The following is a 110,194-nucleotide window of genomic DNA, read 5'->3' on the forward strand; positions in this document are numbered from 1 at the left end:
TGATTCAAGCAGGTGTCTACATGGAGGAAACTTGTGGTATTCCCATATAATTTCCATGGCAGCCGGTTCTACGTTACCGGAATGAGTCGGATTTTTCCCGACCAAGGGCTGCCGTCCCAGTAAACTAGCCCTGTCTAGTGCACCGTAACTGCTGGATCGCGCTTATCCTCCCCGCTGGGCCACAATTACAATGGGCATATTGGCATCAGCGCTTGGGAGATTGACTTCATCTTTGCGAAACCTACACTAAATACAAGGCAAAGTCCAAAATAAACAAGACTGGCGTCATAAAAATGTTTTTGGTGGCGCCATCTTTTTATGCAGTTAGCGCTTTGGAAGTTACATCCTTAGCTGACTACCAGTGAAAGATTGGTGACATTCAGTTCAGTGGAAGCGCAGTTATTGCGTCGAAGGTGTCAGTATGTTTGTGTCATCGGTACAAAAATGTGTTTCGAACAGAGAGCTAATATCAAGTTTTATTTTAACCCTTAACTGGTATCGTAAATTTGACTAACGAAACTAGTATCGTGGGTGCCGCGCGGCCCCCTATTAAAATTAGATTCTAGGATACAAATGTCTACATTTTTTTCAAGAATTATTTTGACAGGACAAATAACAAGCTTGTTTTATGAAATTAATAAGTTTTTATTCATATACTTCTTTTAACTTATTTACTACAAGAGATCACAAAATTTGGACAATTTTTTGGTATTTTTTTCTTACCACTATAAAAATAAAAAAAAAACTATTATTTCGAAAGTCTTTAGCTAACATATGTATGTTTTCTTATTTCTTATAAAATCAACTTTGAAAAAATAAACTAAAACATAAGTATTTCAACGTATAGTGGGGGAATAGTGGGGTCCGCACGGCTCCCGCAACGTACGTAGCTCCGCTCTGGTAAAAGCTTCAGCGCCGAACGTCCGACACCCGCCGCGTGTCGCGACGTAATGAGATTACTCGAAATGGCAGCCGCGTACTATGCGTAGTTTTTAAGAAATTCAAAAAAATAAAACGCGTGGGGTCTGCGCGGCCCCCACGATACCAGTTAAGGGTTAAAATCGGTAAAACGGCGCTTTAGTGCTACTAGACAGACTGCCAGACTGGACCTTCAACCATTTCACCGACCGAAACATTTGAATTGATGAAAAAATTTGATGCCGATGATTGTCTATCTCGTGCCAGAGTTCATGAGTACCAGAGCTCATGAGTGGTTTACACATTATCAAAGATGAATCGAAATCATCGCTGAAATTCATGGAATCGGAAACCCTCGATTTATCGCATTTTAACTGATCATTTGGGCTTACGAAAAGTCTGTGCACGTTTCATTCTGCACAAATAAACTGAGGAGCAAAAAGATGGTCATTTGTTTTTACTATCCCAAGAGAATAGTCCACAAGGAGTTCATGCCAATGGGCCAAATCGTCCGTGCAATTTTCTATCTTGGCATTTTGAAGCGTTTGTTGCATCGCATTCGTCGAATTCACCCTGAATACCGTGACTGATTTTTCGAGTAGAAATCGCAATTTAACCATCAATCACTCACCGTATTCGCCTGATATGGCTCCCTGTGACTTCTACTTATTCGGAAAATTACATTTGGCCATGAGAGGGAAACGTTTTGCGTCCATAGAGGCTTGTATAGAAAGACATGACGGACAATGACCTGAAACACTCTTTCGAAAAGCTTTTAGATCGCGCAAAACAGTGTAGCGAGGCCAGAGGGGATTATTTTGAATAAATAAACTCGAAGGCATCAGCCCTAAGCCCCTGTTGTTTCTACTAGGTTGGCAACTAGGTAAATGCGGATTTCACTTATAGATAGATTCAGTTGAATGTTTAGGTTTGCAGACGTGGTACAAATGTTAAATATATTTTGTTATTTGATAGTTGGCAATTCAGCTGTCAATGAGTAAACAAATTTTTTTGATCGGTTGCGTAGTTTTCGTTTGGCGTCGTTGAAAAATGGAAAAGCAAAAGGAACATTTTCGTCATAATTTGGTTTTTTATTTGCGCAAAGGGAAAACCGCATCGCAAGCTCATAAAAAGTTATGTGCTGTTTATGATGACGAAGCCTTGAAGAACGGCAGTGTTAAAATTGGCTTGCCAAATTTCGTTCTGGTGATTTTTCACTCAAAGATGAAAAATACTCTGGTCGTCCAGTTGAGATTGATGACGCCCTAATCAAAGCAATAATCGATTCGGATCGCCACAGTACAACACATGTCATTGTAGAGAAGCTTCATGCATCCCATGCACGCATTGAAAATCACTTAAAACTACTTGGCTATGTTTAAAAACACGATACATGGGTTCCTCGTGAACTTAAAGAAACGCATTTAACGCAACGCATTAATAGCTGCGATTTGCAAAGCAAACATAATGAAAATGAACCATTTTTAAAAAGACTGATAACTGGCGATGAAAAATGGGTTGTTTACAACAATGTCAAGCGGAAAAGATCGTGGAGCAGGCCAGATGAACCAACTCAAACAACATCAAAAGCTGATATTCATCAAAAGAAGGTTTCGTTATCAGTTTAGTGGGATTAAAAAGGAATTGTCTACTTTGAACTCTTACCACCCAACCGAACGATCAATTCTGATGTCTACATTGAACAACTAACGAAATTAAACAATGCAGTTGAAGAAAAGCGGCCCGAATTGACAAATCGAAAAAGTATTTTATTTCATCGTGACAAGGCCACACACACTGTTGGCCACTCGGCAAAAATTAGTGGAGCTTGGTTGGGATGTTTTTCCTTAGCCATGACATAGTCCTGATTATTTTTTGCGCCAGCTGATTACTTTTTATTTCGATCTTTACAAAACTCCTTGAATGGTAAAAATGTCAATAATGATGATGATGTCAAATCGTACCTGATTCAGTTTTTTCCTAATAAAAACCAGAAGTTTTATGAACGTGGGATTATGATGCTGCCTGAAAGATGGCAAAAGGTCATTGATCAAAAAAGACAATACATTACAGCATAAAGTTATTTATTTCCATGAAAAAATTGTGTTTGATTTTCTAAAAAACAATCCGCAATTACTTACTTGCCAATCCAATATTTTAGCTCAGTCTTGTTTATTTTGGACTTCACCTTGTATAACTCTGGGATGCATTCCGAATTTTTGTACATTAATCTGATAAAGTATCCCGAATAGTCGCTGGTTTTACGAACTACATAGCCCATATGGGCAAATGGTATATTGAGAACAGCGCGAAGTGTATTTTTTTATTTTTTGTAACAACTTTATTTGTTTACTTAATATTATTTTCGTGCATTCCTTTTATTTAGTTTAGTACTACGTAATTACTTTCACATTTTCATATTTTTATGCGTTTCTATTCATTCTATCATACGATTTAACTATGTGAACCATTAACTTATATCACATTACAATAAATTAATATTAGATTAAAAATTTTAAGTATTCATAAGCATTTGAAATTTTGTATTTAGAATACGTCGCTCAGTGGCGCAATGATTTGCTATAAATTCAATGGACAAAATATATTGCGTAACACTTAATTATTTTTACTTTTTGCATACACTTTTTTCTATAGTTATTGTCAAAGCCTTGCTGGTTTTGTTATTGCTTGATTTTTTTTATTTATTTTTAATTTTTTTTTGTCATACTTCTTAAAAAATAGAATGAAATTAAAGAAGAAAAAATTGAAGAGGTGCTTATTTATTTTCCCATTCTCAAGCCATTTATTACGTTTGATGTGAAAATATTTATTTTCCAACTCGCACACATACACATACACATTCGAGAAGATTTTAGCAATGAACCGAAAAACTAATAAATATAACTACATAGTAGAACATACATAGCGAAAAAAGTCGATTAAAAGAGGAGTTAACTAGTAGAAAAATGCTATTTGAGAAGCGCTCGAGTAACTGGTTTGACATTTAAAATTTTGAATATTAAGTTTAAATGCAAGTATTTCAGCCATTTTTGAACTCTAATAGCTGCAAAGATTCCAAGAAGCATTTATTAAAGGTGATGGCACTAGACCAGCAACAACGTTTGTACATTGGAATGTCATGACCGTAGAAAATAGAAAAGGAAAAAAAGAGAAGTAAAGGGGGCGATCTGCGTTGATTAACCAGCATTAATTCCAATCAATGCGCATTCATTAATCGTGCTGGTACTAGGCCAACAACAGTGTTTTGAATTTGCAACAAAAAATGAATTTGCTTTGTTTCATTCTCGGCTGACAGCTACATGGACACGGCGAAAGAAAAAACGCAAACCAGCTGATTTACCGATACGACCTTTAATAGATTCGCCTTGATTTCACGCGAGAAGCATACGACGCTAATGCGAATGGAAAGGCTTTCCGTTATGTCGCTTTGTGCTGGCATCCGAATATATACCGCAAAAGAAAAGAAACAAATCAGCCGGTCTACTGCTTTCACCTCTAATAGATTCGGCTTTAAAAATTGTAAGTACCCAAAATTTCAATGCTTGCTCTCACAACTTAGCTTTAAAAGAACTACTTTTGCTATTTTAAACATATTTTTTGTATATTTTTCATTCTCTGAACTCTACGAACATAAATTTTAGAGCTTTTAGAACTTTAACTATCGTTCAAAAAATGCCAAAAGTTGCACACATCGCAGAGTCGCCGCTACTCGGCTCTTAGTGAATTTGAATGCATTAGCTTTTGAGCCAACAATGATAGAATACAAGGTTGCGTCTTCCGAATTCGCTGTGTCGTCAGGCTGCATGAATATACAAACAAAAGGCGGAGGAATTATTTAAAGGATGAAGAGTAAGTGAAAGCAAAAGAAACTACCAAACACAGTAGGTTCTACCTTATCGGAATGACTCGGGTTTTTCCCAACCAAGGGCTGCCGCTCTAGTAAGCTAGCCCTGTCTACTCAACCAAACACAAGAATTTACACATTGTCACGGCGTCTTCCGCATAAAAACGCAAAAAAACTGCATTTGGAGGGTTTATATTCATTTCAGCTTTCACAATTTAGCACGCGGCACTTCGCTTTCATTAGTTTGTTTAGTTAGAATCTCACAAATTACAATATTCACAAGTCATTCTCTGAATTTTAGATAACTGGGAAGACTTTGGGAAGACACCACATTCAGCGCTCAATTCGCCTTGTTTTGGACGTTTGATTGTCATGGCAAAGTATTGGTAAAGTAGAGAACAAACAACGAATTCGCCTTGCTTTATTATGTGCTGACATCCACGTGGACATGGCCAAGGCGCATTCCCTAAAGGTAGTGGTGGCACTAGACAATGATCTGCACGTTTGATTGTCAAAGCAAAGTATTGAGAAACTAGAAAACAGCTGACAGCCACATGGACACGGCGAAAGAGAAAAAACAACTCAGCTGATTTACCAAGACCACCTTTAATAGATTTGCCTTGATTGTAGCGATTTGCCTACAAATAACTTTTTTCTTTCAATTATCTTCTCTATTTTCTGCCTTGTTTACATTAACTTAACCTAACTTTTAATTTTTGTTGAGGAAGGCTTACTACTTTGACAACTTATCTCTTAGTTCTCTCGGACATTTCATCTACAATGACGTCACGACAAAGCTACGCTTATTTTTTTACTTCAATTTGTGCAATTTTGTATTCTATCATTCTTGAGCCTCAACTACACTACGCCATATGCAAAAGGAAGTGGTGGTGGAACTCGCCCTCCACTGCTTCAAAACATGTTTCCAGAAACATAAACCAGTTACTATTCAGAAAATGCTTGCAGCTCTCATTGTCAAGTTAATAACAACACTCACACATACTTAAAAGAGTTCAGATAATAATTAAATAGAAATTAAGATAGAGAGAGGAGAGAGAGACATAAAAATTATGTATATAAGTAGAAAATCTAACTTAATAAATGAGCTCGTTAATTGTTGTTGTGTAGCTAAATCTAAAATTATTTTACTTAAATCGAACTAAAAAGTCAGTCGTTTTTTCAGAAAATCAGAAAAACTTCTAAGGCGACAACGCTTTCCAGGTACGGCATACGCTGCAGTCGCTATCAGTGAGCCTGCGAACTGCACGTTGCACTCTCTAGCTGCACCTGAGTTGTTCTTGTGGCGGCTGCTGTTGTTGTTGGTGGTGGTGTTGCTAGAGCCGCTGTAGATGTCGCTGCGGATGTTGCTGGTGCTCCTGTGGGAATGGTCACTGCGGTGCCATTGGGTGTTGTTACAGCTACAGCGGCTATTGTGGGCGGCATCAGCGCTGCTGCGCCCAATGAACTCAACGTAGTGCTGGAAGCCGCCTTTTGATTGGGGAAAAGAACTGAATAGGCGGGCGGTGGGTCTAGCTCCTCGTAGTTTGGGGGCGCAGCGCTGCTGGATTGTAGATCACTACCAGTGCCAGCGGCACCGTTCTGCAATGCTGCTTCGCGTTCATTATTAGTTGCGTGCTGGGAGGCAGAGGCTGAAAGTGAACGGATGGTTTGAATGTGAAAGCTTAAGCGACAACAGCAAACTGGAAGGAAGGAAGGCGAAGGAGCAAGAAATTAGTTGATTCGAAATTATGTTGGATAGCGTGAAGGAAGTGACAACGATAGAGTGGTAATTGATGAATCGGGTATTTGATGGTGGGATCGAGACGATTAGACGGGTTTTTTAAAAGATTTTTCATGCAGATGAGTAAATAGAATTGGCAAAATATTAGATGTGAGTGGGCGTGCATTGCATAAGATGTTGGTCAGTTAAAGTTTAAATGATTTAATCACGAATTTCGTTTGTGGAACATGTTTGCATATCAGAAGACATTGATTTAAATATGTGGAACATGTGTAAGGGAGAAGTACAAGATTGCATGTGTTATGGATTGCATGTAAGAATTATATTTGGGTATTTTGTGCAAAGTTTGTGATGTTTATAAGTGGTGTGTGTCGAATAACATTAATTTTTGTGGAATGTGTTGGAAATATTTGCACCACGTGCATGAAATATGTTTGTTGCAATATGAATTATTTGTGGATTTCATGTGGACATTGTGGAACGTATTTCGTAAATGCATGATTTTGTATTATGCGACAGTAGTTGAGGGTATTAAAGTGTGGATGTTATTGAATCACAACACAATAGTGGAACGTATTTCATAAATGCATGATTTTGTATTAAGCGACAGTAGTTGAGGGTATTAAAGTGTGGAAGGTATCGAATAACAATACAATTGTGGAACGTATTGCATTTTATGCGCATAAAGGATTTGTGATATTCATGGTTTCCCGTTTTGTAAGTGTTTTGTAGAATTCCAGTTTTGAAAATTAATTTATCAAAAAATTTAAAAATGTATGGAGCGCAATTTTCAATAATGGAACGCAATTAAATTAAGAAAATTTCATAAAAAGTGTTAATAGTTTAAGTTATTTCATATCAATGTTGTATGCACAATTTTATTCAAAGAATTGCACGTCAAAATGTTAGAATTGATCAGCAATTGGATTGTGGGTGTTGGAATATGGATTGGGAAAATATGCCATAAGGAAATGTTTCAGTTTCAGATATTAGTGTATCGTGTGTGGGCATTGTGGAATGCAGCGTGTTGTTTACAATTGTTATTTAATGTGATGAACGAATTGAGAAAAAAAAAACCAAAATAAATACAATTACTTAATTAAATAAGCTTTGGAAATTTAAAGCTCCATAAGCAAAAGCACCAAATCCCACAAAACTTACCCCAAAGTCCACAAATCAATAGCGCACCACCGCACAGTAGCATGCCGAGCATAAGATAACCCCACGGACCATACTTCGAAAGATCCGAATTGAGGCCAGAACGTGTTGAATTGCGGCGGTGATGACCCGTGCCCGTGCTTTCGGTGGCATTTTCGGCTTGCACTGTGGTCCCAGCAGCAGTACTATTACCATTTTTGTTGACATCATGCGCCGATTGACCGATTTGCTTTGACTCCACTTTACGCAGTGTGGTGCTATTCACCACACCAGCGCTGCCGCTACCCTCCTGTGTAGATGGTGGCTGATCTGTGATCGACGTGGCAGAAGTTGTCGTCGCATCCCCATATGACGGCACATCGAAGGCAAATAAATTTCGAAAAACTTCTAAAGCAAAATGTTCGAAAATGTCCGTCTCCATGGCGGGCGGGATCGGTTCGCCGTAGCGTCGTCGCTTCCAACACATTTCATAATCCTCATCGCTATCGTACTCATTGCTAATCGGACAATGACGAATACCATCGCAGACGAGCTCTTTGGAAATGCAAAGTATAGGTTCATCGCTGCAGACGAAGGGAAGGGAAAAATCGCACAAGGAAAAAAGTTGCTTATTGTTTTTTATCTATTATATTCATCCACGAAACCCCACTTACCCGATTCTCAGGCATTGATGCTTGTTTTCACTGCGACACTGCTCGCCTTTGCCTAAAGCTGTGACCATCAATTTGGAGTGCAAGGTGTGGTGGCCGTGCTCCCAAACAATCCGCACGCGCCCATGAAACAGACGCACAGGATCCTCCATATCCGGCGCTGTGTCCTCCAATAGGCAGGGATCTAGACGCCATTGTGGTGTGTGGAAGTCCAACGAGCTGAACTGTGGAATTTGTAAATAAACAAACAAACGAAGCGCGTGTCAATTATATTATTGGTATTCCAGGCTCTGCTTGATTACAAGATATTTACATAGGAATGCGTGTAAGTAGCACATGAGATATGTAGGTGTGTGTTTACCTTTATCGAATTGTTGCCGGATTAGAAGTGACAATCAATATAATAGGAATTTTACAACAAAAACTCGCAATACAACAATAGAAATATTTCACAGAGCGACGTCTCAGAATAACATGGCTTCATTTAATTATGCTTAACGTGCTTCAAATGTAATATATAAGAATACATACATACATACATACATACATACATACATGCCCACCGCCATTTATTCATTAACTAATTCTTTTTATTTCCACAACGACAAACTTGTTTATTCTATACGCGACGAAGACGCAAATCGACATAATCGCAACGTGATCGTAATTAAATATTGAATGGACCAAAACTGTGGGATGTTTTCCTGGGGCACGTGCATATAAAGGGCCTAGATGTTGTTTTAAAATAAACAAAGTGAAAATTTAGATTCTTTCAGATTTCACTATTTGTATTCAAAATACGGCTCTTAAGGGGTTGCATAAGTCCAGAATTAAAATAAAGTATAGTTTCTTATGAATATACTGTCCAATTTTCATGCTAATATTACGAGGCGTGTTCAAAAAGTATCCTGAATTTGGTGTTTTTTCAAGAATTATTACTTTATTCATTAATATCTACTTTGTACCCTTCAAAGTAATCCCCATGAGATATTATGCACTTGTGACAAAGTTTTCTCCAATCTTCGAAGCACTTCAATAAATTATTTTTTTTAATTTGTTCAGCTCTTCTTCGATGCCGTCTTTATCTCGTCAATCGGAGCGTAGTGTCGTCCCTTCATGGTCCTCTTCAGTTTCGGGAATAAGAAAAAGTCACAGGGGACCAGATCTGGGGAATACGGTGGCTGTGGCATCTTTAGTGTGTTGTTTTTGGCCAAAAAGTCGCGCTCAAGCAACGCTGTGTGAGCAAGGGCGTTATCGTGATGCCAGATCCCATTTTTGTTCTTCCACAAATCCGGGCGTTTCTGGCGGATTGCTTCGCGCAAATTGCGCATAACTTGCAGGTAATATTCCTTATTGCCCGTTTTACCCTGTGGCAACAACTCATGATGCACAACGTTTCTGCAATCGAAGAAAGCGGTAAGCAAAACTTTTACATTCGGCCGAACTTGGCGCGCTGTTTTCGGTATTGGTTTGTGGGGCAGCTTCCATTGAGCTGATTGAGCTTTGGTTACCATGTCATAACCATAAATCCACGATTCGTCACCAGTTATGACCCTCTGGAGCAAATTCGGGTCGTCGCGGACAGAACCCAACATCTCATTAGCAATGTTCATGCGATGCTGCTTTTGGTCGAAATTGAGCAGTTTTGGTACGAATTTTGTGGCGACCCGACTCATGCCCAAATCATTGAAAAAAATCGAATGGCACAAGTAATCGATATGTTTAGGCCCTCAGCAACTTCTCTAACGGTGATTCGACGATTGGTCAATACCGTTTTCTTAACTTCGTCAATTTTTTCGTCTGTTGTTGAAGTGCTCGGGCGTCTGGCACGCTTTTCGTCGTTCATATCTTCTCGGCCTTCTGAGAACTTTTTGTACCACCGATAAACGTTGCTTTGGTGCAAAGTAGCTTCTCCGTATGACAAAGTCAACATTTGGAATGCATCCGCGCACTTAATTTCGTTTTTCACACAAAATTTGATACAGGTTCCTTGAACCATCTTTTTGAATAGGTAAAAATCGAAGTCGAGCCGAAACGCGTACCGCGCGCTCCTGTACCTCAAACTTTAACCTCGTTTTTATCGAAACTAATTTTTGTGGCCCGGTCTGCATGATAACTCATACAGTTTTTAATATTTTTTGATCCGGTTTCTTTTAATATTCGAAAGTGTTTTCCGTATAGATTTGATTTTTGATATATTTCTTAAAAAAATTTATAAACGTAATTAAAATGTGACATTTATGACGTAAAACGCATACTTTTCTTTAAAATGCCGTAAATTGTAAAATGGCTCTTAGCTATTATTGAAAATTAGTGAACATTTACATCATTTAAATGTCCGCCATTAGTCGATTGATGAATGCTTAATGGCTGAGCACGTCGAGATATCGATGTTGAAGGTTGTTCCGCGACACTTTGCGATACAGCAGCAATAATCTCAACAAAATATTCAGTTTTTGCTCTTTCTGCCTTTTTTACCCTCTACAGAAGCTTTTCTTGAAATTTCTTTACCAAGCCTTGACTCGTCGACTCATTTGGACGATTATTTTCACCAAAAAATTATGATTTTCGAGATACAGTAGCTCCAAGCGAAACTCCTACATCCACCTAGATATTTGGTTTTACATTAAATAAGGGGGGCAAATATTGCAAAAAAAAACTAATTGGCTTTATTTAATTAGTATACTGGGTAGTGCATTAGAGGGCAAAAGCAAAATTTGAAATGATCCCTTATTTATTATAACAAAACCAAATTATTTAAGAAGTGTAGAATTTCAACGCAAAAGCCAAACTCGTACATTGTTAATTTATCAGGCAACATTGGTTGCAATCACACCTAAGTGCTCGTTATTTTTAAAGTGGAGTTCGGGGAAGTCCCAAACATTAAACTTCCTTGCCATATGTTGAATATTGTCATGATTCAGTTACTAAAGGTTTGCTCACTAGTGACATTCGATTTTTGACACTCCCTTACAAAAGGTTGTACTTAAGAAGGTGCATAAAGTGGAAAAAATTAAATCCTTTTTGGTAAAAATGGTAGCAAAAAAGTATTTTCTTACTTAAATGGAAAGAAACTGCGAATGGTTTAAAAAATAAATATTAAATAAATTTTTGAAAGTAAAGAATGGTACAAATAGAAGTTATTAGCGGAAATTGCCAAGTCTAATATTATTATTTTTATTATTATTATTATTTATTGTTCGACTTTCTTGAAATAAACATTACATTTCATTTTTAATCATTAACATTAGAACGTACGACAGTGACACTAGGTCGTTTGTCGGAAGAAAAAAGAAAAAACAAAATCTTACATTTTACATATGTTACTATGGTACTATGTATTGAATTCGCTTAAAATTAATTTCCTATATTCTATAGCACCAGTGATGAACTTAAATAAGTTATTATATCCAGAAGGGCCAACACCATTTAAAATGTCTATGATTTCATCTCGGTTTAAACTATATTTTCCAAAAAATCTTTGACGAATTCTTTTAAGTATCGGGCATTTTCCTAAGAAATGTGTGATGTCTTCTAATTCATTTAAGTTACATAAAGTGCAATTTAAATCCCTTTGGCTTCCCAAGTATATTAAATCACATCTGGCTTTCATAATCCACATAATTTTATAGATTCCAGTATTATCGTTTAAATAGTTTCTGGCGTTGTTATGGTCTAATTCCTTATGTAATCGGGTGCTTTGGTGTGCCCTTTCCCATAAAGTTCGAATATTCGAATCATGAAGATTTTCTATTATTGAAATTATATTTCTATTCCACTCTCTTTTATTTGAAGTGCCCCAGTTACATGTTATATTTAACTTTTGTGCTAGATTACTAATTTCTTCAACCCAAAATATCTGTTTTTCTAAAATCTTTTTTGATAGTATATGAGGCAATCTATTATCATCATATTCAAATAACGTTTTGAATATATATTTTAAGTGAAGCTGCAGTGTATACAAATGAAAACTTGGAACATTTGTCTCCAAGAGAATGCAATAAGATGTCGTATTACTCGGGAGATGATGTACCCTTTTTAAAAAATAAAGTTGAATTTTGTCTACTTCTTCAAACAATGAGTTTCCCCATACCTGAGCAGCATAACTCTGGATTGCTCTAGTCACCGCTAAAAACAGTTTCCATTTTGCCGACAACTTAATTTTATTTTTACTAAGAAATGTGCACCAAGTTGCATTTATGCTGTTTTTCGCTAGAACATTTCTATTTTCTATATGTTGCTTGAAACTGAGTTTTGATGTTAGCTTTACACCCAAGTAATTATATTCTTTCGTTATTGGTATAACTTCGCCGTGAAAGAACCACTTTTCTTTTTCTGCTATTCTACCGCCTCTCCGAAAAATCATTATAGCTGACTTAGATAAGTTTACTTGCATATTCCACTTAACGCAATATATTTCTAAGTTGCTTATCATTTTTTGAAGAGCACTAACCTCATCTGCCAATATGACGATATCGTCAGCATATAATAGCAAACGGATATTTAACTCATCTATAAAGAGTCCCCCCTCCAAGCAGTCGTGCAGGTCATTCAAGTAGAGAGCAAAGAGCAAAGGTGAACGCAGGCACCCTTGCTTTACTCCTGACGATATTTTGAATTTTTCACTCATTTCATCTCCTACTTTTACTATCGAACATGTATTTCTGTAATAACTTTTCTGAAACCTGCTTGAAATTCTGTTATAATATTTTTATTTTCTACCCAGCTTGTGAGTCGCTCATTTAAAATGCCCATCATTATCTTTGCAACACAATTCATAAATGAGATACCTCTATAATTGGAGGGAGATTTCCTATCGCCTTTTTTAAAGAGCGGATATATCAGACTTGTTTCGAAACATTCAGATACTTGGCCCATATTATATAGCCTATTAAAAACGTTTACCAACTCAACAAGAAACCGGTCATCGGCATTTTTAAAAAACTCATATGGAATCTTGTCTGAGCCTGGAGCTTTTCCACATTTCGTTTTTTGTAACATCAATCTGATTTCATCTATTGAGATTGGTCTGTCTAGAAAATCATCCCTTACTAAATTTGCCACATATTGCATACATGGTGCACAGCGAGTTGGATTTAATAATGTTTGAAAATAGTGCATGAATATTGCTGGCGATACCTCTAGACAAGATTCTGTAACTGAACACCGAAGGACGTTGACCATCTTCCACCAATCCTTACTGTTATTAACCTCATTTATTCTGAGTTCAAGATTGTCATAGTAATTCTTCTTGCTCTCTTCACACAGTTTCTTGTATTTTCTATTTGCCTGAATATATTTCTTTTTATCACTTCCACTCAAAGTTTTGTTATAAATTCTCAGTTGTTTTAATGACATCTTTCTAGCTGACTGACATTTCCAGGTAAACCATTCCGATTTTTTTCTTAATCTTTCTTTATTTCGCCTCTGTGAAATTGATATTCTAATTATTTCAGTTAAATCTTCAAGATCTAGCTCTTTTTTTACATATTTCTTTTTCTGTAGGTTGCTAATATAATAAGTTTCTTGTTATACAATTCTGCTCGTAATTCATCCCAAACAATTTTTGGTAACAAGTTCGCCTTGCATATTGAAGCTGATTTTCTTGCAGGCAATTGAATTTTTAAAATAATAGGCATGTGATCAGACCATGTTTTATTGTCCACTATAAAATCAGACGCATGTTTCAATATGTCCCGAGATATTGCACATATATCATTTACAGATTCACCTATATTACTAACATAAGTAAATTTTCCCTCACGTCCAAGTCTAATATTAAAACAAGAAATTATTTTACTTAATCCAAGATTGTATATTGTGAATTAATTTTTAAATTTAAAACCGATCGCGAAGTTGCGAAGTTTCGCCAGTATGAAATTTATTTGTTAAAAATAAATAAATAATTGGCACGTACTTGGCACACTGTTAGGTGTTTGGCCGAGATCCTCCTCCTATTTGTAGCGCGCGTCTTGATGTTGTTCCACAAATAGAAGGATCTACAGTTTTAAGCCGATTCTGGCAGATGGTTTTATTACGAGGAGCTTTTTCATGCTGGTACTGTGCTTTGCTAAGCCGCCTCTGGACACTTCATCCATCCATGGAGACAAGTTCCGTCAATCCCAACTTTTTTATAATGAGGTCTGAAATGTTATAGATAGCGTTGGGACTATCCAATTATTCTTCCTGCCGTAACTCTTTGAGAAATGCTAGCTGTTTGCAAAGCATCATTTCCGTCCACATCATGAAATTTGTAAATTCTCCACTCATCGATTACGTCAAATACTCTATCAAGCCCTGACTTAAGCGGTATGTATTCCATGTCATACTACCGTAGTCCTGAACATACCGTTGAAAACTCTTTAGCGAGTTGTTGCTCGTAAGCAGACCATATTGAAAATGAAATGTTTTTTCTAAAAATTTTACTTTTCCCCCACTTTTACTCAAAATTTCTAGAGCTACCACTCCAGACCGTATTGAAAATGAAATGTTTTTTCTAAAAATTTTACTTTTCCCCCACTTTTACTCAAAATTTCTAGAGCTACCAACCCAGTGTCCTGCTAAGGGAGCCGATTTGTCAAGAGAGAACGAGAAAGCTGCTTACTGAGCAAACCTTTTATCATTGAATCATGGAATATTGTGTCATTTGTTGATAAAGGATCATAAAAAAGTGAAATGGGCAGACAAAAAGGACAGACCAGTGTTGAATTGATACTTGAATTACTATGGTATTTTTTATGGAAAAAATATAGTTTTATCTCTTTCCGTCACGCTCTTTACTGCGACATAAAAAATTTATTTTTTGTTGTTAATTGGTGAATACGGAATACAAGTAACACACGAATGCAAAAAAAAAAAAATATTTACCGTTAGGTTTTTGAGAAACAAGGTGGTCACCACCAGTAACCACCATGACTGAAGGGTACAAAAATTTATTAAAACTAATGCACTCAATTACTTCACTTTTTTATTTATTTTTAGAAAAAAGACAATACAAAATTGGTAATAATTTTACAAATAATTATTTCTTGTAAAAATCTGAAAAACATGTCTTTCCTTTTCGGAGGCAAAGTGGGACGTGGCATGTTCTGCATTGCCATACTGTGCGGACAGGGACGCTTTTGGTACTGCAAAAGGTGCATCTTCTAGTTGTGCCTCTAAGCGGTTGGTGTCGATTACTCTCATGGCGGATTTCAGCAGGCACGCTAGGCTTATACCGTTTTATAGCAACTGGTACAGGAGATCTTGGGATTCATCCATTGCTGATCGCGGAACTTCCTGGAGCTCGCTTGTTTACGTAGCAAGGTGCTAACAGCCCCTGATAAATTGAGCGGCGAAAGTCCTTCAATGTCAACTCATCCAAATGAGGTCTGTTAATCAGAAGCTCTTTGTAAGCTATATAGCTATTGATAAGCCCACACTCTCAACAAACTCGCCAGGTATATCCATAGAGAAGGTCCTTTTCCATTTAGGAGGCTGCAAGGTCGTAGAGCTAACAATATTATTCTGACTTACAAAGTTTGATAATGGTATGTCATCCTCGTCGTCGAATAGCTCTTCATGGATATTCTATACATCTGTCCCACACATATCCAATATCGATTTTGACACTGGCCACTCAGGCGTGTCTAGATTTTCATCCTCATCGGAACTGGCTTCACTTTCAGGTCCTGAAGGTAAATCTTCATACAAACATTCTTCAATTTCCCTTTGCGTCAATGATCGTTGCATTATTGAAATAATTGCCTAAAATATTGTAAATACCAAAGAAAGTCCCACTCATAGTGACCGTATAAAAAAGCAAATTCTAGGAATACTTACGTCACGGTGGTTATTGTTGCTAACCACCACTGATTTTAAAAAATATTCGTAAAATAATCGAAATTTAAGCGAGAAAGCAACCACTGTTTATCAAACACACCACATGAACTCAATTTGCACAAAAATCAAACCATAAATTGCGTTATTGAATTTATTATGAATTTTTACTTCTAGCTTTCACAAAAACACGCGGCCACGGATTTTTACTTTAAATTTTCTCAACATGTGGTGGGTGTATTTCTAGCTATTAGCGCTCTCTTCACTTAAAAGGAAGCAATAATCAATATTCGTGCAAAATTAAAAACATACATGTCGCCAACCGTCGTAAAAAAAATAAAAAATAGGTGGTTAGCAACGCTAACCACCGAGACGGAAAGAGTTATAAAAAAAAATATTTTAATTAATTTAAGAAAAACTACAGCAAAAATTATCAAATGTGGTGATCATATCATTATTTCACTTGCGTTATTTATTAATATTTCCAACGCGTACTTTCAATTACTTGGTTTGAAATTTTTTTATATGTACTCATTTTATCTTTTGCGCATCAATTTCGTTAATCATGTTATCAGCCGTCTAGGCGATGTCATTTAGCCACCTCGGAGCTGAGCCGTTAGACTCTTTTACGGATTAGCGTGATGGGGCGATGTTATGCAAGTAATGCATTAACAGCTCAAGCCTTTAACTCAAATATCGAGCCACATAATTTTTATTTTTTTCTTTATTCCTTTGTTGTCTGCCGTTCACTTTTATAGACTAAACATTCGTGAGATAGAGCCAGAAACCGTCGCCAAGGTGTAGGAAGACTATGTTAAGAGAATACGCCAGTGCGAGGCTAGACAAGGCAATCAAGTGAATGAAAAAGGGTGCCATAAATGAAGAGATTAATTCATTTTTAGAATAAACTAGATTACAGCTCAGAGTGAGCTTTAGTTAGCTTCGTCCACAATCCTCTTGCAATATGCACGGTTCATAGGAATAGACTTCCAGCTTCTAACTCGTAGCCGTTTCAGGTCTACATAGTCGAGGCAGGTTGACCAAGTAAGCTAGGTCAACCTTGGACGTCCTCAGGCGCGGGTTGTTAGAGAGTTTGTTGTTAAAGAGAATTTTTGAGGGCGGCTGTCCACCATGCGCACTATCTGTCTTAAACATCGAAGACTTTGGGATTTAATTTTTTTTTTTTTTTTGGTTGAAATTCTAAGTTAAATAAAGTCACTTTTTTTAACAAATGCCGAATATTAGCTTTCATGTTAGATTTAAATACAAATACTAATTTAAACACAAATCAAATACAATAAATCAATTAAAAAATCGTTGAAAAGTTGTCAAGTGAGCTAAAAAATATTTTCTTCACACATTGCAAACAGACAAAAACTCCGTAGATCAACAAAAATTATAGAGTTGGCGCCAAAAAAGCTGTATCATAAAAATATTCGTGTGCCCACGCCTTCCAAAGACTAACGCGCCAAACAAGCTACTTGCCGGCGTACCAATAAAATTTGTTGATATTTTTCTCTAACTGCTAGCAAAAGGCTATTTCGCCATATCAAAAGTGCTTCGCATACTTAATTGCATATCAAAAATGTCAATAGAGGTCGGAATACGCAAATTGGCGGAAAAAAATTGCAGTCAAGCTGAAAGATGGCGAAATTTTTTAATATTTTAAGACAGCCGTAATTTATAGCCACGCGAGTGATATAAAAATAGAGAGCACGTTACTATGCATGTGTGCACGTATGTATGTATGTATGTGTGTTGGAAGCTCATGTGCACGTATACGTTGTATGTATGTATGTAAGTAGTCTACGTGCCACACCCCAGCCGCCCACGAGGCGTATGTGGGGCTAGCGAAGCAAAATATCATTTAACGCATGCCAAATCGCACAGCAGGCGCGTCACTCACAGAACTGTGTGTGCACTGGATATGTATGCACGAGTGTATGTGTATGTATGTAAGCATGTAAGTATAAATGTATATATGTCTATTTGTATGATCTGTCCCCACTCGTTCGTAGTGACGTCGCTCACTAGACAAATTCAAATTCAATGCTTTTCTGCAGTTCAGCGTTGGTGCTTTTCTTTTTGTTTGCTTTTGTTTTAGTTGCCACATTTAATTGTTGTTATTTATGGTTTTATTTATTTCGTGGTATAATATTTAACTGTGGCTATGGATGTAGACTGATATATTTGTATAATTTTTTTAGAAACTTTGCTTATTTTTAGAATTAAAATTCTTTGTTTTTCTCTGCAGCGAAAATCTCTAGTAAGGAACTGGTCTGGCTACTAGTGAATTAAGCACCATGGCTAGTTTGCATTCCTTCTATTTTCCATATAAGTGGACGATGAACTAGAAAGTGTCATTTGTCCCCCGATGCATTTATTTTGCCATAATTTCAAACGAATATTAAATCCCAAAATGGGTTCAAGTACGCACTGCATTCCCTTTTTTAGAATTCTAAATCAGTACAAAATTGGAGGATAAAATGGAGTATGTTTTGAAACCCTTTTTTAGTACTACATTCGTCAGTTGAGACTTAGAATGCTTTGCAATCTTTTTTTATAACTCGGATTTAGTACTAAATTTTACAGATAAGATCTAATACGATAAAATGTAATAAGATAAGATATTATAAATAAGATCGTTTTCGATTGTCTGGAATTCGTACTAAATTCGCCATATAAGATCTTGTATACTTTACCCCACTTTTTTGTTAGTTCCGAACTGCTACTAATTTTAAAGGGTGGGTTCTAGTACGCACTGCATCCCTTTTTCTGTAGTTCGGAGTAAGTAAAAAATTCAATAGATGATATTTGGTATGCTCTGTGACCTTTTTTTGGTTAGTTCGAAATTAGTAGATGATAGATAGATGAGACTAAATCACTTTGCATACCTTTTTGTATAATTCGGAATAAGTAATAAAAATTAGATGAGACCTAATTCACTTCACATCCCTTTTTCCTTAATTCGGAATAAGTGCTAAGGCCGCTAGATGGAAACTAGATCCCTTTTTCTATAATTCGCCATAAGTACTAAAGTCGATAGATGAGACCTAATTCACTTCACATCCCTTTTTCTATAATTCGGAATAAGTGCTAAGGCCGCTAGATGGAAACTAGATTCCTTTTTCTATAATTCGGCATAAGTACTAAAGTCGATAGATGAGACCTAATTCACTTCACATCCCTTTTTCTATAATTCGGAATAAGTGCTAAGGCCGCTAGATGGAAACTAGATCCCTTTTTCTATAATTCGGCATAAGTACTAAAGTCGATAGATGTGACCCAAATCACTTACTATCCCTTTTTCTGCAATTCGGAATAAGTACTTAAGTCGATAAGTGAGCCGTACATCACTTTGCATCCATTTTTCTATGACTCGAAATAAGTCCTAAGGTCAACAGATGATACCTAAATCACTTTGCACACCCTTTTTTATAATTCGGAATAAGTACTAAAGTCAACAGATGGGACCTAAGTCAAAATCAAACTCTTTTGTATAATTTGGAATAAGTGCTAAAGCCGATAGATGGAAACTAGATCACTCTTTCTATAATTCGGAATAAGTACTAAAGTCAATAAATGAATCCTAGCTCACTTTGCATCTCTTTTTCTATTATTTGGAATAAGTACTAAAGTCGACAGATGAGATTTACATCACTTCTCGTCCCTCTTTCTCCAATTCGGAATAAGTACTAAAATCGATAAGTGAGCCCTACATCACTTTGCATCCATTTTTCTATGACTCGAAATAAGTACTAAAGTCAACAGATGAGACCTAAATCACTTTGCATCCATTTTTCTATGACTCGAAATAAGTACTAAAGTCAACAGAGACCTGAATCACTTTGCACACCCTTTTTTATAATTCGGAATAAGTACTAAAGTCAACAGATGGGACCTAAGTCAAAATCAAACCCTTTTGTATAATTTGGAATAAGTACTAAGTCGACAGATGAGACCTATATCACTTCACATCTCTTTTTATATATGACCTAAGTCACTTTGCGTACCTTTTTGTATAATTCGGAATAAGTACTAAAGTCGACCGATAAGCCCTAGCTCACTTTGCATCCATTTTTTTAATTCGGAATAAGTACTAAAGCCAACAGATGGGGCCTAAATCAAAATGAAACCTTTTTGTATAATTCGGAATAAGTACGAGAGTCGACAGATGAGACCTAGGTCACTTCACATCCCTTTTTCTATCATTTGGAATAAGTGCTAAAGCCGATAGATGGAAAGTAGATCACTTTTTCCATCTTTGGGAATAAGTACTAAAGTCGATAGATGCAACCTAAATCACTTTGCATACCTTTTTGTACAATTCGGAATAAGTACTAAAGTTTATAGATGAGACCAAGTTCATTTTGGCTCCCTTTTACAATTCGGAAGAAATACTAAAGTCGACAGATGTGTCCTAAATCACTTCTCATTCCTTTTTTTACAATTCGGAATTAGTACTAAAGTCGATGGATGACACCTATATCACTTTGCATCCCTTTTTCTATGACTCGGAATCGGTACTAAAATCGACAAATGAAATTTAGTATATACCCATCCCTTTTCCGATCGCTCGAAATGCCTCACAATTGACGAAGTCGCACTGGTTCTTAACTAAAAATCTCATTCACTAGCTCAAGTTCTCACTGTATGGCTCGGCAGAATTTAATTTTCTCGCTTTTTTATTTGGTACTCGTAAATATATATTTTTTTCCAATTGTTGTCAGACATAAATATTGTATTTTTCTATGAATTCTCACTTCAAGGTTGCGCGCAAGCTGTCCATCTCATTTGCATATGAAATGATATGAAATGAAATGAGTGCACGCAGCCAGACAGCTGTTGCAAATGTGGCTGCGAGTTTGCCACAACTGGACACATAGTTGTATAAATGGATATTTGTGATGCACGTGTGCCCATCAGCTATCTATTCGATGCAAAAAAAAAACGTATTCTATTCTTTCATACATATAAATATGCATATGTATACATACATGTATGTGTCTACGAGGAGATACAAAAAAGGTGGATTGAAGAGGAAGGAAAGTGTGAGATTGAATATGAATGTATTTTAACTTCTCGATATATTCTCTTTTACGCCTACTATGCCTTGCAAAAACTCAGCCAAAAGATCTGCTTTGAGACTGTAGATGTCAGAAAATTTCACACAGAGGCTTTCAGGTCACAGCAACAATTTGGATTCAAAGAGAAGATCAGACCACGTAATTTTAAAAGTTAAATTTAGCAAAAATCCTAGCGTCATTGTAAAGCGGAACGGATGGCAGAAAGGTCTAGAATCCACATAACAATCATATAATTTATTTACAGATGAGTCCAAAACCGCAGAAGGCGTAGGAGCGGATGTCTTTTGTGCGCAGTTTGGTCTCCAAAAGTCTTTCAGACTCTCTAATTACTGTAGTATATTTCAAGCTGAAATCTATGCCGCAAAAAAGCAGCTGAATTGGCTCTTAATACTCGGATAAACATTTTCATTCATAGTCATGCGGCTATTAAAGCAATGTGTTCAACAATACAGATCCAAAATGGATGAACTCTGCAGAAGTGGGCAAGTCACTATTTACTGGATATCAGCTCAAAACGGAATAGAAGAAATTGAAAGAGCCAATGAGCTCGCTAAGGCAGGTATTTGCTTGCCGAGATTGAGCACGTCAGACTTGCACCCCCCACTCTTCATCCTGAAAACAGAACTGAATGACAAACTAACTCTGGAAACGCAGTCGACATGGGAACACTCAAAATCGTACAAAACTGCAAAAAATTGAACAAAGGACTCGGCATATGAAAACTACAAACTTTATTTTATTACTTCCTAGAAAATACTGCAAAATATTGGTTGGAGTATTGACGGAGCACTGCCTCACCCCACATTACGCAGCCAAAATGGGATGTGTACAGAGCGATGCGTGCAATAAAAGCAATGAAGCGATTGCTAGGGATACTTCGGAACACTAACTTTGCCATTGCCCTGCACTTTGTAGGGCTCGACAAATGTGCCTGGGTTAATATATGTATTTTTCATACGTGAAAGATATTTGCTGACAAAAGGCTGGACGACTTACTAAAACTCGGCAAGAGTTGCTTTAAGAATTACATAAAATTATATCTTCGACTCCAAATACATAGCAGTGGTAACACAGTGAACACCTAGAGATCCAAGTGGGATCTTCTTACAGATCAGCCAGCACTACCTTACTTAACCTACGCTTTTCAGAACTTTCAGGAAGTAAAAGCAAGCCAACTAGTTTTCACTTCATTATAATCAGAAAATGATTTTCCTTGAACTTTTCTTGCTCTCTCTTTTACAAACAAATGATAAGCTTAAGAAGTTAAAGAAGGATCAAAGTGGGTTAGCTTTGCGCTTCGAAGCCACATTTGCGTAAAGTGGCCTGCCAAAATCGGTCTCGAAGTCCAGCTGCTCCAACCAAAATGCACTGAGAAACGACTATGAAGCGTATCATCAATATTTCTTTGCCTTGTTGAACGAATTCATCCTTTCAATTGAATCAGCTGCAGATTTTTGAGCGAAATTCTAAACAGGCTGTTACTGATCTTGCTTTCGTCTTTATTATTCGGTGTATTTTATATGGAATACGTGACAACTAGTCATCCATGGCATCATCTCACCACAATGGGTCTTCCGCATTTGTGTAACGTAATAAATATGGGAAACTGAAAAATTATCACAAAATTGTTAAGTACTACAATAGAAGAAGAAATTTGTGTTTACATAAAACCTGCTCCATGACGTAAATTATTATGAAGTATTTTATGTAATTCTTCATCTTCATAATTATAAATAACTGAGCTGGGAGCTAAATCTGTACAACTACAAATGTGTGTACTTATTATGAAACTCTCAAATAGTCATTAAAAATATGTCTACCAGTAAGGGCGCGGACACGTGATTTCTATTGTTTGCCCGATCTTCGTCTGAATTTCGCCAACTCCGTCAGCTAAGCCACAAAATTAACACAAATTAACATAATCAGCTTCCTCTCGCAATGCAAAGCAAAAGCAAATCGCGTTCAAGCGCCAAAACACATCGCATTGTTGTATGGTAGTGACGCTGAAGCATTAAAACATATCAAATTTTGTTATTGTTTTCTTCATTTGGTTGTGTTGATTTGCTGTTGACTTCGCTATATGTGGCCTCCCACTCGTCAATTTACATTTGTATTTGCTTATATGTACGTGAAGTTTGTCCCAAATACATCCCAAGAAACAGTTAGTTTTGAGTTTTGAGCGTAGCTTGAGTTTTGAAAGAAGAGTTAAGGTATTAATTCCATCTCTACTTGAGAAAACGAAATGGGTCAGGTGCGGTTGGGAGTTAATTTGGTTATTCGTAATTTAACTGCCCCTCAACTGTTCATCCAATTGCTATACAATTTTGGTGAGTTATTGGTAAAATCCCCCAAATACTTAACGACGTTTTTCATGCCCACTGGGAGGTGCTGGATTCAAGATATTTATAGAATGTTTTTTTGTACTACATTCATCAAAAAGTTCCCGGAACAGCTGCCAGGTAGCGCTCAATCAATTGATTGAATCAGTCAATTGATTTGAGTTCTGGTGTTTTTTTGTTTGGTTTTTGAAGTGAAACTTCTTTAGCGGCGGTCTGATATTTGAGCGAGAATGGAGAGTGAATTGGAAAAAATGTAACGTCTAGAGATTTCGTTACGCGAGAGAGAAAAAAAGATACAACATAGAGAGAAGGAGAAAGAGAGCTATACATTTTCTATACCTAAGACATAGGCTTCGTTGTAAGACAGAGTATACAGATATATAACATAGAGAGAAAGAGAAGGAGAGCTATACATCATAATGTTACGCGACAGGGAAAAAAAGTTGCTGGTCATGTTGCAGCGCATAATATCAGTAAAACAGCGGTACCAATCGGACGACGCACATCAACAATCCCGCTTAACAACAACAAAACGATTAACGCTAAACGATCACATTTACCATTAGTTTGTGCTTGTGCGACGACCATTCACGAGTCTCAGGGAAGCACGTATTCTGAAGTTGTTTACGAATATGATAAAAAACATTCGCAATCATTAGTTTACGTTGCTTTATCACGAGTCACTTGTATTGAAGGCTTGTGGATTATAACGAACGGAAATGATTTTAGGTTCTACCATGGTCGACGAGCATCAGTCAGTATGTCTCGTTTACAATGTGAATTCCGGAGACTATCGTTAAATAGACTGGAAACTGTGGATAAACAAATAATCGATTTCATGACTCAGAGAAGAGGGCTAGACTCTGGAGGGGAGACTCTGTCATCCGCAAATCGAGTATAGTACTTTTGTCCGAAACTTGGTTAAACGATAACGAGGATGTTAGTATACCAAATTTCAATTGCGTTATCAAATATAAGCGACTAAATGTTAGAGCTGGCGATGTGGCAATCTACCACAATCAAGATGATAGCGTAAATATCGTCACACCAAACATGGAAATGACTGTAAGGCAGTCTCAGTCATATTCATCAACAGTCACACCAGTTGGCGATGTTTGCATTGCAGAATGTCAAACGCTGAATGGAAAAACTATTGTCATAGCCGCCATCTATATCTCACCTAACCAAAATCTTGATGACATAATATATTTCATTCACCGCTCACTACTGCTTTACAGCCACGCAGGTGCAAATGCACTTGGAAGAGGCGAAGACAAAATTCCATTGGTTCTCGGGGGAGATTTCAACGTAAATTTCGGATCCAATGATTCTTTGCCGTTGATTCAATTTCTTCGAGAAACATTCGGTTTGCAGATAAACAATAACCCTAAAGAATCAACAACAAAATCCGGAACTACACTAGATGCTATTTTGACACGTTATCTAGAAAATATTGAATCACGTACATATATTTCATATTTCAGCTATCACAAACCAATTATATCAGTATTACCAATTGAACCACCAACAGATGATAGCATAATGCATATATAGTTAATAAAATCGAATTTTGGTTACACAAATTTTATACTGTTATATTTCTTTTGAAATTATCCCTGTCTCCTTCTCTTCTTCTCTCGCTCTCTCTCTCTCTCTCTCTCTCTCTTATTCTCACTCATTCACACACAGAAGTTTCACTTCTACCACGTGTACGATGCTGCACATGATTTTGTTTTGTTTTGTTTTTTGTCAGGTGAGGCAGCCTCTGCGATTAACATTGCTTCCAAAATTTCATCGCCATTGCTTGATATTTGTAAAAGTTAAGTCGTCTTGAGTAAAAGTAAATCTACCTCTGCACCTGTTTTCGATTTTTTATAGTTTCAAAACTGGATTTGAATTTTCAATAATGAGTTACCATTAAATTTTGCATTAAAAATAGAGTCAATGGTGCGCAAACCTTAGACATGTTGTGAAACTGTCTCAGGAATTACACTCCAAAGAAAACAGCCGACAGCCATTTACGAGTGGCATGAACGCTTCAGAAGCGAATGTGAGTTTATCGAGAATGACGATTCTAGGGGCAGGCCGTTGACATCGAAATCTGATGAATACATCAATAAAGTGAAAGAAAAGTTGATCAATAACTACAAATTAACCATCTGAGAGCTGGCAGTCGAATTGAACATTGTTTATGGATCCGTTCAGGACAATTAATGTAGTTAATGATTTAGAAAAATACCCCCAAAACGACCCCCAAAAGACCCCCAAAAAGATTGACTGATGGTATCCAAGAAGAACTATGGTGCATAAACGTCAGAAGGGGCGGTACAGGGAACGGAGACGTATGGAGAGATATTGTAAGGGAAATACTTCCTCACCCCGAGCTGTAATTGCCATGATTATGATGATGAACGTTTTATATTTGCGCCACGTTGCTGTAAAGTAGATCCCAAAGGACTTATATTTCAAGTAAAAAAGGACCGCGTTGGTATCGCCGAAGACATAATATCCAAAGCTGAATCCGACCCAACACAAAAGAAACGCATTATTACTAGAGACTAGACGTAAGTTTTTGGGTCCGACACGCAATCCAGACATCAGGCGAGTGAGTGGAGAACTTCGAATAAACCAAGACCGATAAAACTAGGTCGTTTGCGGTCATAAAAGCGTTTAACCTTTTGGGGACGAGTGTCGGCATATAGCCGCTCAAGCCGTTTTACCGTTCCAGACGCGTATGGCATATAGCCGCCCAAATTAGTTCGTAGCTGCAAGGCTCCTGATGTCTGTCATTCTGAGCGATGAGTCTTATTTTCCTTATAATGTAAACTTACGATAAGAGACGACGTTAGAGTCAGAACGAATTTCACTGCCAGAGGAACTAGCAGGCTTTTTGTAAATTTTATATTTTATCCTACGCACGATAGCTAGGCGATCTAGAGATGATACGTTAGATAGTGACAGCTCTGACGAATATTACTTTGAATCTGATAAGACGGAAGATGACGACATTACTTCGTCAAGTGAAATCCGTGCAATAAGAAATCCACTCAAGCATTTCAATATTAGCAGTGATAGCAGTTTGTTTATAATTATTTTTTGATTTTATGAAACATTTTTCTTGTGTTAAATAAAATCTTAGTTCTTATACCGTTCAACGTATTTATTTTCTGTACTGCGTACTCCTCTCGTCCTCAGGGAGGCTCGCCTGTCGAGCGGCTGCGTTCCCAAAGGGTTAAATCGATACTCATGGTTTTTATGGATTACAACGTTACTGTACAGCACGAATTTTTTCCAGAAGGTCAGATCTGACAGTTAAGAGGAACTATATTGGGCGTGATGAGACGTTTACGTAAGAAGTTCACCAAAAAAGAAAGAATTTGTGCAAAAACAGCTTGTGAATTTTGCACTATGGTAAGGCATCGTCACACAGTGTCAGCATTATCCAAGAATTTTTGACCAAGAACGAAACGAATACCATCCAGTAGCCATTGAATTCACCTGATATGAGTTCACCTACGATTTTTTCTGTTTAATCAAGTCAAAAAACCTGTGCGGGGAACACTTTTTAACAGCCAAAAGGAAGTAGTGTAAAAATAGAAGGCAGCTCTGGTGACTACATCGAAAATATATACAACTCCAAAAATGTTTCGAGCGCTGAATAAAACGCTACCATAAATGCATTCCAGTTGCTGGGAAGTACTTTGAGGGCGATAATATCACCTTTGAGGGATAAACTTGTATTTGATATTTTTGAATTTTCTGAATATATTCCGGGAAATTTTTGATCAAGGTGCTATTCCGATTTAGTTCCTATTCACGATGCGTTTCATGAGCCTGATAGAATAGTGTGCGAATAAAAAATATACCCACTAACTGGCGCTGTAGCCAAGTAATTCTGTACAATTTTATTTTAACGACTTCGCTGAAAGTTCCCACTTAAGTTCAAGAGAAATTCTAAGTATTCTTCTTAAAAAAATTTTTGGGGTAGGATTTGCGGTGTTGTTTTTGAAATTTTGCATATTTGGGCCTATATTAAACAAAGTAAAATGTTCGTGGGTGTAGCGCAAAAAGCAATAGAAAATCAGAACGAGGGGCAGTTCCATATTTTTATTCTGTTCATGGGCTTCAATGCAACGTCAATTAGATTTGAACTACATATCTAAGCTGAAATCGCATTTTCATGTATTTTATGCGCTCACATTAGATAAAATTCAAAATTTTTTACCCCACAGAACATCGAAGAAGAAAGTTGTGTATGCAGAGGTGCAAGAAGAAGCATTGAATTTAAGTTGCTTTGTGAAATTAAAAAAAAATTCATTTAGACAAAAAAAGTGCGTTTCATAGCTATTGTTGTTATTATTATTACTTCCTTTGATTCCAGGCAGAAACAAAGGACCACAATAAATCCCTTCCACTCAGATCTGCTCCGCGTCAATCTTTTATCTTCATTCCAGGTTAAATTCATGGCGCGCGTTTTCAAACCAAACAATCGTCGTCCAATATTCGATGACTTTCCTCTTCTATGCTTGCCTTGGTGATCCCAATCAAGTATTGTTGGCTTATGGACAAGTTTTGACAATTCATTTATTTCTCCACTAATTTTAAACCATTTTACAACACCGTTCGTAAAAGGGATTGTCAAAAATCAACGAGATTTTTAGGGCACTCGAAGGGTATACATAATTTTACAAAAATTCGATAGGATATAATTTTTTCTTTTTTTTTTTTGAAGTCTGAAACTTTGATTAAAGTATTTAGACATTTTTTTATATTTATTTTAATTTTTTTTATTTTTTTTTTTAATTTAGTTTTTTTTTTACTATAAAGTGTCAATTGCCCCCGATGCATTTATTTTTCCATAGATTCAAACTAGTAATAAATTTGACTGATGAGATTTTGTTTGCCTTGTAACCCCTGAAATGACTGAAAATTTTTTTTTAAGTTTGAAACTTGGATGAAAATATTTTTATGTTTTTTTTATTTAATTTTTGTTTTTCAGTGCAATCGTAACACCGGTTCTATAGTGTTTCAAACATCTACTAAATTCGATAGATCCTCTGTGACCCTTTTTGCAGCTAGTTTTTTTTTTTGTTTTTTTGAAACTTTAATGAAAATTTTTTTTGATGAAAATAGTTTTATGTTTTTTTTATTTTATTTATTTATTTTTTCTTTTAGTATAAAGTTTCGATTGTCCCCCGAAGCATTTGTTTTGCCATAGTTTGAAAGTAGTACTAAATTCGGTAGATGAGATTCTGTTTGCCCTGCAACTCTTTTTTTCAGTTAGGTTTTTGTTTAGAAGTCTGAAACTTTGATGAAAATATTTTGAATTTTTTAATATTTTTTTTACTATAAAGTGTCGATTGTTTTTTCATAGTTTCAAACAAGTACTAAATTCGATAGATGTCCTGTAACCCCTTTTTCAGGAACTCTTTGTTTTGGAGTTTGAAACTTTATTGAAAATATTTTAATTTTTTTAATATATTTTATTTTTTTTGTTTTTTTTTTCATTATTACTTTTTTTTTTTAACTATAAAGTGTCAATTGTCCCCCGATGCATTTATTTTTCCATAGTTTAAAACTAGAACATAATTTGACAGATGAGATTTTGTTTGCCTTGTAATCCTTTTTTCAGTTGGTTTTTTTTTGGTTTGAAGTTTGAAACTTTGACGAAAACATTTTCATTTTCATTTTTTTTTTTACTTTTATTTTTTTTTTATTTTTTGACTATAAAGTGTCGATTGTGCCCGATATACCTATTTTTCTATAGTTTAAAAAAAGGTAGATGAGATCTTGTTTGCCCTGTAACCCTTTTTTCAGTTCGTTTTTTTTTTTTTTTTTTTTTGAAGTTTCAAACTTTGATTTGGATTTTTTTATGATTTTTGCAATTCTCAAACTTGGATTAATATAGGCTCTATTACAGAATGAACAACATTTTTATAAACAAATTGGCAACGCAAGCCAAATAAATAAACTGTCAAAATTTGTCAATACCAACCTGTGGTGCTTTTATAATTTTGTCTTTAACTTTCTAAATCTACAGATACTGTACAATGTAATAAGTGGATAGCTAAAACATTGAAACTCTTATTTTAACTACCATGAACAAATTTGTGATAGTGCAAAATGCCCAACCCTGATGTACGTGTATTTCTTTTATCGCCCGCGTGCGTGGAGAAACAATTATTTGGCGCTTGTTGGGATGTTGCATCGCACGAACACTACCACATTTCATACCAGACTCAGCTGTGCATGTTGGAGATCCGATTGGATCAAATAAAAGTTTAACCTCCGAAGCGCCTGCTTTTGACAGGCGGGCCAGGCCAGGCCAGCTTGGTTAACCAACTGGTTGCCTATGCGGATGAGTAAGTAAATAAACAATACATTTTTTAAATAGCAAATAAACATGCATACATACATACAGATATACATGCATATATACATACACACATACATACATACATATATACATGCATAGACACTACAAGCCCACACCTAAAGTTCGAAATAGCTGGGGCCCTTGTATGCAAATTCATGCAAATAAGGCGCACAATTGTAAAAACAAAAAGCATTGAAATAAAGAAATTTTATGATGCGTTAACGCTTCCTGCTACATTCACTCTCACGGTTTAGGCAGCAGGCTGTTGGTGTTATAGTAAAATTTTATTTATGATTACTAAAGTACCAGTTGCCTTTCGCTTTGGCAGAGAGCGCAATTGAGATTCAATACACTTAAAAGTTTTACTTTAAACTGTTTTGAGAAATAATTGTGAATTAATTTACCAATTAGTAAAAGCCCTTTAAAGGTTTTTCTGAGTACTGAGGTTTCCACAGAACTTAGCGTGCACTCGATTTTCTTAGAAGCTATCATAAAAAATTGCTATCACAACTACCAGACGAATGGCTGCGAATGCACCTGAATTTCAAAGAAGCCTATCATTCAGTGCAATCGTAACATCGGTTCGTAGTTACAGACATTTTTTTCTTATATTAAAAAATGTGATAATGCTGGGAAAATGAATACTAAAAAGTAAATACATCGCTTTACCTGACGCGAGAAAACTTAGTTTGTATAAAAAATGCCGATAGACAGAGAAGCAGAGTAAATTGAAAACTTTGCAACCGTTTTTCTCGGGAGTCGAAAAGAGTGTCCGCTGAAGAGTAATGTCCGTTAGGAGAGATTTCACTAGACTACTGATTTATTCGAAAAGCAAACATTTCCATTTTTATATGGTATACGACTTCATTTAGTCATGGCTGCCTCGACTGTCTTCATGGTAGGGTATTTTGTTAGGTCCAGTTTTCCAAAACCTTGATGACGGTTGCTGGCTCTATCTCACGAATGGCTTGCTCGAAGTAAGCGTTGAGGGACTGAGCTGTTAATGGATTGTTCGCATAACATCTGCCTTTCACGGTACTCCACAGATCCAAGGTGGCCAATTGGCAACACTGAGACGTCTGATAACATAATTATCACATTTAGTGCATAAAAGATTGATTGTGATATGGACTGTATGGCATAGTGCGCTATCCTGTTGAAACTAAAGGTTGCCCAAGTCCAAGATTTCAATTACTTTGAACTGAACTGAAAAGATGCAACAGCTTCGTTAGCTGGGTCATGTTGGCCAAGTGGATACAAACGCTTCGGCTCTGAATGTATTCGATGCGGTACAAATTGGTGGCAGCAGAGAAAAAGGAAGACCTCTTTTGGGTTGGAAAGATCAGGTGGAGAAGGACTTGACTTCACTTGGTGTGTCCAATTGACGCCGGTTAGCACGAGTTTGTTAATCTGAGCCAAATCGCGCCAATTAAGAAGAAGAAAATATAATCGGCACGTACATCCTTTGCTGGATAATAGGACGAGCTATTCATCCAATATGCGGTGCGAATATTGATGCTATCCCACAAATGGTACTTAGAATTTTATGCCGCTTGCGAATGGCAGGTGGTTTTTTATGAGCAGGTTTTTGAAGACAGAAATACACCCTGAGGCTTACGAACCCTGTCGATGAGTGGCCGTAATTAGAAAAAACCCGTTTCTACCATTTGCTGATAGTGCTGAAATCTGGACACTGAAAGCTAATGATATAAACCAACTATTGCGATTGCCATAATGAGAAAAATCTACCATCCTATCCGGCTTGAAAACGGCACGTATCGCATCCGTTATAACAACGAAATTGAAAACCTTATTGGTGGTGAAAATATAATGCGTTTTATTAAAGCGCCGCGGATTAGATGGATTGGCCACATCATAAGAATACCCAACGAAAGAATCCAAAAAAGGGTATTTACTTTGCATCCAATCGGAGGAAGAAAGAGAGGCCGACCAAGAAAGAGATGGCTTGATGACGTAGAAGCAGACTTAAAAGCGATGAACGTTCGTAATTGGAGAAATGAGGCAAGAGAGAGACTGAATTGGATGAGGATTGTTGATGAAGCTATGGCCCACCACAGAATGTGAATCTAAGAGAGAGAGAGAGTTTCTACTATTTGATAATTTATGACAAGTATGGGTTTCAAAGCTGGGGCAATCGCATTCACGCACAAACCCAGGCAGACTTAAAAATTTGCCAAAATGGCTACTTAATTGTCCAGTGTGACTTATTTGAGGCCAAGAGTGCGGTACTGAAATATTCCACCAATGATTTCTTGAGTTCCAAGAACAACTGGATATGTTTAATATAATAAATTTATCTCATTGATTAACTTAGGAATCATTGAGTTTGGTAAGAAAGTGCAAAAAAAAAGGTTTTGCTAAGTGAAAGAACACCGCGTCATGTCCCACATATATGTACTTATAGGTATATCTATACAACAATTTTTTGCACAAAAAGTGGTTCATATATTTTTTCTTCATATCGAAAATTATTGTTCAGCGACTCTTTTATTAAAAAGCTAATAAAATTTTATCCAAATAAATAAATTTACAGCCTTTAAAATCATGAATCGCTAATAATCGTTAACTACCAGCTGCTAACTGCCAATTTATGGAAATTATTCAAGGTGAGAATGAGATCATTTCAAGAGCAATTCTTGTTATATTTTTTTTTAATTTCTGTAAGAGTGCAAAACAGTAAGCAAAATTAAATGCTAAATAAGTAAAATTAAAAAAAAAACACAAAGAACGCGTCAACTTCGCAGAAACATGTGTTCTTAGCCATAATAACAGAAAAAAAACAAGCAGTACAACAACAAGAAGTAACGACAAGCAGATAAATAAATATTAGCATCAAAAACAAAGCCACCAACAGGCATGCCTGTGTACATATCGATGGGTTTCGAGTAAAGTGACACAATTCAAAAATACAAAATACTGAGTTGGGTCAGTTTTCTAGATAAGTGACGCGCCAATTCGATCACCTGACAAAACGACACTAACGCCATCTCTCAGAATTGCTTCAAGATTCGTTTATGATGCGTTTCCAGATAAAAATATATAAACTCTGTAGTTGATTTTTGCTTTTAACGGCAAAACTCGGAATTTGAGTTAATTTTGAGTTGTGTCGCTTTTCTCGAAAACCATCGATATGTTTGTGATATGCACACTCGGACATCTGTACATTATCAGAATATGCAAAATTCGCTTCTCTTTGGTACGCAGTAGCTCAGCTCTGACTTGTCGCAATCGAGCATTTCGAAGCGCGAAAGTAGTGAAGGCAATGCGGCCGGCAGTTTTTCTTTAATTATGGCTGATGCCTGACTGTATTGCACAAAAAATAATGATAAGTTTAACAAATCCAAATACGAAATACGAGTACAGTCATGTAAGACCTCTCTCCCTCTGGACTCAACCTGTCGAAACAGCAAGTTGCCTGGGCCTACCGTTAGATGAGCTAGACGAAGACGACCGGTAATTTACACTACACTGGCAGGACAAAGTTACTGCTACAACAACAACAACGAATAAGGAAGTTTAAGCCTCCGTATTTGATTAAATCAAAAGTTAATGAAAATTTACACTTTCCAAAAAAAAATTTTAAATAATTTTTAACCTAGACCTGTGTTTTTTTTTTTTATTCATATTTTTTGATGCTTTAAATACCTGGATACATACAGTAAGTAGCAAAATCGACCGAATAATGTTTTTTTCAGGAATTATTCGGGATCTAAATTTCATAATTTTTTTTTTTAGCAAAGTTCAAGATTTCATATTATAATTTTTTAAAGGTAAATAAAAAAGTGTATCTTGCAATAAAAAATATACTATGGAAATTTTCCTTATAAAAGTGTTGTTTTCTCATAAAAAATTAATAAAGCATGATAATGAAAAAAAAAAATAAATAAATAAAAAAATTAATGATCTTTGCAATACAAACTAGCATATTGGGTGTTTGTAAGAGCTTGAGAGCACAAAACGGTAATATTGGAAAATGTTGGAATGCATTTTTTTTATTATTATAAATTGGTACAGAATTTCATGACATTTATTTTTTGAATGGCATATCCGACATATTTCCACCGTGGCTACGAGTTACATGGTTCATGCGATTCAAACGAAAACAATAGCGCTCGCCTTTCCAAGTAACGGTAGCTCCTTCCTCATTTCGAAAAAATTGAGCACCGATGAACCCCCCTGTGCTCTATGAACTTTACAAAGTGGTTCTTTTTTTTCAAAGTAAATTTCCAAATTTTTTCTGGCGTTAAACGATTCCTGATGGCTTGTCAAACCTCACTAAACCAAAGTGTCAACACTGTTTCCGATTCTCAGCTGTCAAACCCTAGTTACCGATATCGATAGTTCTCGTGCAGCTGAAAAAATGCATCCTTTGCAATGAAATAGACAGCAATAAAAAACCCATTTTTTCATTGAAAAGCCATAAAAAAAGCAATACCTGGTTTTAGATAAAAGTAAATATCAAAAAATCTATCTGAACCTCAAAAACAATAATAAATTTTATGAAAAAAATATCGGGAATTGTTCATTTAAAAAGCGCGCGTTACACGTACAAGTATGTCTAAACTCTTTTTGCTGGAATGTTGTTACAACTGCCCTCTATAGTGTCGCAGAGTTTGAGCGTGAAGTGTCAATTAGCTTGTTCTTGGCATTTGATTATATTATATTAGTCAACCGCAGGTGTTCTCTGCGATTTTCACTATGGATAAAAATACCAAACAAAGAATTTTTCTTAAATTTTGAGTTTTGAACGGGATTTCGTGTGCCAAATCATTGAAAATGTTGCAGAAAACCGATGGCGAGTGCACTTTATCACGGGTCTACGAGGGGTATAAGACTTTTGCAGAGGGCCGAGAAGTCGTGGCAAATTTGCCCCGATCTGGTCGCCCATAAACGGAGGAAAACGTCGATACAGTAAAGGAAATGGTGCTGGAAAACCGTCATTTCAGTTTGAGGGAGGTAGCTGGTGACCTTAGCGTATCTCTTGAATCAATTCGCCACATTTTGCGCCATCCATACACTATTGGGCATTAGACGCATGGCTGCTCGACTCGTTCCAAGAGAGTTGAATATCATTCAAAAAGTTCATCGGAAGAAGGTGGCTGAAGACATGCTTGAGCAAGTGAATTCGGACCAAACGTTTATCCACCGCATCATAACAGGTGATGAGACGTGGGTCAACAGTCAACACGGCTGAATGGCGCCATCCACATGAGCCGAAACTACGGTAAATAAGGAATATTATTTGGAAGTTATGCTACGTTTGAGAGAAAATGTGTGTAGGAAGCGGCCCAATTTGTGGAAATAAAACTCATGGACTTTGCATCATGATAATGCACCGGCTCACAAGGCTCGTATTGTGAGCACTTTTTTGATCAAAAACTCGACAAATATCATCGGACAACCACCGTATTCACCGGATTCAGCCCCTGTGACTTTTTCCTTTTCCCAAACTTAAATTGCCACTCCGCGGTCGCCGCTTTGAGTCGATAGAGGCCATTGAGGACAATTCGCTAAATGAGCTGAAGATGATCTCTTCAAATGCATTTAAAAGGTGCTTTGATGACTGGAGTAATCGTTGGCATCTGTGTGTTGCTTCGTATGGAGCCTATTTTGAAGGCGACAAAATAAATGTTTATTATTAAACAATTATTTTGCGTTTTATTGAACCATTCCCGGTACTTTTTTGACAGAATATACACCATTATAAGTACTTTCTAGAAAAATTCCAAACAACAAAACTTATTGCGATAGTATTTTTTTGATCCCAAAGAGCAGGGCCAGACAAATTTTCACGAAGTAAAACAGTTTCGAACTCAAATTGATCAGCTTTAGTATCGGCTTTCCGCATTCACTCTGATCTTGATTTTTTTTTTTTTTGTAATTTTAAAAAGTCGAGCCAGGAAGCACAGAGAGATTTGGAAACTCATAATGCGCTCATTCGCAACAAAAATTGTTTTTTTGTGTGGCCATATTGATTTAGCAATTTGAGTATTTTTAGAAAAAGTGGATAATTTAGTTAAAAATTCATATCGTACAAAATATCAGGTTTGGTTGAATACCCTATGAGTGAACCTATGCACCATGAGTACCTTCCATCGAGCCAGACAGGCAATAAAGAATATCATTTATCCAGTTTAAAGCGTTTGAGAGATGCTGTACGTCGCAAAAGGCCGGAAATGTGGGCAAACAATTCTTGGATTTTGCATGACGATTACACGCCATCGCACCGAGCCCAAATTGTGCTAAATTATTTGACCAAACACCAAGTAAATACCCTCGTGCAAGCATCGTATTCACCTGATATGCCCCGTTCGACTTCTTTTTTTTTGTTTCCCAAGTTGAAGTTACCACTTCGTGGAAGGAGATTTCAGTCGATAGAGGAGGTTAAACAGAATGCGACGAAGGAGCTGAAGGTCATCCCTTCGTCGGCCTACCAGCAGGGGAAGTCTGGGTTAAATGTTGGCACATGTGTGTTGCTTCAGACGGGTTATATTTTGACGGAGATAAAATAAATTTGCCTGAAATTTAACTCTGTTTTGTTTTATTTAAGCATTCCCGGTGATTTCTGATCATCACCAGTAGTTCTCTTACGAAAGGGTCATTTAACATATTTTTTTTCATAGTCTACATAAAATCGGATTGGGAGGTCGCTAGAGGGTTACAAAAATATAGAAAATTATTTTCCGGAAAATGCTACTAGGGGAGTTTTGAGACAAAATTTTTATATAAAGAACAAAAAAGTCCACAGAAAATTAAAACAAAAACAAATGTGTTCCCTTGAAATATCCAGCAACTTCTAAGTATTTTACCGTGACTTATACTTGCACTTATATGGGTTCCGGGACACTCCGGTGTTCAAGGAAACGAAATTGCCGACGAATTGGCCAACCGTGGATCAGCGGTGCCCCCACAGGGGCCAGAGCCAATAATCGGAATCAGTTCTACAGAAATCATGAATTGGATCAGCGATTATGTAGGCAATCTACATAAAGGGCGCTGGTTTGGTCTAGAACGCTGCAGAACTGAAAAGTGTTTTGTGACAAGTCCGAACAGAAAACTGTCAAACTTTCTACTGAAACTTAGAAGGAAAGACGTTCGGTTGATGGTCGGTATTATTACAGGACACAACCCATGGGCCAGCATATGACCACCATTGGAATCATTGCGGGCTCAGTATGCCTGTCATGCTTAGAGGATGCGGATAGAACAGAGCACTTTCTCTGTGAGTGTACTGCCTTTGCTGGAACAAGACTACGAGTTTTGGGTTCCGATGTCGTGAGAGTGAGTAAAATTTGTTCTCTAAAACTGGAGGATATTTACAGATTTGCCAAAGAATCTGGAAAATTCTCACAGGACTAACTATCTCTATCTCTGTCTCTATTCTTTCCTTTTCTCCTTCTCTCCTTGACTATCTACCCCCTTTCCAGAGCTTCAAATACAATGGGCTTGTTAGCCTGAGTGTTTTAGGAGCCACCAAATCCCCTGGTACTCCTTGGCTCAGCATTTTCAAATTTCATTTCACCGTGAGTTGAAAACAGTGCTCCCATAAAAAGGCTCTTGCACTGTGTAATTTATTATCGCACAAATATTATTTTTCAAACAACAAAAAAAAAAATACGTACATAGATATACAAGGAAATAAAAAAAATAAAAACAAGTGCGTGCATATTCGTGACTGGTAGGGTATCGTTAATACAATTTTCGTAATTTTTATGTATTTTTTTTCTATGTTACCTGCGCTCATAAACCATTTAATGCCTTCCACCGCAGACAAAAGCCGAAAATTCTGCAATTCAATTAAAAGTAGCTTATCGCTAGCCCACTAAGCCGGTTGCTAACTGAGTAAAAAACCAAAAACTCAACACGTATATTTGTTCTTCAACGGACCGGTCATTTGCAGAAAAGTGAATGACTTCCTTCCTCAACATTGATGGCATTAGATCAGGTGAATATAAATCACGAAAAAAACAAAGCAACAGAAAAGGCCAATAAGAAATTAGTTGAAAAAACAAAACAACCTGCGTGTATGTCTGCAAAGGTTTATAAAAGCCACAAGGCAGTCCAAAAAATAATACCATAATTATAATGGCATAAAATACGCTTACGGCCATAAGTCCAAATGATTCATCACAAATGGCTACGTTTGGTTAGCCACGCATGCGTTACCCAAAATACAATACTTCTTTACACTGTCAGGCTAAATGACTGACTGACGACTGCACACAAAGCCAGCTGAGTTGTTGTGCCTCTGACTACTACGAGTATAAATGACTGACTGGCTGACTGGCTGTGCACGAGACCGTGCGAAATTTGTGTGCGCATGTGCGAAAGCCAAGTACAATAGAAACGAATGTTTAAGTGCACAGCGATAGGCAGGTCTTGCCGGGTTGCTCGACTGTTATTTAACTACGGATTTTAACTACTATATTTAACTATACTTCTGTATGTATGTTTTTTGTGGGTAGGGCATTTGCAGTGTCTGGGGATCGAGAAGCAAATGGGATTATTTGCGCTGAAACTGAAATCGGCTTAAAAGCGCGGGTAAGCGCAAAGCAAATATGGACCCACCACTTGCTTTTGACAGGTCTCCAACTAGGTATCATATTACCTGTATATATACATATATTTACATATCTATGGGTATATATTATATATTAGTCTCTCTACATAAACATATACTTGCTGATATACAGTCAGTGAAAAAAGTTTTGGCACACTGACTTTTTTCGTCAATATGCTATGAAAATCTTGTTTCTACTACAATAAAAGCCGTATTCCATAAATCGAAGCCTCAAAGTTTGCATAAAAGACGAACAACTTTTGATTTGTACTTCGAACTTTTCACTCAGATTCCATTTTATTCAAGTATAACCAAGTGCAAGTTTGAAATTGTTGAATATTTCCGGATTACTGGTGGTCACTCTGTACGACCAACTCACTTAGACCTTACAAGTCCGTTGTGATACTACTGTGCAACACTGGAACCACATTTATTTTTCTTCATAAAACCATTTTGTGGCTCCTATGAACTGCAGGATTCAGTTCCGAACGGTTCAGTAAGAGCATTGGAAAAGTATCTACCTAAAAAACCTGATTTTAGCGCAGACTTTTTTAGACCTTTGCTAGTGTCAAGGAACAAAACTAACACTCTACAAGGCTCTCGCCATGCCTGTCCTAACGTATGACGCAGAAGCTTGGGCGGTGGCAATAGCCGATGAGGTGTCGCTTGGTGCGTTTGCGAGAAAGATTCTGCGGAAGATTTTTGGACCTGTGCACGCTGGCGACAGCGAGTATCGCAGGCGATGGAACAAATAGCAGTATGAGCTTTACGACAACATGGACAAAGTGCAGCGAATATGTCATGTTGGAAAGGTCAGGTGGAGAAGGACCTTCCCTTGGTGTGTCCAACAGGCGCCATTCATTCGACTCCTATTAAAACTCTCTTGAAAGGCCAAGCAGCCTCTTCGTCATTCTGTTGTTTATATGCGGTGACAATAGCCTATCTTCCCACATGTGCTTTTATCTCTTTATGTGCCTTCATCTCTTCATATACCTTCATCTCATCTTAATTATTAGTTTGCCCGTGGCGATAGGTATCGCAAAGGAACTTCTATCACTAAGCACCCTTCAACTGATTACCTTTCCTAGCACTTTTACTGGCCAGCTAAACGGCTTTACAATTTCCCTCAATCCCTCTTTGCGCCGGAGCCCAAACAAGGCTGACTTGGAAGACGGGGCTAATATCATTCAGAGCTCCCCGGCATTCCTGCGCGACCTTTGATCTTAGTCTAGCCGCATTCTTAGGTTTAATGGCTGCCTGGCCATCCAAGAATATATTTATTCTAGTTTTTATTACGCCATGCGTAGATACGTAGCAACTTCTTTTATAGCTAGAACTTTTGCCTGATAGACGCTGAAGTAGTCTGGTAATCGAACGGATATTTAAAGCCCTAATTCCTTCGAAAACTCTCCATAGCCAATGTAAATTGAAAGACAAGACGTTCAGTTTGTAACTTTATTCATTCGTAAGTGGACTCAACAGTTGTGGTTAAAAATTCGATATTTCTTCTAACGCTTGGTAAGCTACGATTCTTTCGAAGCTTCTCGAAAAGGCAAAAGGTTGCAAAAGCAATGTTCGAAAATGAGAGGAATGAGCGGATTCGAAATTAGATACATAAAGATTTTCACTCAATACTTACAAGAATGTGATTTTACTTAGTCGAGTTGCATTTTATTGCTAATAATGGTGTTCACGGACTTTGTAATGAGGGGTATTCATGGATCTCACCAAAAGCTAATTTTATTGTGTAGCTTGGAAGCATCTGTATAGAAATTTAGTGAACCTTCTCTCTGAATAGAAATTTAGTTAACCACTCTTTAGGTGAGTCTAGGAATAAAGTAGTCCATTTCTTGTTTGGGACTATGCAGAATATACAAAATAGAGGTGTGGCCGTTTTAACTTATATTTTTATTTTAATAATATTTCTGCTGACGGTCTCTGTGAGTAAGAATATGGATATATAGGAGTGTCACCAAAAAAACAAAAAAGTATTAAAAATCTACTGGAGTTCTCAGTAATTTCAAACTTCCATCTTGTAACGCTTGAGCCGAGCTTCTTCTCCTACATGTAGTATGAGTCTTAATGTTTTTTCCACAAATGGAGAGACCTACAGTTTTATGGCGCCTCCGAATGGCAGTTAGTTTTTTATTAGGAGATTTATCATGGCAGAAATACACAGGGAAATTTGCCATTGCCTGCCGAGGGGCGACCGCAATTAGATGAAACTTTTTCTATCATTTGGTGTTTCATGCTTTGGGTATTGAAGTTGCGTACTACCGAATGGCTTCCACCCATTCCGCTTCAGCGGTCATCCGTCAACTACAGCTGCTATGAAATTACACACCAGAAAAACATTTTAAAATTCAGAGTAAAAAATTCGAAATTCCAATGAAAATTTCATGTATTTTTTTGGAATTTTTTTGCAAAGTTTGAACCTTTGATTTATACATATCGCACATTAAATACCAAAGGGTCACAACTCAAAATACTAAGATTTTCAGGAGAGACGAAAAACGTTTTATGTAAAAATTATTGTAATATAATATATAAAGAAAATATTGTTCCATCATGAAAATATACAACATTGAAGAAGGTTCTACTATATTTTTTTCAATTTTATATTATGTCAACACAAAATGACAATTTTTGAATTATGACTCTTTAACTGAAATTTTTTCGATTAACTAGTGATATTATCTTAAGTTGTGCCTTTTTAACTGATAAAATGTTTTAATTTTATAAGTTTCCTAACCTAATTGAACTCACTTTTCACAACTAAAGAGGCACAATTCAAAATAATATACCACGAAATTTATCACTTTTTACAGTTATAGAGGCAGAACTCAAAATAAAACTTTGTATGTGTAATAAAAGTAATCAGCTGTTCTTGAGCCCATTAACGCAACTAAAAATAATTCTCTTTAGTTGATCGTGCAAAAGCAACACATTTGACATAAAAATAGACATAACTGTATTTTTCCAGTTAAAGATGATAGTTATGTGAACGAAATATTTGCAGCAGTTAGAAATGTGTACTCTGAATTAATTTATGCAAAAAACTCAGTTTTTGAAAATTTTGAATTGTGACCTTTTTGTATTTAGAATGCGATATGAGCACTTGTTTGCAATAAAAAAAAGCTATATAACTGCATACAAGAAAAAACATTTTTTTTTTTAATTTTGTTGAAAATTTTGTGATTTTTTAATGCTGCATAAAATTTGAAAGTTTAAAATCAGTCAGTTTCGTTGTAGTATGATTTATAGTTTTAAGAGGATTTTGATTATATAGTTGATTATAATTTATAGTTTTTATCAAAAAAAAAGTTTGCCTAAGAAACACTTCGAATATTAGAAAGAAACTCGCTGTGCCAAAATTATTTCGACTCACTGTATGTACTTATAAGTAAGCACATAATGGAAATATGAACTTGTTTGTTTAAAAACTTTATATCAGTTTTTGGTACAGCTCTTTATATTCTCACACATTTTTTTGTATCATCTATATGTATGTTTGTATATATATGTGCGTGTATGTATGTATAATTTTTAGCTTCACCTTTAACACATTTTCCATTGTTAAATTGTGTGCAAAACTAGTTCTTAAATATTTTTCTGATTTTGCCTCAGTATTATAAATCGAAAAAGGTGTAGGTATGAAAGTGAAAAAAGTCAACTGAAAAATTAAATTAGCGGCTCGCTAATTACAACGCAAATTAGTCGAGTTTAAAATACATCACAAAAATAGGCGGGCGTGACGAAAGCGGCGTCATATCCGTATTTAGCATTATGTCAATGCCATAATTATATTTTCGACAATATGCAACATGCACACAAACATGGATTTTTGATATGTTTGCCAGAATAAAATCTTGTGGAGAAGCCTGAGAGAGAAGCAAATGAAAAGAAGTTACGTGGGAAGCGCGATAAGTTGGAAGTAGCGGATAGCATTCGATTAGCAAAAAGTTGTTTCAATTAGTACGCGAATACCATGAAATCTCGCAGCTGTGTAAAAAGTAGACTCATAAACTAAGTCAGCGATTGTAAATGGAGCTACAATTTCTTCATAAGCTTCAAAAATAATAAAATAAATGCCTAGCAATTCCTAGTAAAATGTTAATAATTAAAATAAATGGTACTCTGTTTTTATTTTGCGATTTATAACTCATAATTCCTCGAATTCCGAAATAACTCGCAATATTTTAGTAGGCGCTTATACTACGAGTTAAGGAGGTTTCACGGTACATAGAACATAAAACGTAGGAATCTGCGCAGGGGGCAGTGAATTGGCTGAAAACTACAGCTGTTATGGTTAATTGCCGCTCCTGCGCCTACATTTTCACCATTTATTTATTTTTTATTAAATTTTTTTTTCTCATGAAAATGTAATTTATAAATATTACAAATCTAATAAAATTTTCATCGACATTCGCTTTTCAGAAATATTTTTAGTCAGAACCTCTAGGAAGTTTTTAGGCAAGCAGTTTTGCAGCTCATTAAATTTGGTTGTTATATTCTGAAAATTTAAGTGGCTCAAAATTCGCTTGCAGTTTGAAAGCTCTTTTATTTTTTTGTTTTTTTGCCGCTGTTATGCATTTTTTCCTATTAATTTGAGACTTAGCCTTCGTCCACAGAAAGTAGCAAAGGAAATTTGACAAAAAAAACAAATTTAATTAAAAACCAATACTCACAATCGACAATGGGCAGGATCTTGTTGGTTTAGCTGCTTTGATTGCAGACGCGTTGAGCCTGTCAATTAGTGACGTCATCCCACTGAGCGCCGGCACGCCACTCCTCTTGGTCGCACCAGCATCTACACCGATTCTATCAGTTTCCGTTGTCGCTGCCGTCGTCACTGTTGCCGCTGCGCCCACTGTGCCTGTCACTGGCTTGGCCGCACCCTCAGCACTTGTGACCGCCGGCATAACGCCATGACGATTGCGTCGTATCTTTGGTAAAATGAGGCGTACAATGAAGCCATAGTTGGTGGGTGCGCTGAGGATGCGCGTACACAATTTCCGTTTCTCGGCTAAAACGCCGGGTGCGAATTCGAGTATTAGACTAGATTCTTTGCCATCGCTTTCGATGTAATGCTCCTGTTGAATGCTGCAGATTTGCTCGAAATTGGGATTAGTTAGGAAATTTATATCTGAAAGTGAACAATAAAAATGAAAATGAAAAGGAAATGATTTATGCAAAATTTCATTAGACGAAATGTATTTAAAATGGTTTTATTAGTACTCTGGAAAAATATTAAATTTTTGTAATATATAATAAATTTATATAATATATTATTGGCACTTCAGTTGCATAAGATTATCCAAAGAGAACCCAGATACATTGTACGTTATAATTCTTTCATTCGTCTAGCGCAAATGCCTGAAATTCTTAACGGGCTCATGAAAGAATTTGTTGAAATATAGTGCATGAACAAAGCTCCCCTGACCTTTCGATATTGCTCACCCCGATAAATAAAACTGTTTCATTCACAACTTATACGACAGATTTATGAAGTTATGGTTAAGACATAACATCACATATATCAGTCATCATCTCTGACTTCTAAGCACCCAACTTTTACCTTAAATTACACTTACATTTCAAGCTCCAGCGCCCAATCCAAGCTATTCGAGTATAGCTCGAACACAGCTACAAAATTGCATTAATATTAACTCCCATCAAATCTTGGCTGATCTATTATGCAATGCAATGTGTGGTTTGCCGTTTTTTCTATGCCTTTTACACTTAGCTTTGAAGTAAGCTACGAAATTTCAAAAGACAAATCTTAAAATTTTAAAATTGAATTGCATTGTAAGGAGCATAGCGACTAGGACTAGTAATTTCTGTATTTAAAAAAGGAGTCAAAACTCTTTGCGAAAACTACCGGGGAATCACACTTTTAAGCACCACTCAAACAAATCCTTCTCAAGTATTTTAGTTGCCAGACTTTCTAATCAATTTTAGGCGAATGCCAGGCTGGTTTGCGGCCCAACCAATCAACGACGGACCAAATTATTATACAGGGTCCGGCGGCACTCGAAGTGTAACCAACCTCAGACCGCTCGCGCAGCTGATCCATAGACATCAGCTGTCTGCTAGTTGGCTAAATGACAGTCCAGAGTATTGTTTACAAGTGCACGGAAGCATTCTGACGCGAGTAAACGCGAAAAAAGAAAATCAGTAATGGGTTTCCAACGTAATAGTGTGATTGCATTATATTTAGCTGGAAAATCACAACCAGCGATTGTTCGTGAGCTCGAGCCCCTTATAGTAAATAAAGTTTTCATTATTCGCACCATTACTCGTTATAATGTATATTAACTGGTAGCATCGCGAAACGTTATGGAGGTGGTCATCAAAAGACTGCAACCCCACGTGAAATGGTTCAGAAAGTGAAGAAGCGACTTGGGCGAAATCCCCGACGAAGTGCCAATCAAATGGTGAAAGAACTGACCGTAGCATTCGCCGCATACTGAAAACTGATCCCAAAGTCAAGCCTTGCTTACCGAAACCAGGACGCAGTAAATCCATTGTTTCACAGGCTCTATGGAAAGTAGCGCCATCTTATTAAAACCAAATTTTCTGGAGATCATGCCCTTCAATTTCCTTTACTCGGCATCAAAAAGTCTTACATTATGGCGCGATACCGTTCGGCGTTCGCCATTCACTGTTACAGTGGCGCCAACCGCGTCTTTGAAGAAATATGAAATGTCATTGAACCCAAAAAAAAAAATTATCTATTTCGTTTGACAGTAGTCATGTGTAATCTGCCCAAAATCAATATTGGAAAAAGTAGCTCCAATCTCACCACCCTTTACTAGAGTTTTTGTCTATTGTGAGCTTGTTCAAAGTACCTTAGCTGCAAGGCAAACTAATATTAAGGTAGTTCAGAAGTAATGGGTTTGACTGTACGGTAAATTTAGCTATTCACACTTTCTACAATTAGCATATCACACAAAATTTTCTCAAATGATGTAATTATTTAAATGGCTGATGCATATGTATGTATGTATATGTATACATAAATTTCATTCCCTTAAATATTTTTAATGATTTATTTTGCCCTTATTTTTTTTATTATTTTTTTAAATTTGTTTTTTTATCGATAATATTTTTTCTGGGTCATGCAACTTCGAGTGGCCGTGTAAATAATGCATTTTTAATTTTCTTATATTTATTTATATTTTTAAATACAATCGGCTCCGTTCGTTGACAGCAATCACAAATTAAGCGATGGCGTATCAATTATGGCTTGTCAGTGAACGTGTAAATTTTGTTCGAATGCATGCATTTACACATTCACACACATCCACATGCATGAATATGTATTGTAACCATTTGGTCATACATTTAAGCAAACATTTGTAGATCTGCATCGATGGGAAACGTGCCCCACATTTTGAAATATTTTTTCATATTTGCTTAGGCTTTTAGTAAGAAATTGTAAATAAATCATATACAGGGTTTGTATGCAATTCAGGTATACATTTTTTTGCTCTTGTTCAGTTCTCTCGAAAGCTTGGGGCCTCGACAAGACTCTTCCATCGTACATGGTTCTGTGCTGTTGTTTTTGCGCCATTCCATGATATGTCGGCATCTGCGAGCTCGCGCAAAATCGACCTTCTCTAAGTAAACTTTAGTTGACCGCGACCTTTGTTCCCTTACGAGTTGCAGTATAAAGTCTTTCTAGTGGTGCTATCTGTTCATCGCCAGATGATGCGGACAGCGCTATACACCGAAAACGCCCAGAATATGCACCGCCACATCGAACCGCTGGTGTATGCAGTTTACTCACCAGACTTGGCGCCTTCCGATTATCATTTGTTTGCATCGATGGGCCACGCACTTTCCGAGCAGCGCTGCAATTCTCACGAAGAAGCCAAAAAATGGCTCGATGATTGGTTTGCGGCCAAAGGCGGCCAATTTTTTTGGCGCGGCATCCACAAATTGCCTGAGAGATGGGGAAAATGTGTCGCTAGCGATGGCTATTATTTTGAAGATTAAAGTTGTAACCATTTCATAGGTACATACCGCATACTTTATATATATTTATAAATATAAATATATATATGTGAAGCCAGGGTATAGTTAGCCTGCTTAGATTAATTGTTTACCTGGAAATGGTTGTGTATTTATCACCACTCTAAAGTGCAGATCTTATGATGAAATTGCAGATATTAAGCTAAAAAACCGTTCAATCACTAAAATTATTTATATTAATCTTTAATTGCTCGCTCAGCCATTATTCCTCTGCTTTTATGGCGAATCTGCGATTAAGCGGCAGTTAGACCAGTTATGCAATAGCTTAACATTGAACCCAATAAAAATTAAATAACAAAGTTACAACTTTGAACTTAGACGAATTTTACACACATACATACATACATATACTAAATACTTGCGTGCCCTGTAGGAAAAGTAATGGAAATCTTTTTCATTAGTTTGGGGCTTAAGTGGCCAATTTTGGACGATTTTCAAGCGAGCAAAAAAATGGTTAGTTGAAGAAAAAGAACATTTTTTTTTGGTGCTGATACAGAAGTGGTGAAAAATATTAGAAAATTTTAAAAATTTAATATTAGAAGACTAGACTCTAGAAGAGTTAGATGCAATTCCCATATAAAGATGGAGAACATGGCAAGTTGAGTGATTTTTATTAAACCTCTTAAGCGCTTATGCCGTACAGAGCCTCGATTCAGAAAAGTCAGTGAAACGCGAAAACTACTTCTTTAGCCCTGGTGATATTGACTTGCAATTCCTTGGCGCGCCGAATGGGCTGGAAGTGCATGAAATTGCAAATGGTAGAAAATGTGTTTTCTAATTGCGGTCACCCCTCGGTAAATGATGGCAAGGTCCTCATAAAAGTCATCTGCCGTTCGTAGTCGGCTCAAAAGAGTAGGTAGAATAACATTAAGACGCACACCACAAATAGGTGGAGGAGCTCGGCCACGGTCACACACCCAAAAACGGTGTAAGCGCGATTTATATATTATTTTTTATATGCCTCGTCCTATTTATGGTTTCAGTTCACACGAACGAATTTGAAAAACAATAGACTTCCCTGCGGCGATGGAGCCACAGTTTTAAGCCGACGGCAGAAAGGTTTTTTTGAAGAGTTTTTTATGGCAAAAATGCACTCGAAGGTTTGTATTTACCTGCCGAGGCGTGACCTCTAATAGAAACAAAAACCTAATATATTATCCTCTATCATTTGGTGTTTCATGCCCGGAGGTTCAAAGCTATGCACTTCCAAATGTTAGTCACGCACCAACCCATTCAACTACGGTGGCCGCCTTGTCAATATGTATACAAGTCAAATTAAATAAATTAATTAATAGCGCCTATGCTCTGGCCACACTCACATGAGTCGATTTTCAATTGGCGCGTCTCCATCCACGACGCAGTAGCTGTGACTGGCTGTAACTGAATCAACTTGACTAGCCATATCTCACATCTGTTTTTTCCCCCTTACAATCGGTTATCACATACGAGCAATTATGTATCTGAATCGGTACATTAGGGCGGGCGGTTCTCTCAGATTCGAATACTACATGAAATTCTAAGAAAAAACGTCCATAAGCATAGCTTCAAAGTCAATTTTAAGGCACCACATTTTTAAAGAAACTAATCCGTATTTAAAATGTAATTAATAAGAACATTGAGAAAACCACCAGATAGCATCACGAGAATGGCTCTGGACTAGCACACACACAAAAGAGAGGAGAGGTCCCGGTCGACCAAAAAACACTTGGGAAGGTCGATGTTGCGCGAACTATCATATCAGCAGCACAGAACCGTGTACGATGGAAGAGTCTTGTCGAGGCCCTATACTTGCGAGAGGAGTGAAAAGAATGTGAAGATTAACATTGACCAAAGTATCATGAATATTATTTTTCTTTTAATACACACTTGCACTTGGCGATTTTTTTTTTTTGAGGAATTGGTTTTGTTACTTATTTTTGATTTAAAGTGACCTATGAAAGCAGTACAAAGCAAATTATAGTGCAACCTCTCGTGGGCGGGCACACACGATCAGTCAGCTTTTATCCGTTCAAGAAGGGTTTTCACTCAAAAGCAGGTAACTTCTTCTGAAACATAAAAGTGGGTATAGAGAAAAATATCCACTCAAGGAAGTTCGACTCAAATACATTTTCTTCTTTCTTATATTAAGTCATAGAAATAGTAATTGTATCCGAGCCGCATGGATCTACATTGATCTTTTTTTCATCACTAAATACTACTTTTTTCCTTTCACCGGGACCGTTATTTGTAACAGAACTCGAAGCCATGTAGACCCTTGCAAAAACGAGGCGACGTTGTTTGCGAAATTTATTGGAAAGTGTTTTTTGTTTTCAAGTAAAACTTCTTAGGCGTCGATGGACGAGCGAGAATGAGGAGTAAAATTTCAAGGTCATGCAACGTTTTGCGCTTTTTCGTTTCGCGAGAGAGAAAAAAGATATAACGTAGAGGAAAAGGAGAGAGAGAGCTATACCTTATACATATCTTAGATACTCTTCAGGCTATTTTTCCTGAGTTTTTCCTTGTGGTTGCTAATGTCTAGTGAGAAATAACACTGCCTACTTTTTGGCACGTATTTGTTGCTGCAAACTTTTAGGAAATACATTTTTGGTGCCTACTTTTTGCCGCTTATTTCCGTTTCCTGGCTAGTGCTTCTGCGTACTATTCATTCCGGCGTCGGAGTTATCGGTATTGTCCTGCGGTAATTCGTGTCGTTGCTGCGGTAGTAGAATCGCTGCGTTTGTGCGGGTGATAAACGCTCGGAGTAGTGCGCGTTGTTGCCACGGTTTGTGTCCGGCGTTTACCTACACCGGTCGACCCTTCTCCGTTTTTTGTAAATTTTGTCTATTTGTATTCTCTGCAAATTTTGTGAATTTATTTAGATTTATATTCTTTCTCTCTCTCTCTCATTCTCTCTCGGGTCTCTCCCTTTTTCTTTGTCTGCCTTGAAAGTTTCACTTTTGTTATGTGTACTACAACACGCACTTTTTTTTGCTAATTTTTCATGCTGAAATGTGGTACGTTTAGTAAAGCCCCTCAAACGGTGGCTTTGCTGGCTGCAAAATTTGTCATTTGCTTAATTTGTGATGTTGGAGGTGCGGCATTTGATGAAGTCCTACGAATTTTGCGAGTTCCCCCGGTGTCAAAACCATCGCAGTTCTGCCTTTGGACTCTAATGGACTTCGTTTTTTCTCAGAATTTCATGTAGAATCTGAATCTGAAGCAGGATGTCGAGAAAAAACATTTCATATAAATTAACCCACCCTAATGTGCATACATACATCTGTATATCTGCGAATACTTTTTTGTAATTTTTGCACTATTATTGCATTATTGTTGTTATTGGTTTTGTTGATGTACTCTTAATTGTTCGCCGCCGAGGCAGTTCGATGTTAAAAGGTTAAAGTATAAGTAAATTAATCAAACTGGCACTCAAGCGGTTAATTGTGCGAACAATTATGCAAAGATCACTATTTGGTCGCACACTTTCGAAACTGTATTGTATTTATTGTGTCTTGTATGCGCTCAAATGTCCGCGAACTCACGACAATGCATTAAAATGTGTTTTTCGTTTTTTTTGTTTTGTTTTTTTTTTTTTTTTGTTTTTTGTGAAATGCACAATGCCTTCAAATTGGATCGATGTTAACAATTATTCGTTGCAGACAGCTATTTATTTATCTCACATCTGTATGCATTTACTTAAGCATACCTATTTGCATACTTATGCACACATTCGTATATAGGTACAAACATACATACATACACACACTTTCACACAAATAATAAATTGTATGGCATTCCTATTTGTTCGGACACTTTTGCTGTGTTGCCCGTTAAGCAGTTACTTGGGTCACTTGAGGTTATTGGCAGCAGTCATCGCACATAAATAAATTATTGCTCGTAATTATGCAGATTGAGCTTAGGAAACATAGAAATATAAAAGTTGGCTAACTTAGTATATTTTTTTAATTTCCATACAAAAATGATGAAAAATAAAATGATGAAAATATTTAGCATCTTTCTAATTTTGCTCTCATTTTCAGAATATTTATAATAAAAATACAGATTGGTTCAAAAGTAGGTAGGTAGATATATGTAGTTGTTGTCAATTAACACACCTAGGCCTTCTGTAGGCCCATTCTTATACCACCTGGGCTGTCCCCACTCCTCACTCTACATTGTCCTCAATGAACCAACCTGTGGGCTTATTATATCTAACAAGGCTTGTTATTTTTAAATTGGCCACTTCTTCCAAGTTATTCAAGGACCTTTTTTCTAAAATATTGAACCTTCTTCTATCCAGAGCCAAGTATCCGCATAGAGAGTGTTCTATAGTCTCCTCTTCTTCAATGTCGTTACAGCTTCTGCAATAGTCGTTATAGGGGCTACCAGTCTACTGGCATGCCTGCCAATCAGACAATGCCCTGTTAGGACCCCGAGAAGATTTCTCATATTTTTCCTGTTTAGTTTCAACAGTCGGTTTGTGCGGCACAGGTTCCATTCTGGCCACGCCATTCTACTTGTTGCACAGGTCAGGGACGTAATCCATAGCCCGTTGGCAGCTCTGATAGTTTGTTTGTCTATAAGCATCTTACAAGTTGCTAAAGGTATACGTATGTTCGCTTTGTCAGGCTGGATCGGTAATGTGGTACCCAATCGTCATTTGGCGTCGTCAGAGCCTTGATTGCGGTTTGACTATCAGAAAAAGTGTTACTATCTCCCTCGCTCTCGCATTCCCCGAGCATTTTGCGTGTCTGCAGGATCGCAAAGACTTCTGCTAGAAAAACAGTAGCAGTATTCGGCAATTTTAAGGAAAAAGATATGTAAATTTGGCTTATTTAGAGAAAACCCCTGCTCCGGTTCCCGATCTCATCTTGGAACCGTCAGTGAAGACCAGTGAGGTACCAGCATCGGTGCAGACTTTCCCCTCGTTTCGTCCCTGGAAAGATTGGCCTGGCACGACCCTCAAACTCCAGTTTGCGAATAGAGAGATCTGTCAGAAGTTCAAAGAAATGCGGTGTTAACCGCCTAAAAATTCGAGCATGTCCGATAAGAGTTTGCCTCCAGAAGCAAACCTCCTTTAACCTGATTACACTTTGAGTAGCGATGGAAATAACGGAAAAGTCGATGGGAGGTAAGTGCAAAACGGCATTCGGGCAGTGCTGGGGCAATACGAACAAACGAATAAGGGAAAATTAGTGTAATGACTAAATTATGAACCGGCGAAGTTTTCATAAAAATTTGATATTTTGTTTTATGTTAGTGGTATGAATATTTTTTAGTGTTTGTTCTAAATCGTTGCTGCTTACTTCTTGGCGAATACATTCCAGTTCAAGACATTTTTTTAATATATGGGTTATGGTAAGATCATTGATATTGCAATAGGGACAAGTGGATGGTTGAGATTTGTCGAAGAGATACTTATGTGTTAAGCGCATGTGGCCAAGGCGAAGACGTGTATATATAACAATCTGGTAGCTCAACGAAAAACTTAGGTGCGGACCGACCAGAGCTTATTGTTTTGTATCTATTGATGGACAAAATTGATGTTAACTGTCATGTCCAATCGACTGTCGCAGTTCCTCCTGTCACTAAGCAGAGGGGACTGTAGGAAGTTGGTTGGACTGATGACGGTCCACTTTTTATAAGCGTAATTTTTCTAGTATAGATTTCAAGATTTTAAGTTATGGTTATACTCGTAAGCTGCTCTTTTAATGTCTGTTTTGGTTAGTACCTGTATGATCCATTCCAGTGGTGATCTAGTTGCCACATTTGCTGCATTATCCGCAAGCGCGTTAACCAGTAACCCAGACAGCTTGATGATGTGAGGGTTTGCTATTAACGTGCGCCTTATTCCAGAAAATATTGGGTTCGACTCATTCATATTTAAGACTGATTCAATCATGGATAGGGAGTCAGAGCAGATTAAGTACTTGGTGCGCTTATTTTTCGTTAAACGGCTAGCCATCCTCCATGGCTGCTGCCTCAGTGGTAAAAACAAAGTCCTGCATTATAATGGATTCGTTGTCGATAACACTGTAACCAATTACTTCATTCTCTTTCAATGCATCAGTATATATAAAAATCTCCAGCTGATAAAAGACGCTGGATGCGGTATTTTCCTTTTTGTGCTTCCTAACTTTTAGGGGAATGTGAGCTGAAAGAAGCCCTTAAGCTTAAATTAATATCCAGTTGCATTTTAGTGAAAATGCAGTATATTCTGCAGAGCTATATTGTTTGTGATTGACGTTATCGTTTAATTTTATATTTTGTGAGAGTTTTCAAAGGCGAACCGTCTGAGTACCAAAATTTTGAAAGTAAGCGTCCTGATAGGTAGGAGATGCACTCCTTTCGATAAGGTATTCCGGCTTCCGTAAGTATGTTGGCAATTTGGGTTGTACGAAAGGCTCCTAAAGAGAGACGAGCTGCTGAGTGGTATATGGATGCAATTTTTGATAAGTTGATATTATGGGTCATACCAAATTTTAAATCACTTTCCAAAAGAATGTTTTCTATTTTTTTCTAAAGCCTCAGATAGTGCACGAAATAAGCTGTGACCTTTTTTGTTAATAAATCAATGACATTATTACTTAACCTATATTATGAATATTAAGTATTTGTTAAAAAAACAAAAAAAAAAAACAATAAAAAGAACTCATCATATCATAGTCGGTTTTCTTGCTGTTCGGTTTTTTAGTTTTATTTGGAAACTTGAGCAGCGACCCATTGTAAGTAGATACCCGAAATGCCATTACAACTCTATTTCCGCAACATTTCAAGTAGTATAAACACACATACATACATACATGTATATGTAATATCTAACTACTTTATTTCAACAAATAAATCGCTCACAATTATCCCATCTAATCTAATTAGCCAGCTGATAGCACAGCATTACGACAGTTTACGAGCATCATTAAATTCATATTCATACAAAATATTTACACGCATGCACGCATATGCACCCAGGCATCTCAGAAGTGGCAACAATCTGCACTGCCACCTGCCGCCACCACCACACAACACATTGGCAGCTGGCACCATAACACGCTGTGGTAAGTTTTAATATGCAATGCCCTGCTCGCTGCCATTCGACCTGAAGTTGGCAGTCAGCTCCTCAACCAGGTCAGAAGTAATTAAATTTCCCCATGGAGTATGCCACTAACGGCAAGTGGAGTGCCGCAACTGTTAGACAAACGTACACACACACACACACACACACCAACTTAGAGTCTGGTTACTCAATTTGCTCATTCAGCTGTTCATTCATTCGTTCTTGCGACATAATTGCTACATCCGCAAAAATCTCATCATCATCACAATGAATTTAATTCCTCTTTTATTGGATTTTTTTACTTAATTTTTTACTCCATTTTTTTCTTGTTCTGTTCCTCGCAGCTTACGTTTCAGTAATCTCATTATTTATCTACCGACTTCTTTTTGCTTTGTTTCAATTTCGACATCAACTTGATGTGGATATTCATAAATTTATGAACATCTGCACCGTTATCTGTGAAAGTCCATGTAATATGTATGTGTGTGTATGAGTGTGTGTGTGTGTGTGCAACGCAATTGTATCTTTTGCTGGGAATTATTCATTCGAGAACTGTGTGCTTTATTCCAGTTTTTGCCGAATTGTTTTTGTTAATTTAAAGTAGTTTTTGTTTTCTTACTTTCGGTTGCTGAATATTTTATCTGTGACTCTTTGCGGTTGCTTTACCGTTGCAGACGAAAATGTAAATTAATTTCAACCTTTTTCAGTACTTTGAATTTCGCCATTCATTTCTTGTTTTCTTCATTCAAAATTCTCACTTTGCGTTTTTTTTTCTTTTTTTTTTTTTGCTGTTTTATTTTCATTTGCATTTCACTAATTTCCGTTAATCTTAAATGGGTTGGTAGTGAGTCAGTTGTTACTAAGCTTTACTGACTTCACATTTTTCGGAGCAAGTGAAGTATTCGCGGTAAGTAGGCTTTTGACAATACGAAAATCCCCAGAGCATTTATCTAGAGCGCAAATATTTGATTAGGAAAATAAATAAATAAAATAAATAAATGCGCGTACACTTCTGTTAGATATTTGGCCGAGCTTCTGCGAGCAATGATACGAAGCTACTTCGAAGACCGCGTACTGGATTACGACACAGCAGTGGGCAGAAAGAGTTATAATGTTTCAGGCGGGGTTCCTCAAGGCTCAGTCCTTGGACAACTGCTCTGGAACATCATGTACAGGTACGATGGTGTTTTGCACTTCAATATAACCCATGGTTCCAACATTATTGGATTTGCGGACGATATCACAGTAATTATTACGGCGAAGAAACTGAGCGACATCTGAGAAAAAGCAAATCGGGCAATAGCGTCCGTTAATTGATGACTGGTGCAAAACGGCCTTCAACTCGCCGAGCAAACGAAACGGAGTCCGTTCTCATATGGAGCCGGAAAAAAGTAGAAGTGGCAACTATACAAGTTGGCAATCACAGCATCACGACAGTACCAGAAGTTAAATATCTGGGAATAATGATAGACAGGAGGTTATCTTTTAAAACTCACCTGGAGTATGCGACCAAAAAAGCATCAGTAACTGTAACAGCCTTATCGCGAATAATGCAAAACCCCCGCGGGCTAAAACAACGGCGACGCCAACTTCTAGCAGGCGTGGTGGAGAACCAAATATTATATGGTGCTCCTGTTTGGCACATGGCTACGCAACATCCTTCCTACTTCCGCGGCAACTTTTGCAGAAAGTGCTTGAAGCAATCCCAACCCTCAACGCATGGACACCTAACGGACAATGTCCGGTAAGGAGCTTTGTTAGTCTTAGACTAGCGACTTTGTTAGCCTTAGAGTAGCAAGAAGTTGTTAGCAATGAGTAGATGCTTCTAGAACTGCGGAGCTCATTTCAGTTGCATGACTTTATTTGGCTAGCTACTGGACTTTGACTGTGGCACAAGCTTACAAGTAAGCTATCATCTCCAAAAATTTCTTTACAGGGTATGAAAAAGGCACTTAAGGTCCATAACTATTTACTGTGTTTGAAACTGAGGTCTTTCCTGTAAAGAAAGCAGCTGAGCTTCTATGCACAAAAGAAATAATTAACTGCGCAATAAACTTCTACGCGGATAGCCAAGCGGCTATAAAAGCGATCAAATCAAGCTGTCTATCATCCAGAAATGTCCATGAATGCAAGGAGGCAAGGAGGTTTTAAGTCTATTGGGTTACGGAGCATAAAGGCATAGAGAGAAATGAGGTAGTGGACGAAAGAGCAAAAGAAGACGCGAGAGTTGTAGGGGAGCAAATAAGTCAGTTACCTAAGCCCCTACGCACAATTCAAAAAGAACCAGAGGAGCACCTGTTGAGTAAGATGAAAAGCAGAAGGCTTAGTTTAACCATTCGCAAAGGTGCTGGGATCATGTGTAAGCACGCATATGAAGACAAGTATACTAAATCGGAGATATCGGTCGATAGAAGGAACTGTAGAACTTTAGTTGGTATACTAATAGGGCACTGCCTAGTTGCAGCGCAAGCTTAAAAGCTAAATTTAACCCTTACGACGTTTGCAGGAAATGTATTGAGCCGGGTACGGGAGAAACCTGGAGCATCTTCTATGTTACTCTCCGGCTCTCTCGAAAACTAGACTATGCTACCTGGGCGCTCTCAGCTTTGAAATACTATAATCTATCCCTGAACTGGAGCTTGCGCTAAAGCTCCTAAAATTCGCGACCAGTACGCGCATCTTGAGTGATGCATATTTTCGCTAAATAGAACTCTAATCTGATATCGCTATGGACCAAAGTGATCTCTGCGCGGCTTCGGCCAGCCAGTATAACCTAACCTAAGCCAAACACACTTGGCTGTCTGACAAACAATTTGGCTCCAGACAGGCTAGATCTACTGTGGACCCTATTAGAACGGTGACAAATATAGCGCGCGACGCCATTAATGGAGGACACACACGCATGAAGTTCTGTGCAATTATCAGGCTAGACGTCAAAAATGCGTTCAATTTGGCAAGGTGGTCAAACATTTTGCTGTCTCTAAGAAATCTCCAAGTGCCTGGATATCTAATATAATACGCATAATACGAAGCTACTTTAGGGATACAATCTTACAGTATGATACCGAAGACGATCTAGAGACATATAAAGTCACTGGTGGCGTCCCTCAGGGATCAGTCCTCGAACCCTCACTGTGGAATGCCATGTACGACGGAATACTTAGCTGAAAATTACCGGATAAAGCAACACTGGTAGGCTATGCCGATGACAACGCTCTCGTGGCCACGGACAAGAAGCTAGACCAGCTGCAGAAGAAATGTAATGATGTAGCAGCTAGGGTCTAACTATGGCTCCCTGCAGCTGGGCTGAAGTTCGCCATACAAAAAACAGAAGCGGTCCTCGTAACTGCGAGAAGAAGAACAGAGTTCATGAAATTGCGGATAGGTGGCCATGAAATACAGTCCATGAAATACAGTCGCAAGAGGCAATAAAGTCAATCTAGGCGTAATGATTGATGCACGGCTCTGCTTTAAGTAACATTTAGCAACTGTGGGTTCCAAAGCAGCGGCAGTCAACGGTGCTCTCACAAGAATTCTCTTCCAAACGTAGGCGAACCGCAATGCGCCAGAAGGCAGCTCCTGGCAAGTGTCAGTCATCTTATATGCTTTTCCTATATGGGCAGGAGCTAAGCCATCGAATGTTAGACCAGTAGCTCAAGTGCACCGACTAAATGCACTAAGAGTCGCGTGCGCATACAGGACCGTATCAAACGACGCGGTTTGCGTCGCGGCTGAAAACTCCCCAATAGGCATAAGACGGTATAATATAACCGCAAAATCTTATTTTCTGCAGATGCAAAAGAAACCTCGATAGCGTATAACATCCATACGCCCATGTGAGAGTAACCTGAGAGCATGCTACAAAAACAAAAAAAAAAAAAAAAAAAAAGAAAATAAAATAAAATAAAATAAAACACTTGGCAAGACAAATTAAGTTTGAGCACGCGGATCACACCGCCATCAAAAAAATGAGATTCCTGAGAACCTTGCAAAGAAAGCGCATCAACTCCCTGGTCTCTAAGTCTGGAGCGCTTCTATGGATACGCAATTGATCTTACGATCGCAGTGCTCTATACCTTTCAATGAAAATTATACACCAGAAACTAGGTAGATAAGTAAGATGGCAAGAGTACCCCAGGTACACTTCAAGTAGCACTTACGTGCCGTTTTGATACCATAATGTGGACCACTACCTGTGAAAAGATTTAGGGAAGAGAAAAACCGCCTACAGCCATCCAGTACTGTTGATGTAGTGGAGGAGAGAAAATGGATCTAGGCTGGAGAATTTCTTCAAGTCATCCTCAAAGGGCACGCTAAGGAATCTCAAGCGCCTAGCCGCCAGAGCCGGTCATTTGCAGAGAAATCACTCAACAGTCTCCTTCTTGGCAGAATCCCCACAGCTTCTGCAATAGGGGTTGTACGGAATTCCAAGCTTCTCCGCATGAGTACCGACCACCCAGTGACCAGTGAACACCGCAATGAGTTTGGAAATTGAATGGCGGGGGATTCCCATCACCTTAAGCGTTCTGTTTCTGTCTTATTGAGACCATAGTGTCGTAGCAGGAGCTGCTTCTGTGAAAAATTTCCTAAAATTTCAAAATATGTGCCTTTAAAAACAGAAGAAACTAAAAAGTTTAGAGCAATCAGCTGCAGTATATTCTGCCCCCCCGGGAGATTTAGTGGAACTGGTATGAATGTAGACAAATCTCGTATCCGCCATAGAATGAGCTTTATGCCTAAATATGAAGCAGAAATATTCAGTACCAGTAAAATATGTTTGTATATAAACGTACATATGTGTATGTGTATGGGTGTATGGGTGCAATTCAATTCTCGCCAATTTCAATTTCCTTTAGATCTCAGCAAAAAAGTAACTCTAACTACTTCTTTTTTTACTAAGCCATTAGTAAATTAAATAAACTTCTCGCATGTTCTTCGGTGGCATAGAAACGCATATAAAATAGCTTGAGCGCGAAAGTTAAAAATAAATTCAATACTCCATATGCAAATACGTTGTGAATTTGCGCGTGAATGCTGCGCAAGCGCCATACGTGACCAGAAGTAGCTCGCTTCTCGGCAGGAAAGACAAAGTTTTATTTGAATTTCTAATGGGCTCCCGAGATGACGTCTACTTTGTTATAAGACATATTTGAGCCGGATAACAGGTTTCAACAAAAAAACGATTAATATATAATATAATACTATGTAAGTGTCTATGTAGATATTAGCGAAACACGTTTCACGAGCTTAGGTAATTCTTTACTGTTTAAGTTATTATATTTTTTTGTATTTTTTTTCTAATTTTTTATACTTTTAAGCAGCACAATCGGCTTACAAATGCTTCCAGAATATGTTTGAAAAGTGGCTGACAGCAAAATCATATATCTGTTTATCTGAATTTGTATGAACGTACACTCATGGGCACCCTGTAGGAATAAGCTGAACAGGTGAAGCATAGGATTAGTGCCACTTGCTAGTTACTTCACTACTAGTGACGCAAGTAATGACATCTTCATTATTCGGGCGCATTCATTGCGATTTTGGTATGATGGTTCTAACTCCCGATTCAGTCGGTGGGATACAGAGAAGAAGGACTGTTAAGGCTTTTAATTGATTAAAATAGTAAGTTTATTAATCGAAGTACGAACTTTTAAGTTCGTGCTCTTAACTGAACATATTTCTATCTATAACTTCTTCAATGGTGCCCCATTCGATTAGGTTTAATGTATATTAATTTCAGGTTTGCACTTCGACCTGGTGGCCTTTTGTGCCCTCTACTCATCACAGTAGGTACTTCTTATAGCCAACAAAGGTATTCTAGCCAACAAATAAGCCCAATAACAGAAAAATTGATAAACATATCCAAATAAAGGGGTTTCCGATAACAGGTGTTATTTTGATTACCCCGCTATTTCGGTAGATGTCACTTTTGAAGCTGTCATTTTTTGATATTTGACAAGTAAAAACTACGCCATTAATAAAAATTTAACACTTAAACAACACATTAAAATTATTAAAATTCACTATAAAAATGGTGAAAATTTGGCAGAGACCGTTCGAAGATTTCTGGGTCATCGTGAAGCATCTTGTCGGACCGCAATACAGAAATTGGTGAAAAAATTCGAGATGTTGGGACAAGTTAGTGATGTGAAGAATAAAACCCATGCACGTCGCTCAAGAACAGCCGAAAATATTGCTGTTGTAGCCGAAAGTGTTGAAAAACCCCCAGGTTTGTCCATTCCTCGTCGTCCATTCCACAAACGTCATTACACCGTCCGTATTTTGCATAAAGATTTGGGTCTTAAGGCTCATAAAGTTGAGTTAACATAAGAACTCAAGCCGGCCGATCATCAACAATGTCGTATCTTTGCTGATTGGGTCGTTGAAATGCATGAAAATGATCCGGAATTCCATCGAAAATTCATCTTGAGTGATGAGGCCCATTTCCACCTCGGGGGCTTCGTCAACAAGCAAAATTGTCCGAACTGGGGCTCAGAAAATCCAAGAGTTATTGAGTTATTGAAAAGCCTCTCTATCCTCAACGTGTGACTGTTTGGTGCGGTGCGGTTGGTCCGGCGAAGTCATTGGACCTTACTTTTTCGAAAATGAAGCTGGAGCAACAGTTACGGAGGATGGTTCCATGTGTAGAAGTCCACGCAAGTGGGGAAAGTTACTGATCGCCATTCACTTGGGAATGGCCAGGACGATTCTTCTCCATATGGTTCAAGCAGCTCACAACGGCCGGGATTAGCCCACGTATCCTCTGGGTAGCTTCCGAACACCCGTTCGGGAGTGAGCTAAAGTGAGAAGGCGAAACATTCCAGGATAGCTGGTTGTGCGTTGGGTTTGGGACCCGCCACTTAAAAATCCCCCCCAATGAAAACTTTAAAAAAGCCTCGGATGAGACCTCCCTATACTGATGACGACCCCTGCAAACGAACTAAGGACTATGATTTGAGGGCATGCACCTGGAATGTCCGGTCCCTTAATGGGGAAGGTGCCTCTGCCCGGCTGGTTGATGTCCTCGTGAGAGTAAAGGCTGACATCACTGCCATCCAAGAGATGCGATGGACGGGGCAAGGAAAGAAAACCATAGGGCCTTGCGACGTCTACTACAGCTGCCATGTAAAGGAGCGCAAATTCGGTGTCGGATTTGTTGTGGGAGAGAGACTTCGTCGCCAAGTACTGTCGTTCACTCCGGTGGACGAGCGTCTCGCAACAATCCGCATCAAAGCACGTTTTTTTAACATATCGCTAATTTGCGCCCACGCCCCGACGGAAAAGAAGGACGATGCGACCAAAGATTCTTTCTACGAGCGCCTGGAACGTTCCTATGAGCGCTGCCCCCGCCACGACATAAAGATCGTGCTTGGCGACTTCAACGCCAGGGTGGGCAAGGAGGGAATTTTTGGTCCCACAGTCGGAAAATTCAGCCTGCACAACGAAACATCCGGTAACGGACGAGGCTGATCGACTTCGCCGGGGCCCGAAACATGGTAGTCTGCAGCACCAGATTCCAGCATAAAAAGATACACCAAGCCACCTGGCTGTCTCCTGATCGAAAAACACGAAACCAGATCGATCATGTTGTGATATATGGAAGACACGCTTCTAGTGTATTAGATGTACGTACGATCCGCGGACCCAACATTGACTCGAATCACTACCTTGTTGCAGCCAAACTGCGCACCCGCCTCTGTGCAGCAAAAAACGTGCATCTACCTACGCAAAGAATGTTCGACATCGAAAAGCTGCAATCACAACAGACAGCCAGAAGATTCGCCACTCGACTCTCACTCCTGCTCTCGGAGAGCACTGCCCAACAAACCGGCATCCACGAACAATGGAGCAACATTTCTCGTTCCCTACGTACCGCCGCCGAAGAAGAAATCGGATTCCGGCGAGCCCGAAAAAACAATTGGTACGACGAGGAATGTCATGCTGCCGCAGAAAGAAAGGATGCCGCCTATAGAGCCACGCTGCGATCGGGCGCAACGCGAGCCATGTGGGATCGCTACAGAGAGCTGAAAAAGGAAGAGAGACGTATTATCCGACAGAAGAAACGAGAGGCCGAAATACGTGAGTGCGAAGAGCTTGAGATGCTGGCCAACAGGAACAACGCCCGAAAATTCTACCAGAAAGTTCGGCGGCTTACAGAAGGTTTCAAGACCGGGGCGTTTTCCTGTAAGAACAAAGACGGCGAACTGGTGACTGACGTACAGAGCAATCTTAAATTATGGAGGGAACACTTCTCGAACCTATTGAACAGTGACAGCTGCGCATGTCACCGAGAAAGTGAAGATCCCGATACCCCAATCGTTGACGACAGAATTGTCGTTCCGCTACCCGATCATGACGAGGTGAGAATAGCGATAATGCGGCTAAAAAACAACAAAGCCGCGGGCGCCGACGGACTACCGGGTGAGCTATTCAAACATGGCGGCGAGGAGCTGGTAAGGTGCATGCATCAGCTCCTATGCAAAATATGGTCGGATGAAAGCATGCCTGCCGATTGGAATTTAAGTGTGCTCTGCCCAATCCATAAGAAGGGCGATCCTGCAATTTGTGCCAATTACCGCGGGATAAGTCTTCTAAATATCGCCTATAAGGTTCTAGCGAGCGTATTGTGTGAAAGGCTGAAGCCCACCGTCAACCAACTGATTGGACCTTATCAGTGTGGCTTCAGACCTGGAAAGTCTACCATCGACCAAATATTCTCAATACGCCAAATCTTGGAAAAGACCCATGAAAGGAGAATCGACACACACCACCTTTTCGTCGATTTCAAAGCTGCATTCGACAGTACGGAAAGGAGTTACCTGTATGCCGCGATGTCTGAATTTGGTATCCCCGCAAAACTAATACGGCTATGTAAGATGACGTTGCTCAACACCAGTAGCGCCGTCAGAATTGGGAAGGACCTCTCCGAGCCGTTTGATACCAAACGAGGTTTCAGACAGGGTGACTCGCTGTCGTGTGACTTCTTTAACCTGATGTTGGAGAGCATCGTACGAGCCGCAGAACTTAATCGCTCAGGCACAATTTTTTATAAGAGCGTACAATTGTTGGCGTATGCCGATGATATTGACATTATCGGCCTTAACAACCGCGCTGTTAGTTCTCCCTTCTCCAAACTGGATAAAGAGGCAAAGCGAATGGGTTTGGTGGTGAACGAGGACAAAACGAAGTACCTCCTGTCTTCAAACAAACAGTCGGCGCACTCGCGTATCGGCACCCACGTCACTGTAGACAGTTATAATTTCGAGGTTGTAAAAGACTTCGTCTATTTAGGAACCAGCATTAACACCGATAACAATGTCAGCCTTGAAATCCAACGTAGAATCTCTCTTGCCAACAAGTGCTACTTTGGACTAAGTAGGCAACTGAGTAGTAAAGTCCTCTCTCGACGAACAAAACTAACACTCTACAAGACTCTCATCATGCCCGTCCTAACGTATGGCGCAGAAGCTTGGACGATGACAACATCCGATGACCTTTGGACCTTTGCACGTTGGCAACGGCGAATATCGCAGACGATGGAACGATGAGCTGTATGAGCTTTACAACGACATAGACATAGCGCAGCGAATAAAGATCCAGCGGCTACGTTGGCTGGGTCATGTCGTCCGAATGGATACAAACGCTCCGGCTTTGAAAGTATTCGATGCGGTACCAGCTGGTGGTAGCAGAGGAAGAGGGCGGCCTCCACTGCGTTGGAAAGATCAGGTGGAGAAGGACTTGGCTTCACTTGGTGTGTCCAACTGGCGCCGGTTAGCACGAGAAAGAAACGACTGGCGCGCTTTGTTAAACTCGGCCAAAATCGCGTAAGCGGTTATAGCGCCAATTAAGAAGAAGAAGAACAGTTACGGTGAATGAATTGTGCTATCCAGAGATGATTAACTAATTTTTATGGCCGGAATTGGATAGTATTGATCTGGACAGCGTTCATTTTCAACAAGACTGCGCTACGTGCCACATAAGCAACGAAACCATTGATATTTTACGGGAATAACACCTCTTATTGGAAAGCCCTTACTTGGATCAAAATAACACGTATTTCCAGACCAAAAAAAACAGAATTATACTTTATCTTAAAAATTAAAAGAAAAACTATACAAATGTTAAAAAGAACCGAAAATATTTCACTTTAGAAAACCCTGCACTAACATTTTCAATATCGAATAAATCAGAAAATTATATAACTTTTTTTAAGTTTTTTTATTTAGTTACGCCATCTAGATCCAGTTCCCTCACTAAACTCAAAATAAATCTGGGTTGGACTGAGCGTATCTGCCTTTCTTATGGCTACAAATAGCCGTGATGTCTTAACCTTCTCCGCGCTATAAGACTGTGTTCAAGCAGAAGGTACATTAGAGTCTCCTGTGATTGCTCGCAGAAAGGACAAGAATCAGTCGACCATATCCCGTTCTTGTGCAGATGACTGCGCAACCTGCAGTGGACTTTGAAAATGCCCGAGAGCATTCTCAGTTTGTCCTTGAGGACGCTTATGCGTCTTCTAAACCTCTTTTGGTTGTACCCTCCTAGTAAAGATTTCGCCTGGCGTAGCCCCATAGTTTGGTGGCAGCTACTTTCACTTAGCATTAGCTCTACACTTCTAAGCTTCTTTTTGATCATGTGCTGTCCCATAGCAAGGAAGGGCTCGTGTCCAATTAATAGCGAGACCGCAGCCACTCTTGACAATACGTCTACTGCTTTCTTCTCAGTTATACCCCTGTGTAGTGGGATCCAAATTAGCCAGATGCGATTGATTGATGTGCTTAGAACGCACAGATTAAGATTCAGGGTACACTTAAGGATCAGTGAGGACTTAATCTCACAGGATGACAGAGCCTTAAGTGCTTCGCTTATTCCGTAAATTTCTGCCTAAATTAATCACCGCACAAAGACAGATAGCATACAGCTCCGCTAGGAAGATGTTGTTGTTATTGTTAGAGCATAGACATTCCCAACAAATGTTTGGGGAATGCCGCTGGAGTGACAGTCCTTGGCCAGATATAAATCCGTGTAATTCCGGCATCGTAAAACCGCATAGTGCGAGACTAGGTCAGATGTTTGCTACTCCCAGATGTAAGACGCCTTCGATTCGCTACTTCACTGCTCGCTATCTCTAAACAGAGCCTCACTTGACAAAAAATTTGCATGTGCAAGCAACAACAAAGTTATCGAGTAACTCACTCTTTTCAATGCTGCCAACTCTCTTTCGAGACAGTTTCATTAGGCCATGCTCATAGAGGGAGACTTTTGTTGCTTCAACTTTTCGACTCTCTTTTGATGTTGCCGTCGTGTTCGCACACCCTGGAATTGATAGTTGTTAGTCTACAGTGAAGAATGAGAACACAATGGGTGTTTAGAAAGAGTACGAGCGTCACAAGTAACGAGTTGAAACAACAAATGTCTCCGTGTATGAATGCGGTCTCACTAACACTCATTAAGTGCTTCCTAACAAATATAAATTTTGACAACTCTTTTCAAGCACCACCAACAAAAGTTTATTTATTCGATTATTCGCCACTTTCTAACGCTTGGTGAATCGAAGAGGCCTCTAATTTGTTAAATTTCAGACGCAACTGGTTCAGAACTGTAGAAAAAGGGATGCAAAGCATACTAGTCTTGAACTATCGCATTAAGTACTAGTAACGAACTGTCTAAAAAGGAGTGCAGAGAGCGAGAATGAACACTTCATAAGGTAACAACGGATCAAATTAGCCAGTTTTCTATAAGAAAAGGGAAAAAATGTGAAATAAGTTTGATCTCAAATTCACTAGAAACGATTCAATTCGATACTAGCGCACTTTGCTACAGGGTATTTATATATGCATGTACGTTAATATGTACGTAAAAGTGTGTTCTATATTAGAATAAAATTACACACAGATACATTTGGCATTTAAGTGATTCAGCAATTAGTCGAGTGGAGGGCAAGGATTTCCCAAAAGTCACATTTAATTGCCAGCTTTGGCGCAATTCGATTGATACTCTTCCATTGTGTTGAGGGGTTTACAGCAACAAAAAGAAAGAAAAGAAAACTAAATTCAATTTTCATTGTACGTAGATACATACATATACATACTTACATACATGCATATGTACATATATATGTAATTGAAAACTGGTTGAAATTAAATAGCTCTCAGCACTTTGGGTGCTTAGCAACAGCTTCAGAAGAATATTATTGCCTAATTTTTATTTCATTGAATTGTACAATTTGGACAAAGCAATGTCAGATCATTTTAATTATAGGTAAGTGAGTGTGTGAACAGGAAAGCATGGTAATGGCTTAAAAGTGATTGCAAAATGGGGGAGTGCAAATAAAATTAAAGGGTTTTGCACAAAATAGGTATAGACTTTATCAAAATTATCAAAAATTATTGATAAAAATAGATATACAGAAGTGCTCCCAATACTAGCATAGCAATATTTTACTATTTATTGATTTTTTACTATTATTTTTACAATTAAAATAAAAGAAAAAATTTTAATTTACCTATTTTTTAATTTTTTTTTAACTTTAAAACTTTGTTTTTTAATACAATATGATTATTTTTTATTGTAAATTAAAAAAAAAATTATGTTTTTTTATTTTTTTTTAATATTTTTTTTAATTTTAAAACTTTTTTTTTAATATGATTATTTTTTATTGTAAATGTATAGCATTCAAGTTTATTATAATTTATTTATAACCCTTTGAATTTGATTGTAATTTATTTTTATTACTTATTTTTACGAAAATATAGATTAAACTTGAGATAAATAATTTTTTTATTTATTTTTTTCTTACTTTACTTAAAAAATTTGTTTTTTGTGTCCAAAATAATAGCACAGTGATATTTTACTATTTATTAAAATTTTATTTTTTAACTTTTTTCTTAATTTTCTTTTAATTTCTAAATATAAATTTTTTAATGTAGAGCCTATTTCATTTGATTATTATTTAATGCTAAACAAAACTAACTTTTTTAAATTTTTTTTTATTTATTAAACAATTTTAAATATTAACTTTAAAATATAAATATAATTTTTTAAAAGTTTATCTCGAGTGCAGGGTGGGCGGAGGTGTATACTCCGAACATCTGGGGATTTCTTTCAGTTTTCGGCTCTCCGACTACTGTAATGTATTTCACGCTGAACTGATGGCAATAATAAAAGCCGCGACACTGATAAAGTGCGATGCGATATCCGGAAATGATATCTACATTTTCATTGATAGCCAAGCGGCGATAAAATCCCTCACAAAACAGTAGACAACCTCCAAGGTAGCCATGAAATGCTGCACATCTCTTAACGAGATGGCTGAGTCATTTCACCTAAAGGTAACATGGGTTCCTGGCCATCGCGACAAAAGCCGATGAACTAGCGAGACTTGTCACTAAATTGACTGATGAGCACATAGATAATGACATAGGGATACCATTACAAACATATAAGCTACTCATCCTTGAAGAAATTGTAAAGAAAGCAAACGAAAGATGGCGCAATGAAGCCACCTGCAAAATAGCCCGTCAACTGTGGCCGACTCTTAATGCTAAACACACAGAATCTCTGTGGAGAATAATCACAGTCTTACCACATTGATCTCAGTCATAACGGGGCACTATCTAATAAGTAGACACGCCCAAAGGATGGGTGTGCAAACGCATGACTTCTGCAGAAGTTGTCTAGATGAGGACGAAGAAGAGATAATCTCGTACCTGCTGTGCCACTGTCCTGCTCTATACAGACGCAGGTTTACTATTCTGGGTGAGCAATTTTTTGATGAGTTGGAAGATCTCAGTTCTACAGAAATCAGAGATATTTTAAAATTTTTGAAAAGCACACACTGGTTTTAGGAGCGATAGGGACAAGCTCCCCACGCGACATCACAATGGGCTATGAGCCTCAGTGTGTCCCACAGGATGACCGCTTCAACCTAACCTAACCTATCCCATTCAATGTGATGATAATTTATTGTTATTACTTTTTTCACAAAAATATAGGTAAAAATTATTTTTTTATTTAGATTTAATTAATTAAAAAAAAAACAAAAATAAATATTTTTTTTTCTTTATTGTTATTTCTTAATTTTTTTTTTATTAAAATTTTATTTTTTAACTTTTTTTTATTTTTTTCATTTTTAAATATACATTTGTTTAAGTAGAGCCCATTCCATTTGATTACAATTTAATGTTATTACTTTTGTTACAAAACTATAAGTATAAATTAAAAAAAAATCATTTTTTATTTACCTTTTTTTGCCTTATTATAAAACAAAAAATATTTAATTTTTTAATTAGTTTATTTTTTATTAAAATTTTATTTTTTAACTTTTTTTTATTATTTTAAAATATAAATACATTTTTTAAATGTGTATCCCATTCATTGTGATTATAATTTATTGTTATTATAATACTTTTTTTTACAAAAATATAGGTAAGAGTTAAAAAAAAGAATACTCACTAAAGTATCAAACAGAAGACGGGACAATAGTTTATAAATACCGGATTATTGATCATTAAGCGCTTATGAATGCGGTGGGGATCGTGGATACTATCGATGGCGTAACTCTCTATACGGAGGAGCGGAACCTGAAAGCAGATACCTTTTGTTTCAATAGACATAAACGGGACTTCACCATAAAGAAATGCTAACACTGTTCTAGGCTGGAAATCGGCCGAAGAGGAGAAATGTTATAGTGTTAGTGGGATGGAATCTTTGATAAGGTTTCTGACATTTTGATTTTAGCCCCCTCAAAAATAATAATGTACCATTTTTGTCTATTAGGAACCAGTTCATGAACTGGAATATTTAATACTGAAACATAAGTTTATAAATCCGTTGAACGATATGATGTGGACTATGCTTCTCCGAATTCAAACGGTTGCGCTTTGGCAAACAAAATCGAACTCTCAAAAGTACGGAAGATGGACAGCGAGACTTATATCCGATTTAAAAAAGTGGGTGGAAAGAAAGCACGCTGAAGTTAACTATTACTTCACAAAGTTTTTGTTCGGACACAGGTCCTTTAGCGAGTATTTGTGGTGAACATAGCAAATCGCATTTAAGAAGATAAACTGAATACGATGACGGAAATACTGAACACGATAACGCGGAGCACATCTTCTTCAAATGCGAGGGGTGGAACACTGAGAGAACAACTTTGCAACGAACTATTATTGTGTGTACGAGTACACTTCAAGAAATAATCGAGGAAATGATGATAGGCGAAGAAAAATTCAGTGCCGTCACAAATTTCGTTGGTGATGATATCCGAAAGAAGAGGCGTGAAATGGAAACTTATGCTGAAGAGCATTAAATATTCTCAGAACAGGCGATCCTGGATGCAGAGTGAGTAAGCGAATTGGTCCTTCTCAGGACGCCGTCTTGGAAGCATTGCGGAAGTAGTCCCGTGGTTGAGGAAAAAATCCAAGAGAAGAGGACAGATGTTTTTAGTAGTGTCACCATACGCATAGTAAAAACGGTTATTACATGGTGCGAAGGCATCCTGAACTGCCACACCGCAAAAAAGGAAACAAAATTATATGATGTTGACGCATAGGCTGGAAATTGACATGTCTTTGGATATCGCCAAATGAGCTACTTGAGCTGCAAGTCAAACTGGTAGTAAGGACTAGTAGAAGTGATTTAAATATTGATGCAAAACAGTGTAGTAACTTTGCTATAGATGAAGTCTAAGTAGCGCATGAATTAAAATAGGTTTGACTGCAGGCAGATTACAGTATTGCATGTCGGTGTATGTGTATGCATCTGTACGTTTGTATGACAATTTGTCGTTAACTATGCGATACCACTTACTCATCATTTACTTTTTTACTTGCGCCTACATGCACAGTGTTACATCATATGTGTGTATATGTATGTATGTGTGTATGTGAGTAAATGCATTAGCTTTGCGTGTAGTTTTTAACTTGAACTAATTACGAGCGCTGCTATATTATGAAACAGCCACCATTTGTCACTAAGTTAAGTGATATTGATGAACGTACATTGATACATACGTAAATACATAACTGTGGACTTTAGACACAAACAAACCTAAGTCAACTCAGCAATTTCTGCCTGTAAGGCACTAGAAGTTATTAATGAGCACTAAAGCAATATTTAAACTATTAGAAGTTTAGTAAAACATTTTAGAAAAATTATTAAAGCTCAAGATTTATTGACCTAAAAGCAAAACCAGCTAATATTAGATAAATTATTTTGTGAAAAGTCGGCATGCAAAGGTCGCTGCTGTCAAAGCTCTTCAATTTGCTTGCATAAATCATTAGTATAGATTTTCTACTCGCACAAATCTATTGCACGTTTCATTGGATTTGGCCCTGAGAATTATAACTAAAGCAAACAGAATCGTACTATGCCATGAAAATTCACAATTATGTAAAAATTTTGCTGCAAGTTACTTTGAGTATTTGGAAAATGAGAGAAGGAAAAACAAAACAGGAATTAAAAGGCTATAAAGCTTAATTTTTAGCCCTTACAGCTCCTACATAAGAATACAAGTACCTATAACCCAGATGGCTAACTTTTCCTAACATTTTATTTATCGCATTCACAGCGGACTTCGAATGCGGGACCTACTAGCGACCTACTAGCTGCGGCGGCCGCTTTAGTGGTTTTCGAATTGACTGAATCGAAGTGGATATGTAATTTAGAAAAAGTTATAATAGTTGGAGCGAAACCATGCTTTAGGGCTTCATTTGAAAAAATATGTATAGAAAGGCACGAAGGCTGGCTGGGTCACTGAATTTACAACTCAGAACTTGTGCGTTTTAATGTTTTCTTAGAGGAAAAAGAAATCTGCTATTTTCTCGGTAGTTGGCTGTGGTGATCGGTGTCTCGTAAAGTATCGATCAAACTGTTTAAAGTTTATGCTCGGTGTCCAGGCGACACTTCACAATAGAAAAACTCGTTTGCTGTTTTTGGTTTATTCCATTCAGTTATGAATTACAGGGTGTTAAATGGCAACTAAATGAAAGTCAACAAAAAGAAAATTTCTTGCAGTTTTTCTTTGATAAAGGCGAAAATGCAAGGCCGCTGAAATTGTGAATGGTGTTCCGTGCACAGCTAATTAATTGCATAAAATTTTGTTTTCATGGATTCCGTTCAGGCATTTTTGATGTCAAAGAAAATGTCGATGAAATCACAGAAATAGCCGAAGTTGACCGGGGTGTTAGTAGCCGTAGTAACGCCCAGAAGCTAAAGATCGACCATAAAAAAAATGTCAACCATTTGCGCAAATATTTTATGGATTTCTTTTCCCCCAAACAAATATTTATTACAAATTAATGTATAACAAATAAAAATTAATAATAAAAAAATATTATAAAAATTAATAATAAAAAATTATTATAAAATCCGCTGGCCACTGGATGTAGGGAAGCAGTTAAATTCTTTACCGATGGATTTTTTTAAAACCTATTTTCGAAGCAGAAAGAATGTGTGGGGTAATTTAGTTCACAGAAGTTTTCAGATTGTGAGTTAAAAATAAAAAGTTAAGAGCGACTCATTTTTTTTATTTTGCTGTACGGAATTCACTATATTCGTATTGCTAACAGACCTAGGCAGCAAAAATATTTGATTGAATATTTTCTTGGTTTCGACTCTTCGCATCACTGAGTGGAATTCCTCTGCTCGTTTCTTTGATAGCTGAATTATCACCTAATCACTTAATATAGAGAAATTTTATCCATGAATAGCAAATTTTTATATAAGAAAGTTAAAATATTCTTTTTAATATCAAATAAAATTCCTTACATTTCAGATGACTCCACTGCAATGTCCCCTGTCAAAACAGCAACAATTATCTATTTATTAAGCCAATGAATATAAAATATTCGTATAGGCTGAGTAGACATATTTTAGGGGGGATGGTAAGGGTTTCAGCGGAAAAAACACTATTTTTGGGAATTTTTTTCTTAAACATGGATTGAGTAAATTTATTAAAACCTTTTGTACATTATTAAGCATACTTTTAACTATATTCTGTAATTTTTTCATGCGGAAATACTTAAAAATAAGCCGGTGACAGACCATGCCCGAAAACGTCTTGAAAAAAAAAACATTTTGCAGTGATCACTGTATCTCGGTCGGAAATTATCTGAAACCAAACTCAATTCTAATTTAGTCAAAGTATCATTAAATCTTTCCCCCAACGGAGTCCGCTTATATTTTTCTTCGTTTAAAAATTTTTGGCGGCGGTCTAAAGTGAAAACTTCTATTTTCTGCCATTTTGTGGGCGGGAAACCCCCTTCATGTCGAAAAAAAAATATAAACTAAACATTGGGGGGAGGCACTTTATATTAAGAAAAAGTGTGCTAAGTTTGGAATTTGATCGACTTAAGTAGTTTTTAAATGGCAGTGATCACCGACTTTCAAAAAGTAGTTTTGAGAAAAACCTACTTGTCAGCCGCTCACTTCCCGAACGCTCGCACCTGTCAAAGCTAAGACGCGAGACTAATTGGATAATAACTCCAAAAGTTTTGCTCAGATCGGCTTACAATTTTGGGAACATATTCTTGAAATGTTAAACAATAAGATAAGACAAAAAAAAAATCGATTTAAAAATCGATTTTAAAAGTGCAAACCCTTACCCCCCCTTAAGGTGAATATGCATGAAAAAAAGAAAGTACAACTAAACTGTTTATAAATATTAAAAACTTTCAATAGGTGATCTTTTTAAAATGAAAAATCTATCTCATCAAGTTTAGAGATTTTATTAAACTCAATTAAGGCTCTAGTAATAGGAGCATTGGGAGCATAAAAAGATTTTGAGAGACCAAGTGATAAGATTATTCTCCTGTTCTGGAATGATTTCAACTGAATCAGACAGCATCGCGCTTCCTAGGTCTTAGAATCCGAATTTCCAATGTTGAAGAGGTTAACTGGTATAACATTGAGCCAATAATAACTAGTTCTTTAACTGGTAAAACACTGGTCTAATACTAACTAGCTCTTTAAATAGCATAAAACTGATCCAATTTTAACTAGTTCTTTAACTGGTATAACACTGGACCAATGTTTACTAGTTATTTAACTGGTGTAACACTGGTCTAATATTAACTAGTTCTATAAATGGTATACCACTGACCCAACATTAACTAGTTCTTAGTTTGGTGTAACACTGGACTAATACTAACTAGTTCTTTAAATGGTATAAAACTGATCCAATATTAACTAGTTCTTAACTGGTATAGCACTGGGCCAATGTTAACTAGTTCTTTAACTGGTATAACACTGGTCTAATGTTAACTAGTTCTGGTGTAACATTGAACCGATATTAACTAATAATTAACTAATTAACCGCTGAACTAATACTAACTAGTTCGTTCAACTAGTTTTTTAACATATATAGCACTGGTCCAATATTAACCAGTTCACTAACTCGGATCATTATTTTTTTAGTCCAGTATGAAGCACTTCATTAACTGGTATAACGTTGATCCAAAAATAACTAGTTCCTTAAATGGTATGACACTGGTCTAATGTTAACTAGTTCTTTAATTAGTTCTGGTATAACATTGAACCGATAATAACTAATATATAATATTAACTGGTGAGCTAATTTTAACTAGTTCGCTTTACTGGTTTTTCAACATATGTAACACTGGTCCGATATTAACTAGTTCATTAACTCGTATAACTAGTTTTTTAACATATATGACACTAGTCGAATATTAACCAGTTCATTAGCTCGTATAACTAGTTTTTTTAACATATATGATACTAGTCCAATATTAAATACTTCAATAACTGGTATAACAATAATCCAATAATAACTAGTTCTTTAACTGGTATAGCATTGGTATAATAATAACTAATTCTTTTAACGTTATAACACTGATCCAAAAATAGCTAATTCTTTAACTGGTATAACATTGGTCTTATATTAACTAGTTCAATAACTGGTGTAATATTGACCTAATATTAACTAGTTCTTTAACTATTTCTGGTATAATGTTGAACCGATATTAATTAATACATTAACCGCTGAGCTAATAAAGCGTTTTTCAATAGGTGCGCTTCAACTTTTTTCCGATAGGGAGGGCAAACGACGCAATATTTTTTATTTTTCGCTTATCATTTGCAAACTTCACTAGTATACATTTCATCATGGAACGCTACACACTTGAGCAACGATTGCAAATCGTGCAAATTTTTTATGAAAATAATCGTGCAAATTTTTTATGAAAATTTATAAATTTTCCAAAAAATTATCTTCAGTGATGAAGCTCACTTTTGGCTCAATGGCTTTGTCAACAAGCAAAATATGCGTTACTGGGCAGAAAGCAATCCACACGTGATTCATGAGGCACCGTTGCATCCCGAAAAAATCACTGTTTGGTGCGGTTTACACGCCGGCGGCGTAATTGGCCCATATTTTTTCGTTGACGAGAACGATCGCCACGTTACTGTGAATGGAAATCGATACCGCGACATGATAAACGATTATTTTTGGCGGCAATTGAATGCTATGGACTTAGACGACATGTGGTTTCAACAGCACGGGGCCACAAGCCACACAGCACACGCTACAATTGATTTGTTGAAGAGTAAGTTCGATGAGCGCATTATTTCCAGAAATGGACCGGTCGAATGGCCACCGCGCTCGTGTGATTTGACGCCTCTAGACTATTTTCTTTGGGATTATGTGAAGTCATTGGTCTATAGTAACAAGCCGGCGACGATTTGTGAGCTCAGAGCCAATATTGAACGCGAAATTGCTGGAATTTCGGCCGATTTATGCAAAAGAGTGGTCGAAAATTGGGTTCAACGATTGGACTCCGTAAAACGTGCACGCGGTGGTCATGCAAAAGAAATCGAATTTCACACTTAAATGTATATGTTCAAACTCGATAATAAAAAAAAAATTAGTTAAAAATGTCAAACCGTTTGTGTTTTATTAAAAAAAAAAGTTGAAGCGCTCTTATTGAAAAACGCTTTATTAACTAGTTCGTCCAACTAGTTTTTTAACATATGTAGGTATATAACTCTGGTCTAATATTTACCAGTTTACTAACTCGTATCATTATTATTTTAGTAGATATAACACTAGTCCAATATTAACCACTTCATTCACTGGTTTAACGTTGATCCAAAAATAACTAGTTCTTTGAATGGTATAACACTGGTCTAATGTTAACTAGTTCTTTAACTGGTATAACACTGATCCAATATTAACTAGTTCTTTAACTGGTAAAACACTGGTCTAATGTTACCTAGCTCTTTAACTGGTGTAAAACTGGTGCATAGACTTACTAATACTGGTATGATGCTGATACATGGGCTAACAATTTACATTGCAAAGGGCATCGCCATGCTAAAAATACCAACGGGTTACCGTAAAAAAGGAGAAAATCGAACTATGGCATATATCGGAAATGGGATGTCTACTTTTAATGTATTTTATTAAAAAAAAAAGCATAGCATACCTCAAAAAAATCACTCTTATAAAGAGTTTATTTTTTAAGCGTAGGTGCGCCTAAAACCAAATAATTTCATTGTGAAATCGCGTAACCTTACAAACAGTCAAGTGCGCACATTCACATATACATCTGCTTACATACCTTTTTTTACCACATCATCGCGCATACGTTAGGCCATTTCAATTCATGTAATTGCACTACATTTATGTATGATAGAATGCTTTCATTACCAAAACAAACAAATTTTTTGTTTGAAGCTCGAATTGGGTCAATTGCTGTAGTTAGTTGTACAGTATACAAAAAACAAAATGCTGAGTGAGTGACAAATAAACAGTCTTACGACTGCATTCACTCATGCACATACAAAAAATGCATTCACACACACACACACACATATGCGCATATATGTATATGTGAAAAGAGTCAATTATGTATGAATTGTTCATTCAGTTCTATACTAACATTCGTACAAATGCACATGCGCGTATATGTATGTGTGTATGTATGTATGTATATGCATGTATGTATGTAGGTGTGCTTAGGAGTGCAGAGCATTGAAGCTGTAAATTCAGCTGAACAATGCGGAGCTATTTTCGTTATTGTTAGCAACAGTTGACTTTTGGAACAAGGCTGTGGCTTACCTTATCTGAAACATCTATATGTACATATCTACCTATGCATGTTATATACACAGCAGATACACTATGTATTTGGCACATATGACTATCACCGCTGTTAACACAAGAAAACTATGCTGCAACACTGTAAGTCATTAGTGTGAATTGTCGCTGATGTTGTGAAGTTTGACTTTTTTTAGTACATTTCTGTACTTTGTATTTGTAGTTGTTGTACAATGGCAAATATTAACTTAAATGATGATCATCAAAGTTATAAATGGATTGTGAAAATATTGACATACAAAAATTTAATACCTTAATTTATTCTGAGCTCACTTGTGCATGAACTAAGACAGCCCCATTCGGCGCAATGCAATTATTCTAAAGGGTAAATCAAATAATATTTTTTGCTTTAGTAATTTTTTAAGTGAAAATTTTCAATATGTATGTCAGCCGGCAAATTACTGCTCGCAACTATTACTTTTCATTACAATTATATTTTCACTTGTTGTCCTTCCCACTAGGCAAAGTTACTAGGTTAGGTTAGGTTTTTGTGGTAGTCGGCTTAGACCATGTAGGTCCGTTGTGGTACCACTGCGTAACATGGGAACCTTACAGTTTTTTTTTATGGCACCAGTTAGACTCTCTTGAGGAAAGAGTAAAGAAGGCCGACGTTGCATTATATACTTGCAAAAAAGCGGTCGGTATTAAATGGGGGTTCACACCTCGCGTTACTCATTGGCTATATACTTCGGTAGTTAGACCAATCTTAATGTATGGAATACTTGTATGGTGGCCAACTGCTCAAAAGGCGAGTTACGCTAAAATCATGAGTAAGGTCCAAAGAACAGCTCTTTTATGCATCTCTTGCGCTTTAAGGACTACCCTAAACAAAGCGCTGGAAGTGCTAATCAATTTACCTGCACTAAATCTGGTAAGAAAACACGTGACCGCCGCCTCGGCGCTCACACTGAAAAGTATGGCGCTATGGAAAGACTGATGGTTCGGCCACGCTTCTATTTTGCACTCTCTGAATAGTCACAAGCAAGAAATAGACTATTCTATTCCTAGACTCACCTTCGAAAGGCTCTTCAAGACGAGTATAACGTCAAGAAGGGAGTGGCAGACACCAAGGCTATGGAGAAGGGGCCATTACATTTTTATACAGCTGGTATTTCGGAAGGAATTAGGACTGGAAGTATCCGTTCGACTACCAGACTACTGCAGCATCTATTAGGCAGAGGTTCCAGCTAAAAAAAAAATGGTTACGTATCAATACGCTTGCCGTAACAAAAACAACTATAAATATATTCTCGGATAGCCAGGCGGCCATCAAGTCAATGAATGCGGCTATGCTAAGATCAAAGGTTGCACAGAAATGCCGGGCTACCCTAAGTGATATTAGTGTCGTATTCAAGGTCAGCCTCATTTGGATTGCGGAGCATAAAGGTATTGGGGAAATTGTAAAGCCGATGAGCTAGCCGGAAAAGGTACTGCTCTTCAACATCTCAGTGATAAAAGTACCATTGGAATACCTTTGGCCACGAGTAAACTAATAATCAAAAGCAACATTATCCATAAGGCCAATAAGTCATGGAGAGATGAAGATACATGTGTAACAGCTAGGCTACTATGACCGCAAATAAACAAGAAAAGGTCAAAGGAATTGCTTAGCCTCTCAAGAGATAATACCTCGAAGGTCGTGGTTAGTTTAACCTGTCACTGGCTATTTGGCAAGCATTCCTCGAGAATAGGAGTTTTCTCCAATGAATATTGTAGAAGGTGTAGAAATGAGGAAGAGAAAGAGGAAGAGGAAGAAACAGTTGAGCACTTCCTTTGCAATTGTCCAGCCCTAACTAAAATCAGCGCAGGTTACCTAGGTAAATACTTTTTTAATTTTCTTACAGAGCTGTCTGGCGTGGGGTTGGGATCAATTCTACGTTTCATAAGAGCCACAAAATGATTATACGAAGGAAGGTAAATGGGGCTCCCGTGCAGCACAGTGGTATCACAATGGACCTGTAAGTTCTAAGTGAGTTGGTCGTGCAGACCGACTACCGCCATAACCTAACCTAACTTAGACTCGCTTAGGAGGATAGGTTTTAACCCAACACTGGATAGTTCTGTGTCAGAGAGTCAAAATGGTATTTTCCTAACAATTTCGCTGCACTCCTAGCTAAGGCTGGACAATTACAAAGGAAGTGTTCTACTGTTTCTTCCTCGTCTTCACAACTTCTGCAGTATTCATGCAATGACTAACTTACTGGCTCTAAAAACTAACTAAAAAACAGCTTGCTTTGCTGCAGAAGCAGTTCACCTTCCATCTTTCTTCAGGGCTAGTATCCTCTGCTTGTATTTGAAAAGTTCAAAAACTACTCCATAATAGACAAACAAATTCCAGCCCAATTTTTTGCGAAAATCAACAGTGATAAAAAAAATTTCAAAAATGTTTTATTCTTATAATTACTTTCTTTTTCTAAAAATTGCTGTTCATATGCTTTTAATTTTGGGTTTTAAAAATTTAATTTCTCAAAATTGTACTCATTTTCTTACAAAATTAATGCAAGTGAAAACAATTAAACATTGCCTTCTAAACATATAACAATAAAAACAACACAAATATGAAACGAATATTTATTTTGCATACAACTCTAACTGGTAATTTTGCAACTAGTACAATACTAGTCACATTCGGCCCAGTATGAGTTCATTCATCAACTTCCAATTCATTAACTGAAATGCCCACTGGGCAGTAATGGCCTAGTAGTAGCCTACTGTATGTATGTATCCTACTATTTGTATGTGTATATGTATGCGTGTATGTATTCACCGGTTGTTACTAATATTATGTAAATTTTATTTTCTGTTCCAACACAAACCTCATTTACAGTTTTCTCTTCTCCGTTTGCCCCATCTCCGTTATTAGGCCAATCTCAGACCTATCAAATTGTGCAGTCAACCCTTTTCCGCCTCCATTATCCAGTCATGCACCGTTAGTTGCCCGCATTTTGTTGTAATCGTTTGCTAGTCAAATAAGTTGAATAAACTCCGGCGCACATTTGCGCTCACTGACACACATACGAGTACGTTTATGTATGTAGATTTAGTTTAAATTTTCCCCACTTTCTAACTCTGCTGTAAATCTAATTAGTCTTAGAGGAAGATGTTTGCCAATGCGACGGCTGACTTTAGTTACAGAGATATGGATATAGAGAAAGATATGGAGATAGAGAGAGATATAGAGATAGAGATAGAGAACGACCAACTCTTTGGAATACTACGTATGACGGGGTTCTGAAATTAAAACTTCAGGAAAAAATCAACAATCGTAAGGTGTGCGGACGATATTGCGCTAGTTGTAGTGGACAAGCGACTTGACCATCTAGAAGCAAAATGCAATGATGCATCAGCGAGAGTACAACGTTGGCTCAGTAGTACAGGACCAGAGCTGAGAGCCCAAAAAACCGAGGCAGTGATGATAACTACGCGAGGGAAACAGATGACTTTGAAACTCCCAGTTGGTGGGCAAGAGCTACTGTCAGAGGAGGCAATAAAATAAGCAATAAGCAAAGTCATGAGCAACACGAGATTGAGCTTTAAGCAACACCTAACACCAGTCAACAACAAATCAGCTACTGTAATGGACGCTCTCACAAAATTACTACCCAATATAAGTGGTTCCCAAAGGTAAAGAAGGCGATGAATAGCAACAGTCGGGAACTATATCGTGCTCTACGTGGCGCCGGTACGGGCAAAAGCCAAGAAAATCCATATACGTGAAGTGGCGAGTTTCTTGCGCGTATATAGAACGGTCTCAGACGATGAAATATGTGATTCAGCCGAAAAATTACCTGCTGATATTCACGCAAGAGAGCTTCATCGCCCCCACAGCGAGCAAGGAGCAAAACCAACGGAAAAACACATCGAGAGAGAGCGATCTATGTAATATACGATTGACAAAGAGGATGGAAAGAGTCACCGAAAGCGCGATGGACGTACAAGCTAATATCACCTCTCGAGAAGTGGGTGAAAAGAAAGCATGGTGATACTGATTGTAACCTTACTCAGATACTCAGCAGTCATAACTGCTTTGTGGAATATATCCACCCCTTTCGGCTTGCTGATAGCCCATTTTTCCCTAGCTGCCTAAAGGCAATCAAAAGCGGGAAACGTGTGGCTTTTCATTGTGATCGCTTCGCAGGAGAACGCGCAATAACAGAACGAGTTTTAAGACACTCACCTAGTCCTATCAACCTCCATACGTCCACAAGAGCGGGACCTGGATGCAAGTACCTGCTTATGGCAAAAGAACGCGGTTCCACGTTGATGAAATGCTTACAGCGGTCCCTGGGTGGAAATCAGCCAAAGAGGAGGAACATTATAGTATTAGTGAGAGAATGGCCAAAGATAGGGACACAGGCAGAGATAGATTTAGAAAATCCCTATAGATCTCTCGGCCAAAAAGCTGCAGAGGCGGTATAATCTAGTGCAAGAGACACCGCCTGGTGTTATTGAAGAAGAAGAGAGGCGGAGTGGCAGCAACGCTGGGCCATTGGACGCACAAACTGATACCACATACAGCGAAATGGTATCGAAGGAAGCACGTAGAAGTGGACTTCTACTTGACGCAACTGCTAAAATATCCCTTTAAAGAGTACTTAATTTGGAAAGCAACCCCTTTCGCCCGATCTGCCCTGACGAACCAGAGAGTGCAAGGCAAGTGCTATTCCTGTGTGCCCGCGTTTCGGAACCGAAAGAGAAGAGTTTCGCAGAGTTTATGGCGAGCATCCCACAGAGGCGGAAATGTGCGATAAGCCTGCAAAATGGTGAGCATTAAGTGGTGTAGTAGCGCGTATAATGAAAACGCTGCGTGATGAAGAATGGGTCCGAAAGAAGAACCTGCAGCATTTACAGATTGTTCTCCAGGCTGATGGGAATGCTGAAGAGTCATTGCAAGACAAACACCGGACAGATTTTCGTACTGACAGAGACTGAGTGATTTGAGTTAATATGCTCCATAATGGCCTCCCGGCGTATTATTTATCGACAGGCTTCCGGCAGAAGCAACCGTTCGGACAAGAAGAGGTTCTAGTTCGAGTTAAAATCCCGCACTGACGGCCACATTTGCTACAGGCGTGCGATGCTTTCCTCCTCCCTATCATAAAGATAGAGATTTGAGGTAAGTAGAGATAGAGATAGAGATAGAGATAGAGATAAAGATAGAGATAGAGATAGAGATAGAGATAGAGATAGAGATAGAGATAGAGATAGAGATAGAGATAGAGATAGAGATAGAGATAGAGATAGAGATAGAGATAGAGATAGAGATAGAGATAGAGATAGAGATAGAGATAGAGATAGAGATAGAGATAGAGATAGAGATAGAGATAGAGATAGAGATAGAGATAGAGATAGAGATAGAGATAGAGATAGAGATAGAGATAGAGATAGAGATAGAGATAGAGATAGAGATAGAGATAGAGATAGAGATAGAGATAGAGATAGAGATAGAGATAGAGATAGAGATAGAGATAGAGATAGAGATAGAGATAGAGATAGAGATAGAGATAGAGATAGAGATAGAGATAGAGATAGAGATAGAGATAGAGATAGAGATAGAGATAGAGATAGAGATAGAGATAGAGATAGAGATAGATATAGATATAGATATAGAGATAGAGATAGGCATAGAAATGTAGGGGATAGAAACAGGGAACGTCAATGAGGTATCGAAAAATTGGACGCGCTACTACGAAGCCAACCAATCCAGGAGCATACAAGAGCTTCATATTTAATGCTAATATTTTCATAAAACTATTATAGATGCCATATAATAAAATAAATACTGGTTTATATTATGCAAGTTTATTCAATAAGTTACTGGCACTTAACGCCATGCGACAAAAAAACTACTTAGCACCTCTGCCCTTTGATATTCAGCTTGTAACTATAAAATATTGGCAGCCTCTTTTAAATATTTTTTCAATAGTTTTTACTACATTTTTTTCTTTCATTTTTAATTTCTTGTATTTTTAAAAGCCAAGTTAAAAAAAAAACAATAATAATACATTGAATTGCACGTGAGCCATAAAAAGTTGGGCAATTTTTTCCATCACAATTTTGCTCGATTTAAAAATTTATCACTTTTTCAATCTTTTACATTATTTAATAGCCGGGCAATTTAACATAATTGTACTGCCACTTTCCGCTCTATTAAAATTATAATATTAAATTATTGAAAATATCATAGTTGACAAATCGCATAGTTCAGAAGAAATACTCACATATGGCTTATTGAATTAATTATTAACATCATTTAAATACGCAGATTATTAAAAAAAATCTTCAATAGGAGGATGAAAGCGAGAATCTTTGTTTGCAGAAAAAGTATTGTGCAATAAAATGCGCTTTTCCAAGCGCACGTCGCAGGGATTAAATTTTGTTGTACTCAATGGATTTTCAATTTATTATAACTTTTTGAGTGGCAAACTTTATTATGCACTCATCCGACAAGTGAAAGCGCCACAGAGTCATTAAAATTAATGATCCAAAATTACCAAATAGGGAGCAAATGCGCGTCGGAAGTTGTCAACTACTCTCCTTTCCACAAATAACAGCCACACATAAATGTCATAGAAGCTGGTGATTTTTTTGTTTTTTTTTTTCATTTCTTTCAAGATTGCAGTTAACACCTCCTGCAAGTCATGTTCAATGGTTTATTAAGTTTTTATTGTCTTTTTACAACGTTAATTTGATGGCACTCGCAAGCGCAACAATATAAATATTTTTAAGTGCTATGAGCTACTAATACGAGCACTTAGTAAACATACCCATTAGCACACGCACACATACACACATAGTCCTATGCGGTCGGTTCGAAGGAAACGGAATATGTTAAAGATATGCTTGGTACGTTTCACCTGCTACAGAATCCGGAGCATAAATGAGCCAGCAAATCGTAGGTCTCACACAGCAACTCAGACTATTTGAATTGAAGCCACCTATCAATGAGCAACAAAACCAAGAGTTGTATGGATACAGCAGCTGATGACGTCCGTTTGCCGCATACGGCAATTGTACTTTGAAGCTAACCGGGCATATTTCGGTTCTGTGAATGTTTCTGTACTCGTGGTTTGAGATGTTCAGAGGCAGCAGCTTAGCCAGAATAGCAGCAAATGAAGTACAAATACAAATAAGAATGCGAATGGGCTCAGCATACGAGGAGTAGCGATTAAATAACAAGATTACCGCTGCTATAAAACGGGTGAAGCCCATAACTTTAGTTGTTCGTTCGTTATAAAATTTATTGTAAATAAATTTATAAAAAATAAATATTAGTAATAATAAATAGCAGAAGTGCGCATGAAATGTGACTGTCGATTTTTTTTGTTATTTCATTTAAAATAAGGTAAAATAATTTCGGTACCGAATAGGGATAGAGATAGAGATAGAGGTAGAGGTAGAGATAGGGATAGAGATAGAGATAGAGATAGAGATAGAGATAGAGATAGAGATAGAGATAGAGATAGAGATAGAGATAGAGATAGAGATAGAGATAGAGATAGAGATAGAGATAGAGATAGAGATAGAGATAGAGATAGAGATAGAGATAGAGATAGAGATAGAGATAGAGATAGAGATAGAGATAGAGATAGAGATAGAGATAGAGATAGAGATAGAGATAGAGATAGAGATAGAGATAGAGATAGAGATAGAGATAGAGATAGAGATAGAGATAGAGATAGAGATAGAGATAAATATAAAATAAGTAAGGTAAAATAATTTCGGTACCGAATAGTCAGGTATTCGGGATTGCATTAAACATGCCGAACACACCGCATCGACAACAAGAGCTTTGGCACGAACGCTTAACCCCCAGACGTGCTTTAACAAGTCTGACTAGAGATTAAAATTTTGGCCAAAACATGAATATGACGAGCTAGGCTAATGAATAGATCGTCCGGCCAAACGTAAATATCACAAGCCCAGGTAAATATAAAAGGTATCAGAGTTTAGTTCCACAACAGCAAGCAGTATTATGCAAAGTGTATATATCAGAGGTATTTACATTTCGGCTCGTATTGTGACCTTTCTCGCGCATCAGTCTGATCTGTTTATCACGCGGTGACGCCTAACACTAAATGGCACGGCAAAAGATTAAGAACCTTCTAGTTAACGCTTCGACGTCAACGCCTTCAACGGATGAAAACGTCAACAAAGTCAAGGAAATGGTGTTGGAAAACCATCATTTAAGTTTGAGAGAGGTAGCTCGTGACCTTGCGTATCTCTAGAATCAATTCGCAACATTTTACATCATCAATAGCGCAAGAGACGCGTCGCTGCTCGACTCGTTACAAAAAAATTATCGGAAGAAGGAGGCAGCTTGAGGTGATGAGTCGTGGGTATATGAGCTTGACATACAATCCAGCCAACAGGCGCTATTCGCATGAGTCAAAACCCAAAAAACCACGTCAAAGTCAGTCAAAAGTGAACGTCACGCTATTGTAAAACAAATAAGTTCGGACAATCTCAGAATTATCATTGTCTTGCATCTTAAAAACCGAGCCGAGAACCAGTTCTTCGGCACTTGGCTGTAAATGAGTTTTAGCTTTTGGATAAATATTGAAATCGATCCACAAATGCAAGATTCTTACACCGTTGGCTGCCATTGTGGCCCAAACCCTTGGACTACCGCCGCCGATTTTGATCGTAAGAGTGAGGTTCCCTTTCCTCAGCGCAGTCTTCGCTTTTATCCATACAAATCTTTTCCCATCTCACCCAAATATATTACCTTTACTCTCATCCATAAATATAAAATCTTTCCAAAAGTCATCCTCCAGCTTATCAACGCAGGTGTTTACGTACCCCAATCACTTTGCTGCATTCGCTTTTATTTAATTATTTTTTCCGTTTTATAGACTCCTTTTTCCATTTGAAATGTGCCATTATTTTCATATGTTTTCCCGACCGTTTGGAAGGTAGCAAACGGGCTTATCAACAATTACCGGTATTTCACCGTAACTCTTTCCGTCGGTTTTTAAATTTGCAATTAATTTTTTTCAGCAACCAGCACTACGGCGCACTTTTTAGTCGCCTGATTCTCCATGTCGAGGTGTTTATTGTTGAAAAGTAAGAAATGTACTTTTAAGTCCTTATGGTCTAGAAATTAGAAAAAAATCTATTTTTTTTTTTTGCATATTTTCAAAGTTCAGACCTTCATATGCCCTTCAACGGATTTTTCAAAACTCGAATTATTTTCGGAGATACAGCGGATTTGTGACGTGGCGTCTAAGCCGGCCGAGTGGAGCGAATCGCACAATGAACGGCAGATGTTACCGGACGACTTCAGGACTCCTTCCTTCCAGAAAATCTTTTGTATCCCACACAACCTTTATTTACTCTATACATATATATATATATATATACTTTATACTTCTATAATATATACCTGGAAATATATCGCCGATTAATCCGAAATGAGTAGTAAATATTATGATCTAAGTTATTCTATTGGAATTGTTGCTCAAACTTCAAACGCGATTTTCTCAAAACTACTTTTTTTGAGATGGCCGTCATGATATCTCAAGTTCTACCGATCGCTTTGAAGTTTGATAAGAATTTTTTATTATACATCTGTTTATCGTGCCTGCCTCGGATTTTCAAAAATTTAAGTTTGAAGTATTTTTAAAAAATTTGAAAAGGTAAAACAAGAGGGCAATATTTTTTTTTTGCAAGTTGACGCCATTTCGGGAATTTTCTATTTTTTTGATTTGGCGTAATCCGATAGCGACATCCTAACTAATGAAGAATTTTTTTAATTTGTTAGTTTTAGATCACTACAAGGGTTGGAATCAAATCCGCCGGTCTGTAATTCCACAATTTTTTTTTATTATTAATTATTTTTATATACTTTTCCAATATTAATAAAAGCCATAAAAACAGGGATAGTAAAAATGTGTTTCATTTTTTTTTTTATCTTAGTTTTAAAAATCCCTAAAATTAAGACGTCTAGACCAGAATAGCCCATTAAAAAATTTGTTCAAAAATTTTTAATTTTTTTTTATAAATTATAATCTTTTTTCTTTTTGGCTATGCAATGCTATGTTAGTATATTCAACATGGTGTTATAGAAAGTAGAACTGCGTAACCAGAAATTTTTACTTTTTTCTTAGAAATTGAACCAGAAAATGTTCACAAACTGGGTAGTCAGAATTAAAAAAAATTGGATTTTTTTGCATTTTCTTAAAGTATAATATCTTAAAAATATTGTGTGAGAATTTGAAATGAATCCAACAAACACTTTTCGAGTTATGCGACAATTAACAAAGGACACTCGGGCGCTCCGTAGCCAATAGCAAAACTTTAAATGCGTTTTTCTCAAAATTATGTTTTTGAACTGGTGATCACTGTAACTTAAAAACCGCGTGGTAGATTTCAATAAAATGTATACTGCTTTTGAAAATCATAAAAAACTCGTGTCTGATCGAAGGATGTTCTTTTTCAAAAATTTCGATTTTTTTTTAATTAATTGTAGGTTCTTTTCTCGAAAATCTGAAAAATATTTCCTGAGGCTTCGATCAACAGACAGATCGAAATATTGCAAACATCGCAAAAAATGCTGTCCGATTTTCAATGGCTCATCCCGTAACCTTTCACATTTCACATTTTATAATTTTCACTTAAATTATTCTCATTCAGTTCTTATGAAATGAATAACCGCTAGGGTAGTGTTTGATTAGCTCTATGAATTGAGCGCTCAAATTAAACCGAAATTGCAGAATACCGTTACTTATTAGGAAACTACGAGAAAACCCCTGGAGAAATCAGCACCGCTGTGGCGTCTCTACTAACCCAATTCGCGCATATTTACATAGGCACATAAAGGCAACTGCAGCTTCCGTCATTTCGTCATTAGTAACCTCATTCACTGCGATACACACACATACACACTCACACACATATATATAACATCCAAACAAGCAACTTGGCAGATGAACAGTTACAAATGTCAACTTTTTGTACCTCGCACTGAATTTGTAATTTACCAGAGAATTGCATTTCTCCGCACGGAAAGTAGGTGAAGCCAACCTCAGTGTCAAGTTGTCAAATTGTTTGGTGTTTTGTTTACCTTTCGCACTGAACGACAAAAATCTTAACCTGTCAACTTTCTAATAAATACAGTTAAATTCTTGTTAGTTGTCACCGCAGAGATGACAACAGCAATAATAGCAGTACTTGTATGTACGTATGTGTGTACAGTGCTGCCCACTGAATTATGACCAATGATTCCTCTTGTTTGCTTTTTTGTCCGTTTAACCATCAAAATTCTCACTAAATTCCTCCAATTTTAAATACTGCACAAATAGTCGCGTTTGATAATTCAAAAATTGAGAGAGCAAAGTCATGTTCAATGCAAGAGAGCCGTTCGTTTTGTGCTGGAGAAATTTTGGCTCACAAAAATTGCATAACACGGAAAAAAATAAACTGAAAGCTTATGACGGAATGTTTTTTAAAAAAAAGGATATTTTTTTTATTTATATTTTTTGGCGAATCCGGTATGTTGTACACCCTTTCATTATGGCCTTACATTTGTTCGAAATTGTGGGAATTTTTCTGGCAAACAACCATTTTTAAAGAAACTTAGCTGTTTTCGAGGTGAATCTATGAAAGGTTGTATCGGTAAACCAGTTGATTTGTTTTTGTTTTCTTTCGCTACATCCATCCGGACGTCAGCATAAAATGAAATGACGAAAAGCCGTTCCATTCGCACTATCGTCGTATACTTTTAGGTCCAACTTCATATCGGCTGTGCAACTGAGTTCGTTCTTTTCTTTCTTCTTTTGTCGTAATATTCTAATTTACAAAACGTTGTTGTTGGTCGAGTGCCAGCATCTTTAATGAATGCGCCTTGACTGCATGGTGAAAAGGCTTTGACAGGTGAGCCCAGTATCACACCTTTAATTGGCTCGGTGGAAAGGGACGCTCCCAAACTGTCTCGCTCTCGAGGTAAGCGTAGAAGGACGGTGGCTGATAGCAGTACACCTCCCTGCCCTGCAGCTACCGCTAATGGTCGAGCCACGGCCGCTCAAAGTACGAGCGCGGTCTTAGCGCCAGTCAATGTGACGAGAAAAGGTTCTGCTGAGCCAGTCTCTATCGGCGCCTCGACAAAAAGTCCAGCGCAGCTGTCTGCCCGGCGAAATTTTTGCCAGTAGAGGATAGTGAGTCGGACCTTCGCTCGAACACAACCAAGGGTGTGGCCAAGCCATCCTATAGTGAGAAGGCTACTAGCCCACGATCTGTGGATGTGATTGGAAAACAGTGGCCTGACCATCAGCTGACAGATGCAGAAATCAAATATTGCAAATGTCGAATGATGCGTCAGGTTATTGCTTTCGGTCTTGAAGCCAACGCAAAGGACAGCACCATAAAGGTGACGTGCGCGTCTCTGGCCAACTTCGAGTGGATCAGGACCGTGGTCAACAACGAGACTCGCAAGGGACCACTCGCTTTGCGGTCTATAGCGAAGAGAGCATACCAATCAGGAAAGCTATCTGTTGGATTCCGGATCCAGACCTGTCTAGGGCGGATGTCCTGTCCTGTTTACCCAGAATGCGCGCATTAGCACTAAGCTTTGGCAAGTCCTTTTGCACACCAAGAGTAGCAACCGGGAAGGAAAGGCCCTTCCTTTCTTGCTCTTGTGGTACGAGTGGATGAGGCCAGTGCTGATGTCATGAGCTCACGGTACGGGAACCGTCTGAGTCTCTTCTTTGGGACGATCAGTTGCCACGTCTTTCCAAGATGATTGGCTCCGACGGTTTCTGTAGCTACCGTTCATTGACGGTGACGCAGCTTAACTTGGAGCATTCCAAAGCCGCTATCGCACTACTAAGTCGGAGGCTTACCCAGCTGAACACATTACCCCACATAATAACAGTGCATGAGCCCTGGGACTTTAGGGGCCGCTTCTGTGGCTTAAGCGCGTTAAAAGCGGCCACGTTATTGTATGACAGGAATTCGAATAGACCACAAAGAGTTCATGCCAACGGGACAAACCGTCCGTGCAATTTTCTAACTTGGGATTTTGAAGCATTTGTTGCATCGCATTCGTCGAATTCGCCCTAAATACCGCAAAGGAGGAAACTGGTGACTGATTTTTTGACTAGAAATCGCATTTTAACCACCAATCATTCACCCAAATTCACCTGATATGGCTCCCTGTGACTTCTACCTTTTCGGAACATTACATTTGGCCATAAAAGGAAAACGTTTTGCGTCCGTAGAGGCCATCCAAAGGCTTGTACCGACATCCTGAAGAACATTGCGGTCAGTGACGTGAACAAAGCTCCTGTCGTTCCTATTTTAGCTCAGTCCTGTTTATTTTGGACCTTACCTGGTATAAGTATATTTGAAATCATATCTACATTACAATAAACAAAAAATATCTATAAATTTCCTTCAATTTTAACTCAACTGGTTTAGTTTCTATCAGCACTTAAAATTCAATATTTTTAAATAAATTTTTAGCATCGGTCGCAAGCCAGTTGCCAGTGGCTGTATTTATATTAGTATTAGTACATAAATAAATAGGCCGTCGCTGTGGGTAGTGACAAGTGCACAGAACAAAGAATTCTACCCGTGAGTGGGTTAAACTGTCGTGTCTGCAAGTTTCATGCCATAAACGGCAAAGGTGTACGGAGTTGCAGAGCAACGATAGATAAGTTATCACGCGACCGGCGACCGGAAAAATAATAATGAATAAGTCATCTTGCCAAACGTCCAACGCCAAGCTAGACTGCACTTTGTGCCGCACATTTACCGCTGTGACTGCCGTTTGCCGCTACAGAATATGCAACGCCGTTCGCGCTTTATGTTGCAACAACTGCATGAACTGTAGTAATAGCAGAACAACCGAATAGCAACAACGGCAAAGATGCACGAAAGATGCTAACGGCATCAGCAGACATGGCTGTTAGCTGCCTTCACAGATATTACAGACATAAATTTGTATGTGTGTATGTATGCATGAAAGTACGCTAAACGCGTTGTTGCAACCAAGTAGCCCGTCCGACGCTTATCATAAAGCGAGATCAAACAGGCGTACCGGAGTTACCGCTCTAATGAGCGCATAAATCAAGTGCGCATGCGCGTGGCACAACCGCCGTTTACCGCCCGTAGTTTGCCAGTTTTCTCAGTTTGCCTGTGGCGTGGATGCGCTCTACTCGAGTTATGCATAACAGCGAATAGTGAGCAGCTTTTATTTTTCTTTTTTTCATTTTTTTTTTTTGTTTTTTTTTTTTTTTTTTGTTTGTTGGTAGCCTAGCTGTACATTTTGCACGCCACAGTATTTCGCAAGTAAAAGAAAAGAGGAAAATATTGGCGTATAAAACACACAAACAACAAATCTCGTGTCGGCTAAGAAGGAAATAATGCCATAAGCAGCGATTGGCCATACGATTTGAATTATGTATTAGCCAAATTCTGGGTTTGGTTGTTGCCCAAAGAGTGCGCAGCGTACGTATGTATGTGTATGTGTGTGTGTGTATATATACGCTGCTACGAACTTTATCGCTTGCCATTTTGGTTGTTGATACTAAATAATTTCGATTCCTTCTGCTTTCGAATACATACATACAAACATACACACACACTTGCATGCACACAAACATTCATAAATGTCTCTTAAATGGAATGAAAAGAAATTAATAACCGAGCGGCCAAAAACCTGAAATTTTTCAAATACATTCAAAATTTATTTGACGGTTTAACTGGAATAAACCTTATTTTTTATTAGAAAGGTTGCTCACAAGGCAGAAAAAAATAAACAAAAACAAAACAAGATTTTTAAAAATGAAAACGGCGTCTGAAAAAAAATTTTAAAACTTTTTGAAACTGAAAATTGAAAAATTTTTGAAACTGAAAACGGACTGATTTCATATTGAAGAGCAAATTCCTTTAAATTTTTTTTCGCACTTAAAAATATAAAAAAATAGATTTTTAAAAATGAAAACGGTATATGAAACAAAAATAAAAATAAAAAAATTTGAAAAATTTTTCAAACTGAAAATTGAAAAATTTTTGAAACTGAGAGAGCAAATTCCTATTTTTCGCACTTTTAGGAACGAAATAATAAAAACAAAAATATAAAAAAAAAAATTTTTTTAATGAAAACGGATTTTGAAAAAATAAAATAAATAAAAAAAATGTCATAGAAAAATTTTTTAAACTGAAATCGAACTGAATTCATACTGGAGAGTAAATTCATAAAAATTATTTTTCGCGCTTTTAGAAATAGAACAGTGAATAGCAGATAAGGTGCAACTCTTGTCAATAAAGGCCAATCCCCTTCAACCTAACAGTTACAGCAATGGATGTAACTTGCAGATCCACGGGAAGTAAGTGCAGAATGACGTTGAGCGCAGCAGTGTTCTCTCAAGCACCAGTGATGCCCACACATGCAGTTCTCTACACTCTCTCTAGTGCAGTGGTGTTGTAGCCCTTCTGAAGAGCTACCCACCAAACTAGACAACCATATGTCGAAATTGGCAGAACCACTAAGTTGTACATTCAAAGTACGACACGTGGCTTGAGACCCCATTTTTTGCCGAACATAGATTTACAGGAGTAGAGGGATATATTGGCCTTCTTAACTCGATTTTCTATGTGCAGCTTCCAGTGGAGCTTGGGGTCAAGTATTACACCAAGATACCTGACTTCCGCTGAAAGAATAATACACTGGTTGTTAAGTTTTGGAAGCTTAAAAGGTGAAGGCTTGTATTTTCTGGTGAATAGCATCAACTCCGTTTTGTCAGAGTTGTCTCTGAGACCGCAACTGGCAGCCCATCTACTGAGTGAATGAATAGTAAAAAAAAACAAAGAAAAACTGCTTCAAATGTTAAGGGGCTATTTTTTTCGCCGGCTGTATGTACAAAAACAAAAACAAAAATATTTTTCCAATTAAAATACGTAGAAAATTCACCCAAAGCCTACAGCAGACATCTAATTCGTCCCTTTCATCCCTCTTCCTAGATTTTTAATCGACAGCCCGTTCAGCAAATCCAAGCACAAACCCTGCTATTCGACATTTCTCAAAACTTCCGATTAGTTGTTGACTAAAATTTCGATACAAATTAAATTTAAATTCCAAAAATTATTTCAATAAACATTTTTCTAACGAATATAATGCTGCTCCAAACTTTAGTCAATACTATTTAAAGGCGCCAAGCTAAAAAGCTATGCATATCGAACTAACTAACCGAAATAATTATTTTCATTTTAGCCGAAAAGTGGAAAAGATTTTAGCAAATCATTCGCAATGAGCATTTTTCAAGGTTTTTCTGAAGTTAAAGTATCCCAAATATCATAACCACACCCACCGATTCATTAACCCCAACATTACTGTTGATTTAGCCTTTTATATAAAGTAACTTGCAATTAAAATCACGTGCAAAACTATTAATGGCCATATTTCGTTTTGCATTTTCAACTTTAATTAGCGCATTTATGAAAAGTCATTAATTATAAAGTTAATGGTAGCAACGTTATGCGAATTTCATTACTATTTAATTCAGAAATAGTTGAAAGTCATTACTTCGCGTATTTTTTTTTATTACTTTGTGGAAAAAAATGCAAAATTAGTAAAAAAAAATAAACAAATAGAAGCAGCCTCTATTCTGAGTCAATTAACTCCCTCAAGTTAATGATCTTTCTCTTGAACTTTCTTGACCTTCATTTTCCAGTGCGAAAAGACTTCAAAGGTATGACCAATAACAGACCGTTAACCAGCTCTCTTCAGAGATGTGACCAATATCAGACCGGCTGATTGGCTCTCAGCTGATTGGTTGTCATAAGCGGGGTCATGACAGTGATTTGTTAACGGCGAAATTGAGATTGTGTTGGTGATATGAGAAAGAAATCAACGCAACGCAACAATGACTGATTAGACAAGTGTGCGAATATGTGTGAAATGAGCGGGCAGAATTCTGTTGCCGAGTCGTCCACGATGTACTGACAGCCGAAGTAACTCTCACATAGCGGATGGTCTCTAGCTGATAATCTATCATCCTCGCATACACATAACAAAATTTAAGGTACCCTACAAGACAGCTGACTATCATATAAGCACTCATATTATCATCATCACTATCTTCATCCAACTACACATTTTCGTTCTAGCCATGGGAAAGTTCTGATAGTTTCCCCTTGTCGGTGTGATATTCTATCTCTCTTTTACCAATAGCAATTTCTTATAACTGAAAAATATATCTACTATACTCTAAAGGCAAGGAAACTAATAATTTTTATTTATACAATGTAATAACTGCTGACAACTAAACTCCTCACTGTCGTCATCACAAACTTCTCAGCACTAATAATCATACGTCTCATTTTCGTTATCAAAAAGTTATCAGCACAAACTCCTCATTTTCGTAAAAAGTAATCAGACTGATGACAAAAACTCCTCATTTTCGTTATCATTACTAATTTAGAAATATATAATATAAAATTTGTTTTTTCTTTTTGTTTTCATTAGAAAGCTTTTACATACCAATTCGGTGTTTTATCCACGGAGATTCCTGTTGGTAAAGGAGAGATAGAATTCACACCGACAAGGGGAAAGAAATATAAATTGAAATATTTGATTTCCCCATTAAAAAATTTTGTATATGCTATTCTGATAATGCGCATGTATTAGAGACAAATAAAATACTGGTAAATGTGTTGGAATTTTTGTCGAAAGTGCTCAGCACTATCTTTTAGGGGCAAGAAGTGCCTAACTTTGAATGGAATTGAAATAGTTTTGTCATTACCTACTGAGGAACGACCGCTATTAGAATAAACTGTTGGTATGATTTGGCTTTCATGTCCCCAATGGGTTTCAAATTCGAACTCTCCGAGTTTTAGTTATCAAACTAATACGAGTTTTTATGCTTTGTTTAAAATACACCCCCATTTCCCTATAAACTTAAACTTCTTCATCATTTAAGGTGCACCCCAATGTATAAATATTTATATTGAATGCATTACTAGAATAAAAAAAATTCATATCTTCACTGAATTCGTTGCTAATTCATTCCATTGAAATTTTATTCGTGATGCAATACACTGTAAATATGTATGTAAGTACGTATCTAAGGAAATTTGCAACATATTTCTTATTGTTGTTGCTTTATTAATTGCACTTCACACGAAAAGGCACAATGGAAAATGTTACTAAAAAGAAGAAGAAGAAGCAGAGTAGGAAGAGGAGAACAACGCTGCCAAGCGATTCTCATGTCTACCTGCCCATTCTAGGTATTAAAAGTTTAATAAAATATGCAAAAGAAATTCACTGTTAAAGAGAAGGGGAAAATAATTGATAATTACAACTACAGTAAAATATTTAACTGTTCCATCGGCACATGACGCCATGGGGAGATAAAGAGAAAATGCACTAACGCAAGGCACCCCACAGCCATCCAAATACGAGCGGGTATGTGCCTGTGTATAGGCAATATGCGCTCAAGTGCATACACTTTTGAGTTGATAGGTGTAAGAAAAGCCATCACCGGCGAACGAACTGCAATACCGCTAGTACGAGAGTATGCACTTATCGTAGAGGAGGAAGTACTCACAGCGGTAGCAACGTGAATGAATTTGATATTTGAAATGATTGTTAAAAGATCAGCATTTGCCGTAAGACGGTATTTTCAGCTCAATGAAATTTTTGTTGTGGTTTGTAATTCGAACTTTTGGTGTGGTTAAATGCTTCCTCTTTTTGTGACTTTTTAATAACTGTGGCTTTGAATTTAATATCTCATACTTCACATGCGTTCGTGTGGTAGATGCACACACATCCGTACGTACAAATGTACTTGAGCTAATATGGAATTACATACATTTATTGAGAGGGAGAGAGAGAGAGAGAGCGGAAGTACCGATGGAATTGCTTGAATGCATACTTGGGGAAGTTAATCGATATTACAGCTGTACCTTATCTTAAGTATGCATTTTGGGAGAGTTCATTTTGCTTCACGGTTTATGCAGATCTGCACTGTAATTGCGGAATTGAGAACTTCAAATAATGAAAAGCTTCATTGAACTCAATTTACCATACAAGAAATTATTTATATTAAATTGTGCAATTAGTGTTGTGAAACTATTCGATGAAAAAGCGAAAGGTAATGCAATTAAAATATTAAAAAAAAATATGTATACCAAAAACAAAAAACAATATAACAAAAAATAAAAAATATAAGAAAACATAACAAAAAATAAAACAAATAAAAAAAAAATTAAAAATATAACAAAACATAAAATAAGTAAAAAATAAAAAATATAGCAAAAAAAATAAAACAAATAAAAAGATAAAAAATATAGCAAAAAATAAAACAAGTAAAAAAAAATATTAATATACAAAAAAAAAATTAAAAAAATAAAACAAAATATAGGAAAAAAAATAATAAAAAAATACATAACAAAAATTAAAACAAATAAAAAAAAATGGCGGATCAAATTGAAAATTCGTTTTGTAGCATACTTATATTTTATAATTTATTAATGTATTTATTTCTATATGGCAATACCTTCAAATTTTTAAGATTTAATTTAAAGTTTTCTTATATGGCAATGCCCTAAAATTGTAATGACTACTAGATGTCTTTTTTCTAACTCTAAATTTGAATTTTCTAATAGGATGGATTTTGCCTATAAAAAGCCTGCACGCTTTGGAAAGGACACATTCCGTTTGGTAATCGGCGGTGAGCAGAGCTGGGGTGCTTGCCAATGACTACCTTGTAGTGTGGACAGCGTTGGCTGGCCGCTGCAAAACAGGTGTTGTTCTTGCTCGTGCTGCTTAGCTTACTAAACGCATTTGTTTCCCGGAGTTTTTATTACAATTAAAAATACGAGAGATATATTTTACGAAAAAAGAAACACAACGTTATAAGTTTTAAATAATAAAAGAAATGCAACGTTACAGTTTTGAATAATCAATTTATTTTAAAACGTTTAAACCGTTAACTCAATTTAAAACTTAAATGCCTCAATTAAAATAAATGCCTGAATATATTATTATCGATAAGTTTTAATGATAGCCCACGAAATTTTATTTCACTACAACAGATTTTGTATTTTTTTTTCTCATTATTAGTTTGTTCTTTATATAGATATATATATTTTTTTTCCGTATTTTTATATATGATTTTTATTTATTGAATATATTTGTATTTATTTATTTAATTTTTTATTTGCATTTTCTTGTTATTTATTTACTCTTTTTATTTATTTTTGGTTTTTTGTCGGTCACTGTGTTTTAGTATTTTTTATTATTTATGTATTCTTTTTTATTTTTATATTTTTATTAGATTTCTTTCTGTTTTTCATTATTAATTTATTCTTTATATATAATATACATATATATATTTTAATTTTTTTTATTATTTTTTATTGTTTTTTTTTTTGTTGTTAACTTTTTTATCAATTATTTATCCTTTTGCATTTCTATATTTCTATTTATTTGTTTGTTTTTTATTTTCTGTTTCTGGTTTTGCATTTTCATTTTCATTATTAATTTATTCTTTATATACATATATGTATTTTTTTCTTGGATTTTTTTTTTAGTATATGCTTTTCTTGTTTATTTATTTATTTATATTTTTTTTGTTTATTTACTAAATTTTTTTTAGTTCTGTTTAGTATTTATTTATGTATATTTCTCATGCATATATTGTTTGTATTTGTTTTATTGTTTATTTATATTTGTTTTTTTGTTGTTAATTTTTTTTTCAGTTAGTTTTTTTTATTATTTATTTATTCTTTTTTAGTTAATTTTTTTAGTTTTTTTTTTTAATACTTCTTTATGAAATATTTTTATTATTTATTTATATTTGCTGTTTTTGTTTTTTGTTTATTGTATTTTTTGTATTTTCTGTTTAGGTATTCTTATTTTCATTATTTATGTATTTGCTCTTTTTATATATATTTTTTGTTGTATTTTTTTTTTACCCGTTCTATTTATATATTATAAATAAATTAAATTTTTTTTTCTTTTGAATTTTTATTTTTACTATTTGATTTTTGTTTTCATTTTTCTTTATTCGTTTTGTTTGGTTTTTTTCGTTTCGGTATTTTTATATATATATTTACCATTTTTATTTATATATTTTAATTATTTTTTTTTTTTTGTTTACGTTGTTAACTCCCCGATCACTCCTTGCCGGATGTTTTACCATATTCGCACTTTTCCACCTTTTATCAATCAATATTTGTAGAATTAGTTGCGTTCAACTCACCAACAATATTAGATGCACACGAAGTAACAACATAATAGAATATGAAAATTGTATCGATTTTGTACAGAAACGCACTATTGTCATAACGAATAACATACTCAGCTACACACCTTTCCTTTTAAACCCCTTTCCTTTTGAAAATTTCAAAGCCCACATTCTTCCCCTCATCACATTTACTACTACCATAGCAAAGTCATCTTGTTTCAAAACGTGTTGTGCTCTGGCGTCAGACCCTCCCTCATGGATAGCTGAGTTAGTTGCTGCAGTGATATGAAACTGAAAGTCACGAATTCGGCTTAAAAGCCTCAATATTTTTTGCACCGCTAAATTACTTAGAATACTCTTGCGAATTTCCCTACCCAAAGGCATTTCAGTGTAGTTATTTGAAAATTCTTCGCGTAAAAACTATGAACACCCACTTTTATGGCATTAGCCAATGGCAGCCGGCAGGCATTTGAGAAGCTCGGGAAAATCTGTTAATTTACGCGTATTTCTCTTTTAGTTTTTCTTTCCTACTTGAATTTCTTGGCTTCAGAAATGTAAGTTTGCGTGTGCCTACATACATACATACTTGCATACATACATGTATACATACATGCATGCCATTGTTTGTGTTGCTTTAACATTAATGTTCAGTTGCCCGCTATGAATCGGCGGTCAATTGCGGTCAATTCGTGGCTGTTGTTGGCATTGTTGTTTTCGGCGTGCTTGCTTTGGCGTTGCCATTGTCGCTGCCTTACTGTCATTGCCGCATTGTGCGAACCGGTTGCACAAACGCTTCACACACATACACACATACGCTCCAATCCTAACACACTTGCGGAATTATGTAAATGTGCGCCTATTCAGTGCACAAAAAAAGAAAAGCGCACGACGTCTTGAACAAAATCACATTTCATAGACGAATTTAGGTGTGACTGCATGCAAAGTGGTGCAAATCGGGTGGGTAATTGATTATCTCGCACTTGATGTCTCGAGTAACCTCAAGAGTTGACGATTATTTCGGAAGTCGAAGGTTCTTAGCTCAAATTATTTCGAATGGATTATAAGTGTGTGTGTGTGTTGTGTGTGGGTGTGTTAGGCTAAGCTTCTCTGAACATTCCTTTCGCAAGCTTTGATGTTGTCCTGCAAGTGAAGGAACTTAGCCTACAGTTTCATCGCAAAGAATATTCATGAAAAGTTGTCGAGAGTCGCTCACGTTGAAAAAAATCGGAGGAGGTATTCTATTTAAATTTGTATCCCATTATAGAAAATAAATTCAGTAATATTCTATAACTCATTTTCATAACTGCAAAGGAAATATCTGACGGGAACTGAATTTATGTTCGTATAAAATTCAATAAGGCCTTGAATATCATTGTAAGGGCCCAGTCAGAGTTAGTTACTGTTTAACCCTATACGCATAACCTTCGTCGAACAGAACAGAAGATAGAAATATCGTTGTGATCTCAAAAGAGAGCGTTTTATAAAAACACAGATTATAAAAAAATATACTAACAAAAAATTAAATTTATTGTGTGTTTTACTTAAGATATACTTGGTTAATAAAACTTTGTGTTAAAACTTTCAGAAATATATATTATATTTTCTACCGATTTTATATATCGCGAATAATAGCTCGTCGAAATGACGAATGGTTATGTTTAAAAGAGCAGCTTAGAAGGTTATGTGTATAGGGTTAAGGCGGTAGTTACTACAAAATTAACATCTTTAAAAGTTGAGAACTTTGGACTGCACCAATAAAGATAAAAAAGGGCGGCCAAACTGCTTCGCATCCATTTGGGAATACCCAAATGTCGTGGAATATAAGGAAAGCTTATCGCCACCAATACAAATTATTATTATTTTTTTTTTTTTGATTATTTAAACTATTCACATCTTCATATGTAAGAAAGTTTTAGTTTCATATAGTTTCATATTAGAATTTCACTTCCACGAGTACCAAATCGAATGTCGGAACGCTTTCGCTAGCATCAGTATTTTCCGTATTTATATGCCGTTATGACCTTACAAGAACCATTTTTTTGTATGAGCTTAGTAATCCGACAAACTATAGGGTGATCAATTAAGAGGAGTTTTTTTCATTTGCGTTTTTTTTACAGATCGCGCGCGAGTTGTGGCAAACTTTCATCGTGGATTTGTTGAACAGCGTTTGGCATTTCATCATGGAAAGACTCACACCGCAACAACGTCTACAAATTGTTCAACTGTATTATGAAAATCAGCGTTCTGTGACAAGCCACTTGCCATACAGCTCGTGAAACAATGACTTTATTGAGAAGTCATTTCGGAGAGCAGCTGATTTCACGTTTAGGACCTGTGAGTTGGCCACCAAGATCTTGTGATATCACACCTTTGGACTTTTTTCTTTGGGGATTCGTGAAGTCCAAGGTCTATGCTGATAAACCAGCTACGATTGAAGCTCTGGAAGCCAACATTACGCGTGTTATTCACGACTTACCAGTCGAAATGCTCGAACGAGTGATTGAAAATTGGACCTTCAGAATGGACCACCTTAAGCGTAGTTGCGGCCAACATTTGAATGAAGTCATATTCAAAAAGTAAATGTCAAAGAATGTCCTTTCAAATGATAAATAAAGGTTTTGAACATAATTTACATTTTTGTTTTTTTTTTAACTATTGAGAAAAGCACCTCATGATTGATCACCCTATAGAAGAGTTTACGATAAAAAAGCATAAAATATTGGGTTGGGGAATAAGTTCGTAGCGTTTGCATAATTTTTTCATTGTACAACGATTGGTTTGCTGTTTGGCAAAGCGTAAGTATTCATTCGATAGAATTCTTTCTGATGTATAAAACTTTGTTAATTGTATTTCTGAGTTATTTAATTTCTTATCACTTTTGAGCCCTAGAAATGGAATACCCAGGAAGCAAAAATCAACGTTTTCGACACCTGCTCTTCTTTGCTTTTATTGAGGTCAAGAAGCTGCTGAAGCAGCCCGGGACATTTACGACTTGTCTGGAGAAGGTGTCGTAGGTGAGTCTATAGCACGGAAATGTCTATCAAAGTTGAAAAATGGCGACTTTGACGACGAGGATACGACCCGCAGCGAAAGACCTTCTGAATTCAATGAACAACGTCTCAAATCCTTTTCGAAGTCAACTTTCGTTCGGTCTCCAAACCAATCGTGAATTGGCGGAAAAAATGAACTGCGATCATGAAACAATTCTCAAGTACTTTCATGCAATGGGATTTACCGAAAAATTGGAGCCTGGCTGCCTCACGAGCTCAAAGAAAAAACAAACAAAGTCGCTGTCAAATTTCTTCACGGCACCTCACCCTACATAGAGCAACGCGCTATCATAAACAGCACTTTTTGTGCCGAATCGTCACGTGAGAAGAGAAATGGTGCCTATACATCAAAATGAAGCAAAGAAAAGAGCGGTTGACTTCAGGAGATACGTCAAAGCCGAGACTCAAGCCGGATTTTCATCCAAAGAAGATCATGAAATGTGTTTGGTGGGGCTGGGAGGGAATCGGTCCCGTGGGATGTGCGCGAAAATAATGCCTCGGTCTAAAAGACACTCTACATTGCCCAGCTACACCGCGTGAATGAGGCTATACGACTGAAAAGACCTGATCGACATGGTCAAACCATACTTCTTCACTACAGCACCAGGCTCCATGTTGTACAAGTCGTCAAAGGCGCACTCCAGGAGCCCAAATGGGAGATAATTTATCATCTACCGTATTCTCCGGACCTTGCACCGGCCGATTACCATCTTTTCCACTCCCTGTCAAACCATATGAAGGACGTTACCTTCAATAACAAAGAGGTCCTTAAAAGCAGGCTAAACAAATTCCTTTACACCAGACCAGGCGATTTTTGGCGGAACAGCATCAACCAATTGGTCGAGAGATTGAAGGAGGTTATAAGCAGCCTCGCAAAGTACAATATCATCGTCCAGAACCTAAAGATCGACCATAAAATAGTTTTAAACCGTTTGCACAAAGCTGGATTCAAAAAGACGCTCGATGTCGGTTTGTCACACTAATTAATGTCAAAACACATGACGGATCGAATATCCATCTGCGAAGTCTTGGCCAAATCAACCCATTTCTTAAATGGATGGTGGATAGATGGTGACTGGGGATGAGAAATTGGTCAGCTTACATTACATAAGATTTGTGGGGGGGTTGGATGCATTTCAGTAGAAAGAATAGAGAGATAGGAAAGATAAAATGTGGGTGATAAGACGAAAAAATTAGTTTGAGGTCACTCTTCCACAAATCTCTTGGATTCATTGATGAATCTTAAGAGATCCACAGGAGGAAGAGTATGAACTTTATCCGTACTCAGTACAACGCAACCCAATGTCCTAAATCTGTCGGAAATATTTACTGAAGAAAACCCAGGTTTGTCCATTCCTCGTCCTTCTTTAGAATTAGGCATTCCACAAATGTCATTACATCGTCCGTATTTTGCATAAACATTTGGGTCTTAAGGCTTATAAAGTCCAGTTAACACAAGAACTCAAGCCGGCCGATCATCAACAACGTCGTGCCTTTGCTGATTGGGTCGTTGAAATGCATGAAAATGATCCGGAATTCCATCGAAAAATCATCTTGAGTGATGAGGCCCATTTCTACCTCGGTGGCTTCGTCAACAAGCAAAATTGTCGGATCTGGAGAAAATCCAAGAGTTACTGTTGACAAGCGTCTCTGTCCTCAACGTGTGACCGTTTTGTGCGGTGCGGTTGGTCAGGCGGAGTGATTGGACCTTAGTTTTTCGAAAATGAAGCTGGAGCAACAGTTACGGTGAATGGATTGCGCTATCGAGAGATGATTAAAAATTTTTTCTGGCCGGAATTGGATGGTATTGATCTGGACAACATTTATTTTCAACAAGACGGCGCTACGTGCCACACAAGAAACGAAACTATTGATATTTTACGGGAATACCATCTCTTATTGGAAAACCCTTTACAACAAAACGGTGCGCATTTGACCCAAATCTGATAATCCGAAACATCTCAAATAATGAGTGGTTAAATTTCAAGGGCCGATGCTGAATGTGAACCAAACCTAAACGTCAAGTTTTTTCTGCATTTCATTTGACACTTTTCAATTTCAGACTAACTCAATTTTAACCATGGAAAGATATACAATCGAGCAACGCGTTAAAGTTATTCAGGCTTATTATGGCCTGAGGCGTTCAAATCAAAATGCATATCCCGCACTTCGTGATTTTTTCAGTCAATTTAATCGTCCAAATGTGCGTACAATTTCACCTCAGTGAATTCGTCAATAAGCAAAATTTCCGCATTTGGGCGAATGATAATCCAAGAGTGATTGCCTGATTGCCGAAAAACCAATGCACCCACAAAGAGTGACTGTTTGGTGCGGTTTATGGGCCAGCGGCATTATTGAGCCGTATTTTTTTCAAAATGAGGCCGGTCAGGCAGTTACTGTGAATCGTGTTCGCTATCGTGAGATGATAACGAACTTTTTATGGGCCAAATTGGAAGATATGGATGTGGACGATATGTGGTTTCAACAGGACGGTGCCACTTGCCACACAGCTAACGAAACAATGGCTTTTTTGCGCGAAAAATTTGATGGCCGAATAATCTCACGTCGCGGCGATGCCAAGTGGCCACTAAGATCATGTCATTTGACACCGTTGGGCTTCTTTCTTTGGGGTTATGTGAAAGAAAAGATGTACGTCGATAAGCCAGCAACAATTCAAGAGCTAACGGATGAGATAATTCGGCACATTAACGGCATAGAACCGCAATTATGCCTCAGCGTCATCGAAAATTTGGACCATCGGATGGAGGTGTGCCGCCGAGAACGCGGCGGCTATTTGGCCGATATTTTGTTCCACACGTAATTGAGCCATACAAATATTATATTATCATAATAAGGAGAAATGAGAACAATTTCCTAAAAATATCTTATTCGATTCAAAATCAACGTCGGCCCTTGAAACTTAACCACCCTTTATAATGGATTTCTCTTGCCTCAACCTAAATTTAATTAGGCACATCCCACTCGACACATTTACGCCATAGGTTGGAAAATGTCAAAACGCGTGTGTTTTTGATATTTAAACATTTCTTTCGATCACTTACTCGAGTAAACAGCAGCACCTTGCGCAGCCACAACTGCATTGGCCATAGCCAACAGTGACAAAATTCCGATCAATGATATGTGAAAAATTGCCGAAAAATTGTGTTTTTTCATTTCACAAGTCGACGTATTTCGTTTACGCTTTTCAATATCAAATTGACTGCCATCGTACACTCGATTTTTAACAGTGTTGTTGTTGTAGTAGCTGCTGCTGCTGTTGCGATTGCAGCAGCTGTCATCGAACGCAACCCGTCGAGTAACCATTTCGCTATTTACTTTGCTTATATACATATTTTGTTGTTGTTGTAGCACAGCTTTTTATTTCTATTTTTTTTTTACTTATTTTTTATTGCTTCCTTTGTTTATTCTTCTTTCTGATTTTTTATGTGTCGACTATTTTTTGCACACACACACCTACGTTTCTTTTTTTTTCGTGTCGCCAATTAATTAAAATTGCAAATTTTTAATTTTTTCACGTTAATAAAAAATAACGAAACCAAAACAGACTTGCAATGTTGCTTTGAAGACTTTGGGTTTTCGGAATTTCGCTTTGACAATTTTTTAATTTATGTACAATCAAAAATGCAAAACTCGTCGAAGTTGTTGTTCTCGTTATTACTGTTAATTCACAACGCAGCTTTTCGTTAATTACAGTTTTTTTGGTTTTTTGTTTTTTTTTTTGCTAATAAAATATCGATATGCAAAAGGTTGCAGCTTTCGCACACAATTAACACAAACAAACTAACACAAACAGCTTAAAAACTGCGGTCAAATAAAAATTCACACAAAAATCTCACAATAAATTTGCAGAAATTAACTTTAACGCCCAACAATTTTTACAGGCAATCCCCCGAGTAATAAACAATTAACGATTATTTTTTTTTTAACATATCATTTTCATAATTTCGCACTTTAAACAGTTAACTGCGCGCACTGTAATTTTCTCAATTTGTCGTAATAATGCAAATATGTTTGGAAATTCAATTCGTTTTAATTGGCGTTCAGCATTTGTAAGCCGGAATCGCTGTTTGGACGATTCGTCGTCGTTGCTTCGTTCGCCGTCAACGTGTTCGCCTCCGCTTGATGTTCACTCACGCCGAGTATCAGATTCCAACTGAGTTGAGCTCACCTTTTCGACGATCACAAATGTTGCCAGTTTTTCGTGGCGGCAAACAACAACTAATTGACAATAACAAAAAAAAAACATTAAGCAACACACAAGCAAAAATTGCAAAGGTAAATATAATACTAAGATAAAACGATTAGGTATATGTGTGTACAAACATACATACATACATGCATACATAGGCATACCACACTTCACTCGTGCGCATACTCGTCCCAAGCCAGGGTACGAATACAGATCTTGTCTTTAACAACAACATTATTACGATCACGTTTCACACGAGTAAGTCTTGTTTAGCCGACCAGGCGAATCATAATGATAGTGGGGTTCATCTCAATCGTAGGCACTCACTCACTCAGCGTCATCACCATTATTGGGATGATCATCAACTGTGCGCTGGCAATAACATGTGGAGTGTATGATTACTAAAAAGAGCGTACATACGTTGCCCACAACGTGAATACTACTAATCGCATGGCAATGCTACGATGAGAATGGTGGGAGAGCGAGAGCGCGCTCTTTTACTTTGCTGGCATTCGTAAGGGTATTATTATTAATAAGAGCGCGAAATCACAAATATTTAATTTAAATACTCGTACTTGCACCTTGCGTTGTGTTTATATCAGCGTTGTGTTTCTATGGGCAATTAAAAGATGATTAAATAAATATATTTTTAATATTTCCCGGAATCAGGTTGATTGCTAAATGCAAAATATTCCCAGAAGATATCGCAAATCAAAGAGTTTACAGCAAAGTTTGTGCACGTGCGGTGTTTGCTCGAGTGATGCTCTTTTATCTACTTTGCATTTGTTTTTGTTTTTGTTCTTTTTGTATTTGGATGTCATTAGAACTGAGTGATGAGCAAATTTGTAGAAGATAGTTTTGCGAATAAACTTTTATATGAAATATAATATATTAATGCTTCACATTACTAGCACCATGCCTCGGTTGTTTTTCAAGTATCCTTATTAGGTTAGGTTAGGTTGGTATGGTTGCCCAGGGAATGGGCACACTTGGACGAAGAAAGATTCGCCCTTTGTGATACCATTATGAAGGGGGTGTGGTGAGAAAATTCGATTATTAGAAATGCGACGTAGGTGAGAAGAGCAAAGATGTCGAGACCCATTGCCCAGGCGGCACCCTCGCGGAGGCTTCAGTAAGAGGACTTTTTCCACCCTATTTTTTACTCAATTAGTTATTTTTTACTTAATTATGTAGTTAAAATGCAATATTTATCCACAAGGTACCTATTTTCATGGCCACGCAAAATTACACTTCATGAAAATAAGCGAATCTGAGTAACAGGTCTTTTAAACTCACAGGGAAGCAGGGAAGTCATTTATAAAAAAAATCAAAATTTCAGTAACATCTCTTAATTGTTCCAGTGGCACAAGGAAATCGATAGAGGCAGCGTACCTATTATAATGACCGTATGTGTATGTTTGCCATATTCTTATAAGTAACTAATAGATTATTTTGCTGCTTTCAATTAAAACAAACAACAATTAGTAATGAATTCATTTAATTATTGCGCCAAGCGTCTTGTTTTTCTTTATCTATTTTTCTCTTTTTGTGTGCATACCAAAAACAAGAAAACAGAAAACTGGCAACCAACGCTTAGCGAACGAAAACAAGTACAGTGGATACGTTGCCCACCACTCCCCACCTTACCAAACATCAGTCGGCAGTCCAACCAAGTGACACTTAATTTGGGCGACCAACGCGTTTGTCACACTTACTGACGGCGGTGGGCTAAAACGCTTGAAAAAATGCGCATATTTTAGCTACTCAAAGTAAATATGAATCGCGCACGCGCAACCCCGCACGGCATTAATGAGAAGAAAAAAATTTAAATGTGGGTTGGCGCGTCTACTGCTGCTCGGCTGCGGTGTTTTGCGCTTATTTACAAAAGCGATTTATTGCACACCTACTTGCATACACTTTTCGCTGCATATCATAACATTTTTTTTGAGCAATTTTCTTAAGCAAAAGATGATTATGATTCCCCTTTTATAGTAAAAAACAAAAAATCAAAATTAAATCAAACATCGCGTGTGCTTTTATTAATAATCTAAAGTAGCGCCTAATTTGTATGCCTGACAAAATACTAGGTGGTTCAATAAGTTTCGCGGTTCGATGAGAGAGAGCGTTGCCACTAAATTTTTATATGAACGTATGGAAGTTTCATTTCAATCTGTCAATTCATTCTTTGTTTACGAGTCATTGAGCGTCGACATGTCACAGTATTTTCTACTATGGAAAAAATCAAATATCGAGCAGTGATTGAATTTTTATTTTTTGATGGTTTAAAAGCAAAGGAAACTTATGGACGAATATTGGAAGTGTATAAGCACTTTTCGCCATCATTTTTTTTCCCTTGTTCACTCCTCTCGCTAGCATAGGGCCTCGACAAGACTCTGTCAGTCTTACGTTGATTTCGTTAATTTGTTTTGATTTCTGACAAGGTAGGTGATTAGCCTGATGCTACTAGTCCGAAGTGATGGGAATGCCCACCTCTCGTTGCTTAGGGACAACGCCTTCTTGCTGCTTGGAGCACCATCTGTGTCTCACATTTTTCTGCTAGAAGGATCGCACAGATGGTTGAGGACTTCGCTAAATTTCGTATGACTGCGCTATTACCGCGGTCGAACGCTTCTTCTTGCTGGCGCCACTGATGCTGTGTGTTTTTCTTTGAGTTTGCTTGTTTTACCAGCCACAATGCAAGTAATGTGCTGACTTTTGTGCAGGAGTAAGGATGGAAAGGATAAGTTTTTGGGGTTAAGAAATGAGCTATTTTTTTTTTAGTTTTGTTAGAAGTCCTAGGTACCTTATTGGGCAGTGTTAGCAATATTTTGACTGAAGTATTGGGAAAGCGGTGTTCCGCATTCGCTAACACTGGAACAAAAACACATTCGAATGCGATTTTCTCAGCAACATTTAGAGCCTTTTCATAAAGATAAAGGGGATTTTGCGTGTCAGTTCATTACAATAGATGAGGCTGTGGTCCATCACCATGGTTTTAAGTCGAAACAAGAGGCTGTGGAGTGGAGGAAACCTGGTTCTTCGGCTCCCAAACGAGTTCGTGTCCATAAATCGGCCAAAACGGTGATAGCATCAGTTTTTTGCGAAGCGAAAGGAATTTTGTTTGTGGACTACTTGCAAACTGCTAAAACAAAAAAATTATATATGTTAATATAACCTTTTATATCAGCTGAAGGAAAACATTCGTGAAAAAAACGCAGTTTTCAAAAGAAAAAAAAGAAACTATTTTCCAACAGGACAGTGCAACTCGTCCCAATGGCATTTCGGCAACGGCTAAAATCCATGAATTAAAGTTTGAATTGTTGGAGCATCCACCGAATTCACCAGATTTTGTCCCGAGCGACTTCCATCTGTTTCCAGACCTAAAAAAATGCATGCGTGGAAGGAGTTTTTCATCAACGGATGAGGTCATATCAGCTAAGCAGACCTTGAAAATTCTCACTTCAGGGATGTAAATCATAAATTGGAATTTCGTTGGAACAAGTGAATTGATATTTAGGGAGACTTTAGGCAGCCGCCGTAGCCGAATGGGTTGGTGCGTGACGCCCATTCGGAATTCACAGGGAGAACGTAGGTTCGAATCTCGGTAAAAGACCAAAATGAAGAAAAAGTTTTTTATATCTGCTGTTCGAAGTTGACTTAAAAGTGTAGATTCTTCCATTTCTAGAATAAAAGTAAGACGCACGCCAGAAATAGGAGGAGGAGCTCGCCCAAACACCCAATAAAAGTGGAAGCGCCAATTATTTATTTATATTTTTGAAGTGAAACCTCTTAGGAGTCGATGGACGAGCAAGAAAAAAAGCTATACCTTATATATGTTTAGTGATGGACTAGTATAACTTATATAAATATGTATATAACTATGTATGTATGTGTGTATAAGTGCATACTAAGTGTACAAGGGAGTGAGAAAGAAGCACATCCTTAAGCTTAGGGAGATTATTTGGATATTACACGTAACCTGTATGTTAGTGTTATTGAGAATATGCAAATTTGTATTTAATGATGTATGTATGTATGTATGTATGTATGTATGTATGCATGTTCTTGAGGATATTATATGATGGGAAATTGGGGAATTCAATTGAGTGGTGCGATTTCGAAAACTTCCAATAGATAGTTGCTAGTTGTTGATATGTGTTTATTAGGGCGGGTCGATTTAAAAATCGCTCATTGCTCTGTGAAAATCGTATTCTAGGGATCAAAATAAGAAACTTTGCCGAAGGAACCATACCTCTAAAACGAATTCTGATGTCCCCCAATTTGGGTCGAACGAAGAATCCCACTTTGACCCATTTAGAGTGCTCCACTAACTTTGGACGGTAGATCCACCCATGCCAGTGGCACACCCCCTGGAACTCCCCTGGGGGTTCCCCATACAATCATTTCAAAATATCACCATTTTTGGCCTTTACATGAGAAAAGAAACTAAAAAGTTCGACCCAAATTGGGGGACATCAGAATTCGTTTTAGAGGTACGGTTCCTTCAGCAAAGTTTCTTAATTTGATCCCTAGAATACGATTTTCACAGAGCAATGAGCGATTTTTAAATCGACCCGCCCTAACATATATACTTACCTACACATGAGTTATCTTTAAGGCTAGAGTACAAAGAGTACAACAACAATTGTTCATTGTCATAATTTAAGCTTCAATACGCTCAGCTGCTGTTTTTTGTTTTTTTGTAAATTTTGTCTATTTGTATTCTCTGCAAATATTGGGAATTTATTTAGATATATATTTTTTCTCTCTCAATCTCTCTCTCATTTTCTCTCAGGTCTTTCCCTCTTTCTTTGTCTGCCTTGAAAGTTTCACTTCTGTTATTTGTACTACGCTACTCGCACTTTTTTTTTATTAAACTGCAAACCTAAAATTTGTCTAAAAATTTCCATTAAAAAATTTGAAATTTTGATTAATTTTAACAAAAAAAAATTTAATGTTAAAAAACTAATAAAAGTTTAAAACTTCAATTTATATGGTTTTAACAGTCAAATAAATTATATTTCTTAAAAAAAATTTTTTAAATAAGTGAGAAGCCAATAAATTGTCCAAACGTATCCGTAAGTCCCAGAACTATAATTATGAGACACACTGTACACATGTAAATGGAAGTGGTCCCCAGTTGACTCCAAAAGTAAGCATCATTGCATTTTCAAAAAATTATGTAATTAAAAGTTTGTGGTACTTTTAACGCAATTATGCCAAAGTGACTTAACATCATGAAGGACACCCACGGCATACAAATTTGTGGTCGAAAGTGAAGATATAAAAATGTGATTATACTCCAAATAATCAAGAATATGAGTAAAAATAAATTAAAATTTTCGAAAAATATGTGAAAAAATAGATTAACAAAATTTGTCAAAAAGTATGTGAAAAAAAATAAATAAACAAAAATTGTCGAAAAATATGTGAAAAAAGACGTATTTTTATCGCTTACAAGTCAATGATGAATGACTTCAAAATCCGCCAATAAGATGCTTATGTACGTATATGTCAATATGTGCTTATGCGCATAAATAATTCACACACACACACGTGTACTATACATTTTTCCAACCAAATCCAACTCAATACTTTCTTTCGACATTTTCGAAGTTATTTATATGCAAAGGTTAAATTGAAAAAAGTCAAAATGCCAAGAAGTAACTTATATGCGGGATTATCCGTTGTTGTTATTGTTTTTTCCTTATTTTTTGTTTATGTTTTTGTTTTGATTTTGTAAGATTTATTTAACCTATAAACGAATGTCAAGCAAAAACATGGCCCAGCCATGTCAATGCAACAGGAAGCATAGCCCGAAGCGGAGGGAATGAAAGAAACGATCTCACTACACACAACAACAAAACAAAAACCCGCTATTGAGCACCGAACACAGCCATTAACACACACACACACACATGCGCGAAAAATGGCAACTGTTGCTTTTGTTTAGCAATAAAATTACATTCACAATCCGCCTCATTCGCGAAATCTGCTGCTTAAAAAATGCGCCTAGCAACAAG

General features: G+C 37.2%; 1 protein-coding gene across 2 annotated transcripts; it reads right to left on the reverse strand.

Annotated features, from left to right (window-relative positions):
• Positions 1-4,858: 4,858 nt before the first annotated feature.
• LOC129244880 (uncharacterized) lies at positions 4,859-104,434 on the reverse strand. Of its 2 annotated transcripts, XM_054882773.1 has the most exons (6): positions 104,336-104,434; positions 103,024-104,200; positions 43,222-43,679; positions 8,336-8,556; positions 7,686-8,245; positions 4,859-6,483 (listed from the first exon to the last, which is right to left on the reverse strand). In XM_054882773.1, the coding sequence occupies exons 2-6, from the start codon at positions 103,310-103,312 to the stop codon at positions 6,029-6,031; spliced, it is 1,983 nt and encodes a 660-aa protein (XP_054738748.1). In that variant the 5' UTR covers positions 103,313-104,200; positions 104,336-104,434; the 3' UTR covers positions 4,859-6,028. The 2 variants fall into 2 exon arrangements, with proteins under 2 accessions (XP_054738748.1, XP_054738749.1); XM_054882774.1 differs by lacking the exon at positions 104,336-104,434 and having other exon boundaries at positions 4,863-6,432; positions 103,024-104,189.
• Positions 104,435-110,194: the final 5,760 nt, after the last annotated feature.

Source organism: Anastrepha obliqua, chromosome 4 (genome assembly GCF_027943255.1).
Source record: "Anastrepha obliqua isolate idAnaObli1 chromosome 4, idAnaObli1_1.0, whole genome shotgun sequence".
NCBI lineage: Eukaryota > Metazoa > Arthropoda > Insecta > Diptera > Tephritidae > Anastrepha > Anastrepha obliqua.

Bases quoted from the DNA above. Each gene is read 5' to 3' on its own strand.
- LOC129244880 (XM_054882773.1), bottom strand. From the start codon at position 103,312: ATGTATATAAGCAAAGTAAATAGCGAAATGGTTACTCGACGGGTTGCG. The intron at 43,680-103,023 runs GTAAGTGATCGA...GTTCACTTTCAG, and splicing joins AGGTGCTGCTGTTTACTCGA to ATATAAATTTCCTAACTAAT. The intron at 8,557-43,221 runs GTGAGTATTGGT...CAAATTCCACAG, and splicing joins GATCCTGCCCATTGTCGATT to TTCAGCTCGTTGGACTTCCA.